Source organism: Amphiura filiformis, chromosome 10 (assembly GCF_039555335.1).
Source record: "Amphiura filiformis chromosome 10, Afil_fr2py, whole genome shotgun sequence".
In the NCBI taxonomy this organism is placed as follows: domain Eukaryota; kingdom Metazoa; phylum Echinodermata; class Ophiuroidea; order Amphilepidida; family Amphiuridae; genus Amphiura; species Amphiura filiformis.
The window spans coordinates 66,306,184-66,450,362 of record NC_092637.1 but is presented as its reverse complement, the minus strand read 5'-3'; the positions used below and the strand labels follow the sequence as shown (position 1 = coordinate 66,450,362).

The window sequence follows — 144,179 nt, the reverse complement described above, 5'->3', positions numbered from 1 at the left end:
ACTTCTTTGGAAACTTCTAAACAAGGTATAGCAGTCGCTGATAGGATATGCAGTTTAAAGAACACGGACAACCTCTATTAGCCTACTTGATAAGGTAAGTAATATCAACAAGATTTTTTTAAGATTGCCCTGACTTATTTGAATACGTTGTATTCTTAAACACTTTAGAAAGTTCCTGCAATCTTATTTGTCCTTAGCCCTGTGCTATGACACATGGTACAGCGAGTGCGAGATGACGCGATACTTGCACGCGCTATTTGAACCAATCGGAGGTGCGTAGCAACAACGGGACTGATCGCTTCTAAGCCCTTAGTGCATGGCGCTATGGGTTTCGGATTTTATATTCTTATATTAGTGGAACCAATGTTTTTGGCATCCTTAAACCTGATATAATACAGATTTGATTGGTTCCATTTTTGCTATGTCCCCTATGGTTCCCACGGGGACACACCATGTTGTAATGTATTCCAAATTCTTCCACTCAAATAAATAAATAAATAAATAAATAAATAAATAAATAAATAAATAAATAAATAAATAAATAAATAAATAAATAAATAAATAAATAAATTGATAAATAAATAAATAAATAAATAAATAAATAAATAAATAAATAAATAAATAATTAAATAATTAAATTGATAAATAAATAAATAAATAAATAAATAAAATGGAAACGGAAAATTACAAGCTAAGCAGCAAATATTTAAAAAAAATAAGTGGGGGAAATAGGCCCATCTAGAAGAAACTAAAAAGTAAGAAAGAAGCTAAAAAGGAAATGCAAGAAGGGACAGGTCTTTAAAAATAAAATTTACCTTTTCAATGAGTCTACCTGTACAGTAAGTCCTCCTGTTTTGAGTGAACGCTGCCATTTACTCATCTAGCGGGGACCCGCGCGTATAATAAGATATACCGTAAAACCTCGTCTGCAAGCATATAGAATGTTTATGATGAAAGCTAAAATAATCCAGGCGCTATCCAGCGACAAATATAAAACATTATTGAGTTTGAGCAATTAAATTACCTGTACAAGCATAATACAAACAAATACTATTGTAAAACTAATCTATTGTTTGGGCATATTTACGACTGGTTCGTATTAAGTAAGCTTTCATCTAGAACACTATGCTTGTAGACGAGGTTTTACGGTATGCTGAAAAAATAATATTGAATGTTTTAAAATGTGTGGCTTTGACATTTTGAAAAAATCATAAACGTAGGTCTATGTCGTATGTATGTCATCTTAGCCTTGTTAATTTTTAAATGGTAAAGATGGGCGTCGACACGCGTTTTGTCATCATTTAGTTCTTTAACAATACACCTGCAAACAATGATTGCAATATTTAAAAAAATAAAGACATATAATCATCAGTTTTGATGTTCTGATTCCGAAATGTAATTTCAAAGATAAAGAACTTTAAGACACGTGGTAAGTAGACTGGCTGATATTTTTATGCTTAACGCTAGTTCACCCGTAGCTGTGAGAGCAACTGATAGCGAAGCTGTTTCACTTCTGATGACCCGTTTGACTTTTTGACATGTTCACGTTGTACTGAGGATTTTTTACCACTTCCATGCCCGATTCGGCATACTCCCCATATGACCTTTGACTTCAAGTGACCTCAGTTTGATTTTGTTCATGTTCCCGTAATATGAAGAATTACTTTTACTGCGAAGTTTAATGACCTTTGACCTTGATTACAGTAAGCCAAATAATTAAGGTACCAGTTATGTTGATACCAGTTATGTTGATACCTTGTATATCATACACAAAGACAGATATGTCATAATTTGGAACCAGCAGCCAATAGCTGCATCTTTTAGCTCAAAATTAAGACCTCAATTGTTGAAATTGTTCAAGAAATAAAGACATGACGATCCAAAAACCCAACGAAGATGCCAATTTAAAAGTTGCTATTTGCTCCACTGACTTATGACTTACTTTTTACATGCAGTGTTGCAGCAAATATTCGTGCTGATATAACATCTACAAATATTACGATATGTAAAATATGTACAAAAAATTTTCTAATTCCAAAGTGTAATTTCAAAGTTAAAAGAGACATTGCAATTTCCAAACGTAGACATCGGACGTACGTTGATCTATTCAAAACCACTCTCCTGTATTTAGCTATTTTTGAAGATATTCCACGTGCAAAATCACAAAATTTGTCAATTTCACAATATGTTAAAGACAGTCAAATTACAGTTATTATGATCCTTTTTGTTTGTAACAAATCATTATAATAAAGGTACAGCGATGTGTTAAAATGGACTAAATTTAAACGCAATATTCATACGCAGAGATTGCCCATTGAAATGTGTGTGATACTTTGCGTACAAAAATGACATTGATTTCCATTTTGGATTCCAACGTAGAATAAAACGCAGATGCTACGTTGAAATATGCTGATTTTACCTCATGTTTAAATCCATGCAACGCGCCAAATTTTCAGGACGAAAAAGTCTCATTTTGAAAGTAAAGTCATGATGTATGGATGTAGTGATCTTTAATCTACCAAAATATATGTTTTTGGGCAACTATAATATTTGGAGAGCACAAAAAAACAATTAAGTTTAATCAGCATGTAGGTCAAAATTTTAGTCCAAATCAAAAGCGGCCTGTTTGAATTAGGCAGAGACTCAGCTTAATGTTATTTTTTCAATCACTATGCCCTCTATCGACCTAGATTAGATTAGCCAAATATTATAGTCTTTATTCCAGCTGACTTGTTCTCCTTCGTGACGAATGAGCACAATACAGTTTGGAACCGAGACTAGCAATATTTAATACCGTATTAACTACGTAAAAATGTATGTGAAAACGTACGTTCCACGTGCTGCGTTTGGAACATCGTAATCTCTCTAATGAATTTTGAGGCACGTGATAAGCGATTGTAGACTGGCTGGTACATTTAGGCTTACAATTTCTAAAATTTAATTTAATATTCGCTTGGTTTAGGGCTGTGCAATAATTATGTGTACCCCCGGGCCCGTGGTGAATTCTCAACGTGGTCTGCCAAAATTGCTTGCCCCCCTTTGGTTGCGCCAAAATCTTTGCCCCCCCCTCCTTTTGACGTGCCAAAAACCTTTGCCCCCCTTTTGCCGTGCCAAAAATCTTTGACCCCCCCCCCTTTACACACCAAGATTTTTGGGAACTCGAATTTGAAACCTTAAATTGTCTTATCATATAATGCAAGCGCAGCGTAAATTTTGCATATTTAAACGTGTTCCTAATGTTTTCCTACACCTTTTTAAGGCGTAATATAGAAATGGCGCCCAAAATATGTGTGCCAAAATTGCTTGCCCCCCCCTTTTGGCATGCCAAAATATCTTGGCCCCCCTATAATTCACCACCCCGGGGGTACACATAAATTATTGCACCACCCCTTATGACCTACTTTTCACATGCAGTATTGCAGAAAATATTCGCCCTGGTTATAACACCTGCAAACATTACGATATGTAACATATATAAAATAAAGTTCTAATTCCAAAATGTAATTTCAAAGTTAACGAATTTTAAGTCACGTGATAAGCTGGTGTAGACTAGCTGGTACTTTTAGGCTTACCATTCCTAGAATTTACTGTAAAAGTTAACGAGTTTCGAACCACGTGGCAAGCTGGCGTAGCAGAGGATGATTTAAGCACTTCCCAGCAAGTCTTGCGGTTAGCACAGCTGTGTGAGTGAACATGGCACCACTGCCCGCCCACTGCATACACACATGCATGGTTAAATTTGAATTTGGACTGATATATTTACAATAAATACACATTCAAAATGCCAGTCGATTTCACATTTTATGTTATCTACAGAAGGTGTGACTTATCCTTCATGCATACATCACTTTAGATCTGAAATCGACCAAGTAATAATGACACACGGGCAATTCTAAAACAACATCTTTTGCACAGAGTTCAATGGGATTTGAAAAGTAAAGTGGCAGTTGAAACTCTAGTGATAACACTTTTACAGTGCATGATGGGGCTTCCTTAAATCATCCTCTGCTGGCGTAGATTGGTTGGTGGCCTATTTTTAGACATATGCCTACAATTTTGACTTTGGAGCAGCATATTCATCATTTCATTCACTACCTGACTCGCGTGGAGAGACATCGTTAAATATCAGCTGCAAATAAAATATTTTATTTGGTGATCCAGATTTTGTAAGCAGATCAGAAAGATGAAGTTGCTCGTCATTTTGTGTCTGTTTGCTGTAGTCGCTGTTAATATGTCAACAGATGAGTTAATTTGGTTTTCACAGTTATTTTCGTACTTTGGTCTTTGATATATTAAAATAAGTATAGGTTTTCCCAGAGTATTTCACACTTGTGTCACTGATATTCAAATCAACGGCTACGGTAGATTTGCTACATTTTTGTACCAATTTTGCTACTAAGACATCTGTCATGATAGAAAGCATGTGCATATAATCATGTGCCTAATAGTACAGAGTGAGTAAAAAAAAAGTACAATAGAGCAAAGAATCGATATCTGTGCAAGAACAAAGTCCAATTTTCCCAATATTGAAAGTTTCTATAAATGCTACTCTCAATAGTCACATGTGAAAATATGAAGTAAATCGCGAGTACCGTTCAATTTTTATTAGTCCTTTTGTTGCTGCAATACCCAATTTCGTTATTTGTCCACGAGGTACCATGTATTTTGAATGAGAGCACAAAATGCCCGGTAAAGGCACCAGCTTTGAAACTGACTTTAACTTAAATAAGGTTGATTTTTGCGGGTTTTTTAATTTCTTTTTTTTTGTTCAAAATTTTTTTCGAACATTACTTTAAGTCCTTCGTACCTCACTCGACGCCAACTCCATTTTTTTAAATCCCAATATGCTCAACTTACTGGATATTTTGTAATTAATCCACTTCAACTTGCGCGCATTTCATTTTGACATTTGAAAACCCCGCCTACAAATTTGTATGGGTTTATTTATAGAGAATAAACATCTTTATAGCAAAGGTAAAATGAAAAGAACAACATTTTTTTCACACAAATATTTTATAACCTAAAAGGTTCTGCTCGGTTCTTAAATAGAAATGGATTCTCTTCTCTATTGCACTTTGTTGACTCATCCTGTATATACGGCGCTATGTGTTTGGGGGGTATTATCATGATTATATTGATACATTAGTGGAACCAATGTTTTTGGCATCCTTACACCTGAAATAATCACACTAGGATTGTTCCATTTTTCTATATGCCCCCCCCCATGATTCCCACGAGAGTTTGGCTCCCGCGAGAGTTTGAAGGTCATAATGGGACCAAAACTCAGAAATGGTCCTATCATGTTGTTATATATCTCAAATTGTTTCTTTTATCGCTAGGAATACAATAAAAATTCCCTTTAAAAGGGAAAGCCAGCCTCAATGTAGAAGAGGTCTTGTAATTAGTTTTGGTCAATGTGAAAGGCATTTTTAGGATCACGGCTTACTACATCCATGTTACATGACAGTCCACCAAACCATCAACGGTGAGAAGATGTACACTGAAACTGCAGAAAACATTAACTCCTAATCTCCTGTCAACTCTTTAATTCATTATTGTTCATTATTATTAATTCATTATTGTTCTCTAAATTGTTCTGTTCTGGTTTTATTTGTCTTTTCAGCTTTTTACCCACGATATTTCAATTTTCAATTTTTAATACCATAACTTACGAACTCAATTTCTTCGCTTAGGAATGTCCGATTTTATTGGGGAAAACGGCGTTGTGGAGCAAAATAGCTCTTTATGTGAAAGCCTCCAAATTTATAAGCTGTCCAAAAGATGTCTGTTTTTGACATGATACGCCACATTTCTTAAAGACCCATTCAGTGATCCCAGTGCAAGAGTAAAAAATTAAAATTGTTTATAAATTGCTTAAAAGAGAAGGATAGGCCTAAGTCATTCAAATTGTCATTTGGTATTTTGATACTGTCAGTATCTAAAAATACAGATTCGTGTAAAATGTCTTATTTTGTCTTAAATAGGCCTACACGGCTTTTGGCTGAACCATTCGCAGACTTAGCACATCTATGTAATAACAAAGGTACGGTACCAAAATTTTGATGATTTTTACGATCGTCCGGATGAGCAAATCACTGAATGGGCCTTTAATATTAATAATAGATAAGCTGCCTTTAAAAATATAAATTGCTTAAAAGAGAAGGATAGGCCTAAGTCATTCAAATTGTCATTTGGTATTTTTGAAATGCCAAATTTGGCAAAAAATGAAGAAAACAGCAGTACTGACGAAGTTCAAGCCCCGCCATTCAAATACTTGTAGCTAATTTTAGATACTGTCAGTATCTAAAAATACAGATTCGTGTAAAATGTCTTATTTTGTCTTAAATAGGCCTACACGGCTTTTGGCTGAACCATTCGCAGACTTAGCACATCTATGTAATAACAAAGGTACGGTACCAAAATTTTGATGATTTTTACGATCGTCCGGATGAGCAAATCACTGAATGGGCCTTTAATATTAATAATAGATAAGCTGCCTTTAAAAATATTATTGACAATGTTGAGAGTATAGGAATTACCTTGAAAAATGTCTCAAAAATACAACATGCCAGTTATATTCCGGTCTGAAACGATCAGACAATATTTTAAACATTAATAACATCATAACCTTAAATCGTGAAAAAATCACCCCGGGTAGATTTTTGGCTATTTCTCCATTTACGATCCTGCCCAAAAGTGTCTGCTTTCGATATACCACGTCACAAATACTACACTGCACTGACTGCAGGTTTTAGTTAAAAGGGCATTTCGTGATCCACAGCATCATCCCCAACTTTTCTCAAAAAAAGTTGAGATTTTTATATCACTGGAAACCTCTGGCTACATAATGTTTATGTACAAAATATTTCTTGCAGATTAATTCGTTAGCAAAGTAATCGTGAAATTTGAATTTCGTTCTGGTATACCAGAACAAAATTGCAACACATTGTGTACACATAACCATGCATAACTCGTAAAGGCAAAATCGGAATCAACTGAAATTTTTAGAATAAGCTTTTTTGTGGATATCTACTGAAAATGTCATAAAAAGAGGATGCTAGGATCACGAAATACTCCTTAAATTCGCCATATAACATAATATAAACTCACCTTACATGTACATTTTTATTTTAAAATAATTTGATATTAATTCGCAATGTATAGTTTACTATATGATAGATGGTGGCAAGAACATTTATAAAGGACTGATTACTCACTGCAATCTTCACTCTTGTGTGTTTTGACTGTAAGTTTATGAATCAAATAAAAAAGATAGAAAGTAGCTTCACTTACGTTATGTGTCATTTTATTTATAACATAGAAGTTATTAAATTAATAAAGTAAGACAATTTATTTATCTATAAGTGCATGTCAAATGGGTACATTGTTCAATACTATAGGCCTACATGCATAAATTATGCCCATATTATAGCTAGGCCCTAAAAACTTTATTTTGCATCGGATTTTTCCCGTTGAAAAGGCAAAACTGATGTTCATGATAGCAACTATTTCATCAATAGCATTTTGAGTCATTTTTATCCATAAAACGACACAGGATAGGATAGATAATTACTTTGACATCAATATGGTCCATATGATGAAGATTTTGATTCTTAGATCTGTTATCAACATGATATCACCACATCTGTGATATCACGCTGTTCAGTGGTCAAGGACCCCGGGTCAAAGACACTGAAATGACATACTTTTCTTCTGCTGACCATATGATGCTGTATATTAACTATTATTGTTACATTTTAGGCCTATACCTAAAACTTTTAAAGTCATATTAATTCAAACATAACTTTGGTAATACTCACTCGTTTTCGTTCGTTGAAACGGCAAAACATACTTACTTTTCCTAACAAATCGAATTAAAATATTTAAAAAAAATTTAACCACAAAAAGTAAAAAAAAAAATCATTCCAATACCACTAAAATATAATCTCTTGAGTAAACTGACCCCAAACCTGAAACAGATCCAGCCCCGAATGGGCTGGCGAAAAGTCAAATTGTCATATTGTTGTACGGTGTTTAATGTCATGTCATTTATTTCAGCAACATCTGCAATTAATTAACCAATCTTATATTGAAAATATTCTGTTTAAAGGAGTATTTCGTGATCCCAGCATCCTCTTTTTATAACATTTTTTTTAGATATTAGACCCATTAGGCCTTTTCTTGAATATGGCAGGCGCTCATTTCAATATAAGGGGGCTCTTGCTTGGAATCAACTCCACAATTCAATCATTTCTCAGTTACCAACCAGTACTGGTGTTTTTAAATCAAGATTCTATCCAAAATAGTAGGTCTGTTAATTTCTCTTGAGTATTTTTAAATAATAGGCATTGCAATGATTGTTACAGGATCAACTTTTGCCAAATTTCTTTTGTTTAAATTTTTATTGATTTTTTCTATTTGCTTTGATTATTTGAATGTATAGTTTGTGGTATTTTGAAATCCTGATTTTCAATTATTATGCTGGCATGTTTTATCATTTTAAAATTTAAATTCTCATAGTGCAATAAGAAATAATAATAATATTAATTTTGTCAATGTATTTGAAAATGTAGTCTAATTAATGCAATATAGTGTGTACTATGTATTATTTTTTACCTATCTTTTAATATCATTGTTGTACCCAATTAATTTTGGTAATTCACGTAATTTAAGTTAATACAGGGTGTCTCAATGAAAATAGGCCCTGTGGTTTGGGGGACGTAACTTAAAATGTCGGCAGTAAAATCAAAACTTTTTTTAAAGATTCAAAAACCATGACGTTTCTTCTTTTAATTGGTGCACAAAACATGAAAATCAGTTCACGCGTCACAGAGATAATTGGGATTTTACAAGAAGACCCATTTTTGGACCGTTCCAATGGGGCAATACACATTAAACACTAATGTTCTGCATTGTAGTTTATAATGGCAAAAAGAGATGAAGTTGCTGAGTACGAATTGAAAAGAAATTAACCAATCAATCAATCTCTCAAAGAATGTTTTTCGCACCTTTGTGTTTGGGTTAACAATATATTGTTCAAACATTTCTCAAGAAACAATATAGGGCCTAGCAGTGACCTAAGTTTCATAGTCTACACATACCTGACCAGAAAAATGGTTCTTTCCTAAGAATAAATCTCACGAATGGCGTTAAGTGGCCCAAAAACGCTAGTTGATGCGCGACTAGTGATTGTCAAAACATAGTCTAAACAGGATTTAGCCTTTTGAGCAAAAACATCCCTTTACAGGAATTTGGCGCATTTTAACAACAAAATAAGTAGGATTTTTTTTAAACTGAAAGGCAGCACCGATATAGGCTTTTTTAAAAGAATACACACATTATATGATTTCTTTATAACTTTCCAATAATATTTGAGCGATGGTCCTGGTGCAAATAAGTTGAGGAAGCACGCTTTGCGAATTATCGGGATCAATAAATGAATCCTAAACCATGTAAAGCTATGTAAACTCATCAACTAAAAATGAGAAATGTATGAACAAATTTTTAGTAGGTATATTTTCACATATTTTAACCCAAAGAGAAAGGTGTGAAAAACATTCTTTGGGAGATTGATTGATTGGTTGGTTGATGTTTTTAACTCGTACCCGGCAAAACTGAGAGTTTACTTCAATTCTTTCTTCCATTCTAAACTACAAAGCAGCACATTATGTGTATTGCCTCATTGGAACGGTCCAAAAAATGGGTCTCTTTGTACAATCCCTATTATCTCAGTGACGCGTGAACAGATTTTGCTGATTTGCGCACCATCTTAAAGATGAAACGTCATGGTTCTTGAATCTACAAAAAGGTTTTGATTTTGCTGCAATTTTAAGTTACGTCCCCTAATCCACAGGGCCTATTTTTATTGAGACACCCTGTATAGTAAATTATTCTACGTGTTTTGTAATTATTTATTTGTATTTTTGTATGTAATAATTGGGCCATATGGAAGAACAGCGGAATACTAAATTTTCCCCTGAATATGGACCCAGTATAAAGAAGAAATAGACAAACAAACAAACAAACAAACAAACAAATAAGCGACAAAAGCTTCTTCCCAAAATTTCAGTTGATTCCGATTTTGCCTTTGTGAGTTATGCATGATTATGCGTATTCACTGCTGAGCCATTCCATGTCAACTCCAGGAATGTGCACCGCAGCACCTCTTCAATTTTTGTCTTTTTCTGTGTGGTGGTAGATATTGATGAGAAAGTAAAATCCTGAAAATTTGAGCTTCATACTCCATTTCGTTTTCCCGTGGCATCAATTTGAAATTTAGGGGGGTGTCAGCGTAAAATCTGTCGCAACGCGGAAGACGATGTTTAGAGGTCCATAAATGTATAAAGCGAAACCCCAACAACTTTGAAAAGTATGTATCCTGGGGTACTTTTTGTGTAGAATTAAAATCTGGCATCAGAAAATTTATGACTCCTTTACTTTAAAAGATATAGGGCCCTCAAAATGCAATTTCGTCCATCCAGGACCAACTTCGGGGGGTCAGAACTCCAAAATCAAAAATAATTTTATGGTCTATTTTTTTTGCCAGTCAGAGCCCTTTGGTAGGACATTACTCTTATCCCATATTGAGCCTATTACAATACTTTTAGCTGAGATATTACCCATGCAAAACTCCAATTGTACATTTTTGTACATTCTGACCCCCCTGAAAACCAATGTCAGACATTTTGCCCCACCATCAACTTAAGGTATGTTGAAAATATGTTCTTGGACAACATTTCTGAGAGATATTGGCTTTTGGACTCGATGACTTTGCTTTAAAAACATCAGTATAGTTTGCCTACTCACATTATATGTCATTCCAACCACATCAACAAAATGGGTTGGTTGGTCAGTGGTCATCCACTCAAATTTTGCTGAATATCATTTCTAGCATACCTCTATGAGCATAATGAACGCATTAAAATGAATGCTCAACTCCAAGCGGTTTTGGAGATATGGCTTGTCAAAATTTGGCCCAGGCCCCCACCTTTTGCTCTCTCAAGTTGCGTCGTTGAATTAGTAGCGTTTTGGAACACTCATATTTTGACTTTGCGAAAAAGATGTTAAGACTCAGAAACATTGTATCTTCCCTGAAGAAGTTATGGGTCTCTCAAACCTCTTTTTGTTTCGTTTTTGACAAGTACAATTTTGACAAAACGAAACAAGGATTTGAGAGACCCATAACTTGTTAACTTCCTAACTGTTTCTGAGGTTGTTCAGTTCCCCCGAATGGAGTCTGATTTAGGTGTGTAAGGTGCGGTTTTAGCGTTTTCTCCCGAATTTCCCCCAATGACCAACAAGGGGGCACGTGCAACCCTGGCCACCCGCCCCCCCCTTTGCGCACGCCACTGTCACGATGAGATTATTTGGCTTGAAAACGTTTCCATACGAAATACGCTGACATGCCTCAAAGCCATATTATCATTTCGTCAACGGATCCTTAAAGAACTTTAGCAAAATTACCCTCGATTAGAGAAAAGCGAGGGTAATAAATTTTGTTCCACTGGTTTCATTTTCCGATATTGGATTTCATAATTTGATCTCATATACCTCGACACCTGCTGATGTTTGACCTTTGGCATGTCAACACATTCCTGGTGCTCTGGAGGTCAGCTAGGCAGGCCAGTGGCATGACTGTAATGCCATTGATAAAAAATAGTGGTTGAAAGTAGTCTCAGCATGGAATTGCTGGAGGGCATAATACGGTGACCCAAGTCCAGCTGGTTATGATGACAGGCTGACCAGTGTTTTTAAGACTAACTTTCATGCCCATGGCAATTGCCATGGCAACTAGGATGTGTACACGAAATGTAACATTTCTGTAAAGAGGATTAGTATTTTTTTTCCATAAAATGTTAGCTTTTACTGGCAAATATGTCAACTTTTAATTTTGAGCCAAAGAAGTGATGAAAAGCAAAGAAATTTGGAATTTACTACTAGCGTCAATGCATGTTACTCCCGCGGTTGTAATACGTAACGATCCTCTGATGCGTATGTGTGTTTGATCCTGCTCTTAATAAACAAGTTATAATTTTCCTTATTCGTTGGGCGAGGAGTGGTACGCCGCATTCGCCCTATATTCGCTTGGTTTATTGATATCCTACTTTCAACATGCAGACTACTTTTCAAATGCAAACTACGATATGTAAAATAATACTAGTATTCTAATTTCAAAGTGTGATTTCAAAGTTAATGAATTTTGAGACACGTGATAAGCTGATTTTAGACTGACTGGTACTTTTAGGCTTAACGTTTCTAAAATTTAATTTACAATTCACTTGGTTTTGGCCTACTTTTCACATGCAGTGTTGCAGAAAATATTCGTGCTGGTATAACACCTGCAAACATTAAGATATGTAAAATAGTGTTCCAATTTCAAAAATGTTATTTCAAAGTTAATGAATTTTGAGACACGTGATAAGCTGATTTTAGACTGACTGGTACTTTTAGGCTTAACGTTTCTAAAATTTAATTTACAATTCACTTGGTTTTGGCCTACTTTTCACATGCAGTGTTGCAGAAAATATTCGTGCTGGTATAACACCTGCAAACATTAAGATATGTAAAATAGTGTTCCAATTTCAAAAATGTTATTTCAAAGTTAATGAATTTTGAGACACGTGATAAGCTGATTTTAGACTGACTGGTACTTTTAGGCTTAACGTTTCTAAAATTTAATTTACAATTCACTTGGTTTTGGCCTACTTTTCACATGCAGTGTTGCAGAAAATATTCGTGCTGGTATAACACCTGCAAACATTAAGATATGTAAAACAGTGTTCCAATTTCAAAAAGTTATTTCAAAGTTAATGTCATGAATTTTAAAACACGTTATAAGCTGGTGTAGACTAGCTGGTACTTTTATGTTTCTAAAATCCAATTTAAAATTTAACAAATTTTAAGTACGTGGCAAGCTGATGTATATTGGTTGGTAGGCCTATTTTTAAACCTATGCCAACAATCTCGACTTGTAGCATCATATGCATCATTTCATTACCTGACTTGCGTGGAGAAACATCGTTTAATATCAGCTGCAAATAAAATAATTTATTTGGTGATCCAGATTTTGTAAGCAGATCAGAAAGATGAAGTTGCTCGTCATTTTGTGTCTGTTTACTGCAGTCGCTGTTACCGTGTCAACAGGTAAGTCAATATAAATTATTTAATTTGATTTTGCCAGTTATTTTCATACTTTGGTCTTTGATATATTATATTTCACACTTGTGTCATTGATATTCAAATCAAAAATTTTTGTACCAATTTTGCTACCAAGACGTCTACATGGTAGCAAGCATGTGCACTGTTTATATGCCTAATAGTATACATGGCGCTATGTGTTTGGGGTCATGATGCAGTCATGTCTACAGTAGAATTCACCACGACCTTTGCAGGACTTAAACCACATTAAAAGCTATTAAACCAAGATAACACTCATTGAAACCAGCTCAACTATGTTACATCAGATCTTCTCTGGTTAAATCCACACACACATATTTCTGTTTTATCTGTGCAATGAGCTGGTATTATAGTTTCAGTTGGGTGAACGATTATAAAGCGAACGCAAGGTAACAATGGTGTGTTGGCCTTTGTTCACGAAATGAGACAATAGTGCGAGTATTGTTAACCATATTCTTGAAAATGAGAAACTTAATGGCTGTGGATCGTAACACGGTTTGGAAATAATTTCTTCATATTTTTGGTGTTATCTGTCGTTTACATATCCTTCCTAAAACACCAAAGTGCGAATATTTCCAAACACCTAAATTAGCTAAAAATTTAGGACATGTTACAAAACTATATTTTCTAGAATTTCAAAAGAGTACTTTTAATATTGGCCGTTTATTTTTCACACAGCGACGTTAACTAGGCAATGTCTTATTACCTATAACATACACTAAAACACAAAAGTGCGAATATTTCCAAACATCTAAATTAGCTAACAATTTAGGACATGTTACAAAACTATATTTTCTAGAATTTCAGAAGAGTACTTTAAATATTGGCCGGTTATTTTTCACACAGCGACGTTAACTTGGCAGTTGCCTATACTTCTAACATACACTATTTGTAGAGGTCACGCGTCAATGGTAAGAGCACTGTGTATTGTGAATAGGACAACGGACAGTAACAGTATGTATTATATTGATATATTAGTGGAACCAATGTTTTGGCATCCTTACATCTGAAATGTTAAAATTAGAATTGTTCCATTTTTCTATATGTCCCCCTACTATTCCCACGAGAGGTTGAAGGTCATAATCTGCGTGTTTACACTGAGCACTCTGTATTTTTACCCGGTATTACCTGGTAACCCACAATCCGATTCAGGCAACAACCAGCACGTTTATACTGATGCTTAAAATAAGGGTTGTGGTGTGTACCGGAGGTACTGAAAATATTTTCCTGACCCCAAGCTGCTTTTAAGGTCACAATGTGATACATAAAATGTACATAAAAGAAGTTCAACACCCAGCAACCGTTAACCGTTGTGTTTCCACTGACAGAAATACCGGGTGTCATGCCGCATGGTCTAGCTCATGAGGTGGATCACGGTTGCCGGGTGTCCACACCGCATCACTCTGAACCGACCTGTTTCCACTGAGCACATTAACCGATAACACTCTAAACTAAACCACATTACATACTGCAGTTACTGTCCGTTTTCCTATACACAATACACAGTGCTCTTACCATTGACGCGTGACCTTTACAAATAGCGTACGTTAGAAGTGTGGGGATTTGCCTAGTTAACGTCGCTGTGTGAAAAATATTCGTACTTTGATGTTTTAGTGTATGTTATAGGTAATAGTACATTGCGTAGTTAACGTCGCTGTGTGAAAAATAACCGGCCAATATTAAAAGTACTCTTCTAAAATTCTAGAAAATATAGTTTTGTAACATGTCCTAAATTTTTAGCTAATTTAGATGTTTGGAAATATGCGTACTTTGGTGTTTTAGGAAGGATATGTAAACGACAGATAACACCAAAAAATATGAATAAATTATTTCCAAACCGTGTTAAGTCAACAATCATTATGTTGCTCATTTTCAAGAATGCTGGTTAACAAAAAGCAGACCATTGTCTCATTTCGTGAACAAAGGTCCACATACCATTGTTTCCTAGCGTTTCCTTTATAATCGGTTACCCAACTGAAGCTATACGCCGTAGAAGTGACGTAATAACTCGGATTAACTACCATAGCAATAGATGAATACAATTTTGGCTATATCGCCCCGCACTACAACGTTCATGCGGTACCGATGCATTGAACCATAGATTGCACCTGTAAGATTAGTCTATTAGAAAAGAGCGGTATTGTATTCAATCTATTATATGATTGAAGACAGGTGATGAGTGCAACCTGCTGCAGTGCAGCGCGGTATATTCAAAATTGTATTCATCTATTGCTATGGTAGTTAATCCGATTATGACGTCACTTCTACAACGTTTAATACCAGCTGATTGCGATACCGCACATATAAAACAGACACATGTGCACAACCAGAGAAGATCTGATTTAATCAGTTGAGCTGTTTTCAATGAGTGTTATCTTGGTTTAATAGCTTTTAATGGAGTTTGAGTCCTGCAAAGTTCGTGGTGAATTCTACTGTAGACATGACCGCATCATGACCTGCCAACCGTTCCCCAGTAGAAACACGCAGAATGGGTCCAAAACTCAATGGTCCTATCATGTTGTTATATATCTCAAATTGTTTCTCTTATCGCTAGGAATAAATAAAAATTCCTTTAAAAAGAAATGGGGCGCCCAATGGGAGCTTTGATGTGATGTGCAGAAATCGGGGGGCACTCCCACTTTTCAACATCGCTGTCACCCAAAGACCCCATTAGCAGCACCTGCTCTGTCTGTCACCCAAAGACCCCATATTATTTTTTTCCTTTAGATATGTAATCCAAAGACCTAATATTTCCATCTGAACAGCAACGAGTCGTCCATCACTGATTTTGTCAATTCTTTTGAAATAGCAAAGCCATTTGAAGCCATTTAGAACCAGAAATTCAATTTTCGAGGCTTCTTTTGGCTTTCACCCAAAGACCCATTTAAAAAAAGTCATATTCTCATCCAACGCCCCCCTAATTTAGATCCAAACGGTCCCTCTCTCACCCAATGACCCCGTATTTTGTACATTTTGCTCTCGCCGAATGCCAAAAATCATGCTATCATCCTTGCAATGATCCCATATTTTTTATATTTTGCTCTCACCGGATGCCCCTTGTGGCCAGCCCTACACATACAATACAACAAGCTTTTCTCGTCAGGAATTATTGCACATAAGACCCCTATATCATAAGGATATGTAGAGATACATTAAATTCTAAGAAACCTGCTTCTGAGTAGCAAATTATATCATATTCTGTAATAAAAATTCCCTTTAAAGGGAAAGCCAGCTTCAATGCAGAAGATGCCTTGTAATTAGTTTGGGTGGTGGCATTTTTAGGATCACTCTTTTTTATGATCCATCATGTTTCATGACAGTCCACCAAACCATCAATGATGAGAACATGCACACAGAAACAGCAAACCAAACAACTCCTATAACTTCCTGTCAATTAATTACTCCAAATTGTTCTGTCTTTTTGTCTTTTCTGCCTTTTAGGCTACCCTTAGCTCATTATTAATATAAAGAAATGCAGTTTTTAGTTAATTGGCTAAAAACTGCCATCCTACTTGCCTTATACATGCACATTAATTTTATATTAATTCGCAATTTATACTTAATATAGCACATTATAAAATGTATAAAGACTGATATTGTTCAATTATAATAGGCCTACATGTATATAAATTATACCCATATCAAAAATAGGCTCTGAAATTGCATCGAATTTTTCCCGTTGAAAAGACAAAACTGATGTTTAAGATATAAATTATTTCATAAATGACATTTTGAGTCATTTTTATCCATAAAACGATACAGATTATAGGATATTTTTACTTGGACTTTTACGTCCATAAAGGTTTTAATCATGTTATCAATACACTCACATCTCATGCTGTGCTGATCTCCAGGAGGTCTGCGAATGTAAATCTAAGAACGCCTGATAACAAGGATTCTATAATTTTCTTTCGTTGATATGCTGTGGAAACTATTATAGGCCTGGCATGAACTTTTAATGTCATATTTCCTTCAAACCATAACTTTTGAAATTCTCACTCGTTTTCATTCGTTGAAACGGCAAAACATACTTTCTTTTTCTTACAAATCCAATAACAGGTCTATTATATATTTTCACCATAAAAAGTTCCGCAAAGTAATTCAAACCAATGCTAGTACCCCGTAATCTCTTTAGCAAACAAAGACGATCTCCGAATTAGATCATAGCCAGCTAACGCTGGCGAAAATATCATTTTTTTAAATCCCCAAAATGCATCTTTATATGGCAACACTGCTTCCAGTCTATACAAGTGCCCAAGCTGTTCTCATCAGATATGAGTGGGGCCAAGTCACCTTCACCACCTCCTATAAGATTAATATCCAGAGTGCTCCGGCATATATATTTTTTTCGACGCAAATATGGAGAAAATATGTGAAAAATTGCAGTGTTGCCAGTTCCAAAAAGACATAAAAATGTTTTTCCAAAACTTTTTTCGTACGGTATGGAGATGCATCTATATCATGTAACAGTTGGTTTTTGCACAAATGTGTTATGCATTGCTGGAATTAGAACGCCAAAATAGGGTAATTTGCACTTTTTTACCCCGAAATTGACTGAAAATTGCTTAAAACTAAGAATTGGGTCAGTCCATATGCTATCAAGGCGCTCCCCCATCTGACCCCCTCTGGTTTGCTTTATATTTTAGTCATATGTTGTACTTGTAAAAATATTAAAAACCTGCAAATTTGAGGTCTGTAGCTCTTACGGATTTTCTGTGGCAGCCATTTAAAGTTGGAGTAGGGGGTCTAAATTTGGACTCAAAAGTTGCCCTTTAAATAAATTTCATCTTTGGGAGTCTGTGACTTCTTTACAAAAAGAGAGAGAAGTCTGAAACCTTGTATACACTATAACTGCATACCCAATTTGTCAAAAAGTAAAAAAAAAAAAAAATCTGTATTTTTTCATTGCCATTGTATTTGTAGTTTGTATTCCACAACACTAAATGTCTGAATCTGTAAGGCCCTCAGTGAAGTGTGTAGACTCAGAGCACGGTTGCAGCAGTTTAGAAAATATTTGATGAAAATGGCCAGACTATCAATTGTCCTTTGTCTCACTAAATGTAGTAAGAATTTTTTAAAAAAAGTATCTAAATTCATGGCTCATAGATGTACCGTATTAATGGGGCATGATACTTAATCAGATTTTCCAATCTTTTAAAATGTGTCTAAACCCTTGTAGAGATGCAAACAAGATTTTAGATAAATAGCGCCATCATTGTTCAACTTTTCTTTAAAATGACTCAGTTTTACATGCCATCAAGAGCAAACAACCGTGTTTATTTGGCTATGGTACCGCGACCTTTGGGACATTCTGTACAATTCATGTAATTGCTATACATCTCACCGACCTTACTATTTATCAAACAGAATGCGGTGGGTTTTCTTGTTCTAATGGAGAGTGCATAGACGAATATTTTGTATGTAATAGAGAAAATGATTGTGGCGACAACTCGGATGAGCAAAATTGTCCCGCAGGTAAGTTACACAATGAATTCAGGTTTGTCATTTTACAACTGAGAATACACGATGGCTGTGAGTAGTATTTAGAAAATTTTGAACATTCAAAATGGTTCCGCGACCTTCGGGACATTCTGTACAATTCATGTAATTGCTATCAATCTCACAGACCTTAACTACATATCCAATAGGTGACCCATCACTGCCATGCAATGGGCTTTCTTGACATGTCCTAATAGAGGAAGCTGCATACCAGAAGAATATGCATGTCATGGAAAAGGTGATTGTGAGGACCTCTCGGATGAGGAAGGTTGTCATTTTGCAATAGAACTAGTATAACCAAAGTATGCAAAGTACAAACCGAAAACCTCTATATGTGAGTGGACGCGGCGAATCAGCCGTAAACTAGGCAATTCGTTGCGACAAGTATCTTATCAAACGCTGTTTAAATCAATCAATAATACTACTGCTGAAGAGGATAATAAGCTTCTACCTATTTCTATAGAATAGTTCTTGTCTTTGTTTGCTTTGGCTAAATCCTGTTCAAGTGGTAGATAACAAAGCATTGTATTTTCTCTAGGAATGTATAATCAACAATGAACAATGAGAGGATATTTCTGAACCTCGTTGACTTTAGGATGATTTGAAATGACCGTTGGATATTTATTACCAGAAATGTAGAAAAAGAGACACATGTAGAACCGATAAAAAATACAATTTTGTCGAAGGAACAGAGTTCAACAAATCATAACCCCGCTTTTGGATATCGTTTGAAGTCAAATGATATACCATTTTAAAGCCTATGGTATATATTTTCTAAACACGAAATAAAACAAAATTGACCGGGGCCGACTTTACGGCTGATTCGCCGCGTCCAGTCACATATTGTTGTCTGTTGTAAGTGAATCTCCGAATCTTTATTTTATTTTAATTCATTTATTTGTCGGCCTCTTCTACGGAACTCATTAACCATGTTAACTGATTTATTACATTCTTCGTTAGTGATATGATCACAGTGTAGCAAATCATATTAAAACGATAATGGGGATAATTGTCGCATTTATTTGGCCCATGGACGACGCCATACCAAGACCACCAAGTGATCAGTAGATGTGCTACAATGCTAATAGATAGGAATTTTACAGACAAATATCATCAAAATAGCTGAAAATGTATAAGGCAAAATTCACACTTCCTGTTTGACTAAGGTCATGTCTTCCATAGGGGTGTATGGACTTTAACTGGAATAGCCCATTTGCAAAACATTCTCTGGTGACTTTTGCATCTCGATTTATGACCTGTATATCTCCTTTCTTTCTTTCTGTTCTGATGCGTCCAAATAGTTCCATATTTCAAATGAAACTTGCTTGTTTTTATTAATGTTTGTATATTACATTAAATCAAACTATTCTTTGCTGGCTAAATTTGAATTCAAACAGAATAAACAAATATATACAAATATGTAATGAATCTGTAAGGCCTTCAGTGATATGTGTAGACTCAAAGCACGGTTGCTGCAGTTTAGAAAATATCTGATGAAAAAGGCCAGACTATTAATTGTCCTTTGTCTCACTAAATGTAGTAAGAATTTAAAAAAAGTGTCTCAATTAATAGAGAAAATGATTGTGGTGACAACTCGGATGAGCAAAATTGTCCCCCAGGTAAGTTACACAATGAATTCAGGTTTGTCATTTTACAACTGAGAATACACGATGGCTGTGAGTAGTATTTAGAAAATTTTTGAACATTCAAAATGGTTCCGCGACCTTCGGGATATTCTGTACAATTCATGTAATTACTATCAATCTCACCGACCTTAACTACATATCCAACAGTTGACCCATCACTGCCATGCAATGGGCTTTCTTGACATGTCCTAATAGAGGAAGCTGCATACCAGAAGAATATGCATGTCATGGAAAAGGTGATTGTGAGGACCTTTCGGATGAGGAAGGTTGTCTCTGCCACGGGTTATAATTCATGTTAGTCATTTTGCAATAGAACTAGTATAACCAAAGTGATATGATCACAGTGTAGCAAATCATATATTAAAACGATAATGGGAATAATTGTCGCATTTATTTGGCCCATGGGCGCCGCCATACCCAGACCACCAATTGATCAGTAGATGTGCTACAATGCTAATAGATCGGAATTTTACAGACAAATATCATCAAAATAGCTGAAAATGTATAAGGCAAAATTCACACTTCCTGTTTGACTAAGGTCATGTCTTCCATAGGGGTGTATGGATTTTAACTGGAATAGCCCATTTGCAAAACATTCTCTGGTGACTATTGCATCTCGATTTATGACCTGTATATCTCCTTTCTTTCTTTCTGTTCTGAGGCGTCCAAATAGTTCCATATTTCAAATGAAACTTGCTTGTTTTATTAATGTTTGTATATTACATTAAATCAAACTATTCTAGGTTGGCTAAATTTGAATTCAAACAGAATAAACAAATATATATAAATATGTAAAGAGTATTATTTAGTATTCACTTCTTTCATATAAACATATAATTTGGATTGTACCTTTTCCATAGGGGAGTGTGGAACTAAATGGAATAGCCCTCATCTCCAGTGTATATCAACCGGTTATTACTTTCAGTACTCATTTTATTGTTTACAAGATCACTCTCATGATCAATCCCAGTTTGTGCACATCTTGGTAGCACAGTTTTATAATCACAACTTCATCTGTGTCGCAGTTACTTGCCCAATGCCCAATGACAACAGCTATGAACGTATAGTTTGTATTCCACAACAACAATGACATTTGTATGCACTAAATGTCTGAATCTGTAAGGCCCTCAGTAAGGTTGCTGCAATTTAGAAAATATCTAATGAAAATGGCCGGACTATGGATTGATTTGTCTGACTAAAATGTAGCGAGAGTTTAAAAAGTGTCTCAATTCACGGCTCATAGATGTGCCGTAAAAGAGTATTATCTAAATTTTGTCTTGTACTCATCATGTTCATGAGGGATCAAACTGTCTTGTTTGAAATGCATTATATTTAATAGTAAGGGAGTGTTCATAAATACTTTGGTGGGGGTTGGAAAATATGGGGGGATCAAAAAATTTGGGTCCTAAAAGGAGGGTACAAAATAAATTCAGTCCTTAATAGGCGGATCAACAAATTTGATTGTTAAAGTCCGGGGTAAAATGTACGAGAAGGCATGTACATTCCAAAATTTTTGCGCGCTCCGCGCATGCAGGTTTTATTCAATTGTGTACTCTCAAGCTTCAAATCAACAAAATGTGCTCAGTAGACCTGGGGGGGGATAAACCCCCAATATTTTGATAGGGGGATGATCCATACAATCATTCCCCCAATGTTGACGCCTGTATATGGGTTTCTGACCAAAAAAAATTCATTCCATGTTTGTACCGTATTTTACCAGTTTAGCTTCAATATGGCAAATGTTTGTGCGTGCTTCGCGTGCCATTGTACCATAAACTTATTTTGTCGGCAAAAGGGGCTGGATTAACTCGACTTCTATGCATTTGCTCCAACCCCAATGTCAAAAAGAAACCTATGCCACTGTTAATGACATATAATTTTAGGACATGAAGGGGGGATGTCAAACAAATTTAGACCATAAAAAGGGGGATAAAAAAAACCCCCTTTTTTAGGGGGATCAAAACAATTTTGATGTCCGACAGTCCGAATCTCACCGACCTTAACTACATGCCAGACAAGTTAAAGTTTGGTTGTTTCCTTTTACTCACTTCGCATGTACCTTGTGAAAATCACCATTGTCCAAATGAAGAGTGCATACCAGAACCAGTATATTGTCCAATAGGTGAGCCATGCGATGGCTTTCTTTGTCCTAATGGAGAGTGCAAACCAGTAACATGGATATGTGATGGAGACAATGATTGTGGCGACAACTCTGATGAGGAAGGTTGTCCCGGTAAGTTACATAATGAATTCAAGTTTGTCATTTTGCAACTGCTGTTGTTTTTATTTGGCTGTGATAAGTGGAAATTTTTGCGTATAGTTATTTTTGCGACTTGCAGTGAGAAACACATTTTCGCGAATGTTATTTTCGCGATTGCCCAGTCCTTCCCTATACTTGTAATACATGATTGCATATATTCGCAAGTTGTTATTTTCGTTGTTGGAGCTGTAAACTCGTCCGCCAAAGAACCCGCTAAAACCTTTCCAATTGTAATGAATTCAAGTTTATCTTTTGCAACTGCTGTTGTTTATATTTGGCTGTGACTATAATAGTATATACAAAAGTTATGAACATTCAAAATGGTATCGCGACCTTTGGGACATTCTGTGCAATTCATGCTATACATCTCACCGACCTTAACTACTTGTCCAACAGATGTGCCATGCGATGGGTTTACTTGTCCTAATGGAGACTGCATTCAAACAGAATGGATATGTGATGGAGTCGATGATTGTGGCGACAACTCGGATGAGCAAAATTGTCCCCCTGGTAAGTTTACTGCTGTTGTTTGGCCTGTGGCTGTGGGTAGTATATACAAAAGTTATGAACATTAAAAATGGTATCGCGACCTTTGTGACAGTCTGTACAATTCATGTAATTGCTATATATCTCACCGACCTTAACTACTTGTCCAACAGATGGGCCATGCGAGGGCTTTCGATGTGCTAATGGAGCTGGACAGTGTTTAGCAGAAGAGGATAGATGTGATACACGCGATGATTGTGGCGACAAATCGGATGAGCAAAATTGTCCTGGTAAGTTACACAATGAATTCAAGTTTGTCATTTTGCAACCGTTGTTGTTTCTATTTGCTTGTAAGTATAATAGTATTTTCAAAAGTTATAAACATTCAACATTGGCGACTGCCCAGCGGGTAAATGCAATAGCTGCCCTGAGAACATTAATGACAGCTATTGTACTTACCCACCTTTTGCACTGAACAGTCTGCGACCTTTGAGACATTCTGTAGAACTCATGTAATCATTGCTATAAATCTCACTGACCTTATCTTATTGTCTACTAGATGGGCAATGCACTGGGTTTCTTTGTCCTAATGGAGATTGCCTACCAGCGTGGTATGAATGTGATGGAGTCAAAGATTGTGGCGATAACTCGGATGAGCAAAATTGTTCCCCGGGTAAGTTTACTGCTGTTGTTTGGCCTGTGGCTGTGGGTAGTATATACAAAAGTTTAACATTCAAAATGGTACCGAGACCTTTGAGACATTCTGTATAATTCATGTAATTGCTATGAATCTCACCGACCTTAACTACTTGTCCAACAGTTGTGCCATGCGATGGGTTTACATGTACTAATGGATGGTGTATACCAGCAATACGGGTATGCAATGGTATCAATAATTGTGCCGACTACTCGGATGAGCAAAATTGTCCCACGGGTAAGTTACATATTGAATTCAAGTCATGACTATTATAACCAAAGTATGCAAAGTTCAAACCGAAAACCTCAGTATTGTTGTCTGGGCTTGTTGTACGAGGATCTTCGAATCTTTATTTTATTTTCATTCATTTATTTGTCAGCCTCTTCTACGGAACACATCAACATGTTAACTGGTTTATTACATTTATGGTGATGATATCGTAGGATAGCAAATCAAATTTAAACTATATGGGGATAATTGTCTCATTTAATTGGCCATAGGCCTTTACATAAGATTGCTGATGCTAAAATATCACCATGCCTAGTCTATAATACGCCTACATGCGCCAAGTGAACATTTTGATATGGTTAACACTCAGCTTGTCTTGCGCGGCTTAATGCCGTTGCGGCGTTGCTTGTAAAAAGGGACAGCTTCATACCAAATGATACAGTGAGGCGTTGGCTTCACGGCGTTGAAGATACGAGTGTTTATCAAGAGGATGAGCTTCCTGGTGTCGAAGTTGCCACTGTTTGCAAAAAGGTTGAGCTTCGAGGCGTTACGACGTTGCGGCGTAAAAGGCACACTGAGCTTGATTTCTCCATTGTACTTTTACTCCCAATCTTCACACCGTCGGTGTTCTTATTGACAGAGAAATAACACGTCGAAGTTGCCAATGTTTGTAGAGAGGAGTAGTTTCGCTATTTATTCCTCAATGTTGCGGTTGCACATTTTGCTCTCAATCTTCGACCCGTCGAAGTTCTTGATAGAGCAGCAGCTTCACTTGTAGAAAGGGATAGCTTTCGTACATTATGTATCATTATTATAAATAAAGCAAGTGCCTCTGAAAATCAAGTTCACATAGGCACAGGCCCTACACTTTAAACAAAGTATTACAAACTTATTATACTCGGCAAACCTATAAGACCCTGGTATTTTATGCATGTTTAATATAGAGAGTCCACATCTAACAGAATAATACCGTGATAAGAATTTCAAGCAACGTCGGCGTAACTTACGATACACGTAAAAGGTGGAGCGGCGTTGTTGTGGTAGGGTATTCTAATGGTACTCCAAACACTCATATTATTTAAATGTTCAAGTTTATTATTAAATATTATTTAATATTACTGAATTATTGACATTTTGTCTAGTAATCCTAGCCTTAAGGGCTCTGGAATGAGCGTTTTTACAGTATTTTTGTGGGACATCAGACATATCGAATTGCATTATCAAAACAAATAATGTCCTTCTGATATCAAATTATTTTAAATATAATACAAATTTTATGACAAATTATTAAAATTTGATATTTTTTAAATTTTTGATATATAACAGTCCTCGAAGTAAACTTTATAAATCGAATGATATGTACACAATGAATTCAAGTTTGTCATTTTGCAACAGTTGTCTTTTTATTTGGCTGTGAGTAAGTAGTATTAGAGACTTACTCAACGTTTTCGATACCTTGGGACGTATTCGAGGTACCCGATACCTTGGGACTTTTTCGACGTTCCCGATACGTTGGGATTTTTTCGACGTTCCCGATACGTTGGGATTTTTTCGACGTTCCGATACGTTGGGACTTTTAGTTTTAGCACATCTTGGTACCACTGTTTTATATTCTTAACTTCATTTGTGTCGCAGTTCCCAATGAAAACAGATATGAACTTGTATTTGGTATATATTTCACAACACTGATACTGAATGACAGAATCTGTAAAGCCCTCAGTGATGTGTGTAGACTCAAAGCACGGTTTGCGGCAGTTTAGAAAATATCTGATGAAAATGACCACACAATGGATTGTCATTTGTTCCCGCTAAATGTAGTGAGAGTTAAAAAAAAAAGTGTTTCAATTCATGGCTCATCGAAGTACGGTATTAATGGGGCATGGCACTTAAAGAAACATTTAGTAATTTGCTTATCCGGACGATCGTAAAAATCATTAAAATTCAGATTTTGGTACCTTTGTCATTGTCATAGATGTGCTAACATTGCCTGGTAGTGTTTCAGCCGAAAGCCGTGTATTTAAGACAAAAGAAGACATTTTACATGAATCTGTAATTTATATAATAGGGCTTCAACTTCGTCAATACTGCTGTTTTCTCATCTGCACATGACACCTATATGCACTTCTTACACTGAGCAGTCCGCGACCTTTTGGGACATTCTGTACAATTCATGTAATTATTGCTATAAATCTCACTGACCTTAACTTCTTGTCTACTAGATGAGCCATGTGATGGGTTCCCTTGTACTTATGGAAGGTGCATACCAGCAACATGGGTATGTGATGGACGCAATGATTGTGGCGACAACTCGGATGAGCAAAATTGTCCCCCGGGTAAGTTATATATTGAATTCAAATCTGTCATTTTGCAACAGAACTAGCATGATTAGTATAACCAAAGTATGCAAAGTTCAAACCGAAAAACTCAATATTGTTGTCAAAAGAGGATCTACGGAACACATCAACATGTTAAGTGATTCATTGCAATTATGATGATGATATTACAGGGTAGCAAATCAAATTAAAACTATATGTGTATAATTGTCTCATTTAATTGGCCATAGGCCTTTACATAAGACTGTAGATGCTAAAATATCATTTAGCCTAGCATATATTACGCCTTTATGTGCCTAGTGAACATTTTCGAACGAGAGACGGTGATATGGCTAACACTGAGCTTGTTTTGCGCGGGTTACGGCGTTGCAAGCTTGTAAAAAGGGACAGCTTCATACCAAGTGATATATGAACTGATCAAAATCCCTTTAAAAAGTGATATGCCGGCAAAAGAATGAATTACAAACAGTAACATCCGATTTCTTTTTAAAAAAATATAAATATATGGTTGTTTGAACATTTTGAGCCAAATCCCATTTGTTGCTATTCTCTCAAAATCGGTCACTTCAAAATTCAGAATTCTGATAATTTGTTTGGATTTCTTACGTCATTTGGATTCCATATATTGTATTTTTTATGGTCTTAACATTGTTACATACATTTGAAATAAGATGAAATAAATTCTAAACATTTGTTACCAAATGTGATAATTTGGTACCAAATGTGATCCCTTCTACACCCTTTAGAATTTCGGAAGCTAATTCAGTAGCGATTTTGCCCAATAGTTCATTGTTACATACATTTGAAATAAGATGAAATAAATTCTAAACATTTGTTACCAAATGTGATAATTTGGTACCAAATGTGTTCCCTTCTATGCCCTTTAGAATTTCGGAAGCTAATTCAGTAGCAATTTTGCCCAATAGTTCATTTTACACCCTGTTTTGCATTCTTTTATCGCACTACTTACGTCAAAACAAACTATATAGTATTGTGATTGCACAAATTAAAAACAACAACATGGGATGAAAACCAAACAATCAATTGGAAATTTTGACCTCTCATATTGAAGATATACATCCCCCCCAAACAAAAAAGACCCTAATTTTTTAGGAGTTTCTTTTTTTTTTTTTTGGGGAGTCCACATCTTCAATACGAAAGGTCAAAATTTCCAATTGATCGTTGGCTTTTGTCATGCCAGCTACATACACTTTAAGTACATATTATCAGATTTATAAAGTTTACTTCGAGGACTGTTAAAATAATATCAAAATATTAATTTTAAATCATTTGCCATAAAATGTGTATTACATTCCGAATTTCGACAAATCAAAATTATTTGATATCAGAAGGACATTCTTTTTCAGAATGTACTTCGATATGTCCCACAAAAATACTGTCCAATCACTCATACCCCACCCCTTAATGATTCAGAAAAAAAGTAAAGGCCTCGTTTGACGTACATGGTAACATTGCGACGCGACGTCATAGATCTCATTTTGGTCACACAGGCGAACATGGTCATTGCTCTGATCAGGGAAGTGATACAGATGGAAGCCGGTCAAAGACTACATCAAAGCAGGAAAGTGATACAGATGGACCACGGTCAAAGACTACATCAAAGTGAGTATCATACTTACCGCGATACTGAACAAAAGAAGTACAGATGGAACAATAGAGCCAACGTACAGCATGTCCAAAATCAATATTCACGCTTAAAATTCAACAGCATTGTAACAAATTTGATTAAAAAATCCCTATAAAATGCTCAGAATGCTATCATTTATACAATTTTATTAAAGCTATGTAAGGCGAAGCGTCCAAACAAGTCCCTTTTGTGAAAGGAAAACCCTTTTCAAATCCCTTTGGAGAAATCCCTTACATTTTAGAGGAATCCTCAAAATTTGTTGTGTTGATATGGGTATGGGTAGTGGCTGGAAGGCCTCGAAAAGCTACCAATTAATTGTATATGTTCATAAGTACACTCTAAGATAGCAGTGATAAAATTGAAAAGAAATATAATTTATTTTACGTAGAATTATAAATATGATACCCGACTCTGGAACATTCTGATCAACCACAATTTTGGGTTGCCCTGCATAGATGCGAGACTAATTTTATATTATTTATGTGCCTAAGTGCGTATATAGATTTGTAGCCATAATTAGCGGTTTAGACGTAAATGACCGATTTCCGATATTTTTATTTTATTTTTAAAGAAATCTGTAAGCATATGGCCGATTTGATTCCGTGATTATGGACTATAAAACAAAATCTAGTATCACTGTCACTTTTTCCCGAATAAAGCGACAAATTTAAAAATAAATCGACAAAAACATGATTTTTGTTCGATAATAATAAACCTGCAATAAAGGCACATCAAAGTCCCACTGGCCACACTGTTAGCTCAATAGCTTGGTACGCGTACCTTCTATAGAATGTTACGTAAATATTTCAATACACGTTGGATTCACATCTGTTTGACCCCGCAAGAAAACCTCATTTGCACCCATCTCACTCAGTCAGTGTTGCCGATGCCTTATTAGCAGTGAGCCAACAAAGGCGTGGCCAACGTTTAGCCAACGGAGAAACACATCCGTTGATAATCCATCCAATAACTATTGATATAATACTCCATCAACCTCGTAATGGTAAAAAAAAGACTTTCAGACAGCATCCGAAACCGGATTCTATAGTCATATGAAACCGTGGTAACCGATCTTATGTTATAAACTGGACTAGCCCAATTTGGCGCTTTAACCGCGGTGTTGGCAATAATGTACCCGATTGGCAGTGCCGCCGATAAAGGAGGTAACCGGGTGCGTTACCCCGGGGCCTGGGGTCCTAGGGGCCCGTAAAAAGTGAAGAAATCATACTTTACTATGGGGCAGTAAAAGCCAAGAAAAGGGACCTCAGGAGCCCGTAAAAGGTAAAGAAAAGATACCTTGTAATTGAGGCACATTTTCTTTGCTTTAGTACACAGGCTAACAAAGGTCTCTTTTCTTGTCCATTAGGCCTAAGGTATCTCTTCTTTGCGTTTTACGGGCCCTCCAAGGTCTCTCTCTCTCTCTCTCTCTCTCTTTATGGGTCCATTAAGATATCTTTCCTTAAGCTTTTTTACATACTCACTAAGGTCTCTTTTCTTTCCTTTACGGGCCTATGGTATATTTTCTTTGCTTTTTACGGGCCCACTATGGTCTCTTATCTTTGCCTTTACCTGTCCATTATAAGGTCTGTTTTCTTGCTCTTTTACGGCCCATAAAATGCAAACAAAAGTAGCGGGCCCGTAAAAACGAAGAAAAGAGACATGCATTAAAAGTTAGCTTTGAAGCACGCACTCTAATAAATATTACACTTGAATTTACTGTTTGCTTTTGCCAAAATGATCATCCTCGATATAATGAAATTGCAAATTTTCGCGCGCCTTGCACGCATTGTGCCCTTCAGTTTATTATTTGATCATTTACCTTAAAATTGGCAATTTTTTCGAGCTTCGCACGGAGTTTTTTTTTTCAATAAGTCCAATCCGGGAGCTAAAGTCACTAATTCGAATTGCAAATTTTCTCGCGCATCGCGCGCATTTGTCCAATTGAACGGTTCATACTTGGATCATTAATTTAGCTTCAAATTGGCTTGAATTGGCAAATCTTTTGCACTTCGCGTGGAAGTTGTTAAGAGAAACTTAATCTGGGAGCAAAATGCCACTTTCAAATTGCACATTTGTCTCCTTCAATGTTCATATTTGATTATTGGTAGCTAAACAAGCTACTTTCGCTCCGCTGCAAAATATGTTCAAGGATTTTACACCAACCTCCCTTGCCCATGTCACAAAGAAATTTACCCCCCCCCCCAACACACACACTTATGAAGTCCTGCACCGTCATCGCAAATCAAAGGGGCCCGTGCGTTCACATTGCCCCCGGGCCCGTAATGGGTCGCGGCGGCACTGCCGATTGGCAATGATTTGTATACCTTTTGATCTCGACCGATCGAGATCCTAGTTGTTAAAATAACTGGTACTCCATGTTCATACAAGCCAATACATTAACACGTGAATGGTATTTTGATAGTCCTAAGGACAGAAAGACGAATATAGATCAGGATTTGACAGTTGAAAGGATGAAATGAATAATAACCAATAACAATATGATAGCTTCACAGCAACACCCTCAATTTTACTAAGGCAGTAAATTTAACTTTTTATATTAAAACCGGAGAGACCCGGTTTTATTCAGAGTTCACCGATCAAGTGCTTGCTAGTACCGTGCATATGGGCGAGCATATATCGAACGCGATGCATGTAATACGATCGGTGAGCGTAGTACACGCATTGTAGGCGCTGGAATGAAATCACAATTTTCTTCGTTATACCTCATTTGTTTGGCTCGAAATTAAAAGGAGATAATATGATCAGTGAAAACAAATATTTAAATAGGAATCTATTCTTTATGCAAATCACACATTATTGCTTTAACGTTTAAAGTGCACTTCAAGTTTCATTGGGTAACAAATACAATGTTTTAGGGTATATTATAAGACTTGTAAAAACCTCTAAAATCATTTGGCAAAAGTCTCAGGAATGTGTTTTTTAGCAACAAACGTACCTATTCTGTACAATATATCTTCTTATTGCCCACCAATCCAAAAACCTTTTATTATCATTACACCGATTTTTTTTAAGTAGTTGTTTTGGCTGGGTTTTAAACTCAAGGACATTAGGTGCGGATTGGCATGTCAACTGTTGATTAGCCAGGCCTTTGTGCTTCTTTCACTACCTATAAGGCATCGGCAACACAGACTGAGCGAGCACTGATGAAGACCCCAGTATCGCAGGATTTTGCTGACTATACATGTAGGTGATTTTGTCATGTTCAAAGACTTTTGTCTGACATGGCGTTTATGTTATAGGTCTAATGGTCTAACAGCACGTATCCGACACTTCACTTGGAAAACACCTTTATCATTTACCTTGCCTACTGATGTAGCAACCTCGTCTTCTAGCTGACTGAGCGAGATGAGGTTTTCTTGAGGGGTCAAACCGATGTGGTGTGCGTAAGTTACTGCATGGAAGTATCCCTCGGATATATGAATTTGCTGAACTTGTCTTGTTGGGTTGCAAAAAAAAAGAATACATGAATAGTGGGACAAACTACATTATCATTATGCATTTATTTTTCTTTACAGATTTACAGTGATGGGAAAAGGGAGAAGAGTGCCCGTGCATTGATTGATCACCCCAAGTTAAATAATAAAATAAATAATAAGAAATAAATAAATAAAATAAATAAATAAATAAACAAAAATAAATAAATAGACATTCTTATGGATCTAAGGAAGACTTCAGGAAATAAATATCTTACGCTTCAGAGTTCCAATGTTCTCTTCTTCTTATAATCCTCTGTACACAGGTGTCGACTGCAAACGATAAGTTCCTAATTTTCTTTAAATATTCAAAAAAATGTCAGAATTGTACATTGGCATGAACATTTTGAATTAGCATAAAAATACCACTATTGGTTCAGTGGTCTTCAAGTACATATCATTAGATTGATAAAGTTTACTTTGAGGACTGTTAAATATCAAAAAACACATCATAAAATTATTATATATTATATCGCGAATTTAAAAAAAAAATCAATTATTTGATATCATCACGACATCAGGATTGAAAATGCGATTTGGTTTGTGTGCTCTTTGGTCTCACAAACAAATACTGTGCAAACGTTGGTGTCCGATTCCTTAAAATCTCAGTAGTAATTATTTAACTATGTCAAGTGTAGTTAGGCCTATGTGTCCCCTTCCAAAGGCACAATTTTCAATATTATCTAACCCAGCAAACACAAAACGTTTTCGATATTATTTGCAAATGGTTCGAGAAGGTTGCCAGAAAACGTTTTTGATTCTCATAATATTCCTCGTAATACAATGTCATATTGTATTACGAAGAATATTATGAGAATCAAAAATAAGCATCTAGAAAAAAAGTTATTCTTATGTTTGGCTTTGTTTTATTAGGGTTTGAAAATATATTTCTTTTGTTTTTCATTGTATTATGAGGAAAATTATGAGAATTGAAAATAAGCATTTAGAAAAAGTAATTCTTATGTTTGACTTTGTTTTATTAGGGTTTGAAAATATATTTCCTTTGTTTTTCATTGTATTATGAGGAAAATTATGAGAATTGAAAATAAGCATCTAGAAAAAAGTTATACTTATGTTTGACTTTATATTATTAGGGTTTGAAAATCTATTTCATTGTATTATGAGGAAAATTATGAGAATTTAGATTTACAACCCCTAATAAAACAAAGTCAAACATAAGAATAACTTCTTTCTAGATGCTTATTTTCAATTCTTATAATTTTTCTCATAATACAATGAAAATCAAAAGCAATAGGTTTAAAAACACTAATAAAACAATGTCAAACATAAGAATAATTTAAAAAAGAATAAAATCTATTTCTTTTGTTTTCACTGTATTATGAGGAATATTATGAGAATCGAAAATAAGCATCTAGAAAAAGTTATTCTTATGTTTGACTTTGTTTTATTAGAGTTTGGAAATATATTTCTTATTAGTGTTTGAAAATTTATTTCTTTTGTTTTTCATTGTATTATGAGGAAAATTATGAGAATTGAAAATAAGCATCTATAAAAAAAAGTTATTCCTATGTTTGACTTTATATTATTAGGGTTTGAAAATCTATTTCATTTGTTTTCATTGTATTATGAGGAAAATTATGAGAATTTAGATTTACAACCCCTAATAAAACAAAGTCAAACATAAGAATAACTTCTTTCTAGATGCTTATTTTCAATTCTCACAATTTTCCACATAATACAATGAAAATCAAAAGCAATAGGTTTACAAACCCTAATAAAACAATGTCAAACATAAGAATAATTTAAAAAGAATAAAATCTATTTCTTTTGTTTTTCACTGTATTATGAGGAATATTATGAGAATCGAAAATAAGCATCTAGAAAAAAGTTATTCTTATGTTTGACTTTGTTTTATTAGAGTTTGGAAATATATTTCTTATTAGTGTTTGAAAATTTATTTCTTTTGTTTTTCATTGTATTATGAGGAAAATTATGAGAATTGAAAATAAGCATCTATAAAAAAAAGTTATTCCTATGTTTGACTTTGTTATATTAGGGTTTCAAAATCTATTTCTTTTGTTTTGCATTTTATTGTGAGGAAAATTATAAGAATTTATATTTACAACCCCTACTAAAACAAAGTCAAACATAAAAATAAGCAATTATTTACAAACCCTAATAAAACAAAGTCAAACATAAGAATAATTTAAAAAGAATAAAAATTTCTTTCTTTTGTTTTTCATTGTATTATGAGGGATTTATGAGAACTAAAAAGAAGCATCTAAAAAAGTTATTCTTGTTTGACTTTATTTTATTAGGGTTTGAAAACCCATTTCTTTTGTTTTTTTATTGTATTATGAGGAAAATTATGAGAATTGAAAATAAGCATCTAAAATGTTATTCTTATGCTTGACTTTGTTTTATTAGGGTGTGAAAATCGATTTCTTTTGTTTTTTCATTGTATTAAGAGGAAAATTATTAAAAATGAAAAGAAGCATCTAGAAAAGAAGCATCTGATTCTTATGTTTGACTTATTAGGGTTTGTAAATCTAAAAGAAATTATGAGAATTGAAGATTTATTGAAAAGTTATCATATATACAATGTATACGGTATTATTGTTTAGTGTCTCAAATGAGTATGAGGTATTAGGGTTTCTTTTCAAAACATGTCCGTTTTTTTCCCCGACCCTAAATCATGCCGTGTCTAGAATAGCTCTTCCACAATTCGAGCAACCACCCTCTGAAATTGGGTAAAGTTGTTTTTGGCCCACATTGTATAATACAAGATCAGGACACAGTGCAATTAGACTTTTGCTCATTATATTTTATTGCTACAATCATTACATATATTTTTCTTTAGTAACATAAAATGGCTTTTTGGGGCATAAAAGTGAAATTGCAAGATTTAACATAAATTTCTGGCAACATATTCTTAACATAAAGTCCACATTCACAAAAAGGACACCCGACAACGGACTGTAACGTGCTGTGCTCAAATGTGCAGTGTAATTTATTGAAACCTGGGTTTGGGCTGAAACAGACCTGTATAATTGTTCTATACCATACATTTCTGAAGGGTGTCATTCAGTCAGGAATAACTCGTAAATGTGATGCGATCAAGCAAAACCCAAAGATATGAGCAATTAAAGAGTTTCCAAAACAACAGGAAACAAAAGGAAATATTTCCTTTGTTTTGTAAATGTCAAATACAATAGCTTGATTCAAGTTTTGTGATTTACAAAGAAAAAGCTACTTTTGTAAAGTTTTTGTCATCTTAATGATCTTACCAGAAAATGTTCCGGCTCAAACTGGCATGAACAGTGACCATTGTCCTCCAACTGGGTATGGGAATACACATCAAGTCTGGAAATTGTTTTTAAAAAAGCTGGAAAAGTGCAGAAAGTTTGGACAAAAACACCTAACAATTTAACAGCAATGCAGGGATTATTGACACAAGTCTGGTTCCAGTGTTTTGACTGGAAATGGGAGGTTTTATGTCATATGGCTGCAACGCATATTCACTGGAATTACAACAACCGAATGAAAAATAAAAAAATAAAATAAAATAATAATATCCAGCACAAACGTTTCGTCTCCTCTTCATGAATATGGACCATTCTCCTTCAATATACTTTGATTTTTATATTTTTGATGCATTGTCAGGCATCTTTTTTTACATACACAATACAAACATTGACATACAAACGTACACATAATAAAGTGATATTAAATGGAACCAAAGAGATCTAATCCAAAGAATACCCAGACCGCCATGTTTGCGTGTCACTCACGGAGGGCACAATAATGTCCCTCTTGATTTATATGTTGCAATGTTCCCGTCAAAGAAGTCCATGTTTGTTTGCGTTCTGTCTGTAATGCGTTATGCTTATAATACGCGCTAAGTGAGCAAACCAGAAGTGTGAAAATAAGGTGGCATGTGGTTTGTGCAAATACTGCCTTTTTAAAAGCGTTTTTAATCTTATTCATTTTACTACTTTTTAAACTTGTGTCTTCAGAGTGTAGACTAATTTCATATACCAGTAGTTTGCTGGTCAAGCTTACGGTATTTTATTGATTGTGTAACTTGTACATTATTTATGTTTTAGTATATTATGGTGTGTATAATGAGTTTATCATGCTTATTTTTCATGTATACTATTTTGTTCAGCATGTAGGCCCTAGTTGATTTTGTATTAGTGTATGTAGTTTTTAAGATTCTGTGCAGCGCCTTGAGGCTGTTTTTACATCGTAGGGCGCTTTATAAATCCCATGTATTATTATTATTATTATTAAGGCAGATTTACCATAGTGTTATGCACAGAGCATTTCTGAGTTGGTACTCCTTGGGTCTAATCTCCTTGAATGAAACAGAAAACAATCGGGCAATCTACATAGGAGGAATTGCATCTATGGGTTATTCCGTTTAACATTCACACACACCATGTGGATGATTTTGCTAGCCCTACTAGTATAGGGCCTTCTGACTGTGTTGATCCAAACCATGCTATATTATATATTCAGAGAGCTGCTAAACCCAGTGACTGCTAATTCCCCTTTTTTCGGGTAGAGCGGTTACTAGGTTTTAGCGGTTCTCGGATATAGTGTGTTTAAAAGGCCCTTATAGTAGGGCTATATTTTACCATCTCAATTCCAGTTCACTCAAATCCAGCTGAAAATATGTTTAATTCCAGTTGCAAAATGTACAAAATCCAGTTGAATAATTTTCCTTCGAATTTCAAAATCTTCCACACCTTTTCCACTTTTTATGCATGAAAATGGTTGGATCTAAAATTAAAAACTGTTGAATGTCGTTGGAATTCCAAAATTGTCCTCAAGGTGTAGGTTGTATTTCCATATTAAAGGCCTAAAAAATTGTTTGATTGGCGTAACCCGACCAACCCTAAAATAAGGCCCGACGCAGACTTTTTTTTTTTTTTTCATAAAATAAATTAAAAAATTAAAAAAGTAAACAAAAATTTAATTTAAAAAAAGAAGAAAAAAGATCCAAGTCCTTTACTAAATGCAATTTACAGCTTTACAAATTGCATTGGTAACTTTTTATCACAGAGAATGTCCCTGAATATACTAAAAATATTTTGTATAGATTAGTGATTATCCCTTGAATGATTTAATATAATATGACATATATCTGCATTTTCCCATAATTCTTAATTTCCCTCTACATTTTGCTTTGTATTCTTACGTGCAAAAAAATAATCAACATTATAACTATATATTAACATAATTAGACTTTTACTTTTCATAAAAGTATGCGACATTTAATTACACATAATTCTCAATTAAATTACAGAAGAATTCAACATACTAAAGTAAACTTCACAATTGTTCCGAGTAACAGGTACACCATGGAGTGTGTAGAAGATGCAGAGTTTCTCCGCTCCTCCGTGCTCCATGCTAACCATCAGCTAATGGTCTTGTTGTCATAATTGCTGATCAGCCAATGGGCTATTCCATTTAAAATCCCCACTACCCCTGTGGAAGATTTAATCTAAAGTCTTCCACAGGGAGTATAAGTATTTGAAATACTCACTCCATCTGTGGAAGATATAGGTAAAGTCAATACAGAGGTATGGGTTTCAAAATGATTAACTCTGAACAATTATATTTGAAAAACATACTCCCTCTGTGAAAGATATTTACAAAATCATCCACAGGGGTAGTGTGGATTTTAAATGGAACAATGCGTAATTGTTTATCATTTCTGCATTCAAGCTCATCACATGGCACATTGAAGATTTAGACAATTTACTTCACTACTGCAGCAGTAGTATCAACATTATATTTTTGATTTTAAAGAGGCTAGCATTATATTGCAAGAAATGAAATTACACTTAGAAATTAAGTAAAACATATCTACTTTAAAACATTCACATTGTGTATTTTTACTCTCGACGAGTCGTTGACGTCAACATATTGGGGGCTGCTTATAGCCCACATTTGGGAGGCATCTTTAACCCCATGAGAACTACCTGCCGATTAGCCAAAAAAGAAGTTTCATTATCAATTGGACCAATCAGCAACATTGTTAGAATAATTTCACCATGCCAAAAAATTGGGGTGAATTTTTGCAAAGCTCCATCTGATCGGTGATTAAAATGAAGATATCATGCAATTGACTAATCAGAGGCAATGTTAGATCGGCAGGTAGTGCTCAGGGGGCTAAAAGTGTGTGTGTGTGTGTACACTAGCGCTTTCAGCAAACAATTAGTTGTGTCCAATGAATGTGCATCACTGACTCACCAAGAGTATTTATATTAGTAGTTAGTACAGGAAACACAGAAATTTAACACTTCAGGATTCAGACTATTTATAATACATAATTATAGTCCGTATGCCTTCCTCGAAGCATTAATTTAGATAGTTTTTTATTATAACCTAATGATGATATTAATATAAAAGTATACATTTTAATGACCCACAGAATCCCAACTAGCATAACAGATTCCTGTAAAAAATGAGCAGTTGTTGAGAACATCACACCATTTTTACTTTACTGTCTCGAGGAAGGCATACGGACTGCAGTAGTGTTTAACTAGTTAAAGTATCAGGTTCAAATCCCTAATTATTATCACCAATTTATTTTACCTGTGGCTAACTAAAGAGAGTGTAGCAGAGAATCCCTGTCTATAAGCATTATAATACCTAAAAGTTCAATCCACTTTAAAAACAAAGCAACCTGGTCTCATGCATATTCTGCATAATGGAGTATTAAGTCCATACACCCCCTATGGAAGACATGGCCTTAATCTTGCACACATGAGTGAGCATTTCAAATGGGGCTACCCAAGTGGGCGACTGGTTTTGACATCTAAGAAAAAAAGCGCAGTGATTTATAGTGCGCTACACACAGGCACAATGCTGCCTAGACATTGATCCACAAGCCTCAGCACACTTTGTCGCTGACCACTATTGATACAATCATAAAAGTAACCAATCAGGACTGTTGCAGCTGTTTCGTATGGGTTACATTAAGACAATTAGCAGCAAGTTCCTTGTCCAGAGGAATTTCAATTAACTCAATTTTTTTACACAAGAGCTTACTATAGGCACCACCAGGGTTCGAACCTGTAACCTCTCGCACCATAGTCAAACGCCTTATCGATTGAGCTAACTTGGCTGCACTCACTGTGTGGAAGATCAAGTTTTCCACAGGGGGTGTATGGATTTCAAATGTAACAGCCATTGGTTTGTTAATACCACAATAATTACATCAAAATATGGTCCTGTGTCACAACCAGTAAAAAAATGAAATGGTTCAAACATTTCACCTACACATCTTATTTGAAGTGGTTCATCCTCCTGAGCATTTTGACACCTTTTTTATGGAAATCGGTTAAAAAATGAGAGAGTGCGAGCAAAAACAATCACAAAGTAGGGAGGGTGTAACCCCACCTCTTTTTTCCACATTTACAATCATTCTGAGCAAGTATTGGTCTTTTAAATGAACTTTTGTGTTTATTTACTTGGTTTAGATGTCTGGGAGTTCATTTAGACATTTTTTTACTAGATTCAAATTTTTAATGGGGTTTTAAATCAAATTTACGATATAAATCCCTCCCCCTAATCCTCAGCCACCCTTGGCATATTTCATGCCAAACGTCATGAGAAAATAATTTTAAAATATTTCAAAACAGGGTAAAAACATGAGTAATATAGAATAAATTAGCCTCAATTTAAGACCTAATTGAATCTTCTAAGTGAAGGAATACTCAAGAGACAGTGTTTTGAAATCCAAGCTGCACATCAAAAAAATGTAACAAAGCCACCTTTTTGAGTACCCCAGTATATGACACAGGATCATATACAAAAACCAGGATGGTGAAGCAATACTGAAAAATAAAACCTTGTTGAAAGTTAACTTAGAAACACTACGCATAGAAAACCATTTGTAAATGCTATCCTAAAAGATGGTAAATAATGCAATATGAAAGATACAATGAAATGAATAATAACTTTTTTTCAGGGAAAGGTGTGCGGTGATACTGCAGATAGGGCATTCTTAAGTGTGATAAATAGAAGGCATAAGAATGGCTTGGAAATAGCCTTAAAAAGCGTGTGAATTCTGGTTTAAAAAGGCCCAAATGCGAAAATTTAGAAAACAACATAGCTTGAAAATTCTCATGCCTGATAGTCGTATGTGTAATAGCTCCCTTCTGTCATTTCTGAACTACCTGCCGATTGGCCAAAATGAATATTGTGTCCAATTTTGAACCAATCAAGGCGGGTATTAATATTATCATCTGCAAATGCAAGTTTGACCATAACAAGTTTAAAGTTTAGTCATAATTGGCAATTGCAATGAGCAATTCAAGTTATCAAGCTTTGATATGGATATAAACATTTAAAGCAATCTGATGAAGATTACGTCTGTAGTTTTACTGTATCATGTGAGGGACGCTGTCAAATTTGGAAACCATAACATGCATATATCATATATATGTACATGTATACGAGCAGTCGAGGGGCGGAGAGCAATTTACGATTACAGAGCCAGTTCAAGTTATTTGCAAGTTATTATGAAATAGACAAGTACATTTTATTTTCCGAATTTTTGATGGTTTATAGGAAGACCAAACATTTGCACCTTCAATAAATCAAGGGGATAGAACCAAAGAGCACCAACCTCGTCATGCACACTAGGATCCACAACATGCTCATCTATCAGGCCACAGTCCAGTAACCCCAATACATTTGTTGAATGACCTTTGAAAATTTGGGGACAAAAACTCATACTCTGCAACTTTGAGGTCAAATTTTACACTATGATTGTTTTTTGAGGTTATTGAACTATGCCATTGGGATGAGGCCATTGTGGTCCATATAGTGGCAGGCACGTTGCTCATGAAGGGCATAGAGTGTACACACACTACTTGCCCTCCAATTTTGAGTTGGTACTCTTTGGGTCTAGTATTGGAATAATAAATGCGTCTCGATTTGTGGAGCAATTATAGAGAGGTCTCTCTTACGCAATACAAGTTTGTTTCATAGACCACTTACGTCCGATTTCTCGAAACTTGGCTAGTGGACAGGCTTCTAAGCCAGTAGGCTAGCCCTACCAATGTAGGCTAGCCCTACCAATGTAGGCTAGCCCTACCAATGTAGGCTAGCCCTACCAATGTAGATCCATTTTATTTCTAGGGGATGTATGATGTTATATTGTAAGCACTGGTATATAGGACTAATTGAGTTTAAGCCTGATAGCTTTAGGTAGCCCGACTACTAGCCATGTTTCGAGAAACAAGCCCTTAGAGGACACAATGCATGACATGACTCCATTAGCCCTGCATGCCCCCAATTCATAGTAACATTCATTGCGTCACATTTCAAAACAAAATAGCAAAGTAAAGACTTGTTGAATCATGTTTAGCTTTTAGTACTTTGGCACATGGGGAGGTACAAAGAATTAACGTACTGACAACAGTCTAGTCCCACCTTTGAGTAAAGTCAAACCCCCAAATGTTCGAAAAATTTCAGAAATTAAAAAAAAAAATACGGTTTTGGAAAGTGTCCCTGGACCTAAAGCTAACTGCTAGGATCATTCATGTTTTTTTTTAAATTTGAGTATAGTCCCACCCCGATTTAAAAAAATGTTCACTAAAAACGGAGTGGGACTATACTCGAGTCAGTACAGTATTTTGTATTTTGATCTGGATTACAGATTTTCAACAGTGGGCTATTCCATTTAAAATCCACACTACCCCTAGCTGTGGAAGATTTTGGAAATATCTTCCACAGAGGGAGCATACATTTCAAATAGAATAGACAGTTGGGTAACTTCCATTTGAAATACTCACTCCAGTTGTGGAAGCTATAGGGTAAAGCCATTATACAGGGGAAGTATGGGTTTCAAATGATTAACCCTGACTTACATTTGATAAACATACTCCCCCTGTGGAAGATATTTCCAATACAGTGCATAATGTTTACAGCCATACAATCACATCAAAATGATTTGGACACAATCTTTTGAAGACGTACAATATATAGAAACACTGCACAAAAAGACAGTCCACACTTCATTGAGTGGTCAAAATTGTTAATGATTTATTAAAAAACTTCTGCGCTACTCAAATTTAGTACATTCACCGGTTCAACCGACGTCTTCAACCAAAAGGTTCTTGCTCTGAAGATTTGTTGTTGTTCTTGATGGCGAGATACCTTTGATGATGTCACAGGTGTAGATAGATGTTCTTTAACCTCTACGGAATTAAGAGGGCACCCCAACATCTTCTTGTTTGACGTCATCTACACCTGTGACATAACATCACTATAGCAACAACAAATTTTTATATTTACATTAGCTACTACGTATTAATATACATCATGTGATTTATTAAGAATATTGGCATTTATATGAACATGTGGAGAATGTTGTTAGCTGCATTCTGGTATCTTGTTTGTGTAAAAAGAATTCAAAATCTTCCAGATTTTAATAATTGTGTGAGTATTGGGCTATTCCAGATTTCAAATGGAGTAACCCATTCAGGTAATCCCATTTAAAATTCACACTCCCTGTGTGTGTATAAGATTTGAAAAGTTGCAAAGCCTATTATTATGTATAAATATACACCTACGTAACATGAAGGGTATCAACCAAGCTCAATATTATTGCGCTCAAATTGAAACATGTATTCATCTAAGGAATTTTAGCAGAAAAAGATGTCTGAAAGTAGTACAACAAGTGTAACAACTATAATCATGATTTTAGGAGGTGAAATGTTTTGTGGTTGTTTGCCAGATAAGTTCATAGTTCAATGCGCTTATCTGCACTGATTTTTGGACAAGCGGATAAGCGCTCAATTCAAACGCTGACTGAGGTTCTTACCAATTGGTACTGACTGGACAATATGGAATGCTTTTCACACAAGCGAGGTTTATATGTCTAACTGCAGCTAACACATATTCATATCATATTCAATATTCTTTTATATCAATCATGTTAACAATTATGACCACCCAAAGTATGGACTTTCTTTTTGTGCATTGTATACATTCAAAACATAATTTGACATTTTTTTTTCAAATTCAAAGCAACATTCAAGAGCAGTTTTTCACCGAGTGTCCATATGAGTGTAAGCAACTTTACCAGAAGGGCACTGCTGCTTTTTTTACAATGCCTGTGATTGGTTAATTACATGATACAATCATCAAAGTAACCAATCCAAATAGAACTTGTAGATATCTTTATCCATAATTACTATTCTTACCCTGTCTCTGATTGGCTCCAAACATGATATAGCTCTCCTTCTAAACCAATCAGAACAGATTTTAGAGGATGGTAGTGCTCTTTGGGATTAATTTGCTATTCTAAACTACACTTTTATGAAGATTACTCGCGTTTTTTTCAAGGTGTGCTTTAATTCTGAATATCCTCCATTATTAACAAACTTTAGTCAACTAAACCTGCTACTCCTTATTTGAGGAAAATGCACGCACAACTATAATCTGAATAAAAAATATATAGTTGGAATGAAAAATAAAGAAACGTACAGTACATGCACTGACATAATTACCATACACTGAACCAAACCAACCATTTCCAAACCTGACATTTTCAACAGCATCAGATAAAATGGGTTATTCCATTTAAAATCTACCCAATCCACGTGGAAGATTCCATCATTGTATGTTTGATACAATTCTGGTTTACCCTGCACCCCATGTGTTTTAGGTACAATTCTGGTTTACCCTGTGTACCCTGTATTTTAGGGCTAGGGTTTAGGGTTATACTATACCAGAATCATGCCATATGTTCAATCTGGTTGAAAATTGTTTAAGTTAAAAAACAACAAAATTTTTTGTTGGAATTACAAAATCTTCCCCACCCTTTCCACTTTTATGGATGTTGGAATTAACTGTTGAAATTGGTTGTGGAATTCTGACCCTGTGGATTTGAACTGGAATAGCCCAAAGGATTAGCCTAATGTTACAATACTCTGGAATGTAATCAAATGATTTGATGGAAAACTTGATTATAAAAAGACATTATTGTACTTGTAAATAAATAGGATAGGTTATGCGAAATTTGAAGCATTGACTGCATACAGTCAGTCTACTCTGAAATACGAAGTACCGACGCAGACGCACGCATTGTGCCTACTTTAAAGGCACGCATACCTGCAGCAGAGACGCAGACTACGCACTGTTAACGCGCTGTATACGCGCGCGTTGTCACTTTGTACTTCAGAGTGGACAAACTGTATATTTAGAAACATGATTACAATACTTTTGCTTTAATAACATCTATTGGGCTACATCAGTTGAAATCCATGGATATCCATACACCCCCTTGGAAGGCTTGGCCTCTGAAATGGCATGCAAATTTGGGCTATGAAGCCTCAGCAACAGTGGCTGAAAATAAATAAAGTGCAGAAATTTGGAGTAACAAAAATCCTGAAATCAGGCAATTGCCTGATAAACTGGTATCCTTGATTACCATATATTCCACAGAGGGAGTGTGAATTTCAAATGGGGTTAACTCAATGGCTGATTTCATTTGAAATCTACACCCCCTCTGTGGGAGATCAATAGCATATCTTCCATAAGGAGTGTATGGATTTCAACTGAAATAAATTGGCACTCAATTCAAAGCGTTTACTTTAATATTATCACTCAACTGTTTTTGTTCACATGCTACATTGATTCTATTAACTACAAAAATAAACTCTGCAGACTATCATCAAATAAGGAGCAGCAACTCTTAGGTTTAGGGAAAGAGAGCCCTATCTGCAATAGCTGCCAGATGTAATATTATAAGATGCATACAATTATAGAATGCATAAATTGTCAAATGGATATATGGCAGCTATTGCAGAGAGGGCTTTTTTGCACTTGCCACTTATCCTTCAAACTTTAACATCAAATAAGGAGCAGCACCTCTATTAAGGTTTAGGGCAAGAAAGCCCTATCTGCCATAGCTGCCAGGTGTCATATCATAAGATGTATGCAACTATCGCATGCATAAATTGTCAAATGGATATACGGCAGCTATTGCAGAGAAGGCTTTCTTGCACTTGCCACTTATCCTTCAAACTAAGGAGCAGCAACTCTATGAAGGCTTAGGGCAAGAAAGCCCTACCTGCCATAGCTGCCAGGTGTCATATTTTGATATATATTCAGTTATAGCATGTACAGACTGTCAAATAGCTATAGGGCAGCTATTGCAGATAGCTATAACCCCTTGAGCTCTGAGCTAGGTCAACAGACCATGAACACATTCACATACAGAGCACCTTTTAAAATATCGTCGTTGGGCAAGAAAAACCTATATATTTGTGGCCCTTGAACATGTTTAAAACAAAACTGTTAAGAGATTACATAGGAAGTTTTGCTCTAAACATATGTTCAGGGGCCAATGACACAAAGGAGGGTTTTCCCGCCCAAAACCGATGTTTTGTGAATGATAGTTTACAACAGAATATAAAACTGACCAAGTTTTCTAAAATCAATACCACCCTGCATTTGGTGATCATTTACCACCAACTTTTCTATCAAATTGCAACTAAACCTCAATCATCAATTCTAATTTTATTTGCCGCTTATCAATTACCATACGTATATATTAATGTATCCCGTGCAGTGCACATGCAGCTATATGGTTATATAGCGCACATTCATTTTATCGCATATTTTCAAAGTGTATGTACAAAATAGGGTGAGGGTTATAGCAATAAAATTATAATTGATGAGTATGCAGTCCCCAGGGTTACCAAACCCACTGAAGATTTTCATCGCTACGTTCGACCACTTCCTGTCCCATCAATGGTAATTAGAGATAAATTGGGCTACATTTCAACATTCGCTCCCATGATTCTTGATAGTTTCATGTCCCATAGAAACGAATGGATAAAAGAAATATTGGGCTTCATTTCAACAAGTGACGCTCCCCTCGATAGTTTCATGTCCCATACAAATCAATGGCTAGAGACAAATTGGGCTACTTTGCCCCACAATTTGGGCTGAAAACTTCTGGCAACCCTGACAGTTCCTTTCACACTATGATCTAAAACACATCACTCCACATGGACACAGTTCTTTTAAACCTCAATACATTTGTACACTAATAGAATGAACTTTGTGAACTATGCCTCTGGAAATGATACTGTTTTAGGTCAAAGTATCATGTTAATAACTCTATACATGGTTCAAATCCATAGCTACACCAAAGGCCCAATGTATTTTACAAAATGAAGTTTAGCTATTTAACACGTACACTACATCACTGTATACTAATAATGCACCATTTGTTATATATATCTTAGTATAGAGTTACTGTATAACACTATGTACTTGAAAGATTTGGTCATGAGTGTATGCAGATGTAGCATATCCATGGCAACCGATATCACCATGACAACAACATTGCATGTAACTATGGTAACCCAGTAAGTAACTGTAGCTCAATAATATTGGCCATTACTATAGTTCATATGAGACTTTGCAATGCCTAACAATATCAAAATAGATGATGAGGGCGCTATTCATACTCTAGAGGGCGCTCTACAAGGGTACTTTTTCTTCAGGCAATGGTGGATCACTTGGTCTACTGCTGGAATCATTCTTGGCCTCTGCACTGGCAGTACTCTGGAGAACATCCTCAAAGCTGGAGTCTTGTGACTGTGATCTTCCGACTTTATTCTGTGCATGGGTAACAAATGTGATCAATTATGATGTTAATTAATGGTCATAAATATTTCTCTCATTGTTTGAGTATAGATAACAGGTTCTTAAAGCTAGAGTCTTGCGACTGTCACCTTCTGCCCCAAGGCTGCCTTGGGAAACAAACATGAAACTAAGGTCAGAATTTTGCCGAGAATCGATTCTGGCAATTTATGTGGCATCCTAGTTGATTCTCTCATATTTTTATGAAACTAATGAAACAGAATCGATTCTGCCAATTTATGGGAATCCTAGTTGATTCTCGCAAACTTTTGTAGTTTACACAGACGTTGATTTGCAAGAATCAAATAATTCCTGCCAATTTATTCTGCAAGAAAATTGAATCTTGCACTTCAAAACGAAATTATGACCCTGGAGACATTTTAATTACACCTCATATTTGAATTGTGTGCAGTAAGACCGTTTTCTCATTATGTGAGTTTTATATAGATCAAGAGTTCTTGTCCATTTTGTGACCATGACTGAAGTCCCTGGACAAGTAAATGTCATGCCGTTGACAAAATGTCAAATTATATTTACATGTACATGCAGGGTTCTTATAACAATTTTCCTCAACTCCATTTTGCTCTAGACACTGCCTGGATCTTGATGTAATATACTGCGCACAAACAGCATCTGTACACTTAAAAGCGAAAGTGATTTCTTGTGCACAATAGAGTTTTGTTCAACTCAGGACATGGCAGAAGGAAGATCCACATTGCAAATTTTGGTTAATTTTGTCGTGTTTTTTTAGCCATTTGGGTGTGCGTCGATGGGTGATAATTATTTGCCGGGAAGGGGGGTCTTGCACGGCTGGCTTTACCTTAACATAAGGTGAGGCTGTTGACATCTGTACAATAGATCTGAATGCATTTGATTCCCTCAATCCTCAATTTACCGGGAAAGGGGGTACTTTCATTACATTAACTGCCACTCAACCTATGCAGAACAACTCATCTCCCACCACATCTGATCTTGCTGTTTACCCCACTGACGTTGATTTGAATGCACTGGTCAACCCCTGCATTGAGGGTTCCCCTAGATTTACCACAACATTAGCAGTGGCCATTGATATCATCCATTATAAATCAGGTTTGCATACATTGAGCCACCCCAGTCCCCCGAGGATCCCCTAGGTTTCCCTTAACATTAGCTATGGCTATTGATACCATCTTCTTAACAGACCTTAATGCATTGGACCACCCCAGTCCCCCGAGGATCCCCTAGGTTTCCCTTAACATTAGCTATGGCTATTGATACCATCTTCTTAACAGACCTGAATGCATTAGGCCACCCCAGTCCCCCGAGGCTCCCCTAGGTTTCCCTTAACATTAGCTATGGCTATTGATACCATCTTCTTAACAGACCTGAATGCATTGGACCACCCCAGTCCCCGAGGATCCCCTAGGTTTCCCTTAACATTAGCTATGGCTATTGATACCATCTTCTTAACAGACCTGAATGCATTAGGCCACCCCAGTCCCCGAGGATCCCCTAGGTTTCCCTTAACATTAGCTATGGCTATTGATACCATCTTCTTAACAGACCTGAATGCATTAGGCCACCCCAGGCCCCCGAGGATCCCCTAGGTTTCCCTTAACATTAGCTATGGCTATTGATACCATCTTGTTAACAGACCTGAATGCATTAGGCCACCCCAGGCCCCCGAGGATCCCCTAGGTTTCCCTTAACATTAGCTATGGCTATTGATACCATCTTCTTAACAGACCTGAATGCATTAGGCCACCCCAGTCCCCGAGGATCCCCTAGGTTTCCCTTAACATTAGCTATGGCTATTGATACCATCTTCTTAACAGACCTGAATGCATTGGACCACCCCAGTCCCCGAGGATCCCCTAGGTTTCCCTTAACATTAGCTATGGCTATTGATACCATCTTCTTAACAGACCTGAATGCATTAGGCCACCCCAGTCCCCGAGGATCCCCTAGGTTTCCCTTAACATTAGCTATGGCTATTGATACCATCTTCTTAACAGACCTGAATGCATTGGACCACCCCAGTCCCCCCGAGGATCCCCTAGGTTTCCCTTAACATTAGCTATGGCTATTGATACCATCTTCTTAACAGACCTGAATGCATTGGACCACCCCAGTCCCCCGAGGATCCCCTAGGTTTCCCTTAACATTAGCTATGGCTATTGATACCATCTTCTTAACAGACCTGAATGCATTAGGCCACCCCAGTCCCCAGAGGATCCCCTAGGCTTCCCTTAACATTAGCTATGGCTATTGATACCATCTTCTTAACAGACCTGAATGCATTGGACCACCCCAGTCCCCGAGGATCCCCTAGGTTTCCTTAACATTAGCTATGGCTATTGATACCATCTTCTTAACAGACCTGAATGCATTAGGCCACCCCAGTCCCCGAGGATCCCCTAGGTTTCCCTTAACATTAGCTATGGCTATTGATACCATCTTCTTAACAGACCTGAATGCATTGGAGGATCCACCCCAGTCCCCTTAACAGAGGATCCCCTAGGTTTCCTAGGTTTCCCTTAACATTAGCTATGGCTATTGATACCATCTTCTTAACAGACCTGAATGCATTGGACCACCCCAGTCCCCCGAGGATCCCTAGGTTTCCCTTAACATTAGCTATGGCTATTGATACCATCTTCTTAACAGACCTGAATGCATTAGGCCACCCCAGTCCCCCGAGGATCCCCTAGGTTTCCCTTAACATTAGCTATGGCTATTGATACCATCTTCTTAACAGACCTGAATGCATTGGACCACCCCAGTCCCCCGAGGATCCCCTAGGTTTCCCTTAACATTAGCTATGGCTATTGATACCATCTTCTTAACAGACCTGAATGCATTAGGCCACCCCAGTCCCCGAGGATCCCCTAGGTTTCCTTAACATTAGCTATGGCTATTGATACCATCTTCTTAACAGACCTGAATGCATTGGACCACCCCAGTCCCCGAGGATCCCCTAGGTTTCCCTTAACATTAGCTATGGCTATTGATACCATCTTCTTAACAGACCTGAATGCATTGGACCACCCCAGTCCCCGAGGATCCCCTAGGTTTCCCTTAACATTAGCTATAGCTATTGATACCATCTTCTTAACAGACCTTAATGCATTGGACCACCCCAGTCCCCGAGGATCCCCTAGGTTTCCCTTAACATTAGCTATGGCTATTGATACCATCTTCTTAACAGACCTGAATGCATTGGACCACCCCAGTCCCCCGAGGATCCCCTAGGTTTCCCTTAACATTAGCTATGGCTATTGATACCATCTTCTTAACAGACCTGAATGCATTGGACCACCCCAGTCCCCGAGGATCCCTAGGTTTCCCTTAACATTAGCTATAGCTATTGATACCATCTTCTTAACAGACCTTAATGCATTGGACCACCCCAGTCCCCCGAGGATCCCCTAGGTTTCCCTTAACATTAGCTATGGCTATTGATACCATCTTCTTAACAGACCTGAATGCATTGGACCACCCCAGTCCCCGAGGATCCCCTAGGTTTCCCTTAACATTAGCTATAGCTATTGATACCATCTTCTTAACAGACCTGAATGCATTGGACCACCCCAGTCCCCCGAGGATCCCCTAGGTTTCCCTTAACATTAGCTATAGCTATTGATACCATCTTCTTAACAGACCTTAATGCATTGGACCACCCCAGTCCCCGAGGATCCCCTAGGTTTCCCTTAACATTAGCTATGGCTATTGATACCATCTTCTTAACAGACCTGAATGCATTGGACCACCCCAGTCCCCGAGGATCCCCTAGGTTTCCCTTAACATTAGCTATGGCTATTGATACCATCTTCTTAACAGACCTGAATGCATTGGACCACCCCAGTCCCCCGAGGATCCCCTAGGTTTCCCTTAACATTAGCTATAGCTATTGATACCATCTTCTTAACAGACCTTAATGCATTGGACCACCCCAGTCCCCGAGGATCCCCTAGGTTTCCCTTAACATTAGCTATGGCTATTGATACCATCTTCTTAACAGACCTGAATGCATTGGACCACCCCAGCGCCAAGACGATCCCCTCGGATTGGCTTAACATTAGCTATGGCTATTGATACCATCTTCTTAACAGACCTGAATGCATTGGACCACCCCAGTCCCCCCGAGGATCCCCTAGGTTTCCCTTAACATTAGCTATGGCTATTGATACCATCTTCTTAACAGACCTGAATGCATTGGACCACCCCAGTCCCCCGAGGATCCCCTAGGTTTCCCTTAACATTAGCTATGGCTATTGATACCATCTTCTTAACAGACCTGAATGCATTGGACCACCCCAGTCCCCGAGGATCCCCTAGGTTTCCCTTAACATTAGCTATGGCTATTGATACCATCTTCTTAACAGACCTGAATGCATTGGACCACCCCAGTCCCCCGAGGATCCCCTAGGTTTCCCTTAACATTAGCTATGGCTATTGATACCATCTTCTTAACAGACCTGAATGCATTGGACCACCCCAGTCCCCGAGGATCCCCTAGGTTTCCCTTAACATTAGCTATGGCTATTGATACCATCTTCTTAACAGACCTGAATGCATTGGACCACCCCAGTCCCCGAGGATCCCCTAGGTTTCCCTTAACATTAGCTATGGCTATTGATACCATCTTCTTAACAGACCTGAATGCATTGGACCACCCCAGTCCCCGAGGATCCCCTAGGTTTCCCTTAACATTAGCTATGGCTATTGATACCATCTTCTTAACAGACCTGAATGCATTGGCCACCCCAGTCCCCGAGGATCCCCTAGGTTTCCCTTAACATTAGCTATGGCTATTGATACCATCTTCTTAACAGACCTGAATGCATTGGACCACCCCAGTCCCCCGAGGATCCCCTAGGTTTCCCTTAACATTAGCTATGGCTATTGATACCATCTTCTTAACAGACCTGAATGCATTGGACCACCCCAGTCCCCGAGGATCCCCTAGGTTTCCCTTAACATTAGCTATGGCTATTGATACCATCTTCTTAACAGACCTGAATGCATTGGACCACCCCAGTCCCCGAGGATCCCCTAGGTTTCCCTTAACATTAGCTATGGCTATTGATACCATCTTCTTAACAGACCTGAATGCATTAGGCCACCCCAGTCACCCGAGGGCCCCCTAGGTTTCCCTTAACATTAGCTATGGCTATTGATACCATCTTCTTAACAGACCTGAATGCATTGGACCACCCCAGTCCCCGAGGATCCCCTAGGTTTCCTTAACATTAGCTATGGCTATTGATACCATCTTCTTAACAGACCTGAATGCATTGGCCACCCCAGTCCCCGAGGATCCCCTAGGTTTCCCTTAACATTAGCTATGGCTATTGATACCATCTTCTTAACAGACCTGAATGCATTAGGCCACCCCTGTCACCTGAGGGCCCCCTAGGTTTCCCTTAACATTAGCTATGGCTATTGATACCATCTTCTTAACAGACCTGAATGCATTAGGCCACCCCAGTCCCCCGAGGATCCCCTAGGTTTCCCTTAACATTAGCTATGGCTATTGATACCATCTTCTTAACAGACCTGAATGCATTGGACCACCCCAGTCCCCCGAGGATCCCCTAGGTTTCCCTTAACATTAGCTATGGCTATTGATACCATCTTCGTAACAGACCTGAATGCATTGGACCACCCCAGTCCCCCGAGGATCCCCTAGGTTTCCCTTAACATTAGCTATGGCTATTGATACCATCTTCTTAACAGACCTGAATGCATTGGACCACCCCAGTCCCCCGAGGATCCCCTAGGTTTCCCTTAACATTAGCTATGGCTATTGATACCATCTTCTTAACAGACCTGAATGCATTGGACCACCCCAGTCCCCCGAGGATCCCCTAGGTTTCCCTTAACATTAGCTATGGCTATTGATACCATCTTCTTAACAGACCTGAATGCATTGGACCACCCCAGTCCCCGAGGATCCCCTAGGTTTCCCTTAACATTAGCTATGGCTATTGATACCATCTTCTTAACAGACCTGAATGCATTGGACCACCCCAGTCCCCGAGGATCCCCTAGGTTTCCCTTAACATTAGCTATGGCTATTGATACCATCTTCTTAACAGACCTGAATGCATTGGACCACCCCAGTCCCCCGAGGATCCCCTAGGTTTCCCTTAACATTAGCTATGGCTATTGATACCGTCTTCTTAACAGACCTGAATGCATTAGGCCACCCCTGTCACCTGAGGACCCCCTAGGTTTCCCTTAACATTAGCTATGGCTATTGATACCATCTTCTTAACAGACCTGAATGCATTAGGCCACCCCAGTCCCCGAGGATCCCTAGGTTTCCCTTAACATTAGCTATGGCTATTGATACCATCTTCTTAACAGACCTGAATGCATTGGACCACCCCAGTCCCCGAGGATCCCCTAGGTTTCCCTTAACATTAGCTATGGCTATTGATACCATCTTCTTAACAGACCTGAATGCATTAGGCCACCCCAGTCCCCGAGGATCCCCTAGGTTTCCCTTAACATTAGCTATGGCTATTGATACCATCTTCTTAACAGACCTTAATGCATTAGACCACCCCTATCACCTGAGGGCCCCCTAGGTTTACCTCAAGATTAGCTGTGGCTGTTGATAACTCCTTCTTAACAGACCTTAATGCATTAGAAGTCACTTGAGGGTATACCTAGGTTTACCTTAACATTAGCTGTGGCCATTGATGGGTGAACCTGCAGGCTTTACCTTGACATTAGCTGTGGCTGTTGATACCTTCTTCTTAACATGCACCTTCATGCATTAGAAGTCACTTGAGGGACCCCTAGGTTTACCTTATCATTAGCTGTGGCCATTGATGGGTGATTTTGGCTGGGGAACCTGCCCTGCAGGCTTTACCTTAACATTAGCTGTGGCTGTTGATACCTTCTTCTTAACATGCACCTTCATGCATTAGAAGTCACTTGAGGGACCCCTAGGTTTACCTTATCATTAGCTGTGGCCATTGATGGGTGATTTTGGCTGGGGAACCTGCCCTGCAGGCTTTACCTTAACATTAGCTGTGGCTGTTGATACCTTCTTCTTAACATGCACCTTCATGCATTAGAAGTCACTTGAGGGACCCCAAGGTTTACCTGAACAATAGCTGTGGCCATTAATGGGTGATTTTGGCTGGGGGAACCTTCAACTGCAGGCTTTACCTTGACATTAGCTGTGGCTGTTGATACCTTCTTCTTAACATGCACCTTCATGCATTAGAAGTCACTTGAGGGACCCCTAGGTTTACCTGAACAATAGCTGTAGCCATTGATGGGTGATTTTGGCTGGGGGAACCTTCAACTGCAGGCTTTACCTTGACATTAGCTGTGGCTGTTGATACCTTCTTCTTAACATGCACCTTCATGCATTAGAAGTCACTTGAGGGACCCCTAGGTTTACCTTATCATTAGCTGTGGCCATTGATGGGTGATTTTGGCTGGGGGAACCTGCCCCTGCAGGCTTTACCTTAACATTAGCTGTGGCTGTTGATACCTTCTTCTTAACATGCACCTTCATGCATTAGAAGTCACTTGAGGGACCCCTAGGTTTACCTGAACAATAGCTGTGGCCATTAATGGGTGATTTTGGCTGGGGGAACCTTCAACTGCAGGCTTTACCTTGACATTAGCTGTGGCTGTTGATACCTTCTTCTTAACATGCACCTTCATGCATTAGAAGTCACTTGAGGGACCCCTAGGTTTACCTGAACAATAGCTGTGGCCATTAATGGGTGATTTTGGCTGGGGGAACCTGCCCCTGCAGGCTTTACCTTAACATTAGCTGTGGCTGTTGATACCTTCTTCTTAACATGCACCTTCATGCATTAGAAGTCACTTGAGGGACCCCTAGGTTTACCTTATCATTAGCTGTGGCCATTGATGGGTGATTTTGGCTGGGGGAACCTGCCCCTGCAGGCTTTACCTTAACATTAGCTGTGGCTGTTGATACCTTCTTCTTAACATGCACCTTCATGCATTAGAAGTCACTTGAGGGACCCCTAGGTTTACCTTATCATTAGCTGTGGCCATTGATGGGTGAATTTGGCTGGGGGAACCTGCCCCTGCAGGCTTTACCTTAACATTAGCTGTGGCATTAGGCCATCATGCACCCCTGTCACCTGAGGGTTACCTACAATCCCGAAATATGTCTTGAAACATTAAAGCGCCTTTAGGGAAAATAAGTCCCCACTCCCCGTGCAATGTTGAAACGTGCAAATGTGTTCAGCGTGTCTCCAAAGTGTCGCAACATTGAATGATGGGGGGTGGGGAAGGAAAAGTGTTAATTGATGGCCCAGCTTTCTTCTAATTCCAAATATTGAACATTTTTATCCACATTAAAAATACACTTTTGATTTCATTCAAGATGCCTAAAGCGTTTCAAGGACATTTTTCGGGGATTGTCTGAGGCAATCGCTAAAATTAACATCTGATTTTAATCTTTTGGCTATAACTTTAAAACTACTTGAAAGAATCACTCCAAATTTTCAATGAATATTAGTTAGTGCATAAGCTATGATGTGGATATAAAATTAAACAACTAATTGTATCAATTTTGACTATATCGCCCTGCACTACAAGCAGGTTGCACCCATCACCTGTGTATGTCTACAATCATAGATTGAATACAATAGCGCTCTTTTCATACATACTAATCTTACAGATGTGAGTGATCAGCATGATATAGTTCAATGCATAGGTACCAAGCGTGAAAAAATTTCCATGACTATTTATTAATAGATAGGCTATGATGTGGGCACAAAATAAAACAACTAATCTTTTATTTAGATAGTGGTCAAATAATTCTTTTGTACTGCATCCATTTGCATATCTTCTAGAGCGTGCCTATAGAGGAGATGATTTGAACTAATGACCTTATGTGCAAGCACTCTATAAGTAAATACTTATGAAAACGTATGAAACTTGAACGTGGGGGTGTGGGGGGAGGGGGTTACACGATAATCGCTTTATCGATTTTCCTCCACCACCCTCAACCACACAAATATACCCCTCCCCCCTAAACATCCTTAGCGACTGCTATTGAACATGGCAGTCTGTGATCATCATTTCCGTGTTAGGTTTTAGAATTTAATTGAATATTGACAATTAATTGATCATTGATTGTCAGTTATCGACTGTCTATTACCCCCCCCCCCCCACCACCACCACCACCAACTCAAACACTGCTTAACAACGACATCTACCGGCGTGGCGTGTTAAATAAAGACTGTGATCACGAACTCCTATCTGACAATTGCTATATTGCCCATATTCATGACATTTAAAGATGTCCGGATCTATGTGTGTCTTTATTACAATTAAAAAAACCAATCAATTATCATGCCATAGATAAATTAGGGTTTTAAAACTTATTTTCGTGTTTCACAATGTCAATTGTCATGAATATAGAAGAAAAGTTTACTGGTTTGAATAAGTCACAAACAAAAAAAGTAAAAAAAAAAGTGAAACTGTTGGGGCTCGAACCACTAGCCTTTCGTTTCACCGTCTGAAGTACTGTCCATTACACCACGCTGTCATGTTGAAATAATTACTGGATTCCGTGATATATGGGTGCGCATTGCATTCTCGTGATTATGAAAATGGTAAATCTCGACAGACGATTTACATTTGCTAAAATCAGTAAAATGTAAATAATGTTAGAGCTAACAAAACGTAAAATAGTAAAATTAGATGTAGTTTTGAACAAGCTTTCAAACAAAACACTTTCCAAATAAAAGTTGACACCAAATCGGCCTAAATTATGAATTTTGTCAACGGTTTACCATTTCTAAATTAAAGAAACTCCTTGTATTAATATTCAGTATTAGACTATGGTAAACCGTCAAATCACTATGTGATTCAATGGGACGATTTACAATCGCACTTTTACCATTTCACGCAAATAAAATGATCAATTTTAAAGATATTTCTGCATGAGTAGGCCTACTTCATGAGCGTACTAATGCGATTTTTTTATTGGTTCGTTTTTTTTGTTTTGTTTTTTTGCTTGGGGGGAGGGCGTTGATCTGAAAAAGATGAAAAAGGTCGTTTTTTGACTATATTGCCCTGCACTGCAGCGTTCACGCGATACATATCCACTGAACTATATCATGCTGATCACTCACATCTGTAAGATTAGTAATGTTTGAAAAGAGCGCTATTGTATTCAATCTATGATTGTAGACATACACAGGTGATGGGTGCAACCTGCTTGTAGTGCAGGGCGATATAGTCAAAATTGATACAATAAGTTGTTTTATTTTATATCCACATCATAGCTTATGCATTAACTAATATTCATTGAAAATTTGGAGTAATTCTATCAAGTAGTTTTAAAGTTACAGCCAAAAGTTTAAAATCAGATGTTAATTTTAGCGATTGCCTCATACAATCCCGAAATATGTCTTGAAACATTAAAGCGCCTTTAGGGAAAATAAGTCCCCACTCCCCGTGCAATGTTGAAACGTGCAAATGTGTTCAGCGTGTCTCCAAAGTGTCGCAACATTGAATGATGGGGGGTGGGGAAAGGAAAAGTGTTAATTGATGGCCCAGCTTTCTTCTAATTCCAAATATTGAACATTTTTATCCACATTAAAAATACACTTTTGATTTCATTCAAGATGCCTAAAGCGTTTCAAGGACATTTTTCGGGGATTGTAGGTTTACCTTATCATTAGCTGTGGCCATTGATGGGTGATTTTGGCTGGGGGAACCTGCCCCTGCAGGCTTTACCTTAACATTAGCTGTGGCTGTTGATACCTTCTTCTTAACATGCACCTTCATGCATTAGAATCACTTGAGGGACCCCTAGGTTTACCTGATCATTAGCTGTGGCCATTGACAGGTGATTTTGGCTGGGGGAACCTGCCCCTGCAGGCTTTACCTTAACATTAGCGGTGGCATTAGGCCATCATGCACCCCTGTCACCTGAGGGCCCCCTAGGTTTACCTGAGCATTAGCTGTGGCTGTCGATACCTTCTTCTTAACATGCACCTTCATGCATTAGAAGTCACTTGAGGGACCCCTAGGTTTACCTGAACAATAGCTGTGGCCATTGATGGGTGATTTTGGCTGGGGGAACCTGCCCCTGCAGGCTTTACCTTAACATTAGCTGTGGCTGTTGATACCTTCTTCTTAACATGCACCTTCATGCATTAGAAGTCACTTGAGGGACCCCTAGGTTTACCTGAACAATAGCTGTGGCCATTGATGGGTGATTTTGGCTGGGGGAACCTGCCCCTGCAGGCTTTACCTTAACATTAGCTGTAGCTGTTGATACCTTCTTCTTAACATTCACCTTCATGCATTAGAAGTCACTTGAGGGACCCCTAGGTTTACCTGAACAATAGCTGTGGCCATTAATGGGTGATTTTGGCTGGGGGAACCTGCCCCTGCAGGCTTTACCTTAACATTAGCTGTGGCTGTCGATACCTTCTTCTTAACATGCACCTTCATGCATAAGAAGTCACTTGAGGGACCCCTAGGTTTACCTTATCATTAGCTGTGGCCATTGATGGGTGATTTTGGCTGGGGGAACCTGCCCCTGCAGGCTTTACCTTAACATTAGCTGTGGCTGTTGATATCTTCTCCTCAAAGGATTTGAATGCATTCGAGTCCCTAACTTCCCCCAGTTTCCTCGTCACCACGCTGCCGAATGTTGAGAACGCTGCTGTCGTCTTCTGTCCTGCTGATGACAGTCCTGTCTTTGTCTTGCTGTAACTGCACAAAACAAACAAATAAATCAATTATTTTTAAATCGGTTTTAAATTAGTCAATTAATGCTCAATCAATGGGCTATTCCAGTTGAAATCCATACACCCCCTATGTAAGACATGCCCTTAATATTCCACACAGGGAGAGTGAATTTAAAATGGGTTTACCTAAATGGATGATTATATACAATCTACACCCCCTGTGTAGAAGATTACAAGGTTAAATGTCTTCCATAGGGGGATGCATGAATTTTAAATGGAATAGCCCAAATCATGAAAAAACAAATGTTCAAGAATGGATCGTTAGCGAAGAATCATAATTAGTATTGAGTAAAATGCAATCTAACGATCTGTCAATCGACTGGGGTAAGTAATGATTTGCGCATCTAGCACCAAGCTAGCTTTAAATAACACCGCAATTGAAAATGCAATATGAATGAATCAATGAATGAATCTATGTTTATAATTAAAGGGGTATTGCGTGATCCACAGCATCATCCCACACTTTTCTGGAAAAAAAACAACATGACATAATCATGCATAATTTGCAAACGCAAATTGGAATCAATTGAAATTTTGGGAATAAGCTTTAAAAAGAGGATGTTAGGATCACAAAATACTCATTTAATGAATCAGTAAATCAACAAATTAATCATTATTCAATCAATTGAATTTGAAAATCAAGTATCAATTAATCCATCAATTACCAAGCAAGCAGGCATGGATATAATTAGTGAATTAATCAATAAATCACCAACTGACAATCAAGCAAAAAGTAAACATGCAATTAATTAGTTAATTAATCAATAGACATGCATTCATGGATCAATCCCTAATTTACTGATCAAACAGATGTATTGTAAACATCTCAAAAAAAGTAAGAACCCCCCTTAAATAATGGCCATTATTCAAAAAGGGGCTATTGTATTACAAATCTGTAAAATGCGTTGGAAGCATAATTTATTTTTGCACATTTTGACACCTCATTTGATACGATAACCCAGAAAACAATAAAACACCGGTCAATTTAATGTAGTGAGGTTCAAATTTAAAGGTAGCACTTACATACAAATTTTTACAATACAAAAACACTCAAGATGTCATTGCATGCACAGATTTCCTTCCATTACACTGAATGCAAAATCAATAGAATTTACTGCAACTTTCAAATCTTGGGCTACATTGATTAAAATGTACGCTGTGACGTCAATATTTAGTCAATTGCTACAAATGAGGTGTCAAAATGTGCAGAAATAAATTCTGCTTCCAACGCATTTTACAGATTTGTAATACAATCACCCGCTTCTGAATAATGGTCATTATTTAAGGGGGTTAGTTACTTTTTTTGAGATGTTTATCTCTTTATTGAGTAGAAAATATTGTTTAAATCATGCTGTAAATGTGATATTCCCTTCACCAATTTCTGAAACCAGAAACAAATGACATTTACTTCATCCTGATCACAGTTGTTTGATGTGATAATTTATTAATTTTTCAAACGAAACATTACACAATTTTCAATTTTAGACCTGTACAATACCGCCAGCTATCATACTAATATACACATATATTTTTAAAGCTATTTTGAACAAATTATTTTCCTTTATTTATCAAATTTTTCATCTTTTTTTACCTTTTTGTGGTAATTTTTATTCCATATTATGTTTGTGTGCAAATTGAGGGCATTATTTACATATTTTAAGTTTAATTTAGTCCAATAATATGTGACACGATCAAGGGAATGAGTCGGATGTCGCCAATATTGATTTCGAGATATTAGCAAAGAAAGTATTAAAATTCTTTTGTTTTATATTGTTTTCAATGGTTGATAAATTGACATAACTTAGTAAAGAAAAGTCGTATCAACATAGGGTTTTCAGTTTCTGAAAGCTCTAAATGTCCATAGACAAATATGTAAAACTCATTTTCGACTAGGGTTGACATGTGACTCATTCCCCTTGATCATGTCACATATGAGCTGTTGCTTTCATTTCATGATATTTTATTTAGGAAATTTCCTTGCTATATATATGTTTAAAATCATTTTTCTGATGTTTTAATGTCATTATACAAGTGTCTACCCCTTGTAAAGAAGCTAACAAGATTTTAAGATAAATAGCGCCATCAGTGTTTAACTTTGATGAATACAGTAAGTTCTACATGCCATCAAACAACCATGTGATGAAAAGCCAGGGTTTTTTTTCTTTTCAGATAGATGGGGAAATATGCTATTCAAGTTTAAATCCATACACCCCATGTATCTTCCACACCCCATTTTTAAAAAAAATTTCAAAAAAAATTGCCATTGCAGTGTCAATGATTTCTTTTAAAACCTGTTAAAAATTGTTCATTTCAGTATGTGGCCTAGTTTCGTCATACATAAAATGGAATGTGTGATAAAAAATTGACGTCATCACACACTTTGGAAAGCCCATGGCACATGTACATTAAAGTAAATATACGAAATGTAAACATGGTTGGCTTTTAAAGAGTATTTAACCAACATTGGATTGCACCTTTTAGGGTTTAAAATTCAACATTACATATATTGTGTATATGTGACACGATAAAGGGAAGTGAGTCGGATGTCGCTAATATTGATTTTGAGATATTGGCAAAGGAAGTATTAACATTCTTTTGTTTTATATTGTTACCAGTGATTGATAAATTGACGTAACTTCACAAAGAAAAGTCATATCAACATGGGGTTTTCAGTTTCTGAAAGCTCTAAATGTCCTCTTTTATAGAAACATGTGTAAAACACATTTTCGACCAGTGTCGACATGTGACTCATTCCCCTTGATCATGTCACATAATGTTCAATCTTTGTTTGCGAGGTATTTTCCAGGAATGCCACTGATGACATTTAAATAGAAAATGGTGTACACATTGAATATAGAAAAATTGTTTGCTTTCTCACAAAACTCGCCAGGAGACTATTTTTCCATTAAAGTACAAGAATTTATATAAAATTTTCTAAGAGGTACCCAATGATAAAAGATTAGACTGGGTGAGCTGAAAGACAAGATACAAATTCAAAGTGCAAGAACAAAATGTGTTCAGAAAAATTTGAAATTGTGATAAAAAGACCAAGTTGCATTCCAGAAGTGCCATTCCCATGGTAGCTCTACAGAGAAAGACTGCAGATTTAACATTTCAGGAGAGTAAAGTTCCATCCCCATGGTAAGCTGTACAAAGAAAGACTGTAAATTTAGAGTAAAGTTCCATCCCAATGGTTTGCAGAGAAAGACATCAAGATATTCTCTGCTCCCATCATCACCATCTTCAATGGGCTATTACATTAAATATCCACACTGCCCCTGTTGAAGATGTTAGAAATATCTCCCACAGAGGGAGAATTCATTCAAATGGAATTAACACATTAGGCAGCTCCATTTGAAACTCACCCTCCCTCTGTGGAAGATTCAGGGTGAATCTTTCTCAGAGGGTGTAATTCAAATGGAGCTGCCTAATATGTTCATTCCATTTAAAATTCATACTCCCCCTATGGAAGATATTTCCAAAATCTTTCACAGGGGTAGTGTGGATTTTAAATGGAATTGCCCAATTGTGATGCAGTCATTCAAAATAAATTGTTTGTCGAGCATAATCAAATTATGCTTTTCAATTTAATTGTGTATCTTTTCAAAGCTTTATTTTACTCAAAACCCAATGGCAATGCACTTTCAGTAAAGAGATATACAGCAGTTTTAGTGTTGTTCAAAATACACAGGAAGCTGGATGTTATTATTGGCTGTATCTCAAAATCAATAACAGCGAGAAATTACTCCTTTATAGCATGATCACATCACAATTTATTTCACAAATGGAAACAAAATTGGAAATCCTGAGAAAGCACTTCTAAGTTACTTGTGGAATTATCAAGAGTGTTTCAATTTTATTTTTATTTTTAAATATTGTGCCGAAATATATCAAAAAGGTATGAACAAAAGAGCAGATGATTGCGTTAAGTGATCAAAGCCAGAGGTGGATTTATGGGCGCACCGCCCCAATATTTGCAGAGCGGCGCCAAGCATCCACCTAATTTTGCAGAGTGGCACCTGACTTTGTGTGGGTGCCGAGTGGCAGCGGCTCTGCGCCCATGGTGCCCTCCCCCTATTGAAAATTCATGGATCCACCCCTGAAAGCCGTAGTATTGTGCACATCAACCAGTGGAGTACTTGAAGTTGTACATGTATGCAGTACAACATTGTCTAAGACCATACTCTTTTGAGAATGAATGATGTATCATATGGAATAAGCACCGTACCTGATCATGCAACTTGTTTCACTGGTCAATCTCAAAAAGTGCAACTTTTGATTTTGACAATAACAGATTTTCTGACCCGAGATTTTTGTCTTTAATACTGAATGATTTAGCAGCAATGGCGGCTCATGAGTAGCTACTTTATGTGCTACATGTAGATATGTAGTTCTTTATACCAAGTCTATTCAGTAAATGACTTCAGATATAATTGTCAAGTTCTGCTGACAAAATCTAGTGAACTTTACTCACTAGCCCATCTCAATCATTATCAGAGGACTTCATCAGATTATATCCACTTTTGCAAGAACTATAAAACATCCGAATACAGAAAATATCTGAATCTCTGATTGCCCAATTTAGCTAAACTTGAGCTTGATGAGCCTGGTAACAATTTTACATACAGTACACCAGGCTCTTCTTTAATGTCCCACAATTCCTACAAAAAGTCCACACTTTCATTCTATATTGCTCTGCACAAGTAAACCTAGAAGAATTTTAAAATATCCCAATTTTTTTCCATTTCTGGTGAAGCAATGACAGGGCCTAGATTTCGACGAGAATCACAGAATCAATTCTTGTAATGATTCTCATAAGATTTGGTTGCGAGAATCAAGTTCTCTCATTGTATCATACATAAGTACAGTGACTATGATGGATTTTGATTCTCACAAACCAAGACGTAATCTAGGCCCTGAATGATGATACAGGATAGATAGAAATACCAGAATCTCCATTTTTCAATCTGCAAGAAACTTACGCTGGTGATGTGACAATATTAGTATTCCATTCTTTCATTTTTGTACTTGTTTTCTTGTACCTGCAAACAAAGTAAATTGTTAACTGGTCCATTTTATTATTGTGGCGAGCAATCGTTCGCCATTGTGTTTATTTGTTCTTGTGCAGGATGCGTATCCCCATTACCTACTTTTCTCATTTTATTATACTAAAAAGTGAGAATTAATAGTAAAAGGTCTGACATGCTTGCAATAATAACAATAAATTTAAGAATGCTAACAGTTAGCATTATGCATAAAATACAAAACTGAAAAGCTACATACAGGCTGTATCAAAATTACTATTATCTAACAATTTTCTGTAACAGGCCTGGTGCACCAATATGCAATAATGTTATAAAAGGTCATTCAATATGCTGTCTAATGTGAAGAAGCAAACATTACAATACACATAACATTGGATGGGTAACCATCTTTTTGATACAGCCTGTATTGTATTTTATAAAAGAAGAATAATATTATTGTGGTGCTTTCTTGCATACATTAGTGATCGCCAAAACAATATGAAAGGAGCAGTGCAACTTTTATCAATCTCAGAAAGGAATCTGTCACGTTTGGTCACATGAATTAGCACAATAAAGCAAATTTAAGGAAAAGGTATTTTTAAAACACACAAAGTTGGGCTATTAATATCAGGGCTCCTGGGGCACAACTATACAACTTTAAAATATAACACTTCAATTTGAACAAGTTTTCTTTTCTTACAAATTAAATAAAGATATTATTTCCACTGGTAAACCAGCAATCTAGGGCCTTTGAGACCAATTCCTATAGACACTGGCTCGGAGCTTAAGGTTGTGTTTATTATATTTACATATCAAAATGGCCATATGTGCTCTATGAATACTTTAGCAGTGACAATATGGCAATTATGCAGATTAACATATCTCTCTACATCACATTTGTATGCAGTCAAAAGTACTCAGCCTGATATTGACTATGGGGGATTTACATGAGACACTATAATCCGCATCAACTCCAGATCTGTCTACAATTTCATATTTTATGCAGTGTGTATTATATTTATACGAAAATAATAAATGGACATTTACAGTAAAATAATGCAGCAAATGTCATAACTTTTAAGTCCTGCTTAGAGGTAACTTCAGTAAGTAAACCAGATGTGCTCCAGGAGTGTTACAAACATTGGTGATATGTCAAGCATGCATTAATAACTCATCTCTCTACATCACAACCTGTTTGCATTCGGGGTGAGTTCTCAAATTAGGCAGCTGTCCCCTCTTCAGTACCAGTCACAGTGTATATTCAAGAACTGTTGCTATTTAAACAATATATGCTCAAAACTCAGTATATTTACTATAAACACGGCTTTAACCCTAACCCAACTAGGACTCACTAAAGCTCACTCTGCATGCATGCATTCCACGGGACTTGATGACGCAATCAGACCAAGTCATATATGCCCAGGGAATCGTCACCTGTGTAGCTACATGCTGGGGATCTTCTGCGTGGCATGCGAGGGGTCCGAGGTTCAATCCCGGGGTGCCAAGTGACTTTCTTCTTCATCTTCTCTCCTTTTTCGTTCCTTCTTTCCCTTCCGATAGCACAAAAACCACGGGTAGGGTTAGGGTTAAGCTACATGCATGTTTTTCCTATATGCCTCCTTAACCTTAACCCAACTAGGACTCACTAAAGCTCCCTATTAGAACCACTCTGCGTGCATGCATTCCACGGGACTTGATGACGCAATCAGACCAAGTCATATATGCCCAGGGAATCGTTGGCCGGGACAAACGTTACCTGTGTAGCTACATGCTGGGGATCTTCTGTGTGGCATGCGAGGGGTCCGAGGTTCGAATCCCGGGGGTGCCAAGTGACTTTCTTCTTCATCTTCTCTCCTTTTTCGTTCCTTCTTTCCCTTCCGATAGCACAAAAACCACTGTAGGATTAGGGTTAAATCATACTTTTGAGAAGCAGATATATGTGCAACACATTTTCCAGGGTACATATTTAACACAGTGACAGTGTTTTCTTTTGCAACATTTGAAAACAGCAGTACCGTGTATGTCTTTTAATAGCTTGCACTGTATCCACCTACATTGACACAAATTAATGCGAATCACCCCTCCTGTGTAAATTCCCCTCATTCTGTAAGGTTGTTATGGAATGGGATACTACCATTATGTCTTTTATTAGCTTCCACTGTATCCACCTACATTGACACGTATTAATGCAGATCACCCGTGCTGTACGGATTCCCCCAGCATTCTATAGAGCTGGAATTTGTCTTGGGATACCATTATGTCTTTTACTAGCTTCCACTGTATCCACCTACATTGACACAAATTAATGCGAATCACCCCTCCTGTGTAAATTCCCCTCATTCTGTAAGGTTGTTATGTGTTGGGAATGGATACTACCATTATGTCTTTTAATAGTTTCCACTGTATCCACCTACGCATCCTAATCCTTCAATATAAAGCAAAAGAGGAAGTTAACCTTTTCTATCACAATGATCCGTACCGTCAAGGGTCTCAAATTTGACTGTTTCTAGATGGGCAGAACCTTTATAAAATTCCTTTGTGGTCCACATAAAATCAACATAAAAATATTTTCAGATGTGCAAGTCAAGTATTGGCTTAATGTCAATGTAATTTTAGGAAACCCCACGAGGCGATAGAGAATTAAGTGTGTGGTGAAAAGCTTAATGTGTGTAGATTGTGATGCCGAGCACATATCAGTTAATTTAATTGGCAGTATTGTGTGGACGATATTTCAACTTTAATGTAATCAAAAGACAGGATGAAACCTGTGAGATTTGTCAAGGAAATTTAAAGGGGAGGATGCATGCTCTAACTGCCATGTTTACTTCTGTCCAAAAGGACAATATGTGACACATCTTGTTTGTTTCATGGTTAATTTGGCAGTATTATGTTGCATCCGCTAAGGCCATCTTAATCTAATAGTTCATCTCAAAGTTCAAAACCTAATGTGAAATGCAGTGTTTTTTAGATCTTTCTGTTTTGTTTTTACTTCAATTTTTTTTTAATCTGTGGGACAAGCTTTTTGACATACCACCTTTTCATCTCTCAATTAGGTTTCACTTTTGTTCAAATGAAGAATTTTATTGAGATTTACGATTCACGCTATTTTGATATATCTGTCGATGTCAGACATGAGAATTTTGTGTGGGTGGTGCATTTGGAAGAAAAACAGCTGAAAGAACTGAATAATGTGCAAAAAGCAATTTTACTAATACGCCGCAGGGGCTTTATGCGACAAACTATTAAATTATCATGGCCTAAATGGGTTTTTTTTTTATAAAGTAGGGGAAAGTTTCCAAATTCGATAAAACCACTGTCTTACAGCCTCCTGATTAAAGCAAAAATGTGTGATTTGCAAAAAGAATAGATTTGTTTTCACGGATCACATTATCCCCTTTTAATTTAGAACCAAACAAATGAGGTATAACGAAGAAAATTGCGATTTCAGTCCATGCAGCGCCTACAATGCGTGTACTACGCTCGCCGATTATAACATGTAATACTGCATGGAGCATCGCGCTCGACGTGTGCACACATAAGCTGACATCCACGGGAGATGTTAGCAAGCAGTCGATCGATGAACTCTGAATAAAACCGGGTCGACCCAGTTTTAATATAAAAAGTTAAATTTTACTGTTATTGAAGCACTTCAGGCTTAGTCTTTTACGTGGTATTTTAGTACACCACTGGGTATTATAATTATGCAAAAAGCAGAAATCCGAGTAAAATTGAGGGCGTCGCTGTTAAGCAAATCACAAAATTATGGCTTTAATGTTATACACTGGTTTTTGTAAGTGTCTTCATTCTGTATGGCTAATTCATGACTCAAAATGCTAATTGCTTGGCACTCAAACCACTTGATTATGGATGTATACAAAGATGAAAATGTGTGATCTGAATACATAGACCCATCATCTTTACAGTAGGCACTCTGCTTTATGACTAAAAAAGTAAAAAATCACACCTCTCAAGCTGAATTTATACTGAGTGATAGCTATTGTTTTTTAGCCAATGAGATAGGGCTCATTTTGTTGCGTTGGTAAAAGCAACCTACCTTAGTGGTCAAAAACCAATCGCTCATCACTCAGCGACGGAGTATAAATTCAGCTTTAGTATTACAATAATGATCTACACTAGTTTTTAGCTAATTGAATAAGTTCGAGACGTTCGTACGTGTTATACCGCAGAGTGGGAGTATTATTTTGCGGGTTATCATACAATGATGTGTGATGTATATTCTAAGCATGCATTGCATAACAATGAGTTAATAGTACAACATGGCAACTGTTGAAAATTTGAGAAGGGCACCAAGGCAATTTACAGTTTGGCTGGCTCCCTGAAACTAGGAGGGAGGTATTTAGCCCAATACAAGTTTCCACAGTCAATGAGGGATATATATTTCACAAACGATTCTGTTGCTTAAACATGTATGTTAATATCTGAATGCCTTTCAATGTTAATATTCCTAGTTTACTGACTCCAGATCACATCCAGGCATGGTAATGCTACCATAATTTATGCAAACATGCTATTTTAGTGCACATACAGGCAAATGAAAAGGTTATTTACTTAATTAATGGAGCAATGGTATCTCCTATCTCCATTATTATGCATGCGCAAACATTATGTGCCGTATGACTATAATGGGTTAATTTTTGGACCGATCCAATTTTTGAACGATTTTTGACAGGGCGACGATAAATTGAGGGGAACACAGGTTTAACTAACAAGAAATTTTACATTAAAGCCATACATTTGAAATTCACCATTTCTAAGAAAAAACGTAAAACAGTAACATTATCACTGTTCATTTCATCTTGAGCACATCAGGATAGTCTTACAATTAGGGTCTGATTTTCACCTACACTACCCAATACATCCTATTATATTAGTGGTCAGTTAGACCAAGTGATGGGTTTAAGTAACTTAAAAATCGAGAGGGAAAGAATTAGAACTCTTAAGTGAACACAAAAAGGAGCATGGAATTTTTCACCCCCTTAAAATATTGATCAGTCCTCTAGCAAAACATAATGCACATTACAACAACTGTAACACCTGTTGGGGAAATCCTACTGTAACCTTCTTGATTTTCAAAGACATTTCAAATTGTTGTAATTTATGAACAAAATAAGAACTTCAATTGTATTGCCAAAACATATAAATGTGACCAGTGACATCAAAAGGGTGGACATTATAAAATTTTGCCTCAAATGGGCTTTAAACATATATGAAATCATGGATGCAAAAATAATGAAAATAAATTACTTATTTTCACCTGTCAATCTAAATGCCTTGATCAATTTTGACAAGCGCTGTCTCAAAATAAAGCTGATACAATTCTACTGAGCATAAACGTATGTCTCAAATTGACTCATTCTTACAAGGTGCATCTTTTAGATGCATCTGGTCAAAAATATATTTTGTGTATTAGATAATGTTCAGCATTACAATAATAGTATTATGTTGCAAGAATATAACAGTGCACTATAACAAAATTAATGATTCATGTACCAACTGAACACATACGGCTAAATTTGTTGAAGCAAGAAAGGTAAAGTGTAATGATCCACTTAAGTGCCATCTACTGAGGATAACACCAAGAACAATTAGTACAATGTGCTGCCAAGTGCCATCTACTGAAGATAACACCAAGAACAATTAGTACAATGTACTGTCAAGTGCCATCTACTGAAGATAGCACCAAGAACAATAAGTACAACAATGTGTTGTCTACTGAAGATAGCAAATGATTGATACATGTACCTATGAAGGACCATGTGAAACTAAATATGATATTAAAGCAAGCAATGTATTTTAGTGTATAATGTTCTCAGTGAGTGCTGTCTACTGAAGATAGCAGTTGATTGATGTACCAAAAGACCATAATGATGCTACATGTGTGGAAGCAATTCATGTAATAGTCTCAATGAATGTTGTCTACTGTAGATAGCAACTGGGTGATAACTGTACCAAAAGATCAGATACTTTAGATAGCACTGGTTTTAATAATACCAAATGTGCTATCTTCTGAAGATAGCAATGATTGAAACATGTATATCAACATAATTTGACATTGTAAGCAATGCAATGTGAGTGCTGTCTACTGTAGATAGCAACTGACTGACTGATGCCTGTACCTAAAGATCCCTTTTTAGTGGAAGCAAACAATACATGCATTAAGTGTTTTTATGACCCATGTTTTAGTGCTGTCTATTGAAGACAGCACCTTAATACAATAATATGCTTTCTTTTGAAGATAGCAATTAACTGAGTGATAAAACATGAAAGTAATGAGACAAAATGTGTGAAAGCAACAATATATCGCCTGTACTGGTCTGTGCAAGTGCTGTCTCCTGCACAAATTTCAATACAAGCAACAACAGTGCTATCGTGTGAAGATAGCAACTGATTGATACAGAAAGATCAAGCTTGAGGTTAAATTCGTTGAAGAAACGATGTATAGCCTGTAATAGTCTGTGCAATTGCTGTCTACTGAAGATAGCACTGGTTCCCTAATGCAGTAAGTGGAAGTGCTCTCTTTCACATCATAATATAATGTACATGTCACACTAGTATCCTTACAACAGTACCGCTTCCCTTATGCAATGATGTGTTATGCCTGGGTGCAAGCACTCTCTACAATATGTGACCCGTTACAGCAAAAGGTACCTTAAGTCGGGAGCTACAAATGTCTCATTTTGCTAGTGCCAAATACATTCTAAACCAATCATTAATCCTATTGTTGTAGAGGATAATAAGCTTGTATGCGTGTCTATAGAACTGTTTGTTATACAGCTCCAGTCTTTATTTGCTATGGCTAATCCCTATTCAAATGGCATGAGTGGTGGGTTACAAAAGCATTGTATTACATTTGTATAGGTATGTATTAGCCACCCACTAACAATGGGAGGACATTCTTGAACCTCGTTGACTTGGAGATGATTTGAAATGACCGCCACTTCAGATTGTCATTATTGTTTGATATTTGCTGCCAACAATATGGAAAAACAGACACATGTAGCAGCCGACATAAGGTACCTTTCACTGTAACGGGTCACATATATGTGACCTGCTCTCAAAAAATGAGCATAAAATTAACAAAATAACTTTCCAAGATTTTCCAGATTTGAAATCCTTATAAAAATCATACCAAACATGTTAGGATGGCTCCTGACTTTGGTCTTTAAAAATCAATACTTCCTCCAGAATTTCTTTTTGTTTCCTATTGAATTTTGTCATGTTGAATGGACTGTATCTTCTATAGTGTCCTGGCGACTTTATGTTCATTTTGTGGGGGCACGTCACATACAGCACTAGTATCCTTCATGCGATGAAGTGTTACCCTTGTGTGGCAGGTGCTGTCTATTGAAGATGGCATTGATCAGTCTCAAATAATGCAATGACGTGCTATGGCAAGCTCAGGTGTGGGTGCTGTCTACTGAAGATAGCACCTCCCCCATTTTATGTAATGCAATGAGCAATTCCAGTTGAAATCCAGTACTATGGAAGACATGACCATATCTACCATACAGGGAGTGTGAATTTCAAAGAGAGTCACCCATTCAGGTAACCCCTTCTGAAATTCACACTCCCTGTGCGGAAGATTAGGGACATGCCTTCCATCGGGAGTGTATGGATTTCAACTGGAATAGCCCAATGATGTGTTATGTAGGGGCGTTACATGCTGATGACGTATTAGAACAACCTTGGTTAGTTGCTTGCAAATGCTCAGCTCATATGATCATATAGACATGCCACTTTGTTAATTAGACCCACATGCACATTTTGTTGGTGATTTCCTTGCCCTAAATAACGCACATAGGCCTAGGCTAGGCATTTTGCTTAAGCTTTAAGGCTCATGTAAGGCCCATAGTCACGTGTAAAATAAAACCTAGTCTTTGTGTACACGTTGTCTATAGGCCTCTACAGCATCCTGCGTGGCCTCACTCTATCCTAACTCAAGCCGGAGCCCTAACTTGATCTATAACTCTATTTTAAACCCATATCTAATCCTCGGACCTAGCCGTATCTCTATCCCTATCCATGAGCCTAGCCCTATAAAAACCCTATTCCTAATGCGAACCTGACCCTAATCAACAATTCTAACACCAAACAGCAAGCCTATATCGGAACACTAACCCTAAATCAATCTTAATCTGATCTGATCGTGCTAGGACAGGCTACAGACACGAATCTCCAGATATAGTCCTAGGTTGAAGCAAAAACAGCGAAACGGTCATCATACAGGGTGTCCGAAAATTATTGATATTTTACTCGTCATGCTGTTTTCCAGAAATGTTCTTGTTAAAACATCTATTGCAAATGTAAATGTTTACATTCATGGCATTTTACCCGAGATTGGAGCACCTTTGTGCTTATATAGGTTAAATACCACTAATAGGCCTGGGCGATACATTGAAATACGATGAGGAACTATTTGTTTTCATGGCATTCAAAAGACTGCATTAAAATCGCTGAAATTGATCAAGTTATATAGCCAAAAAGTACTTCTCAGAGTTTGATGCTTCAAAATGGTACATTTTCTCTCATTATATGACATTTTTGATGTAATAGTACCAAAATTCATACGCACAGCTTCGGTTTTTAGTAAATAGTCGCCTTATCATATTGTAACTTTCAGCTTCGAGGGCACTGTCATTTTAAGGTGTTTACGGTTCAGTGCGTTAAAACAAGAAAAGTCTCAGGTCAACCTATGTTGAATTTTTGATCATTTGGCATCTAAATCATATAGTTTCACCTGATATTGGTGGCATTGAACTGTGAGAGTTCTGAATATGAGAAAATTCCACCCGAAATTAGGCATTTTCCCATTGAAACACGTGTAATACATAATTAGTGGTATTTAACCTGAAGATAGCAGTTGATTGATGTACCAAAAGACCATAATGATGCTACATGTGTGGAAGCAATTCATGTAATAGTCTCAATGAATGTTGTCTACTGTAGATAGCAACTGGGTGATAACTGTACCAAAAGATCAGATACTTAAGATAGCACTGGTTTTAATAATACCAAATGTGCTATCTTCTGAAGATAACAATTGATTGAAACATGTATATCAACATAATTTGACATTGTAAGCAATGCAATGTGAGTGCTGTCTACTGTAGATAGCAACTGACTGACTGACGCCTGTACCTAAAGATCCCTTTTTAGTGGAAGCAAACAATACATGCATTAAGTGTTTTTATGACCCATGTTTTAGTGCTGTCTATTGAAGACAGCACCTTAATACAAAAATGTGCTTTCTTTTGAAGATAGCAATTAACTGAGTGATAAAACATGAAAGTAATGAGACAAAATGTGTGAAAGCAACAATATATCGCCTGTACTGGTCTGTGCAAGTGCTGTCTCCTGCACAAATTTCAATACAAGCAACAACAGTGCTATCGTGTGAAGATAGCAACTGATTGATACAGAAAGATCAAGCTTGAGGTTAAATTCGTTGAAGAAAGCGATGTATAGCCTGTAATAGTCTGTGCAATTGCTGTCTACTGAAGATAGCACTGGTTCCCTAATGCAGTAAGTGAAAGTGCTCTCTATAACATCATATATAATGTACATGTCACACTAGTATCCTTACAACAGTACCGCTTCCCTTATGCAATGATGTGTTATGCCTGGGTGCAAGCACTCTCTACAATATGTGACCCGTTACAGCAAAAGGTACCTTAAGTCGGGAGCTACAAATGTCTCATTTTGCTAGTGCCAAATACATTCTAAACCAATCATTAATCCTATTGTTGTAGAGGATAATAAGCTTGTACGTGTCTATAGAACTGTTTGTTATACAGCTCCAGTCTTTATTTGCTATGGCTAATCCCTATTCAAATGGCATGAGTGGTGGGTTACAAAAGCATTGTATTACATTTGTATAGGTATGTATTAGCCACCCACTAACAATGGGAGGACATTCTTGAACCTCGTTGACTTGGAGATGATTTGAAATGACCGCCACTTCAGATTGTCATTATTGTTTGATATTTGCTGCCAACAATATGGAAAAACAGACACATGTAGCAGCCGACATAAGGTACCTTTCACTGTAACGGGTCACATATATGTGACCTGCTCTCAAAAAATGAGCATAAAATTAACAAAATAACTTTCCAAGATTTTCCAGATTTGAAATCCTTATAAAAATCATACCAAACATGTTAGGATGGCTCCTGACTTTGGTCTTTAAAAAATCAATACTTCCTCCAGAATTTCTTTTTGTTTCCTATTGAATTTTGTCATGTTGAATGGACTGTATCTTCTATAGTGTCCTGGCGACTTTATGCTCATTTTGTGGGGGCACGTCACATACAGCACTAGTATCCTTCATGCGATGAAGTGTTACCCTTGTGTGGCAGGTGCTGTCTATTGAAGATGGCATTGATCAGTCTCAAATAATGCAATGACGTGCTATGGCAAGCTCAGGTGTGGGTGCTGTCTACTGAAGATAGCACCTCCCCCATTTTATGTAATGCAATGAGCAATTCCAGTTGAAATCCAGTACTATGGAAGACATGACCATATCTACCATACAGGGAGTGTGAATTTCAAAGAGAGTCACCCATTCAGGTAACCCCTTCTGAAATTCACACTCCCTGTGCGGAAGATTAGGGACATGCCTTCCATCGGGAGTGTATGGATTTCAACTGGAATAGCCCAATGATGTGTTATGTAGGGGCGTTACATGCTGATGACGTATTAGAACAACCTTGGTTAGTTGCTTGCAAATGCTCAGCTCATATGATCATATAGACATGCCACTTTGTTAATTAGACCCACATGCACATTTTGTTGGTGATTTCCTTGCCCTAAATAACGCACATAGGCCTAGGCTAGGCATTTTGCTTAAGCTTTAAGGCTCATGTAAGGCCCATAGTCACGTGTAAAATAAAACCTAGTCTTTGTGTACACGTTGTCTATAGGCCTCTACAGCATCCTCGTGGCCTCACTCTATCCTAACTCAAGCCGGAGCCCTAACTTGATCTATAACTCTATTTTAAACCCATATCTAATCCTCGGACCTAGCCGTATCTCTATCCCTATCCATGAGCCTAGCCCTATAAAAACCCTATTCCTAATGCGAACCTGACCCTAATCAACAATTCTAACACCAAACAGCAAGCCTATATCGGAACACTAACCCTAAATCAATCTTAATCTGATCTGATCGTGCTAGGACAGGCTACAGACACGAATCTCCAGATATAGTCCTAGGTTGAAGCAAAAACAGCGAACGGTCATCATACAGGGTGTCCGAAAATTATTGATATTTTACTCGTCATGCTGTTTTCCAGAAATGTTCTTGTTAAAACATCTATTGCAAATGTAAATGTTTACATTCATGGCATTTTACCGAGATTGGAGCACCTTTGTGCTTATATAGGTTAAATACCACTAATAGGCCTGGGCGATACATTGAAATACGATGAGGAACTATTTGTTTTCATGGCATTCAAAAAGACTGCATTAAAATCGCTGAAATTGATCAAGTTATATAGCCAAAAAAGTACTTCTCAGAGTTTGATGCTTCAAAATGGTACATTTTCTCTCATTATATGACATTTTTGATGTAATAGTACCAAAATTCATACGCACGGCTTCGGTTTTAGTAAATAGTCGCCTTATCATATTGTAACTTTCAGCTTCGAGGCGCACTGTCATTTTAAGGTGTTTACGGTTCAGTGCGTTAAAACAAGAAAAGTCTCAGGTCAACCTATGTTGAATTTTTGATCATTTGGCATCTAAATCATATAGTTTCACCTGATATTGGTGGCATTGAACTGTGAGAGTTCTGAATATGAGAAAATTCCACCCGAAATTAGGCATTTTCCCATTGAAACACGTGTAATACATAATTAGTGGTATTTAACCTGAAGATAGCAGTTGATTGATGTACCAAAAGACCATAATGATGCTACATGTGTGGAAGCAATTCATGTAATAGTCTCAATGAATGTTGTCTACTGTAGATAGCAACTGGGTGATAACTGTACCAAAAGATCAGATACTTAAGATAGCACTGGTTTTAATAATACCAAATGTGCTATCTTCTGAAGATAGCAATTGATTGAAACATGTATATCAACATAATTTGACATTGTAAGCAATGCAATGTGAGTGCTGTCTACTGTAGATAGCAACTGACTGACTGACGCCTGTACCTAAAGATCCCTTTTAGTGGAAGCAAACAATACATGCATTAAGTGTTTTTATGACCCATGTTTTAGTGCTGTCTATTGAAGACAGCACCTTAATACAAAAATGTGCTTTCTTTTGAAGATAGCAATTAACTGAGTGATAAAACATGAAAGTAATGAGACAAAATGTGTGAAAGCAACAATATATCGCCTGTACTGGTCTGTGCAAGTGCTGTCTCCTGCACAAATTTCAATACAAGCAACAACAGTGCTATCGTGTGAAGATAGCAACTGATTGATACAGAAAGATCAAGCTTGAGGTTAAATTCGTTGAAGAAACGATGTATAGCCTGTAATAGTCTGTGCAATTGCTGTCTACTGAAGATAGCACTGGTTCCCTAATGCAGTAAGTGAAAGTGCTCTCTATAACATCATATATAATGTACATGTCACACTAGTATCCTTACAACAGTACCGCTTCCCTTATGCAATGATGTGTTATGCCTGGGTGCAAGCACTCTCTACAATATGTGACCCGTTACAGCAAAAGGTACCTTAAGTCGGGAGCTACAAATGTCTCATTTTGCTAGTGCCAAATACATTCTAAACCAATCATTAATCCTATTGTTGTAGAGGATAATAAGCTTGTATGCGTGTCTATAGAACTGTTTGTTATACAGCTCCAGTCTTTATTTGCTATGGCTAATCCCTATTCAAATGGCATGAGTGGTGGGTTACAAAAGCATTGTATTACATTTGTATAGGTATGTATTAGCCACCCACTAACAATGGGAGGACATTCTTGAACCTCGTTGACTTGGAGATGATTTGAAATGACCGCCACTTCAGATTGTCATTATTGTTTGATATTTGCTGCCAACAATATGGAAAAACAGACACATGTAGCAGCCGACATAAGGTACCTTTCACTGTAACGGGTCACATATATGTGACCTGCTCTCAAAAATGAGCATAAAATTAACAAAATAACTTTCCAAGATTTTCCAGATTTGAAATCCTTATAAAAATCATACCAAACATGTTAGGATGGCTCCTGACTTTGGTCTTTAAAAAATCAATACTTCCTCCAGAATTTCTTTTTGTTTCCTATTGAATTTTGTCATGTTGAATGGACTGTATCTTCTATAGTGTCCTGGCGACTTTATGTTCATTTTGTGGGGGCAAGTCACATACACATATAGAACCAGTATCCTTCATGCGATGAAGTGTTACCCTTGTGTGGCAGGTGCTGTCTATTGAAGATGGCATTGATCAGTCTCAAATAATGCAATGACGTGTTATGGCAAGCTCAGGTGTGGGTGCTGTCTACTGAAGATAGCACCTCCCCCATTTTATATAATGCAATGAGCAATTCCAGTTGAAATCCAGTACTATGGACAACATGACCATATCTACCATACAGGGAGTGTGAATTTCAAAGAGAGTCACCCATTCAGGTAACCCCTTCTGATATTCACACTCCCTGTGCGGAAGATTAAGGACATGTCTTAAATAGAAGGTGTATGGATTTAAACTGGAATAGCCCAATGATGTGTTATGTAGGGGCGTTATATGCTGATGACGTATTAGAACAACCTTGGTTAGTTGCTTGCAAATGCTCAGCTCAACCCAAACAACGCAGAAAGGTGTATCTCAATCTCAATAGTACATTGACCTCTTGGTGTCAAAAGGCAAATCAATAATAAAGCACTGCTAAATATTTAAGCCATAATGTACGATTTATATCAAATTTTAATTTTGTTATTCTTTAACTAAAATGCTGAAATAATATCTGTCGGGAAGGGTTTCTTTCCATTTTAAGCCCAAATAACAAGGTAAATTGAAAGAAACCTCACTGGCTATACATGTATAACAAAGAGTTCTATAGGGACTTAATGTCATAATTACAACATTATGTCAAAATTGTTCTTTAAGGTGCAAGTTGGGACACATGTAAACATTATATGCCAAATCAGGGTTCACAAAAAAAACCCAATTTCACATAACATTGTACATTATGCCTAAAATAAGTAAGCTGCTGTTCAAAAGCAATTGATGATGGGGTTTCCAAAAAGGGCATAACTTTTGCACCTTGTGTTTTAAGATAGATCTATTTAACACTTATTAGGGGTATGATATCATATTTTAGGCTTACGCTCTTAGGGTGTGATGGTTAAACACAAGCTGCACAAATTATTTTGATATGTACGTTAATTTGAATGATCAATCTCTTTGAATTCAGAAAATGATCATTAAATGCAAACATCAGCAGATAACGAATGATCACTTTTCGCTCACTTTTGAAATAATCCTACTCACACGCTCCAACACGTTCATTTTCGACTCAATTATTTTCGAATCAGTTATTCCTGTCTAGAAATCAGCAACTTTCCCATTTATTTCTAGAAAACACAAAGGTCTCAGCACTTAGGAGCAATATTTTGCCCTGCTATTGTCAAGTTTGTTTTACTATTGAGATACACCTTTTGTAGTCACAATGAGCAAATTGAGGCCTTGTTACTTACGTTTCGCTGGTGGTGATATATTCATTCCATTCACTCATTTTAGCGCTCGTATTCTGGTATCTAAGTGTTGACATGAGTCAATCGGGAAAACACACAGTCACAAAGTATACACAACACGTAATTGAATGGGTTAAGAAGTAAGGAAGACAACACGATAGGGAAGTACAATGTAGGGTTATCAGAGACGATATCGTACAATTCCCATAATGCATTTCATTAATTTCAATTTTCTGCACTGATTTGCTAACTGGTGCAATGTGGGTCGATAGTAACAAAATGTACCTCAACAAACAAAGCTCATTTTACAAAATATATTTATTTCTCAGGAGTGTGAGTGACCTCTATTGAAAAAAGAGGAACTTTGTTCAAAAAAGAGGAAAAGCACTGAAATATGCTCAAAATGGGCTGAAAATAAAAGAAAAAGGTGAAATTTTGCCTCAAAGAAATTTCCAAAAATGAGGAATTCAGCTTAAAAGAGGATATTTCACACCCCTGATTTCTTGACTATCGACTCATGTTTAGCCAGTCTATTTTCGAAATGAAAAAAAAAAGAACCTGTACACAGTAGATTGGGATGATGTGATGTAATAAATTTATCATGTTGCAAAGGATTCTGGGAAGGGTAAGACATCATCTCTGGGGTTACACTATCAGACCAGGATGAGCAGCAGTGCAGGGATATTGTGGTTTGTGGCTTCTGTATTTAGTGACGTTTGTTATTGGCTATAATCCCAATTGGAGAGAAATCACGTTCTCCCAGTCTGCAGTGGCCTGCATACATTGTGATACAGCAGTTTCTATGTGGAATTTTTGTGTTAGAATTGAGCTTTTAAAATTTAGCTGTCATTCCTTCTTCTTACAGGGTGTCTGTAAAAGAGCTGTACTGTCAAAAATTGTAATTTCTATCATTTTATTTTAAATTCCTGAACCAAACAAGATTGTATAATTTATGCAATTGTATAATAAGACAGCTTTATAAGACTTTTTGAAATAAAAGACTTTTACGATGACAATTCATTTTGAATCCTGAACACGGATTTAATACAGGCTCCGTCAATGAGCTATACCATAACTGGGTATTGATGTAGTATTCATATGCATGAATGGTTCAATGCACATTATTTATGACTCGTGGACTGGCTTTTACATGAGGTGTGATTTTCAAATTGTTAATTCCAAAAGGGCTCAATTTAAACAAAAAAAATTGAGGTGGCTGTTTTATCGCACAACAACATGCACTATTCTGTTCAGTTTCATTCTGGCAAATACTCTAAAAACAACATCTTCAAACCGTACAGTTCTTTTAGAGACACCCTGTATGACATATCTGAAAATGTTTATGCAGGAATTGGACAAATCCAGGGCAGTTGGCAAGGGCAGGCAATACGTCAAATCCATCCAAATATCCCCTATTCCTATATGTCCTAATTTTAGATTCATTACAGAGGTTCCATGGGTTACATGTGCTGATTTTACACATCACATGACAGTTTTCAAGCATGCAAACAGTATAATTCAAGAACACAAATTGAAGAAAAATATGTAATCATACACAGATATCATGTTCATGAATACAAAAAGATATCATACAGCAAATTACATCTACAACAAAGCCCTTTTACAGACATATATGACATAATGACACGATCAAGGGAAATGAGTCGGATGTTGCTAATATTGATTTTGAGATATTGGCCAAGAGAGTGTTACAATTCTTTTGTTTTATATTGTTTTCAGCGATTGATAAATTGACGTAACTTGACATGTGACTCATTCCCCTTGATCATGTCACATATGTGACACGATCAAGGGAAATGAGTCGGATGTCGCTAATATTGATTTTGAGATATTGGCAAAGACAGTGTTACAATTCTTTTGTTTTATGTTGTTTTCAGCGATTGATAAATTGACGTAACTTGACATGTGACTCATTCCCCTTGATCATGTCACATATAGCAGATAGGACACTTACACGCTAAATATGAGCTGACAAATTGGTAAAATATTACATTTGCAGGTAATTCACATACAGGTGAAATTAATGGGAGTGAGTGCAATTATATCAAGGATAATGACAGAGGGTTGATTGTGTTCCAAAACATTGCTAGATAAGCCCTACATAATATATCAAGTGATGAAGTCAAATAAATAAACAAGTAAATAAATAAATAAATAAATAATAAATAAATAATAAATAAATAAATAAATAAATAAATAAATAAATAAATAAATAAATAAATAAGTAAATAAATAAATAAATAAATAAATAAATAAATAAGAAAAAAATAAAATAAATAAAAAAATTCCAAAGTTATAGTCACCTGAAAAATAATACTTGTTAAATAAATAAACAAACAAACAAACAAACAAACAAACAAACAAACAAACAAACAAACAAACAAACAAATAAATAAATAAATAAATAAATAAATAAATAAATGTGTACATCCATATCAAAATGGCTGCTACATGCGTCTCATTTCACATAATAACTAGGAATAAATACCAGACTCATCTCAAGTGGAGGTCACTTCAAATCATCCCAAGTCACATGGTTTAGGAATAAAGAGAACATTCTTTAACCATGTGACTTGGTGATTATTGGAAGTGACCTCCAATTGAGATGAGCCTATATATATTCCTAACTACATGTATTATGTAAAATGAGACACATGTAACAGCCGATTAGTGCATCCTTTTGATAGGATGTACAAATAAATAAATAAATAAATAAATAAATAAATAAATAAATAAATAAATAAATAAATAAATAAATAAATAAATAAATAAATAAATAAATAAATAAATAAATAAATAAATAAATAAAATATCTTATTGGGTTTTGCCAAATTCCTTGGAGAAAAGTATAATACTGCTAATTATCTATAAAACAGTTTGACAGTTTTATACTTTTCCAAGTTCAGCAAAGTGCAAACCCATAAAAATTTGTATTTAAAAAAAAGCAACGCATAAAACATTGTAATTGTTCAATGTTCACACATTTACTGCATCAGTTATATGTGTTACGCATGAATGTTGAAGCATATAAGGTCATTGTGATACAATTCAAATGCTGTACACATTTTCATACAACGTTAAGCAGCAGTATTAATAGTTAATCTGAGTCAATGGCTGCATGTATTGAGTTGAAAAATCTGCTAAGCTGAATTACACAATGCTATAATCCTGATCATTTGAAATTTGGCATTTTGCCTTGTGAACTCGTATTACATTCTGAATAGGGATATGATGATGTGAATTATACGTTATAAAATACCTAGTTTATGTCTATGATTAAATATCATTTAAAATTTATGCTGGGATTTTTTTAAATCCCCACGCAGCACGCATCAATGTCATAATGAAGCTTAGGTGTGAGTTTTAAAATTACAAGAGTTACCACTTTCGTGATCCTGTATAGGGTACAGTATTAATACATAATTTCAATTTAACCCCATGAGAACTACCTGCCGATTGGTCAAAAAGAAGTTTTCATTATCAATTGGACCAATCAGCAACATTGTTATAGAATAATTTCACCATGCAAAAAAATGTGGGTGAATTATTTAAAGCTCCATTCTGATTGGTGATTAAAATGAAGATATCATGTAATTGACCAATCAGAGGCAATGTTAGATCGGCAGGTAGTGCTCATGGGGTTCACCCTCAATCTATACAGAAGGCCATATCTGCAATAGCTGCCCTATAGATATTTATCAATTTATGCACTCTATACTGTGCATTTCTAAAAGGTTTGACACCTGGCAGCTATTACACATGGGACCTTTTTATTTAGTACTTACGCAGTGGATGTTTGTAATTTATTCCATCCCGTGCTAACATCTTCTTTGATCCTATGAATTGGTGTCATGCCTAGCTTACGTCTGATTTCTTTAGCTCTGACCTCTTTTGACCTCAGAGTTTGCCTTAACGCCATTATGTCACTCTCCACCTGTAAAATAACATATGAAATACATGTGAGAAGCATGTGATGTGCATGTGACGTCCATGTATTATACATGTGAGACATTTTTTTTGTCTGTTTCAATGCTACTATGTCACGTCACTCTCAACCTGTAAAATAACATAAGGGGCATGTGATGTACAAGCGATTGTACATGCACATTTATGTGTAGTATAAATGTACATAGACATTTAAATCTGACTTGTTAACACATGTGAGAAGCATGTGATGTACATGTACATATACATATCATGTGAGACATTCTTAGATTCAGATCTGACCTCCTGTATTACATGTACCTCAATTAATGTCTGCTTCAATGCTATATGTGATATCAAATATCACTGATACATTGATTATCTGATTGATTGATTGATCATATTGAACGCAATAGCTGTAATATGTATCCAACTTAATGGTACCGGTACGCTAGTATATACATATACATTTACAAAGTCTAACGTTTCCGTACATTTTTCTGTTGCGAAATACGGCATTTTGGGGATTTCTCTAATTTCCACTGTTTGTTAATTGCAACCTCAAAACTAAACACAAAATGTCAGACTACATGTTTATCATTATATTTTAGCCTTTAGTCATAATCCAAATAATGCAAGCCTTTGAAATACTACATCTAGTTTCTCCTTCTCATGCATTTAGCCACCCACCCACACAGCTTAGGTAATCTTGATTTCAAGTATCAATTTACAATTCATATACTTCTATCTACAGCACATATTACATTTTGCGGTTTATGTCACTTCCTTTAGAATGCTTTATTGAGGTAATTTACATGAGTGAGCATATCTGCAGTAATGCACATCGATGTGGTACATACTTCTGTGTCCTCCAATGTGACAATACACTGCATAATGACAGTTTTGGAGCAAGTTCTAGATTATTTCACTTCCCTCGCTTCATGGGTGCAATCTGAATCAACAAGAGCAAGGAGATCTGCAGTAGAGCGCTTCAATGTGTACCACAGTGGCCAGTATTGGGCTAGTCCAGTTGAAATTCATACATCCCCTATGGAAGACATCTCAACTCCCACACAGAGGGAGTAGATTTCAAATAGTCGCCCATTCAGATAACCATATTTAAAATTCACACTTCCTGTGTGGAAAATTAAGGTCATGCCTTCCATAGGAGATGTGTGGATTTCGACTGGCATATATAGCCCATTGAGTAGATACTCCTTGCTTCCTGATTTCAGCATTTATACATGCTAGCTGTGGGGTTGGATAGGTCACTTGTATAATGTCGTGGGTCATCAGGTTCAAGGGTCACATAAAGGTCAACACTTACCTCTGTAAGTTCATTAAATAGCACTTCCCTCTCGGCTTCATTCTGTTCAATTTCGCTAGCTGTGGGGCTGGGAAGGTCACTAATTGGCGTGGTCGCTCCAGAGTTGTCGTATAAAGGCGCAGAATCTGGTGACGACAAAGGTTCATCTATTAAAAGAAGGGAAGACAACAACAAGCACAATGGGTAAGTTCACAGATGCATGCTGGGAGATCTACTTATTTCTAATACTTAAATGTAAATTCTAAATTTAAACTATAAGATTATACTGTAAAGTGGAACCTTTTGCGCAATTGGGTTTTTTTTTAGCAAGGAATATACCAGACTGATCTGAAGTGGAGGTCACTTAAAATCATCCCCAAATGCAGAGATCATTCATGTGAATTGCATGATATGAAGCGATCTCCACTTAAAGATGAGTTTGGTATTTATTCCTAGCTACAATGTACTATTATAATTAATGTAAAAAGAGACACATGTAGCAGCCGAAAAGTGCATACTTTTGATCCGGGTGCACATTATATATTTGCACGTTTTAATTTTTGCAGCAGAGTTATTGCAAAAACTGTGAAAATAAATGTATTACAAAATTGTCCACTTTGACAGTGTTTACTTCCATGCAACATACTAGATTTGTGTTACTTACACAAGTTCATGATTTTCGAAAAATAACGCACAATGCATTACATTCTCTTTCCTATATATCATGCAATTTACAATGAACATTTAAATACATAGTACGTATTACAAAGACATATTTTACCCCCACCTCTTTCTTTCCCTCATGTTCACTCTTTTTCTCACAGCCTTCTTCCCCTCCCCCATACCTCTCACCACCTCTTTTCCTACCCAACTTCACTTATTTTGTCCAGTAACAGGGGCATGTCTGAGTGGCTAAAATAGGCTGGTATTTCATGGTTTGGGCAGGGGCCAAAGCCTCCCCCACCATGCACCTGAATAACAACAGCCGACTCCTTATCTCATCTCTCACACTCTAACATGACAGTATACTAAAATTAGGATCGGTGTGAACCCCGGGGGTACTCAGTACAAATGACCATACGGGGGCGTGCACGCAAACATGGGTAGCATTTTCAGCCTTCTGGTATATCAATGACCCCCTTTTCAAAGCCTATTTTGGTATATGAATGGGTCCTTTTTTTCAAAATGTTCTCAATTTTTTCGGAAAACAGCCCAATTTTTCCTTTTAATCTAGCCAAAATTTTCAAAATTTTCCAAAATTTTGGGAAAATTTGTAAAAACTAAGACAATTTTGGTTAAATTCGGCCGAAAATTTCGACTTTTGGTATATCAATGGGTCCAAATTTCTTGAAAAAATGGTATATTTATGGGTCCACTTGCAAAATCTCAGCGGCACGTCCCTACCAAAACCAAACTGTGTGAACCCTGAATTACTTCCGCAAACATTCCTGTAATGATTTGAATGCATTTGATTATAAAATCAAAGACTTTAGAAAATTTACAAGAATCACATAATTCCCATTTACGCTATCATACACCCCCTATTGAAGACATAACCTTTATTCTTCATACAGGGAGTGTGAATTTCAAATGGGGTTGCCTGAATGGGCAACTAGTACTCCCATTTGAAATTTACACCCCCTATGTGTGGGAGATTTAAGGTCATTTATGTTTTCCACAGGATGTGCATGAATTGTAAATGGCCCAATGTGTCTTTGCAAGAATCAAGCTTATAGATCCTCGCATAGTGTGATGAAAACCATGAATTCCAACAACTTGTCTTGTCGTAGCAGCATGGATACTCGTGTGTTGAAATTCCATATTTATGCATGTAGCTTGCCATTCAAAGATTGTTACCTATATTATAGAAGAAGATAGGGTAATGGGGTGGATTTCATGGACATCTGGTATCTACATCAAAAGATGAACAAGTCAGCAAACAAATCTCTACAAAAGTAGCAATTACAACCACCATTATGTTGGTCTCAAAAATATGGCTCGGGACCATATGAAAATGAAACACATTGATGGCAATGTTATTCATTATCATATATTTCAATTTTGGGGTACTATTCTGTAAGTCTTAGAAAAGAAATGACCTGAAGTAGGCCAATGACATCAAAGTTGAGGTATGCAGTGGCGGCGCCAGGAAGCTTTTTTTTGGGGGGGGGGAGGGCATGGGGGAAAAGTGAATTTTTGAAATTTTGGGTTTTTACTGGGGGGGGGTAACAGGGGAAAGAGTTCTGACTGGATTCCCCCCACCCCTGTGGAGTGTGGTACTGCCACTGGACATACATTTTGTAATAGGAGTAGGCTAATTATTATCAGGGACAGGCGATTTGCGCGGAAAAAAATAGCAAATTGCGCGGAACTTTTTTTTTCAGTGCAAATCATGTATCCCTGCCCATAGGGAAAAAAATGGCCAATTGCGCAGAATTGCGCGGAAAAAAATCGCCTGTCCCTGCTTATTATCTGACAAAAAATGTATTACTTGGGTGATTACATGCAGTAAGTACTATGTACAATACATGACAATGATTTTCCCATGAAAACACTTTTTGAAATTGAATTAAATATACCTTCAGGTTCTTCTTCATATTCAGGCACTAGTGTCAAATACGTATGATAACTTGGTGCATCCTTAAGAGGAGACGTATACCCATCTAACCCATAATCCTCATCATCGTCATGGGAACCGTACCCTTCCTCATCCCCCAATGGTATATTCTCCTCCTCTAAGCTTTTCACTAGTTCATTAACCACTTGGCTCTGTTTTCCTTTAGATTTGGACGGAGACAGTTTTGTTGGTCTTTCTGCAGGTTTACTGTTAGCGGTGTTGGAAGACATGCTGGTTAAATGTTCCTTGCTCATGCTGATGATATGTATGCTTCACACACTGACTATACCTACCAAAAGATGTATTTCCAGCTATAAAAATTATATTTCCATCAAAGATCGCATGCAAACAGGCACAAGCCATGCACACACATACATTTTAAGGCAATCAAATTTAGAGCAAAATATAAATCCAAGGCATTCTTCTTCAGATACTGGAGATTCCAAGGCATACATGTACCTATTGAATTGAAGGCAATTTCAGGCACCTATACAACAGCAATTCAGGCAAAGCTGGACTTACTAAAGGCATTCAGACTTACTCTGCTAATGGAGAGAACTATGATAAACAAAAACAAGCTGCATGCAAAATTGTTCATTGTACCAATTTGTAATTAATTACATACATCGTCATGACAACCTTGATTCAAGGATGCATTTCACCAACTTTAAGTATTAAATTAACAATTGCTGTACTTCATATGAACCACTTCAGCTATAACAAATGCATTATAACTACTTGATAGAAAAATGGCAGTCGCTTTTGGGTTTTTTTCAACCGTAGCTATAATATGATGTGTCAAATCTATAATGACTCCTGTAAAGGCCACTGATACTATCAGTATTATTTTATTATCAAATGCAATTCATGTGTTATATCTAGAAGTTGTTGTACCCAAAAATCCATTTATTTAGCACACATGTTGTAATCTCGTCTCAATGCAAAATATCAGGTTTATATATATGTACATGTTTCCAGTTGAAGGACTAGTAAAATACCAAATATTCCGCCTCTAATGGAGCCATCATCCAAACATGCATGTATACGTGTACAGTCATATCAAAGCCTCATCACAGCCAGTTGGTGCTTCTCACTCACCGGAACTCAAATTATATATATTTTATCACTAATGATAACAGTATAGTATATAGCCTATAATACCAGCATGACAATTATTCCCGAGAAATAATTACTGTATTATATACCACCATCATGTGACCTGCGGTAAACAGCTGGCGGCTGCGGCATTCCGTTTGTTTTGTTTGTACGCAAATCACAACAACATCTTGACAGCCAATTCCGCTAACTGATGCAACGTCAGTGGTTTCAGCTCATCAGCGACTCATGACGGCTAATTTTAATAAAAATAGCTTTTCTGACTGACACTGCCCATTGTTTCCATTGTAAAAGCATTATTCACTGTAATGTCAAGGTGATGGTATGCTTTTTAACATCCACAGAAAACAAAATGATGCAAAAAAAAATAAATAAAGATCACAGCAACATGGAGTACCAGCACAACCGATTCCAGTAAACCTCTGTCGATTCACAACCATAAATTTATTCTATTTTTGTCGTATTCAGAATTGAAAAAAAAACACATAAAATTATCATGTCAAGGTTACACAACGCTCCGAACTCAAAAGTAATTATCATTGACTTTTCTGTCATAGATGTCAACGTCAGCAAGAAATGGAAATGTTGTGGGTTTTTTTCTGGTTTTTTTTATCAGTATTAAAATTATAAATTTGGTCAAAATAAACTACAATATTAATGCTAAGCAAGACTTTATTAATTGCTATCTTCTGAATATTGCTATCTTCTAAAGATAGTTGACTACTGTAGGGGCCTACACAAACTCATCAGGCTTTTCTTTTTTTTTTCCTTTTTTGGCTTATCAACTTATTAGAAACATTTTAGACATTTTTTGACAGGAATATATTTTCAAAATGACTACAAACAAACATTTTTAAAAGGCATACAAAATTAGAAGGGGGAGCAATTTGCATTTTAAAATGTAAAGCATGATCATCAGACCTGAAACTGACCATTTGTGAAAAAAGAGGAAAATGCTTTAAAAAAAGAGGGAAATGGCGCAAAATCATGCTAAAATAGCTCAAATTGGGCTGAAAATAACAATGCGTAAATTTCAGGAATAAAAAAGGAGGAAATCAACTAAAAAGAGGAAACGTTTCAGGTCTGCATGATATGGTATTTCAAAATTTCCCTTTAATAGAAGTTTCCCCTTATCTATAACTAACTAATTTTAAAATAGATAAATAAGTAAATACATTTTTAAATCAATTAAAATCAATTATGACGATTGCTATCTTCTGAAGATAGTTGACTACTTGTACACAAACTCATCATCACTCATCAGGCTTTTCTTTTTTTCCCTTTTTTGGGTTATTTGAGAGTTCTTTAAGTTTAACTCAAAATTTCCCACATAAAATCTTTTCTCTGGACTTACATGTATACAAATGTATATAAACTGCTCAAATAAAGAAAGTCCGCAGTCATGTAACTCGTCCTACTTCAAAACCTGATCTTGTTATGGCAATTTGATTGATACGGTCGTGTGCAGGATCTTGTTAGCTCTAATTTGATACCAAATTTACTACCATACACTCAACAGTAACAAGGATTGATACCAGTTTATGGCATTTGGTGCATTTTCAAAAGTTGCAAATCAAAACGATACACACGGTCGAAATTGCTTAGCGTGGCAATGTGGTCAAGCTTGTGGTCAAAACCCATGTCGACTATCCGAAGTGCGCGCTTTATTCAATTGTTAATTTAAAACGCATGGATTGTTACAGTGCTTTACTGATGAATACTAGGGCACGATGCGATCGATATGACCTAGCGGTTGTTTCGGGTTATGTCAATGGTCGTACTCTGCCATTCACCTACAGATCCGCTGCGTGCTCCGCTTTTAATTTGCAACTTTTGAAAATGCACCAAATTTCATATACAGGTATCAATCTCTGTGAATTTAGAGTTTTGGGTAGCAAATTTGGTATCAAATTGGAGCTAACAAGATTCTGCACACGACTTTATCAATCAAATTGTCACAACAAGATCAGGTTTTGATGTAGAATGGGTTACATGACTGCGGACTTTCTTTATTTGAGCAGTTTATATGTTAAAATCTTAACAGCATTATACATTACTGAAAGTCAATGTGCATGATGTTTCCAATCCGTATTAATAACTACTTCTTTTATAAATCTGGAAAAATGGTGATTTTTAGAGTAGGTACATATGCTGCATTGCAAGGTGGTCAATCAATCAGAGAACTGACAGAAAATGTGCACATGTGATGTGATCAAGCAAAATCAGTTGGAAGTCAGAAATATTAAAATTAAATTTTGAGATACATGTATAGCCAAACAAAGGAAGCATTTCCCTAAATTGTTTCCTTTTGTTTTGGAAACTCGTTAACTGCTTGTATCGTTTGAACTGGTTGTCAAAATTCAATCCCCCTGGGTTTTCTGCAAAATGTTGCTTTGTATTAAATGTTGTTTACATAAATTACAATCCTCTAAGAAACTGAAAAGTGAATATGTCCGACTTCAGACTGATTTTGCTTGATCAAATAAACCTCGCAAATCTGATTTAATTAAACTAAACCAATCAGTGTTCTTAGTCGGTTAATTAACCTCAATCTTACCGGTTAATTAACCAGTTAATTAACCGCATCATATTTAACCGGTGGTAAAATAGGTTAATTATGAATTTTGAATTATTTGACGCTTTTTTTAAGTTTTAACATTTTAATATCACTTTGTGTTCACTGGAAATATTAAAATAGTATTCTTCTTCTTGCTCTCTAGTCCTAGAGTGTCATGCAGCACATCATACAATGTAGACCATTATATGCAGACTATATCATAGTCTATGAGCACATATGTACAAATCCGGTTGGGGGGTTACTTTGAAAAAATTTGTATGGGGATGTGCCACACAAACTTTTGGATGCTGACTTTCTTTATACATGTACTTCCAATCAGAATCAACAAAAGCTAACAGATCCCCCGAAAAACACTGTTCCCCATTAAGGGGGTACTACACCCCTTGATAAATTTGTGTCTATTTTTGCATTTTTCTCAAAAACTAATAACACAGTGGTAACAAAAGTTATGTATATTATAGGGGCAAGGAATCCAATTACTACACTGTAATTTCAGTAACCCAAGACAAGCGTTTTGTTATTTATGATCAGAAATAAGGTACCGCTAGGATGTACCTCGTTTCTTATCATATATACTGAACCGCTTGTATTGAGTCACTGAAATTTCAGTGTAGTAATTGGATTCCTTGCCCCAATAATATACATAACTTTTGTTACCTGTGTGTAATTATTTTTTGAGAAAAATGCAAAAATAGTCATAAATTTACCACATGGGTTTAGAACCCCCTTTTAAGTCAACAGATCAGCAATTCAATGTTATAGCAAGTGGTAAATCAGTTGACAACTAGGCCTACCTATCCAAGCACATTTTTTGACCAAAATGTAGGTTTTAAAAAGTCAAAACGTCAAGTGTTCCTTACAATATTTTTATGAAAGGGCACACTTATACTAGCCTCATTTTAATGAGCAATGGCCAATTCTAAAGAAGCGCTTACAAATTGACATGACCCAAAAATGTGCAAATTTCGGCACATTTTCCCTGTCCTTACCCATATACCAAAATTGCTGAAAAGGTACCTCAAAACCATGGCACATTCAGGTATACCTTCAACCAGGCAGAATGCCCATGCCTCCCTCCCCTACCACCTGTTGTACAAAGTAACCAAAAATCTACAGCAGAGTGGGCAGATTTTACCATTTTTGCCCAGGATTGCTTCAATCAATAAATAAAAAGTTGATAAAATTAACAATGTATGCGAGTCACAGACTTACAGTGTCATTGTGCATCTGTGTCAATGAGTGTGAAATTTTTTAAAAACATGTTGAATTGACATAAGTTTATATAAAAATATTTTTTTAATTTTAAAATTTTAAAATGGAATGTTTTAAAGCTAAAGGTGGACAAGAACACTTCATTGCTCATGTTAAATACTTGCACAATGTTCTTCAGTATGATGGCATATTGAATTCAGAGCTCGGATTTATATTTTCCAACCATAATTAACCAATCTTACTGGTTAATTAACGTTAATTAACCGGTTAATTAACCGCCGTTTATAATTAACCGGTTAATTAAGAACACTGAAACCAATCACTGGAAATTTAATGCACATTATTCTGCTTTAGAACCAGTACTTCAGAACACCTTTTAAAGAATCAAAAAAACATATCCATGCTGTCATATGGGTTTCTGACCAAATTAACCTCATATTGGGCCATTTTAGCCCCAAAAGTGTGATTTTTTTTAGCTTCGCACGAATTTATTCCATTTTTGCACCATATTTCAACAGTTTAGCTTAAAATGGCAAAATTATTTGCGTGCATTTCTACCATAACCTTATTATGTCGCCAAATGGTGCTGAAGAAATTTTTCCAACCCCATCCCCCCATGTCAAAAAGAAATCTACGCCACTGTACATTTTCAAGGCTTTAACTGTGTCCCCTTGTTCCACTGCCATCTCAACTTACAACACAGCTTATTCTTTTCTTTCAAGCCAGAATTAATTCGGTTAAATATATCCGTATTATTCCATAAAGAAATCCAAATAGACTTAATAAATGGATATGGGTTTATAAATAGTCAATTACATGATGTCAAACTGATCTCATGTTAGAGACACAGTCTATTGACCTCCATTCAATAAACAAGTATCAAAAGTTGACCTCAAGGTATAGACTATGAGTTTTTGTACCCAATGAATCCAAAGGTCATCACCGGCGTGTCCAGGATCTTTTCCTGCGGGGGGCTAAGCCCCTTTTTCAGATTTATGCGGGGGCTTTATGGCTAAAAAAAAAAAAAAACGGCTGATTTTACATGATTTTTAACAAAGTGCGGGGGGCTTCAGCACCCAAAGCTCCCCCTGGACACGCTACTGGTCATGCAATGAATGTAGAAACATATTGTGGTTCATGAACTGTGTCCAAACAGATGAGCATGTTAGACTCTAGAGTGTATGGAGACCTGGTTCAATGAGCTATTCCAGTTGAAATCCATACACCCCCTATGGAAGACATGACCTTAATCTCCCACACAGGGAGTGTAGATTTCAAATGGAGTCACCCATTCAAGTAACCCCATTTGAAATTCACACTCCCTGTGTGGTAGATTAAGGTCATGTCTTCCATAGGGGAGTATAGATTGCAACTGGAACAGCCCAAAGCGATGCCGACTGTTATGATGCATAATTTAAGGATGATTCTCCACAGAGATTGTCCTTAAACAGACAACTGACAATGAACAATTTGGCCTCATCTATTTTTCATGATCATATAGATCTCCTCACATATCTTGTTGTGTCAGCAAGAACGTGGAGTTGAAAAAAGTTGCTTTAAAGCAATTGAACTTCAGGTTACTATGTCCGTCGATGTGAAAGTACCAAATTTCCTCGAATAGTCGCCCGGGAATTGCATTTTCAAAAGGGGGTGCATTTATTAGCTAGGTCATTTTTAGAAAGATAATTCCTGTTAAAATCATTAGGTATTAAAGCTTAAATAACTTAAGCTGAATTGACGAACTACAAACTTAGGAACGATGACTTCTGGTTCACTTTTGGGTTTACGACCAGATTTTCACCAATTACCGTATGCAATTAGCGAGCATACTGTACACCTTAATAAGGCCAAGAAAAAAAATTGTTTGCTTGCCCTCAAATGAATTTTAAAAATTGGGTCGGTTGGAATTTCTTTTTTTTTAATTACTAGCAAACTCTACTGTTTGTATTTAAAATTAACTAAAGCTCAAAATATGAAAAATCAGACAATTTTGGTGTCAAAATGAATCAAGTAACATTACAAAACAACTAAAATGTTGAACGCAAGCTCTAAAATACATTTTTTTAATATTTTCAGAATGCAAAATTTGAAAAGAAAAAAAAACTTTTTCAGGAATTTCCAAAAATAGGGTCAATTTCTTTTGTGCAGTAAATAGAAAAAAAAATTTTTTCCAATTTCCAAAATTAGGGTCGGTCGGTTGAGAGCAAGCAAACATCTTTTTTTTGGGGGGGGGGGGCCTAAGCTTACCACACAAGATAGCATGGAAATATCAGCATTTTTGAAACATGAGGTCTAACACCCTCTCAATTCCCTGAACACAGTCACAGTCGGTAAGGACTTCTCAGAAGACCCAATATAAACATGAGCAAACAATAATTTACGTGCTAACCATAGAATTCAACATGAGAAGTAGTTTTGAGATATTTTCTCAAAATATCAAGATATCCCAAGAACCACTTTAACCAATACTGGACTTGTTTGTACCCATTTTAATGCAATTTTCATGCTGATTCCAAATATGGTAATTCAAATGTACAATTCTGAATTTATTGAAATTTAAAATTTGTAACTTATCGTTTTTAAGTAGTTTTGAGATATTTTCTCAAAATATCAAGATATCCCAAGAACCACTTTAACCAATACTGGACTTGTTTGTACCCATTTTAATGCAATTTTCATGCTGATTCCAAATATGGTAATTCAAATGTACAATTCTGAATTTATTGAAATTTAAAATTTGTAACTTATCGTTTTTAAGTAGTTTTGAGATATTTTCTCAAAATATCAAGATATCTCAAGAACCACTTAACCAATACTGGGCTTGTTTGTACCCATTTTAATGCATTTTTCATGCTGATTCCAAATATGATCATTCAAATTTACATTTAAAATTTAACTTGTCGTTTGCAGTCAACACCCACATGGAGAGGGAATTAACACAGATTCATATGAAATCCCACCTTCACTCTATGACATTTCCAATGTTTTCCATGCACTCAATACACTTGCAATATAAAACTGTACATATGGGTTAAACTAATGCATTGGAAATTAATCTGAGAAGAGGTTTTCTACCAAAATATCCACTTTCCACGGGGGTCTGCCAATCAAACTTTTTAATAATGGGATCTGCATTTTTTTTAAAGACAAACAAGTTTCACAACAAAATGCAGTTTTGGATCAACCATCATCATAGCTTTTTATATCGATCGGGTTTAGTAATTAATGAAATGCCATTGAAAACTGGACCGAATTTCAATTGCATCAAAATATAAAGTGGTAATTTTTGTGTACAGTTATTTTCGCGATTTGGAATGAGAGACACATTTTTGCGAATGTTATTTTCGTGATTGCCCAGTCCTTCCATACTTACAATACATTATTGCATACATTCGCGAGATGTTATTTTCGCAGTTGGAGAGCTCTCTAATCTCGCGAAATAAAACCCTCGCGAAAATTACCACTTATACAGTAGTTGTCAAATTTAGTGTTTTTCAAACAGTCAACAAAATGTATTGCCATTGACAACATTAACTGCACAATTTATCACTATACATGTACGCACATCGCTAGGATCCACAATATGTTCATCTAAATGCATCAGGGCACAGTCCTTTAACTCCGATACATTTGTACATTCATTGAATGACCTTAAAAAATCTGGGTACAAAAACTCATACTCTGCAATTTGAGGTCAAATTTCGTACTATGAGTGTTTAATTGAGGTTACTGAAGTATGCCATTGGGATGAGGCCATTCTGCATGGCTACACTTCCAAGTTCCATTCTGATATTATATAATCTAATAGGACAGAATGACAACTTGATGAGGCCACTGTGTGACATTTTAAGACTGCATTTTCCAGTCAGTGCCCACAATTGTTTAGAATCATTTGATTTTGATAGGTATATATATTTAGTCGTCAAATTGCAGAGAACTGCGGTTCAGTTTTTCAAATCTATGGGGGGGGGATGTACCCTCCCTGCCCTGTGCCCCTATGATGCTATACCACTAGTGGGGATGAGACCAAAGACAAACATTTTTTCCTTTAAAAATAACAATCTTGTTCAATTACCACCTGTAGACATGTAATGGCCCATTCACAAACACTTGTAAGGGGGGGGGGCTGATGCAAAAAAAATTTCAGCACAAAAAATTTTTGGCCCCCCTTTACAGACCTCAAAAATTTCAGGCCCCCCCCCTTTTTGACATGAATATTTTGGGTCAACCCCATAGAAAACCATATTTATAAACTTAATTTTTCCAGGAAAATTTGTGGTCATTTTTTTTAGCCCCCCCCCCCCCCTTAGGAGGGTCAACAATTTTTCAGGCCCCCTCCCCTTTTTGCATCAGGCCCCCTAACAAGTGTTTGTGAACAGTCCCTAAATCACTTTTTTTAATGGATTACGCAGAGATCTCAATTTTCTTATTTTTGAAAGCATGAATCATGATGCAATACAGAAACATGCTCCCCCCTAGACATTTTTTAACTGGTTCTACCACAAAATACCACAGGCTGGGTGCCCCCCCACCCACCCTTCAACACAAGGACAGTACCATTTTTACAATCCATAGATGTATGCTGCAATGCCCTGTTCCACAGGTAAAATTAATTTGCCTTTACATCTCCATTCACATGTTCACTCAACTCATTGGCTGGCTAGACAATGAGGCTATATTCTGGTATGTATATGGTCATTTTCACGGTAAAGGGTGTAACTTTGGATTTTTAACATTTTAATCCGTAGTGTTCTAATAAAGCCACAGAATTCCATAATTTTTGGCCACATAAGTCATCTAGTTAGCAGCTACCTTGGGTAGCATAATCAGCTTTGGGAGTTACTGCGTTCAGTTTTAGCAGGCTTAAATGTACTTAATATTGCCATTTTGAAAAACTATAAAAAACAGTAACATTTTTGTAAAACCCTGTGTTTTCTCAGTTAGTTCATGGATAATTTTTCTTATCCTGAAAGTACAGTCATATGTTCAGTAAACACTGCCACATTAGATTTAATTGTGAACGGCCCTGTATTTTTGAGAACCGGACTTGATATTTGTCGTTTCGAGGCTTCATTTTCCGTTAACAATTGTTAACAAACTTTGTGGGTGTAGCTTTGGTTCATAATTCTTGGTTATTTCTTCACTTCTTCTTGATTTATAACAGTTGTTATCTTAACTTGAAATGGGTAACAAAATTAGCCGATTTGCAAGCTTTTAAAATTTTTATAAAATCTTGACTTCAAATAGCCGTTTTTCCGTTAACTTTTTGAAGCCTCCGAAACAAACTGTTCAGCAAGCTTGTGCAAATATAAATAAAAGAGCTCATCCAATCTATTTATCAAAATGTAGCAAAGTAGATCCTCAAGTCACATGTTTTTAAATCGTGGAGATATATATCACCGTTTGAAAATGGGACCCAATACAAACTTTCCGTTAACAATTGAAGCCTCCGAAACAAATGAAGCCTCCAAACAACAGTAAACTTAATTATCATCTATGCATATCTAAATTGGTGTGTTTCATAATGATATCTGCATTGTAATTATTACTTGATATGTGCAGAATGTCATAAATTAAAAAAAAAATTGACATTATGGTTAATGTTTGAAAAATATACTGATACCTTAAAAAGCCTGTTTCGGAGGCTTCACATACAAAAAACACCATACTTAACAAATGGGTGAAAAAATTAATGTGTGATAAATCTACAATATCTGCCGCATAGAATCATTGATTCAATACACACAAGAAAATAACAGCTTAGATGATCCCAACACTGTTGTTTTCAAAAAAACTAATTCTGCAATGTTTAACAATTGTTAACATGAAGCCTCCGAAACAAAAAAAATGACTTGCTGTGATAATTTAATTTTTGTCACAACTGAAATTCAATACTTAGAAGTAAAGCATGAAAATTGGTAATTGTGATATTTTTTACCTATTTTTTTATGTCAACTTGTAGTAGTTAGCTAAATATTTTACTTTTATGATCACCTGTGTTGTTAACTGAAGCCTCCGAAACACAAATCGCTTGAATTGCCAATTCTAAAAAATAACTCCAATTTCTGTGAAACTTGGCTGGGAGGTTCCTTTCATCAAGTAGTATTTGTACATGAAGTTAGACATTCAAATTATTTTAGGAACCCAATTAAAACTTAAAAATATGTTTAAGGTTTGGAAATTTCCATTGTAAATGACACTTGATGTTAAAAATTTTCAAAACTGCAATTACAAACATAGCAAAACATGGTATAAAATTTAACTTATATCTGTTGACTTACTTTGGAATGGAATTTCACATGTATTCCAGCTTTCATGTCAAAATTTTCTGAGGTTATGTAAAATACATTTTTCTTAGATTTTAACCAAAATGTTATGCAAATGTCAAATTTTTATTAGAAATCAAAAGGATTAAGCCTTGAAACATTATTTTACTTGAATTTAAGTTGCTTCTATGCATGATTTCAGTAAACAGAAACATATTTAAGTGGTTTGAAATTTTGACCCTAAAAATCAAAAGTTACACCCTTTACCGTGAAAATGACCATATAGCCTAGTTTGTGTGCTATTTTTAATCAAAATAATGTACCGTGAAAAATTGCGGTTCATTTTCAGTCTTCTTCAAAATGTCACTACACAATTTTATATGGTTTAGACTGATCAATGTAAAAAGAGGTAGTTGGCATTATTAAAAGCTAACCACTTTTTTCAGTTAATTGTGACCGTACACCACGAATGAGCCGTAAATGTCCTCAATTATATTCTGAGTTACAGTGTAAAATGGGCATGAAGGTCATATTCATAGGTATTTCAAGTTGGTCCTACGTGTATCTCATTAAATGAGGTACACGTAGCACCAAATTGAGTTACCTATGAATACGACCTTCATGCCCATTTTCATGCCCATTTTACACAAGATCATATCAGAAAGAAAACTGCTGCTGGCTTCTATACTGGGATGATTTTATTAGATATCCAGAAGGCTTTTGACAGTGTTGACCATAAAATCTTGTGTAACAAACTGTCTGCCATGGGTGTTAAGTCCACAGCCTGGTTTGAATCTTATCTTTGTGATCGTAAACAAATTGTTCAAATTGGTGGGGTTGAGTCTGATCCTCTTGTCATAACATGCGGAGTTCCCCAAGGCAGTATTTTAGGTCCTCTTTTATTCCTATGCTATGTTAATGACATGTCCACTTCTATTAATTGTATTATGTTACAGTATGCTGATGATAGTGCTTTGATATATTCCGACAAAGATCCAGAGAGAATCAGTCATGTTCTTCGTGATAACTTGGAGAGCTGCAATAAATGGCTTATAGAAAATAATCTCTCTCTGCACACAGGTAAAACTGAACTGATTCTCTTTGGATCGAGCGTAAGGTCAATAATGTTTCTGATTTTTCTATCATTCTTAACAATGGTCAAATAATTAAGTCTAAGCATACTGTTGTTTATCTTGGTCTAGAACTTAATCAGTTTCTTGATGGTGAGGAAATTGCAACCAAAATTGTGAAACAAGTTAATTCTCGTTTGAAATTCCTCTACAGACAAGCAAATTTTTTAAATTTTTAATCAAAAAGTGAAGAAAATGGTCTGCTCAGCTCTTGTTTTGTGCCTGTTTGATTATTCTATTTCCTCCTGGTATTGTGCCATTTCTAAATATCATTCAATCAGATTGCAGCGAGCTCAGAACAAAGTTATCAGATTTATCCTGGGAAAAGATCACATGTATCATATTAACCAAGCTGACTTTCAGGATCTAGGCATTTCGAATATCAGAACAAGGGCTGAGCAGCTCCGTTTGAACCATGTATTTAATATTTTTAATGATGTTTGCCCAAGCTATATGAAAGAAAACTTTGTCAAATTATCTCATCTTCATCGTTATAACACTAGGGGTAGCAATTTTAACTTCCAAGTTCCAAAAATCAAAACAGCAGATTCTGCTTCCTTTTTTACAATGCAATCCATGATTGGAACAAACTACCGAAAATGTAAAATTGTGCAATATAAAATCAAGGTTTAAAAAGATGCTAAAATTATCCTCTTAGACCACATGGTTATATAGTTTTTAATATTGTAATTTAGGTGTTTCATGTTTTAAATAGTTGTAATATATATATATTTTCATTGTTATTTATAAGGACCCTTTGGAAATAAGTCTCTGACTTTAAGGGATATCCTTAGCGTATTATCGTGTCAATTTTTATGTTTTAATTTGTATTTTATAATAACTATGTTCTTGTATTTATGTTCTGTGCAATATGTTATTTGACTCTTACGATGATATGCTTAATAAACTCAAATCAAATCAAATCAACTCAGAATACAATTGAGGACATTTACGGCTCATTCGTGGTGTACGGTCACAATTTGAGAATGCTGAATTTGAACATTTTGTCTGCCAAGCTTCATTTGAATCCATCATCCTAAATGAATGTAACCAAAATGACGTCATAGAATCATACATAATGCTTATCAATTAAATATGCTCCAAAACATTCAAATAATATCATCTGGTCAGCAAAAAATGCTATAGTTTTATCATGTTTATGGACTAGTGAACCTTAAAGGACTAGCAAAATCTAATAGCGAATCTTAAAGGACTAGCGGTCCTTAGGACTAGCGAACCTTAGGACTAGCAAACCTTAGGACTAGCGACCCTTAGGACTAGCGAACCTTAGGACTAGCGAACCTTAGGACTAGCGAACCTTAGGACTAGCGAACCTTAGGACTAGCGAACCTTAGGACTAGTGAACATTAAGACTAGCGAACCTTAGGACTAGTGAACCATAGGACTAGCGAACCTTAGGACTGGCGAACCTTAAGACTAGCGAACCTTAGGACTAGTGAACCTTAAGACTAGCGAACCTTAGGACTAGTGAACATTAAGACTAGCGAACCTTAGGACTAGTGAACCATAGGACTAGCAAACCTTAGGACTGGCGAACCTAAAGACTAGCGAACCTTAGGACTAGTGAACCTTAAGACTAGCGAACCTTAGGATTAGCGAACCATAGGACTAGCAAACTTTAGGACTGGCGAACCTAAAGACTAGCAAACCTTAGGACTAGTGAACCTTAAGACTAGCGAACCTTAGGACCAGGGTTCGAATTTGGCTGTATCGCATAGCAGTTTGCTCCTTATTTTGAAGTAACTGCTACCCAATTTTGCATTTGCATAGCACTTTTTATAGTGCTTTAGCATACGGAAGTATCCTGATTATGATGAATTGGCCAAAAACTGCTACGCAAAATTTTCAAACAAACTCGAACCCTGCTTAGGACTAGTGAACCGTAAGACTAGAGAACCTTAGGACTAGGAAATCTTAGGACTAGTGAACCTTAAAACTAGCGAACCTTAGGACTGGCGAACCTTAGGACTAGCGAACCATATGACTAGCGAACCTTTAAATTAGCGATCCTTAGGACTAGCGAAACTTAGAATTAGCAATCCTTAGGACTAGCGAAACTTAGGATTAGCAGCAAACCTTACTTAGGACTGGCCTTAGGACTAGTGAACCTTAGAACTATCAAACCTTAGGACTAGCGAACCTTAGGACTAGCAAACCTTAGGACTAGCAAACCTTAGGACTAACGAACCTTAAAGGACTAGCAAATCTAATAGCGAAGCTTAGTGGACTAGCGGTCTTTAGGACTAGATAACCTTAGGACAAACAAACTTTAGTTCTAGCAAACTTTAGCAAACCTAATATTAAAGCTTAGTGGACTAGCGGTCTCAGGACTAGAGAACCTTAGGACTAGAGAACCTTGGGACTAGTGAACCTTAAAGGACTAGCAAACCTAATATTAAAGCTTAGTGGATTAATGTTCTTTTGGACTAGAGAACACTAGAGCGAACCTTAAAGGACTAGCAAACCTAATATCAAAGCTTAGTGGACTAAGCTCGACTAGCGGTCTTTAGGACTAAAGAACCTTAGGACTAGCAAACCTTACGACTAGCAAACCTCAGGACAAATGAACCTTAAAGGACTTGCAAACCTTAGGACTAGTGGATGTAGGCAATATCTGTGATGTAGGCCATGCATATGGATCACCTAATCTTGAATATATATTTTTAACAAATCATCCTGATGCCAAGAAATCCCAAGGAATGTCTAACAGAATGTAGATCAAATCAAACGATGTCCAGCTCACAAATTTAAAGAGAACCACAAACTATTTCCCAGTCAAAAGGAATTATCCATGCAACTTGGAAGTGCTATCTAGCTTTATAAAAAGATTAAAGATTTGAAGACCATCAATACACAAGAAGAGATACATGTTACCAACAACATAACTGCTTCAGGAGGTTGTTCTCTGTTTTCCAACAGGCTTGTTCACAAAGATCCGGTGTCCATGTTGACCAACAGATTCCCTTGATTACACACGAGTTAGATAATCCAATGGAATGATTCTCGTAAACTTGTAGATTTATCCAACAAACGCACATCCAACAGAAAAGTCTCTTGTTGTTGTTGTCATGTATGGACTTGTACCTGTATAATGGTGACTGCCTGGTATACATGTGTACCTTGACTCCAAGCAGATTGCAGTAACTGATTTCCAATCTGATGGTTTACCTTTGATGATAACACGCTGATGTAACCCAACTATTTTTAGCTTCACTGATAACAGCTGTATGTGGCATAGAGTTTCTGTCATTTATCATGCCAATTATAATATCAAAAGATGGCATACATGTAGGCGTAGATCCCGGGGTAGGGATGGGGGGGGGGGGATAAAGCACCCCTAATATTTTGCCAGGGGGGTGGTCCATGCAATCATCCCAACAATGTTGACGCCTGATAATGGGTTTCTGAACAAATTAACCTCATATTTGCACTTTAGCACAGAAAGTGCAAATTTTCACGCGCTTCACACACATTTATTCTACTTTTACACCATATTTCATCAGTTTAGCCTCAAAATAGCAAATTTTAATTAACTTATTCTGTCGCCAAATGGTGTTGGATTGACTATACTTCAAGAATTTTTTCCAACTCAACACCCCCCCCCCCAATATCAATAAGAAATCTACACCACTGAAAGATGGTGCACACTCATGATTATCTTAGTAACTGAAGTACATTACAATTGTGTAAAAAACAGAAAATAAACTATTGAGGGTGTCCTCCATCAGCAAATGTTACAATATGGCTTTAATTTGGTATTTTTCATAAGGCCAAAAAAAAAAGGTTTGTCTCACGAACCCGCGCATAAGTATGTGAAAGCGATACAGCTGCGTTTCTCTGCGCTGACCGCCTTTTAAAGGTTTTTTTTTTCCCCGATTTTCCGGTTCCCGATAGTTCGACCAACGTAGTAAAATGAATTCCTCAATGTCAGAAAACCATCGAAAATGTCAGGCAGCGCGTATGCCATTAGTGTTGCAGATAGCCCGTAACCCACACCGTAGCCTCAGTCTCGCTAGTTTCACGCCATCCTTGCAACGGCACGGAGCGTAAAGCCGGCGAAGCAAAGTGGATGCAATATAAAAGGACTTAGCCTGCGGAGAACTCTGCGATCGAGTGAAGCCATGTTGTTTTCATAAATTTTTGTATTTTTTGTAGCTGTTTTTTAACGAATTTTTTACCGTTTATTTCAACATGATTGTTAAATATTCGTATAGTTAAAACAGGGGGACTGTGCTGAGGAATTGGGCACTGCATCGGTGCGCCCGATTCGGTTACTCTGAATGCCCTAAAAAATGAGTTGGTGTCGGGGCGAAGCTGTAACCCGTATTTTCCGGCAAGAATACTTGATACTTTACTTGATTACAGAATATTAACATTGTAAATTTGTTGCTTCTCTTTCATTGTAAGACCACTTGTAGTTTTCCAATACCTGTCTTGTGATTTTCATTTGTCTCAGGCTAAAAAAAAAAAAAAAAAAAAAACGCATTAGCATAGCTTCTAAAAAAAAAAAAAAAAAAAAAAAAAAAAAATAGCACTTAGCTTTTTTGGCAAATGTTCGTGAGACAAACCTTTTTTTTTTTGGCCTAAAAAGTACAAGAAATTGAAAAAGACATGATGAAAAATTGAAGAAACAAACACACAGGAGTTCTGATTTTACCTCTTGTGCCCAGGGACACATAGCAAGAGGCTCGGGGGCCCATGGACAAGGAGCAGTGCAGGGCCCTTTTGACATCTCCTTTTTTCATCAACATTGTTTCATTTTCACTTTTGCTCTAGGCCCCTGAACCCTTGAGGCCCATGGACTTTGTCAACCCTGTCCACCCCCTTGCTACGTTCCTGCTTGTGCCGTTGGTTTCCAAATTCCTTGTCATACAGTAAAAAACTCCATATACCGTATTGTTTGTGATAAACGCCCCCGGGGGCGTTGCATTTTTCCAAAAGGGTTTATTGAAGGTGAATTGTCAGTGAAAAAAACTTAAAAATCGGGTTATATTTCCCGATGGTGCTCCTGTATAGAGGGATTTACGGCTATACTAATGGCGACGCCCATAGAAAATATAATTTTCGTAGTAAATGCATCAAAATTACACCCGTAAAGTACATCATCAAGCAAGAATCTAGTGAAATTCTACCACAATTAGGCAATGGAATGGATGGAAGTGTGAGTCATAACAGGTTTTGTCCATGCAATTTACCGATTGTCCCTGACAAGACTGACTGACAGATGCCAGTTTTAAGCTTACTCACACGATATAGCATGGCATTTTTGTCAATTTTTCACAGAAAAATTGGAGGGGGGGCATTTATTAGAGGGGGAGCGTTTATTACAAACAATACGGTAGTTAGCATGTGCTTACTATCGAGCGCTTTTGAAAACATGAAATTGTACCAAAGTCTGGCGTTTTACCTGCCCCCTCTCAGGGTTGCCAAACACATGATTTGGTAGCTAGCCCCATTGGACGACTTTTGACGATTTTCTCAGCGACTTTTGATAATTTCTTGTGTCATAGCAATCAACAGTTAAGAAAACATTGGGCAAGTTTTCAACATTGGCTTCCGCGACTTTCAGTAATTTTATGTCTCATATATAGAATTTCTTGAAATATTTTTTTATTTATTACATTTGGCAAAAAGCACAGGAAATACCCAATTTTTAGTGCTCAAAGAGCACTAAATTTTAAAGCAAAAATTAAGCAAAAACAAGATAAAAAAGACAACTATTGGAGGGCTTTAACTGCGGCCTTGAAAGCGGACAAGGTGGGACAACAGACAAAATTTTCCGGTAGCTCATTCCATAACATAGGTGGAAGAAACTTCTTTGACAAAGTGTGAGGCGGCTGAAAGGTGGGTAGAGAGCTCGGTAATGGTTACATGAATGGTTAAAGTGAGTATTTCGTGGTCCTAGCATCCTCTTTTTTTCATTTTTCAGTATATCCATGAAAAAGCTTATTCCAAAAATTTGAGTTGATTCCGATTTTGCGTTTTTGAGTTACGCATGATTATGTGTATTACACTGCTCCATAGGCCACTGTTGTGATTTTGTTCTGGTATACATTTTTTTGTACCAGAACAAAATTCGAATTTGACGAGATTTTTGTAAAACGAAACAATCTGCAAGAAATTTCTGGTACATAAACATTATGAGGTTTCCAGTGGTATAATAATCTCAACTTATTTTGAAAAAAGTGGGGGGATGAGGCTGTGGATCACGAAATGCCCTTTTAAGGCCAGAGAGTAATGGAAGTGGAAGACACATTCTTCCACAACCGAATTTGAGATTTCTTGATATTTATCAACACTAAGATGTATTCTTTCACTTGAAACTGATAAAATACAACTTTTTATTCGAATGTTTGCTTGATTTATTTCACTCTTGTCAACTCTAACAAGTCACATGGGTCAAGCCAGCTTAGTAAATTGGCGGGAAATAATGAGTCAGAAATGCGCAAATGCGAAATATTGTGATTATGTGCGGATTTCCTTTCCTCCATCCCTAAATTATTGAGGATTTTACACCATTTATGCATGAATAATGCTACATACTTGCATACATATAGTCCAGTCAAAGTGGGTTTTGACTCGCCACTAATTGCAACAGAATTTTTTTCACTGCTATGAATGTCAGAGATGTCCCCTGAACAGCATATAAAAAGTATACTAAAATATACTTGGTGGAAAGGTAGTTTTTGGCGGGAAAAGGTCAAACAGGGGTCAAAATTCAAAATCACTCCAATCATTTAAAAAACTATACCAAATTATTCCTCTAGTCATAAGGATTCAGAAAAAATATAGTTTGCCATATCTGTGATGTACGGTTCTTGAGTTATAACCGAAAAGGTCAAAGGTCAAATGTTGGGTTCAACAGAGGTCAAAAAACTAAAAATTGTCCGATTTTAACCAAAATAGTCTCAAATTGTTCGAAACTTGCATACATAATTCATTTAAAGAATATTTGCACTGTTTAGGTTGTTTAATTACATGCGTAACATCGAAAACTAGGTCAGGGTCAATAGAGTTCAATGGTCAATGACCTCTTTTACCCTGCTACCTAGGTAACGAAACATCCAAGATATGGAAAACTATTCTTATTTTGAAGTGTTTTTAAAAGACGAACACATTGAGACCATTTTTAGGGAGATCGGAGCATTTTTTCAGAGTTGACCCACGTGGAGCCCAAAATTTGACCTTTGACCTTTTTGCTTATAACTTGAGAATGGTACATCACAGATATGACAAACTATACTTTTTTTGAATCCTTAAGCCTAGAGGAATGCTTTGGTATAGTTTTTAAAAAGATTAAAGCAATTTTGAAATCTGACCCCTGTATGACCTTTTTCCGCCAAAAACTACCTTTGCACCAAGTATATTTTAGTATATTTTTGGTATGATGTTCAGGGCACATCTCTAAAATGTATAAAAGTGAAAAAAATTCTGTTGCAATTAGTGGTGAGTGACACCACTATTTTGTTTAGATTGACTGGACTAATACTAATATTACTATGCACAAAAATGTTATACATCACAAGACCTAGACACTTAATCATAAATGTTGCAAATCATTAACAAATCCCACACTCCCTCATAAATAAATTCAATGGATCATTGCCATTAATATTTGACACAATAGTGCTATAGTGCTCTTTTGCTACACATCAACTGCTCAGTGCCAGAAGTGGGTTCAAGTGCAACATAGCTGCCATGTGTAGCTGCCATGCGTAGATGAGTACAATATACTGTGTGTAAATTGCCAAATATTCACAGGGCAGCTATTACATTTAACCCAATGGTAATGAGTAGTCGACATGTTTTACACAGCAAAGATTTGGTGAGAATCAAATGGTCTCGCAATCGCAAACAAGCATCTAGGCATAGATCGGATGGGGCTTTGTTCATACAATCATCCCCCAATTTATGTTGATGCCTGATGTGGGTTTCAGACCAAATTAACCTCATATAACATGTGCCATATTTTTGTATCAGGTGTATTTTATCATGTAAAGAGGGCCCCAGTGGAAAGCAGTGCTCTGTTCACTGATCTGGGCTACCCTCTATAAAGATGCCGTTTTAAAATTTTAAAAAATAATAAAAAAAAGTACAAATTATGTTCCTTGTAAATGTGACTAATTCCTTATTGAATTACTGACATTTATACAGCGTGATACTGGTAGACTACAGTGTTTTTACTGGTACGTTTTCTGCCTTTGCTTGCCACGTGGTAAGCCTATGTTGAGGTTGCGATTATATGTAAAAAAAATTCAAGATGGATACCAACAAGTCGTGTGGCCGAGCGGTCTAAGACCCTTCTTTTTTAAAAAAATCATATGGCAGCGCGCATAGAGTCAAGCTCGGTAGCCAGAGTCTCGCTGGGAGTCTTGGGCTCTCGTGAAAGTCGAAAGTTTGCAAAAAATATTTCAAGTTTGTAAAAAAATATTTAAGTTTGTAGAAAATCATTTCAGTTTGCAAAAAAATATTTGAGTTTGTGAAAAATTATTTTAAGTTTGCATGTCCCTCATGGTACACCGTAGTTCAGGGACTGTGCTTTTAAAAACCCGCCAGATCGCAATCAGGCCATTGACCTGTGTAGTGGTCATACGTTGCTCGCTCAACCATAACATCATGACTGTCCCTAATAGCTACTCATTAATAATGCGTTGCGTCAGGTCATGGACTCTATTCAATAATTTTAATCCTTTCTTTAAGGTCAATAGATGAAAGGGAGACCTTGAAAAACAGATGCGTGTTTCTACTAGATAATATTTTATCATCCAAGCTGGTGATCTAAGATATTTCTAGGAGGCGACACTTATTAATTCATACCGCTCACATCTTTCTTCATCCAATGGACTTTGGGGAACTGCTGAGATAATAAGTGGATGTTACAATCTAATCGGCTACAATCGGCATAGTTGATGATATCTGATTCTGATAATTCACTAGTAGCAGCGAAATTACAGCGCTTTGTATCCTCTGGTGCACTATATAAATCTTATATGGATTCATGTTATTTATTTATTTTATAAATATTTCTTGTAAACACAATCTAATGTGGTGCTCACTACATGTAGAAGGCCTGGTCTGCAAATGTTCAGTGCATAAATCTAGTAAAGATAAAGCTTCATATGTTTAGTGTAATCAAATGAAATACCAAAGCTGGATATTATACAATCGTGATGCATTCCTTCTTGTTATGGACGACAAGTATTAACTTTGATATTATTATGGCAATATCCATTCCCTTCTCAATTGATTATGCTTTCTTTTCAAAAATAAACCATGAGGCCTAGAGGCCATGATATAAACCTATATTCGGTATGCGGAAACCTTCCACGGTTAGGGCGGCGCTTGCACTCGCATATTCGCTAAACTGCCGCCTCCTTCATTTGCCAACCTTTATCGAGGGGCGTGTTTGAGGTTTTATAGTCATACATGTAGGCCTACCATTTTTCACCCTGATGTGGCAGTCAACGCCAACGCGTTGAAGCAGCTGTTTCGCTCGCGCATCTATGTGGCGTATTAAGCGTGTGCATGTGTACACCAGCGCTTTGACCGAACGCTAGTAATTATTTGGCTGTGCCCAATTAAATGCTCACTGTACTGACATCACTACCACATCAGGATGAAAAATCGCATATCGCAAACCAGCCAAATTTGTCATAGGTTTGAATTGTAATAGGAAAACCGTGAATATATGGTCTCAAACTCTGAAACATCTGAGCAGAAACGTGTCCTTTTTACTGGTTTAAAGTGAGTCTGTAGCTGTCGCCATCTTTGGAATATAATACAACATTCTCTGGCCAAACATCGGGTTAAATGTAAGTAAATAGTTCAAATCGTCTAAATTCAATAATATCAAACAGTCACGGACATTAAGTCAAGGCTACATGAGAAGTTTGGGGTAGGTCACGCATTTCCTTGGTATAAAAAACAGCCAAAAGGATGTCCAAAATTCCCTCTTTTTATCACAACACGATTTATTACGAAACAGCATTTTCATAGGGCATACGCTGGTTCTTTCAATTCTAGTTTAAAATCTGTTCGTCACATGCAGTCTGATTTGGTATCTATGTTTTCATCAAAGTCTTGGGAACTAATGTGGACAGTAGTTTCGTTTAAAAAACGGATACTGTTTAAAATATCAGTATTTACGCAAGCGACATTTTGAGTGTGTAAATTGCATTGAAAATTGTCGGCTAAAGAATGCATAAATTAAAATCGCGAACAGTAATAGCAACAATAACTATCTACATTCCAAGCGGAAACGCTTTTCATAAGCATACCACCGATTTTTGGGCAATCGCTGCAACAGAAATATGAAATTCCAGGCCATCTGTAAAAAAGAGCGTGAGCATATTTTACTATGAACTTGGGACATCAAAACACATGTTTTAATTGGTGTCAGACCTATTTTAATGATACGATAATTATGCCCCCAATAATGGCTTTCATTTGAACTATTATTTGTTAAACTGCTATTTTTACTTTTTGAGAAATTAATGAATTTATCGAAAAACTCGACGGAGAGTGTCACATTAACAGCTACAGGCCTTAAGTATTCAAGCCATTGACTGTGAGCTACTGTGGACACAACTTTTTGGATTGAATGTCGCCCTCTATTATAAGCAATGTGGACATGTCTACCAGTGAGTGAATTTGTGAAGAGATAAGTTTCTTTATGAGTCAGGATACAGGACGTAGACTAGTCAAAGTACTTTGACCTGCTCTGAGGTCTGAATCCACAAGGTCTTGTTTTGTATCTGCTGTGTGGAACCAGACATAACCTTGTACGCGTAGGCGCGGCGGTCTGTAATATCTTTTGACTTTTTCGGCAGAGTAAATCATGACAGCACGCCATGTTTATGTTAATTTTTAAATTATCATGATTATCTAGCTGGAGAGTAGTTGTCATGATTATAAATAAATGAGCTCATTTTCCCATACCATTCGCTAATCACCTCTCTCTTATTCACGTACTCAACATGCATGCATGAAGCGACAATGAAGGGGAAAAAACAGTCTCACAGTCTTAAGTCTTGTGACTTCATAATGCATGATTTGGCATCGGATTGGCAATTGCCAATTCATTCATTCATTCATCAAAACACAAAATTACAAACCTGCACTTGAGATATCCGCGTATAAAGTATCAGCCGGAGGAGGGACACCATTAGACGCCATCATCATGTCTCTGGTTCGGGCACGTAAACCACAATCCGTCGATCAAATTTGGACAAAATAAGCAAAATCTGGTACGGATTTCTCAATGTCACTGACAGGTTTGTTTTTCTCCCACGTTCACAATAATTGTTTCTAGATAATGATGTGTTGAAAAATATGATAAAAAAGCTTGAAATTTTATTTACTAATTACTGACCCAGAGGTACTCCTCTTATGCTCATGAAGTGAAAACACTTTGCTTTATTAAATACAATTTATTTATTTATTTCAAATATAGGAATAATTCTCTTGTGCTAACAAATTAATTAATAAACACCGATCCCTTTAAGTATTCGCGGTTTATTTGTAGGTGTGATAAATCGCCGATATATTTTGGAGCCAGCTAAAATTATCCATGTAGCGCAATATTATACAAGGCAGAGATCCTAATCCGATACAGATATCCAGATCAGATGGGGTCGATCGCGACGATCGGGCCCGGAGTCGATTTTTTTTCGTACATCAAAATTTGTAAAGCATGTAATGTGGTATGGTAAGGGAGTGTTCATAAATACTTTAGTGGGGGGAGGGGGTTGCAAACTTGAGGTGGAACCTCGGACGCCAAAATTTTTTTGATCCGGCCTCCCTAAAAAAGCTGGGGTCTAAATTTTTTTTGATCCCCCCTTCATGTCCTAAAAAGAAACCAAAAATATCATTAACAGTGGCATAGATTTCTTTTTGACATTGGGGTTGGAGAAAATCCCGGGGGGCACTTCCATGACAGATATGCATCATGTTATTGGCCCCCTTTTTCAAACCGGCTCAATGACCCAAGTCTTTTGTGTTAGGGGCGCACCATTAGATTTCCAGGGGGGGCATGGGAGTTTTTTGGAAAAAAAAAAACTTCGCCCACTAGTGAGACGAAAAAAAAAACTTCGCCCACTAGTGAGACAAAAAAAAAACCTCACCTCACTGATAAAAAAAAAAAAATTTCCCCCACCCAACTTTGTATAAAGTTATACATTTAAATTGAAAAATATATACTTCGCCGCTGAAGGCGGCGAAAAAAAAAAATTCCGCCTTCAGAGGCGAAAAAAAAAAAATTCTGCCTGACCCAAACTCCCATGCCCCCCCCCTGAGAATCTAATGGTGCGTCCCTTATGGTCCTACCTATTACCCAATGACCCCCTTTAAAAAAATTCATGTAGGCCTACTCAATGACCCCCTTTTTCTATTTCCTGCTATACCCAATGACCCCCCTTTTAATTCCCAAATTTAGGTGGTATTTGTATTCTCCTCCAAAAAAAAATGAGATTTTTCACATTTCCAAGGTGGCCAAGTTGTTTTTACTACGCAGTTTGGCACATATTTATGTGTACTGACCCTTTTGGCAATCCTGTACTCAATGACTCCCATTTTACTTTTTGTTACCCCAATGACCATCCTTTTTTCAAAGTTTCATACCGAATGACCCCATTTTTATTCAGGTTGTGTGTAGGGCCTACTGAATGACCCCATATTTTTGTAATTGTACATTTGACCTGAATGCCACTTTTAACATGGCCGAGGCACATCCCTGCCATTTCAGATAGGGAGTGCCTCCCCCGGGAGAAAATATCTTGGAAGTCCAGTGAATCCAGCACCTTTTGCCGACAAAATAAGTTAATGGTTTAAAAGGCGCCATATTGAAGCTATTTTTTAATTTGCGCGAAGGGCAAAAAAATTGGCACTTTTTATTTTTAAATGACCAAAATTTTGGTTAGAAACCCATATACAGGCGTCAACACTGGGGGATGATTGTATGGACCATATATCCCCCTATCAAAATATTCAAGGGGATTATCCCCCCGGGATCTACCCCTATGATTATCAACTCATTAGCTAAAAATACCGTTTGGAGTTTAGGCCAATGGAACTCGATTATTAGTTTCCGATTGGATGTTTGAAAAAAAGGACGAGGTCGCTATTTCATTATTCATTATTCGGTCTCTTTTCATTATCCATTATGTCAACAAAATCAATGATTAAATGAAAAGCTTTCTCCAAATTTAGGTACCCCACCACCAGTACCAAAGTTTATATTGTTGATGAAAGACCATTTCAAAACAGGTACACACTAAAAACTACGGGGTTATATTTTCCGTGGTCATTTTGAATTGACCACGTTTGGGGTTGTTTTGACCCTTCAAGGGGGTTGTACTGTTTTAATTTGACCACATTCACGAGGTCATTTTAGCCACGACGAACGTGGTCAAAAACTTAGTGGTCATTTTGCCGATACCGTCGCGCATTGATATCAGTTTCAATCTTCCGCTTTGAAAATCTCAATTCATAAATGAGTTTAAACATGAGCTGCAATTAATGTTTGTTGATTAATAAATAAAACTAATTTTTTGACCGAAGTTACCCAATTTGTCAACTTTATAATGACTTGCATTTCGGAACTATTTGCACACACGGTGTGCATCGGCTCACGTGGTCACATCAGCGCCATTATTTGTTCTGATTGTGCAGCTCAGCGGATTGTCGTGTGTGCTTGTCTGCATGATGGAATATGAAAAGTTAGTTGAAAAGTGAGACTGCAAGGATGCATAGACCCTTGTCTATGCACGCAGATTCATTCCAATTTCATGCTGTCGTGGCTGGTGTCTTGGCTGCAGTTGTTATAAGCTTATAGCCTATCATGTAAGCTTATAATACGTGAACTGTCATAGGCGATGACTGACTGTGTGTGAGTGTGATACACAGACGCATTTTGCAGTTTGCTGTTTATGTAATGCTTTCTCTGTGCAGAAACACACTTATGTCCTGGTGGGACCAGCATGACCATAGGCCTACTAAAAAATCCAAACAACCCCTAAATGTGGTTATTGAGTAACCCTATAAAACAACCCTTTCAAATGGGTCATTTCATTTGACCCCAAAATGAGGTCATTAAGTAACCCAATAAGGCAACCCTTTGAAGGGGTCATTTCATTTGACCCCGAAATGTGGTAATATTTTGACCCCAATGGGGTTACTATTTGACCCAAATACGTAGTCATTGCAATGACCCCGACCAATGGGGTCAAAATGACCCCGTTAGTGGTATGGTGTTTAGTTGATAACTATGCTGGGGTCAAAAATGACCCCGTTTGGGTCATTTTTTGACCCCGTAGTTTTAAGTGTGTATTAATGCTTAGATCATCATTACAGACATTTTGCAACAGATTGAGAAAAGATTTTATTTTTTAAAATTAAAATGGAAAGAAATTTGCAATTTTTGTAATCACCAGAAACATGATGAGGTAATCCGTAAATATCCATTATTTACCACATCCTCTACACCGCTCCATAGACAATGTGTTGTAATTTCGTTCTGGTGCACCAGAACGAAATTCAAATTTGGCGATATTTTTGCTAAACGAATTAATCTGCAAGAAATATTTGGTACATAAACATTATGTAGCCAGAGGTAGGCCTAGGCCTATCCAGTGGTGTAATCTCAACTTTTTTTGGGAAAAGTGGGGGGATGAGGCGGTGGATCACGAAATGCCCCTTTAATAGCCCTACATACGCGTCACGTCCAAAGTGGGAATGCCCCCCCCCCCGATTTCAGCACATTATATCGTAGCTCCCATTGGGCGCCCCATTCTTTTTTTAAAGGAATTTTTATTTGTCATTTAGGTGAACTTGTGGAACTTACCATATGAGCAATATACCGTATCCAGAAAAATACAGCACTAATTTTTTGGGATTAAAAAAATATTATCCTGTTTTGCCAAATAAAACATAGGCCTAGCTAAATCCTAATCATTTAGTTAGTCTTAGACCCTAACTGGCAATAAAAGTCAAATTTTAATAATTTTGTAAAGTTGAGGGACAATGGTCACATGCAATTTTGCATGTTTTTTCTTACAATTACGACTGCATAACTTTGTACAATTTTTGCTGCCTTTTTGTGATTTGTTGTTGATTGTCTTAATTTGTTAATTTGTTTTTGTTTGTTGAAATGAATAAAAATTTATAAACATTGAAATATAAAAAAAGTCGGGAAAAAAGTTTATCGAAGAATAGTCGATTCTTTATTTATTCCCTGATGACTACCACTGTCTGCAAGTTTGTTTCAGTATCTTTCCCCTTTGATTAATGGTTTATATTATGTTGTTACGTCAGCACACGTTCTGATGACGTTCTCGAAATCTCACACTTTTCACCGCAGCGAGTTTGGGAAGTTCGTCGTAATCACCGACAAATAGTGACGAATTTGGTATCAAAATGGCTATGCAAAGAAGACAAAACGTAAGATGTAGTTTTGTAAAGATCCCTATGTATAATTCTAGCAAGTTGGTTTCGTCCCATCTTTCGCCATTGTCTAGGAAATTGAAAATAATAACTACTCGCTACTATCGCGTGTAACAATTACTTCCGAATTCGGCAGGTTGTTCACACGTTACCAGAGTAACAAATTGGGATATGACAGCTCATTATTAAAGTAATTTCAAATTAATTCTATTAACATGAATTGTTGTTTATTGGAAGAGAGAACTTCTCAGAAACAATTTGACACCAAAACCAATCTTCTACTGTATTGCTAAGTTATGACGAAATTACTGTCGGAACGTCATTGATTGGGATTTGGGTCATTTTCTAGGTATGCTAGGTGAATTCAAATTTGCCATCAAACTGCATCATTTTATATATCAAATTAAAGCTCTTGAGTAAGCCAAAACTGAAAACCTTTTTTTCATAGCACTTTCCGTAGCAAAAACCAAAGTTACATCTTGTCAAAGATTGACTTTCATCAAAAAGATTTAGCTATCAAAAGGCTGCCTGGGATTTCCTACATTTTCTCTGATATTAGACTTATAGTAGGTAACCCAGGCAAACCTTAGTTAACACATTTGCTAGTCAGCCAAATTCGCCGACAATGTCAATGCATATTTACATAGAAATTTAAAACAACTGGCCGAAGAAGGAAACGTACATAAATATGATGTCGACACTTAAATTGAAACAACGATATGATTGTTTATGGTGATAAGTCAGTCGGACATGGAATTTTAGAGGGATTTGGATAGCAGATCCATTAAAATAAAAGCTGCTATCATAATGAGACTAAGATCTAGAAACACCCCTTAAAAGCCGCTTTTGGGGAATTTTCTAGCTATAAACTTTTTGATGAAAGTCAATCTTTGACAAGATGTAACTTTGCTATGGAAAGTGCTATGAAAAAATGGTTTTCAGTTTTGGCTTTGTTTACTCAAGGGCTTTGATTTGATATATAAGGCCACGTGTTTTGAACTCGCCACCCTTAGCGTTACATCACAAATATTATGAATTTTTACACCAATCAAGTTTCAAATTAGAATATATCTCTACAACTATCAACCCTAAACTAGCAAAAGTATACATTTTTGGAAAGCTGAAGGCAAAAGCAATTTAAATATACATATTTCAACTCACTGTACAGGGTGACCTTGAAGTTATACAGGGTGGAATAAAAAAAAATCCAAATAAAAAATGGGTCATTTAATGCATTGCTTATTACTAACTTGCAGTTATAAACTGAAAGTAAACAACATTGTTTTGGTTAGAGGTTAGGGGGAGCCTACTGACTCTGGAAGAAAAAAAATCACAGCTGTTTGGTAATCTCGGAATACAGGGTGTCCCAAAATATGTTCAAATTTTTTACAATTCAACATATTTTGAACTGAAACATTTTACCCCTAACCCATACAAAAAAAGTAAGTCCATATTTAGATTCCTCATCAAATTTCCTCTCAGAAAATGTAAACTTTGACTATGATAGGATAAGTAATTAAAAATTTACAGCAACTTTTAGATTTTGAAGATATCCGCATTGCTTACTACAGTGTTTAATATGAAAACGGGTAGTTTTGTACATAAAAGTTTGCATTTTATAGACTAAACCAATCATAAAGAGTTAAAAATGATTAAAAACAATTAGCAGAATTAATAATCTTTCAAAAGAGCTCTTAACCATGTCTGTAGCCCATATGGATGCAAAGATATGATCAGTTGATTCAACGCACACACACAAAATCTTTATTTCCCATAGACTTTGCACATACCGCCACCGCCTCATCCGCCACCGCCTCATCCACCACCTCGGTCATTCTGAACTCAAACAACCAGCCCTCGAATTAAGGATCTGAAGGGGCACGGCAACTTTTTTAGGGCAAATTGATAATTGCCTTGGATTTCCATTGAAAAGGCGAGGCAGCACGGCAATTTGTAATATTTCAAAAGGGCATCACGGCAACTGTTTAAAATTTGAGAAGGGCACCAAGGCAATTTCTCAAAAGTGAAGAAAACTCACGTTAGCAATCATGATAGATGATTTTAGTGCTCATATCGAACATTGGTCTTCAAATATTGAATTGGGGAAGTCCCTTTTATTTCAGTCTGTAGCTATATCGATTTGGATTAGGTTTATACTTGTGTGCAGGGTATACCAGAATTATTCTGTCCTTTCTAACACCAAAGGTTAAGGTATTTTCCTTAAAAAATTGCAAAACATAAATATGCAAATTAGCTCATTATAATATGTAAATGCTATGTATCGGCATCTCCTGGACACCATCAGCTAGCACCACAAGCATTAAGCTTAAAGTCATTTTAGTCTACTGATGAGCTTAATCATGTTCACAAATATGAATGTATATAGGCCTACTACAAAACAGGTTTCCTTATTTGGTAAAATATGCAAATTAGCTCATTGAAATATTTAGTGACTATGACTGAATGCACTAAAAATGTGTTTTTAATTCAATGATATAACACAATAGATTTGAAGTTGTTTTACTCCACCAGACAATGATTTTGGCCAAAAAAACAATTTAACACCATGTAATTTATAATCATGTCTAAGTGAGGGTATATATATGAATCCAACAGTTATAAGAATTGATTCAAAAATGTCCAGAAATCAAATAATAAATCATCTTAATTATGCATAGTGTCCTTTCAAAAAGGTCATGGAAGGGAAAATAATAAATGTAAACATTTAGTTGGAAAAGTGGGCAAAAGTGACCTTGAGCTTTGCAAAGGGTCATAGAAGGGGAAATAAATGTAAATAGAAGTCGGCAAGACCCATCACAAAGGAGTGCACAAAGGGGTTGTCGGCAAAACTGTACTGAGGTAAGCTTTGAGCTTAGCATATGTGTCCCTTCAAAAGGTCATGGAAGGGGAAATAAATGTAAATAGTAGTCGGCAAGACTCATCACAAAGGAGTGCACAAAGGGGTTGTCGGCAAAACTGTCTTCTGTGGTAAGCTTTGAGCTTAGCATAGGTGTCCCTTCAAAAGGTCATAGAAGGGGAAATCAATGTAAATAAAAGTCGGCAAGGACCTTGGAACTCATCACAAAGGAGTGGTCGGCAAAGTGTCCTTTGAGGTGCACGGCACCGACGGCAACTTCTTTAGAGGGCACGGCAAGTGACTGCCGTCGGTAAAGGACATATTTTGAGGGCATTACGGCAGTGGGGGTGGGCACCCACGGCAATATGCCGTCGGTGCCGTGGGTTAATTCGAGGGCTGCAAACAACTCTAACTCCACTATCTTAGCTGATAAACAATTCTCCTTTGGAGGTCTGTTAGGGCACTTATATAGCTACAAAATGACACCAAACACACTTCAATACCTTTTGTTTAAGCAGAGATATAACAATTTGAACGAGTCTCGATTTGGAAAAGCGTAACAACACTAGGCCTGGCATTTTCGGGTAATTTTGTACCCGGGTACCCGCCGCAATTTTCGGGCGGGTAACCGGGTACCCGAAATTGCAAAAAAAAAAAAATTTAAATTTTTTTTTTAAAGTTTTTTATTTTTCCGGTTTTGTAGTGTCTCTGGACCTAGACCTAAATGCCAGGATCATTCATGGTTATGACCTAAAAAAAAAAAAAAAAAAAAAATTTCAAGATATTTTGTTATTTTTTATATGAAAATTGATAATTTGTATTTTTTTTTTTTTGAATTTCGGTACCCGGGAGGGTATTTCCTACCCGGTAATGTAATCTCGGCGGGTACCCGTTTACCCGACCGAAAATGCCAGCCTTAAACAACACCACCATTTTTGGGTGGCGAGTTCAAAACGCGTGGCCATAAAATGATGCAGTTTGATGGCAAATTTGAATTCACCTAGCATACCTACTTATAGGCATAGGAGTGCATGGGGGGACTTGATAATTTTTGTGCCCCCCTGTCAATTTTTAGTACGAGGTCGAGGAACCCATACCGTAGTAGCTCTGCACAACGGTATGGGATGAAGTGTATACAAAAAGCTAGTGCAACGACCAACGTTGCACTTAAAAATACAAGGCTCCTGCATGCCTGCAGCTTAAATAGTTGCATGTTTGTCATAATATTAATTACACAGCTTCTTGTACTTCTTGTCTAAACTCTTATGCTTGTAATTGTAATAATTATTAATACCCCATTATTTATCCAGAATAAATAAAAAAATCATTAACACATGATCCACATCGGCGCACCAAAACTGAGATGGCACTTCAGTGCAAACTTAGATAGGGCAGAAAAAATAAAAAAATGTCATACCGATAAATGATGTGTCTGTTTTTCCCGTTATTTAAGTTTGTGTTGCGAACTAGTCAATTTTTTGTTACCTAGCTGGGGGGTTTACACCCCCCAGCTAGGTACTGTAATGCTCTCCGATTCTTCTTTCTTTCTTCTGTCAACAAATTTCAAAATGCTTCTCCTCCTACACATTACACAATATAATTACGTAACTTGCACATATGTATCGGCTATATCCAGTGCCCATAGGTTGCAAACAGAATTGGGATCAAAGGTCATTAAAGGGGCATTTTTGGTATATAACCAAATACCTTCAAAATGCTTCTTCTGCTACATATTACATAGCACAATGACGTCAGTTACACATGTGCATCGGCTTTACCCAGCGCCCATCACTTGCACACAGAATTGGGGTCAAAGGTCATTAAGGGGGTAAAATCTTGCAATTGCATTATCTGGACATCTGTAAGGGGTATGGGGCTTAAAGTCAGTGACAACAAATCTCCTGACCAGGGAAACATTTTGCAGGCATCAGGTCAAAGGTCATGCAGAGGTCAAATTTTAGAAATGCATTTTCTGGACATCTGTAAGGGGTATGAGGTTCAAACTCGCTGACAACAAACTTAATGACCAAGGGAACATTTTGGAAAATTTTGCGGGTCAGGTCAAAGGTTATCTGGGGTCAAACCTTTTAATTTTATTTTCTAGATATATGTAAGAAGTATGGGGCTCAAACTTTACCCAGCGCCCATCACTTGCACACATAATTGGGGTCAAAGGTCATTAAGGGGGTAAAATCTTGCAATTGCATTATCTGGACATCTGTAAGGGGTATGGGGCTTAAACTCAGTGACAACAAATCTCATGACCAGGGGAACATTTTGCAGGGGTCAGGTCAAAGGTCATGCAGAGGTCAAATTTTAGAAATGCATTTTCTGGACATCTGTAAGGGTACGGGCTTAATGCCAAGGGGAACATTTTGGAACACTTTGCAGGGGTCAGGTCAAAGGTCACCTGGGGCCAAATCTTAGAATTTCATTATCTGGACATCTGTAAGGAGTACGGGACTCAAACTCGGTGACAACAAACCTCATAACCAGGGGAACATTTTTGGAACATTTTGCAGGGGTCAGATACCTCCACAACATCAACACGCCCAGCTAGGTTTGTGGTCTATGACCACCATTTGCCACTAGTTTTCACTGTAATTTAATCTAATTTTTGTTGAATATTATGTATGTTATCATTTTCCAAAAAAATGCCCCTTTTTGACCCCTTTTTTGACCAAAACAGTGATTTTCACCAAGGCATATCTCACAGAAAAAAATATTTAAAAGTGAAGTCAATGTTGCATTCTGCTTCCTAAAGCATTGAATCTGTTGTCAATGCAAACTAGAGCATCTGAAACAGATTAATTTTGGTTTTATTCATCATTTTCTCCAAAAATGGTGTTTTCAGTGGCACAAAATGGCACAGATTTACATAGTGCTTTATTATCAAGTAAAATAAATAGCGCCCTCGCTCAGATGTGCCTGTCCCTAACTACGTCTACGATTTCCACTCCACTGTCCTCCGCTCCGTACGAAGCCTGGTCTGAGACTCCTGAGCATACATTATCTGTTCCAGGGTGCACATAAAATACCACTTTTTCTCATAAATACCACTTCCTACCATTCCTTACGTGAAGATGAGACTTAATAACAAAACATATTTGGTGCATGTTCGTAAATTTTGAGCACATTTGAGGATGTAAAAGACCAGACTTGTGACTGTTAATAGTGTTATCGTCGCCGTGTTTTGAATTCTTCCTATAAATAGATGCCGTCAGTGTGATGTCATCACCGCGACGTGAGTTCACGGTGCCCCGTTTTTACGTACGTAGGGCATTCATGGCCCTGGTGAGGAAGGAACAGGGCCATGTTTCGGGCTAATCGCGGCCCTGACTCCGCGTTCAAGTCATGATTGAAAATTACCCGTAAAATCGCGGCTTGCCATACTTGCTGCTTCCATGGATTTTCAAGCCTGCTACAGTGCATTTTTTTTCAAATGTTGGACAGCTTTTTAAATAATTTTTAATTTTAGCGCATCCATGAACTTTATCAAATGTATGAAAAAAATACATTAAATCAACCAACAATCCCCCTGTCCGTCTGGGCCAAGATTTATAAAATACAAGAATAATACTGTTTCAATCACGAAAATTAACCTAAATTTCGTGCCTACACGTAAGACTTGGCGATAGTCTATTCAGATATTGTTGTCAAGCTTGAGGTGATTGACCCCCGATGATTGACAGTTGGAAACGTGTACTGTACGCGATGCTGAACGCGTAGCCATGGTAGCCCAATCAGAGATGTTAGATCGGCAGGTAGTGCTCAGAGGGTTAAAGTAACTATTAATTTGAATAATCTTTGTTTTCCCTCAGGTTCGACTTCCTCCTGAGGTCAATCGCATTCTGTATGTGAGGAATTTACCGTACAAAATCACAGCAGAGGAGATGTATGATATCTTTGGAAAGTATGGGGCCATCAGACAAATTAGAATGTAAGTAAAGTTAAATCTAGTCTATAAACAGGCCTTGTCTTTTGAGGCGAGTGAGAGTGATCACTTGCCATCACTCGCCTAAAAGGAAGCTGAGGAGAGCTTTTTATCACTCGCCTACATTTGGTGTAATACTAATACAAGTGATTAAAATCACTTGCTTACAGCTCACCTGTTTTGAGTTTTTGAGGAGAGTGATTTGTCACTCGCCAGCAATTTTCAAAAGACAAGGCCTGTATACATGTAAGGGCTAGTGGGAGAGAGGTAATGTATTGTACACTTTTATGTGACTATGTTTTTAACAAACCCGAAACAGTAAACTTAACAAAGCCAGCACCAAACCTCCGGTACCCGGATCATGACCCATTGATGTTCTACCTGGGCATGAATTCACTTAAGGGGGTACTACACCCCTGGCCAATTTTGTGCCTATTTTTGCATTTTTCTCAAAAATTATATGGCATTGGTTACAGGTAAGATATTATAGGGGCAAGGACTACAACTACTGCACGGAAAATTCAGCAACTCAAGGCAAGTAGTTATTGATTTATTGATCAAATATTGGTTTTCCCTCATTTGTGACTGTAACTCCACAAATGTTGTCTGTACTGAAATAAAATTTCCAGTGCAGTAGTTGTAGTCCTTGCCTCTATAATATACATATCTTATTTGTCACCAATGCACTATAATTGTTGAGAAAAATGCAAAAATTGGCACAAAATTGGCCAGGGGTGTAGTACCCCCTTAACGAGCTATCCGATGGTCAATATTTGATTTGTTTACATGCCTTCTGTAAGCTTGGATGAAAAGTTCAATGAGGAGGTCCCTAGCCGCAACATACCAATTCCAAGAGGCCAGAGTTAAATTCCTGGGATAACTAAACTATACCGATCAAGCTCGATCAAGCTCCTCTCCTGCGATTTTCGAGGAGCTCAATTTGATGAACATGATGAAAGGTGCTAATGTTTGGTTTGCCGAGTGAATTTACTCAGTGGCTAGTCAATGGAATCCAACAGACAGGCGATGTTAAAATCCTCCGGTACGTAAAAAATCAGTCCTTTTTAAGTTTGAATTTCATTTGTTTTAACAATGTTTACTGTGCAATTCAGAATTTCCACGGCAATATCTGTGCCCAGCCATTATTACATTGACCGATCTTCAAAACACGCCGCAAATTGAAAAGAAAATGGTCGTATGTGCGATCCCCGAACCATGCTTCCCCGCACTGCGTATCGTTCTAATGGAGAAACGAACTTCGCACTTGTATTTTCGGAACGATAATGAGATGACCCGATATGATTTGGGTCTCAAGTCGATTGTCACGCTATTTCGTTCGCAGAGCCTTTACTAGCACGCTCTTTCAAAAGATCGGTATTCAGAGTGACTGATGTGATACAGTTCTTGGAGTATTTATTTTTGACATTTCGTCTGAAATGAGCGTCAGTAAAATTAATTATCTCTTCAAAATAATATTAAACATGAATAAGGAGCGCTGTTATTAACGCTCCTGACTATGCTTTGAGGTGCGAGGTAGGAGCGCCTGCGCGATCGCGCTCCTTAAAAATGAAGGCCTGATAATGTACATTCATCTCTAATAAATGCCTCTTTCCAAAAATTAGTTAAACCATGTAAAAAATAAGCGCCCACCAAAAATGACTTTGTTAAGCACCAGGGGCACTTATTGGAATGAATACGGTAATTCATAATGACGTCAAATAATATCTTTACAAGATGTTGGTACTCTAAATATTTTGCATATTTTCACTAAATACCATTGTTACTCATTACTCATAACTGGTTTGGAGAAAACATTTAAAATATTTGAATGCAAATTTCTCACTCCACTTAGACTTGATCCATCACCATTCACCACTGGTACCTGTGAAGTTACATCCCTAGATTTCCCCCTGTCATGTCTGAATTTGAATAGCAAGAAAGGGAAAATGCAATCTTTAATATAAAATTAGGGTGAAATAGTAATATTTCCACAATTTCTTATTCATCAAAATGGCAAAAATTCTCTTCAATTTTGTTGTCTCAAATTAATGTTTTCTTTAAAAATCATATATGTTGCATAAGGTACAAAATGTATAACGTATAACTAGATTTTAACTAGCCTTTTTATTTTCCCCTTTCCAATTTCAGAGGTACCCAACCAGACACAAAAGGTACAGCATACGTCATCTATGAAGACATCTTTGATGCCAAGAACGCTTGCGATCATTTATCAGGTTTTAACGTGTGCGGCAGATACCTTGTTGTCTTGTACTATCAATCTAACAGAGTAAGTGTGGAGTGTCACGTCAAGATAGTGGACTTGATTGAAGAGTGAACTCTTTTAAGTAACTTAATAATTGGTTTTGATGAGATGAAAAAAGTGAACTATTTATCACTTTTTTAGTTTTTGCCATTTTTGCCAAGCGGTTAAAACCATGTTTTTTTCCACCTGCGGCAAAAACCTGCAAACCCTGGTGGAAGTGTTATCATATTGTATAGGAAATTATTAAAGAACATGTGAAGAAATTTAGGGGGGGTCACAATTATTTTGTGAATAAGAAATGTTGTAAACTTTCTGACCTTGTGAGTTTTTAGTGTTTTTTCCGATTGTACAATCTGGGATTTAAGCTGAATTTATACTCCATCGCTAAGCGACAAGCGATTGGTATTTGGCCAATGAGGTAGCGCACTTTTCCCAACACAACATAAAGCGCTCCACCTCATCGGCTAAAAACCAATCGCTATCGTTCAGCGATGTAGTATAAATTCAGGTTTAGAGTTGCAGAAATTGACAATTGACTTATTTTATTAGGGAGTAACCCAGCAAAAAAAAATGTTTTCGACATTTTCCGCAGAAGGTTGGAAAAAGGTTGCAAGAAATGTTTAAATGTGGGGTTATAGGGTATAAAATGTTTTGGTAACATACAAAATATTCTTACATAATTTTATTTAATTGTTATCAAAATATTTGGCAAAAATTGTTTGCAAAAAACATTTTACTATCACATTTTGACATCATTTTAAAAATATTGTTGTAGTGTGTTTTCATACAACGCGTTCTAAAAATGTTGTAATGACCTTTATAATACTCTACACCTAATGTTATGATAAATGGTAAATTTGGTATGTTTGCTGAAACTTGTCCATTGTTTTAGAACTCCGTCACTAATATCCCAACTTTTTTCAGGCTATAGTTACAAATGATTACATTGTTATTATGTGTGTTTCTCACTTTGCAGGCATTCAAGAAGGTGGACCAAACAAAGAAACAGGCAGAATTAGACAAAATGAAAGCAAAATATGGACTCAGTACACCGGAAGTAAACAAATGATCATCATACATGCATTGATGCTATTGAGACTTGAACTAAACTGAACTGAACTGGAGCTGAGTTATGTATTGTATTTATTGACCAAAACCTATATGGGTAGGAGGTCACAGTTCGTACACATTGTAACATCAAATGAGAGAGCAATACTTACTCTGTACACCAGAAACAAATCAATTGATCATCATGCATGTAGTTGCATTGCTGTGGTAGAAATGTACTACATGCAAACTGAACTGAATTGAACTGGAGCTGAACAGATTTGTGTGATCATCCAAATGCTTTGGGTCAAAGATCACAGTTTCTATAGCATCATACTGAAATGAAATCAAGGTGGTGATCAGAATTCTGCATTCTATGAGCTAGAAATGTCTCACCTCCATCACCAAAGTTCAATGACCTAAATACAACATTGACAGCTCTAACATTGACCTTGTGGTGTGGAGAATGATGTGGATATTGGTATGTGATGTGTCAGATCCTAGCGTGTGCTCTTCAGATTATAGTTTTCATCCCTTCGCCAGTCTGAAAGGCCCGGAGTGTTGCTCTACATGCAGTACATTTTACTTTGAAAGAGTTGTAAATGCAGGTTACTCATATAAAAACGAGTCTGCTGATGAAAATCGTGAAATGTTAGGTAGCACATGAAATCAGTGCAGCAGTGGAAAGTATTAGCTGGACATCCAATTACATGCAAGAATTGAAAATGACAAGGAACCACATAGTAGCATACAGTACTTTATGAAGAAGGAAAAACTCATGTATCTCGCTCTATTCAAGTTACTATGTGAAAATGTGAATATTTTTTTTATCTCATTTTGCTTGAATGCTGAAGAATGCTAGTACAAGAATGAGAACCCATACCCATTTTCTTAAAATACGAACATTGGTTGGAGAACGGGTATGGGGTATTCCGTATACTAGAGGTGGAGCTAAGATTATGGTAAATAGTGATACGCACCCTACCTGTTCCACGACTAATGTCGGTATTAATGAAAATAGAGAGCGGGTATGGGTTCTCATTCTAGTGTAAACCTCTTTGGAAGTATGGACAAAACAAGTATACATTTTTATGTCATTGTTTTTTGTAAATTTAAATAAATTGTAAATGAGCAGAATGTGAATTGCTTTTGAGTGTTGTGATTTTTAAGCAAGGCTTATATTAAGGTTATACGATGTATTGTTGGTCAAAGCAGCAGAAAAAAAAGTGGTTCACAGCATCTTGCAAATGGTAGTGAGCTTTAGCAAAAATTGCTCAATTCATAGCGAGCGTGTAGAATTCAAATATCACAAATGGTCGCATGTCATAAGTTGGGTATGCTAAAAGGGTGGAGGGATTACACTTTTCTGAAAATTGCGATACAAATTTGATTGGCTTTCTGTAACCCCATATCCTACAGCAGTGGTTGATACCTCATTTTAAGCCTAATATTATACTCTTTCAGTCTACTGAAGCATATAATTATACATTATTCAGTAAAAAATCACATCAGTTGAAATGAAAAATGCCAGGGGTGGAGGAGCAGGCGGATGTGGAGCAGGCGGATGCGGGAGTGTGCAATAGGGCCTACATGTGAAAATTCACATGTCAGCATGTCAAAACTACTGGTTACTTTTTCAAATCTAGGTAGGGTATGATGTATTGATAGCTTTGAATGTTGAATTTGTACAACTAAAACAATTACTGACTACTTAAGGTGGTACTACACCCCCTGATAAATTTTGTGACTATTTTTGCATTTTTCTCAAAAAATAATATCACACTGGTAACAAAAGTTATATGTATATTATAGGGCAAGGAATCCGATTATTCACTGAAATTTCAGTGATTCAAGACAAGGGTTCATTATATATGTTAAGAAATGAGGTACATTCTAGCTGTACCTCTTTTCTTATCATAAATAACGTACTGCTTGTCTTGAGTCACTGAAATTCCAGTGTAAGTAACTGGATTCCTTACCCCTATAATATACATAACTTTTGTTACCAGTGTGATATTATTTTTTGAGAAAAATGCAAAAATAGTCACAAATTTATCAAGGTGTGTAGTACCACCTTAAAGGGTTATATGTTCCATTTTTTCATTTTTAATGAAATCCTAGTTGAATTTCAGTATTTTTAGCAATAAGCTAATGTACATTTCTCTTCTTGATATTCATTTCCTCAATAATAGAATAACCATCTCGCTAATTACTCGTAAAAAGGTCATTGACCTTCACAATGTAATTAACATACGTACAATTATTTTAAATAGTTCATTGGAAGCATTAATGTATTGAGACCATATCCTCCAAATCTGATGACATTCTTGCATAAAATAAAAATTTTGCAATAATTTTTGTAATTGAGGTCCAATTTGAGAAAAACGCATTTGAAAATTGAGATTTACATAGACGCCTGTGTATTAATTAGTTAGTAATTAAGCATTATCTCAAAAATTAAGCATGTGTTAAAGTTAAAAATGGTGTTAATTATTAGAGATTGTCAATATATACAACATATCAAAAAATACATTTTTTGTCATTTTTGACCATGTAATGGAAATTGTACCCAACTTATGACATGCGACCAAATATACTTTTGTAGGTCCTGTGGTTCTTGAGTATGTTGTAAAGAGGGATGAAACAACAACACTTTTGTAAAACGTACATAACTCATTAATAACAATAAATTGTGATGTGTCATGTCAAAAGCAGACACTTTTGGGCAGGTTATCAATTTTGAGGTTTTTACATATAGAGATATTTTGCTCCACAACGCTGTTTTCCCCCAATGAAATCGGACATTCCTAAGCGAAGATATTGAGTTTGTAAGTTATGGTATTATAAAATTCGAAATTGAGATATTGGCCTTTAAATGTATTATTGACAATGTTGAGAGAAGGAATTACCTTGAAAAATGTCTCAACAAATACAAGACGCCAGTTATATTCTGGTCTGAAACTATCAGACAATATTTTTAACATTAATAACATCACAAATTTGCAACAAACCCAAATTGTGAAAAAATCACCCGCGGGCAGATTTTTGACTATTTCTCCATTTAGGATCCTGCCCAAAAGTGTCTGCTTTTGACATGACACGTTTTCAAAGTATATGATTTGTTGAATGAACTTTTGCAAAACACCAAAGTGTTATTTTTCAATAATATATTGATTCAGATAATGAAAATCAATTTTTTTTTGCTGCTTCGACCAACAAATACGTCTCTGGCAATCATAACATTATGGAAATACATGTATGTTAGAAAAATAATTATCAAGTACAAATCACATGGTTGTATTTAAAACACTCATATTGACCATTAAAATGAACAAAAACAGTCGGCCCTCAACACACGGTATTCAAAATTCCGAAATTGTCTTAAGTGCAATATGACGTAATGATTATTTGTGCTCAATTGTCGTCAGCCTTCATTGTATTACTGGGACGTCATTGCACTCGGACAATTTCGGCGGCCGGGAATTTTGAATATTGTGTGTTGAGTACCGATGTTTTTATTCGTTTTTATGGGCAATATGAGTTTGTTTTAAAGAAAACCACATGATTTGTGCTTGATAAATATTTTTCTTACATATAAGGCATAATGTTGTGATTGCTGGAGAGTTCCTTTAAGCAGGCACCCTTTGTTTACCCCATGCATGCCGAGTTTTGAGCTCCTGGTGTGTCCAATATTTTACACTACAAACTAATGGACCAGGAGCCATCTTTGGGACCAGCTCATTTTTAGCTCCTGGTCCAGGCATACTTAGGCCTGTTTCTAAGGTGTTAAAAGTGTGTTTCCTCTACATAGGGCTATTTCATTTGATACCCCCCCCCCCCTTGAGAAAGATTTTGGAATTCCAACCAAATTGGGGGGGGGGGTGTTATTGTGGACCACCAGTTCAAATGAGCTATAACAATAGCTAAAATTATTGGAAGGTGTGTTGTTAAAGATACCATTATTCTAGATGAAAAAAAAAACAATTCGAAAAGCTTGATACTATGAAGGTTGCTGATATTCTTTAAGCTAGGAACAAACCAAAATATTGAGCTATTCTGGTTGGAAATCTTAACACCCTCTTTTGAAGACATGACCTTAATCGTCCACTCATGGAGTGTGAATTTCAAGTGGGTTTACCTGAATGGGCGACTTCATTTGAAATAGACAATCCCTGGGAGGGGAGAGGTTAAGGGATGGGGTATGAACGTTTGGACAGTATTTATTGTGGGACATCAGAGCACATCAGACATATCGAATTGCATTCTGAATACAAAGAATGTCCTTCTGATATCAAATAATTTTGATTTTTTGAAATTCCCAATATAATACACATTTTATGGCAAATGAATAAAAATTGATATTTTTTATATTTAACAGCTAGTACGTACTCGAAGTAAACTTTTATAAATCTGATAATTTATCCTTCAAAAGTATTGAAGATATGGATTTTTTTCCCAAAACACTAACAAAATTAGGTATTTTTGGGAAAAATCCATGTCTTCAATATGAAAGGTCAAAATTTTCAATTGATCGTAGGCTTTTCCTCCCATCAGCTACATACACTGTTGTGCAGAACTATCTCATTTTGGAAAATGGATCTCATTTTTAAAATCATCTCAAATTGGATAGAATTGAGACCCAATTTGAGAATGAATTTGAGTACCAATATGAGATCCATAATCGCCCAATTGGTGCTTAATACATTGGTGCTACCAAATGTTTGTCATTTCATGGTCAAAAAATTAAGTTGGGGATCACCAAAATTGTATTTTTGACAGAGCAAGGCCTCTAATTACTCCAATTTAATAGTTGAAGTACTGAATATTGGGAATTTTGTGCTTGCAGATCAGGTTTCTCTGCCAAGAAGACAAGGTCAATTATACTATGAAACATCTTTTGATACGTACTTCAAATTTATGTATCCCACTTTAAATATCAGGGTTTTGCTTCAGTATTCACTATTCACTGCATGAATTATTTCCAAATTACTTACGAGGGGGTATCCAAAAGTTTTTGACATCACCAAGAAGCGAAGGAGCTATATCGATGAAATTTTGTCAGTGCAATTACTGGTCCTTCTCTACATTATGGTCCAAAAATGGTCTCATAAGTATGTTTACTTTTTTACAGGTGGCGCTATGGGCAGTAGGCGCATAACCTTTTCATGATAAGATCCTCCACTTTCTTGAATTTCTTCACTGTGGCCGCATCATCCGAAAGTGATTGACGTCCACTTCTTGGCTCATCTGTGAGGGACATGTGGCCAGTTTGGAAATTCCTTTTACAAAAAGCAACACTGCTATATGATGAGCAATCATCACCGTAGATAGCTTTCATTTCATCATAGATTTTCTGAGCATTGTAGGCCTAACCCTTCAAATGCAGGAACTTAATCACGCTGCGTGCCTCAATTTTCACCATTTTACAGGTTATGCGCCTACTGCCCATCTAGCGCCACCTGTAAAAAAAATAAACATACTTATGAGACCATTTTTGGACCATAATGTAGAGAAGGACCAGTAATTGCACTGACAAAATTTCATCGATATAGCTCCTTCGCTTCTTGCCCGGGGCTTCTTGGTGATGTCAAAAACTTTTGGATACCCCCTCGTATGCAATGCTGTTGTTCTTTTCATTTTTTGTAGCAAACAACCTGAAACCAGCTATCCTCCTGGAATTTATAAGTCCTTTGTTTGTGATTGAGTTTGCGATTTTCCGAGCAATTTTATGAGTATTCAGATTTTAAGTTTGTGAGAGATTCTGATGTTTTAAATAATTTGAAAAACATTCTCTTGGTTTTTTTTTTTGCTTTGGAAAGGAACAAGAAAAACATTTTAAGATCAATTTACCTTATGGCCACCTTGTGTATACATTACTCAAAAGACCATGAACAGCAATTAAACCCATACTTGACCATAAGAAGTCTAGACACTGGTTCCATACAGTACCATACTTCATCAACTATAATAGTTAGCAACTTAGCACCCAATAAAACCTAATTGGGTGGATTATATCTCAATTTGTCACTCAAATTGCATCGGGGCTTGAGATTGGAATTCCAGTTTCCTTTCTCACGAAGTAAGGGCTAAGAGTAAAATTGTACAATTGTGTTTGGGAGTGGCCTTCTCTCTTTCTTCTTTTCCTTGCTATTTTCTTCCATTTCTTGTTTTGTTTAATCAAAGCTATCTAGGCCAGCATGCATTTTATTAGCCTACACTGGCTATCCAGGCTTGTGCTGTTTTATAGTATGAGCTTGGAACGGTCCATGGATTTCCCATGGATTAGCATGTGTCCCTAACGGACCAACCTGGGTAAACAAACAAATTGGATCTCATATTGGATCTCAAATTGCTTCTCAAATCTATTCAATTTGAGACAATTACAAATATGAGATCCATTTTCCAAAATGAGATACTTTTGAATATCAGTGATACACTTTATGAATATATCATTAGATTTATACAATTTACTTCTGGGACTGTTATGTGAAAAATATCAAATTTTAATAATTTGTCATAAAATTTGTATCATATCGTGAATTTTCAAAAAATGAAAATTATTTGATATCAGAAAGACATTCTTCATATTCAGAATGCAATTCGATATGTCTGATGTGCTCTCATGTCCCACAAAAAATACTGTCGAAACGCTCATTCCAGATCCCTTGAGGTCATGTCGTCCAAAAAATTGTGCATGGATTTCAAGTGGAATAGCCTGCATGTATTGATGATGAAAAATTAAACAAAATGAAACTATCACTATATGTTCCTACATGTTGGTAGATAAACTGTCATTCAACACACATATATATTGAGATAGTTACCTCAATACTATACAACACATCCTCATCAGGAAGGCTCCAATGATGAACAGATGGAGTTGAATGAAAATGAAACTGGATTAGTTGCAGAGGGAGAAAGTTAAAAATGTTGGGTACGTTTCTCCTATACTTTTGACCCACTTTTACATACAGGCTGAGTCAAGAAGAAGTAAACTCGTGCTTGAGGGGCTGTAACTCGAGATCTGCAAGGAATCTGCTAAAAATATCACTGGAAAGAGCAAATTCTACACATCTAAATAAAAAAAGAATTGTTGCAATTGCTCACAGCAAACTAAAGTTATACTCATTTGAATACAACCACCCATTTTTGTAGCTGCACACGGCTGATTGATTTTCATCCATTTCACTTTCAACGAATCGGCAAAGTGCTAACAGGATTTATTGTTGAAAAGACAACTTTTGCTTTTAATTAAAATTCAACAAAGTCCACTGTTGACGGAACTATAGTTTGTAGGGATACCAATTCAAGTCTTTACGAACGATCCGGCAGAAGCTTGATTGGGGAATGTTAAGTAAAGGATTGAGTTGATCTGTGGTCTTGCTGTAACGCATGTCTAACTCTTGCAATGTTCACTTGTGATCTAGCAGTTCGTGGTCTGCCTGAAGCTTCCGGCTGTCTGTTCCTTAGTGTCCCATGCACATTGAGCTTGTTTATATTCTTATATACTACTCCCTTACATGAAACCCGGTTAGCTGTAGGAAATAGGAGACGAAAAAGACGCTGAACTTCAGTGGGACTTCATGATACTTCGTCGACAGAAACGTGTGCTCCCGTGCGGTAAATTGTGGTGCCATGTTGTCATTTGGTCCGTTTTATTATAATGTAGTGCAATAAGGTAAAATTCATACTGAAAAGAGCCCTTTAACATGTAGGAATTATTGATCGAAACCACACCTGCCACAGAACTTTATTTGCATTTGAATATCGCGCCTCATCAATCAATATAATAGGTAGGCCCCTACTTGGGAAGTGAAACCGTGTGCAGCAACAAACATGGGTGGTTGTATTCAAATGAGTATAACTTAAGTTTTCTGTGAGCAAATGCAACAATTTTTTTTTCTTATTTAGACATGTAGAATTTGCTCTTTCCAGTGGTATTTTCATTTTTAGCAGATCCTTAATACAGATCTCAAGTTACAGCTCCTCAAACATGGGTTTACTTCTTTTTGACTCAGCCTGTACAGGGACGGAGAGGGTTGTCTATGAAACAAAACTAGTTCACATTTATTATAGGACTTCATCAATCATTTGGTTTGTTCCCTAGCTGACACCAACTCATAGCAAATGAAGAAGAAACAAATGACATAACTTTTTTACTGGATTTATAATTTATTATAAATGCATTATTCAAATAGAACATATTGATTTTTATACGCAACATAATTTTCATTATTCAGTTACTCCATGTAACTTAAAGCAGTATGCCGACTTTTTATTAGACGTACAATATTGTATGTAATATATCTATGTTATTTAATCTATTGCCATTCTATTTCCAGTAAATTAAAGTTCTAACGAATGTTTGATGAAGTAAAATCGATAATATATTTCTACCAGATATTATACGCAACATATTATCGATTTTACGTCATCAAACATTTGTTAGAACTTTAACATTACTGGAAATAGAATGGCAATAAGGTTTATGTCCTTAAAATTTCTATTCTGTGATGTAATCAAGAAACAAGAGCACCAATGGCGCTGTGGCTCTGCGCTTTTTGGTGACAGTGAAAGTAATTGTTCTTGGAGTCGAATGGGCAACAGGTGAAATATCATTTGAGTATAATGTGACAGATCACATTCCCCAACAGGTAGTTTGGTAGCTATCCCATTTGCAGAGCATACAATGATACATCAATCAATTTAGGGAATTAGCGACATGGATCGAAACGGGTGGAAGCGAGTCCAAATGGGCCAAAACGGATCAAAATATAATATACAGGCGAGTAGGCCTATGTCAAGAATAGTGTTAGTCTGAATAAGGCTTTGGCTCTAGTTGGGTGACTGTACCACCAAGTTTCATGACAGTTAAAGGAAATCTGTACCATAAACTAATCAATGGCTAATATAGTTATATAGGCCCCTACCCCTAAATTAAACATACCAGACGGTCTATATGAATTTCGGAATATTCCTAACAAAGAAAAAGCACTTTTAATCCTTCGTTACTGCGATTCATGGAAGCCGCCATGATAGCTGCTTCTGCCACAAGCGATAGCGTAACCTTTCACACAGACCCACGGCGAGCGTATGTTGCTATGGCATTCGCGACCCCACAGCGAATTTTGGTTTTTAGTGCTGTTTTTACTTTTCGTTCTCAAATGACATTGTTGATCATAAATATGACTTAAAATGCATTTTTTTATGTTCTTCTGTAGTTTTATGGGTAAAAATTGTCGCGTTTTCTTTTGAACGAATGTTGAATCTGATCTTTGTTAGTATTCGTTTCGTGTCACCAAAGTTCACAAGGGACGAGGCTTGTGGCACGGATTTCGCTGGTTTCAAAATTGAGGTACCGTTACAGCTAATAAAAAATACATCGGGTATCAATATGGCCGCCCCCATGGATCGCAAACTGACCGTTGATCGTCGTAAGGAATTAAAAATTTCTCCTTAATTTGGACGTACCGGTATGTAAGCTTGGGACTTTTACTGTTTGTCGTTTTTATTATTACTGCATTACTATATAGCCATTGATTAGTTTATGGTACAGATTTCCTTTAATACTAATTTGACCTCAGATGACCCTGGTGACTCTGAAATGACATTCCCAAAATTTGACTCTAAAAAGTGACTATACCTAACAAGTTTCATGCCCATCCGACAGTTTTTACTAATTTGACCTCAGATGACCCCTGGTGACCCCAAAATGACCTTCCAAAAATTTGACTCCAAATGTTGACTGTACCCAAGTTTCATGCCCATAGGACAGTTCTGACTAATTTGACCTCAGATGACCCCTGGTGACCCAGATATGACCTTCCCAAAATTTTGGCTATAAATGTTGGATGTATCCACCTATTTACAAGCCCATATGACAGTTTTACTAATTTGACCTCAGATGACCTCTGGTGACCTCAAGATGACCTTCCAAAAAGTTGGCTCTAAATGTTGATTGTACCCACCAAATTTCATGCCTGTCCGACTGTATTTACTCATTTGACCTTAGATGACCCCGGTGACCCCAAAATGACCTTTCAAAAATGGCTCTAAAATGTTGACTGTACCCACCAAGTTTCATGGCCATATGACAGTTTTTACTAATTTGACCTCGGATAGACACTGGATGACCTCAGGTGACCCTGAAATGACCTTTCAAAAAGTTGGCTCTTAATGTTGACATACCCACCAGCACCAAGTTTCATGCCCGTCCAAGAGTTTTTACTACATTGACCTCAGATGACCCCTATTGACCCCCCAAATGTCTTTCCAAAAATGTGACTCCAAATGTTGACGATACCCACCTAGCTTCACGCCCATTGACAGTTTTTACTTATTTGACCTCAAGATGACCCCTGGTGACCCTGAAATGACCGTTCCAAAATTTAGTTATAAATGTTGACTGTATCCACCAATGTTCATGCCCATACGACAGTTTTTACTAATTTGACCTCAGATGACCGCTGGTGACCGAAAAATGATCTTTCAAAAATTGGCTCTAAATGTTGACTGTACCAACCAAGTTTCATGCCCATACAAGTTTTTATTAATTTGACCTCAGATGACCTCTGTTGACACCAAAATGACCTTCCAAAAATGTGGCTCTATATATTGACTGTACCCACCAAATTCATGCCCGTCCAAAAGTTTTTACTAATTTGACCTCGTGTGACCTCTGGTGACCCTAAAATTTTACTAATTTGACCTCAGCTGGTGACCCGTAAGGCTAATGAATGTCAATTCCCAGTTTCCCGTTACATAATTTTTCATGACTGTGTAGGTGACCATTTCATTATTCATTATTCATTATTTTATACCATTTCATTATTGCATCTGTTACAGGTGTAAACCAATAACTACCCAATGTATACATGTGATAAATCACAGTTTGTAGTTTACAGATGTAGTTTACAACCACATGAAGGTGATTGTACAACTATTATCAAAAGTTTCACAATATTTTTTACGGGATGAGATCAGAGCAGATCAAAAAGTGCGGGACAGAGAATTGAGTAGGTATTCACTATTAATTCATTATTAACCATATACCATGCTCCTACTGCAAAGAAAATCCCTGAAAATCAACCGAAAGAGATTTATGATATATTCAAAACCACAATTATTTATTTGTATGTTAAAGTTTGTTAGAAATCAACATTTTATTCAAAATAATGAAATATTTTTTGGCAAATTGTTTTGAGCGGAGTAGGGTAACGGGAAACTGGGAATCGACTTTCATTAGCCTAATGACCTTCCAAAAATTTGGCTCTAAATGTTGACTGTACCCACTAAGTTTCTAAAATTTAGTTATAAATGTTGACTGTATCCACCAATGTTCATGCCCATACGACAGTTTTTACTAATTTGACCTCAGATGACCGCTGGTGACCGAAAAATGATCTTTCAAAAATTGGCTCTAAATGTTGACTGTACCAACCAAGTTTCATGCCCATACAAGTTTTTATTAATTTGACCTCAGATGACCTCTGTTGACACCAAAATGACCTTCCAAAAATGTGGCTCTATATATTGACTGTACCCACCAAATTCATGCCCGTCCAAAAGTTTTTACTAATTTGACCTCGTGTGACCTCTGGTGACCCTAAAATTTTACTAATTTGACCTCAGCTGGTGACCCGTAAGGCTAATGAATGTCAATTCCCAGTTTCCCGTTACATAATTTTTCATGACTGTGTAGGTGACCATTTCATTATTCATTATTCATTATTTTATACCATTTCATTATTGCATCTGTTACAGGTGTAAACCAATAACTACCCAATGTATACATGTGATAAATCACAGTTTGTAGTTTACAGATGTAGTTTACAACCACATGAAGGTGATTGTACAACTATTATCAAAAGTTTCACAATATTTTTTACGGGATGAGATCAGAGCAGATCAAAAGTGCGGGACAGAGAATTGAGTAGGTATTCACTATTAATTCATTATTAACCATATACCATGCTCCTACTGCAAAGAAAAAATCCCTGAAAATCAACCGAAAGAGATTTATGATATATTCAAAACCACAATTATTTATTTGTATGTTAAAGTTTGTTAGAAATCAACATTTTATTCAAAATAATGAAATATTTTTTGGCAAATTGTTTTGAGCGGAGTAGGGTAACGGGAAACTGGGAATCGACTTTCATTAGCCTAATGACCTTCCAAAAATTTGGCTCTAAATGTTGACTGTACCCACTAAGTTTCTAATTCTTGCCATGACAGTTTTACTCATTTGACCCCAAATGACCTCGAGTGACCTTGACCCATTTGCCAAAACAAACTTGTTCTGTCTCGGGTCAAGAATGAACCCACTCACCAAGTTTGAGGAACACGCGACCCCTTGATCACCGAAAAAATAAGCAGTCTACAGTTGCTCGAGAAGTCCAGCCAAGAATTTGTTCACCGATAGCTTCACATTTTACATTGTAGACTAGAGACCATTGCATTCAAAATCTAGTCGGATTCGCTGAAGAATGACACCATGTAAAGCAATGGAAGTTCAGAAGTAAACACAGCCGATCACAACAGGCGATTGCATCAAAAAGTTGCTAAAATTACACTTCACTCTTCGGCAAAAAAGGCAAATCTTGCTCAAAAGATGCAGTTGACTCATCGAAATAACTTTCATGATTTCATCCAAATTTAATTTCAACATTAACAGAATGAACCTCCGGTGCAAACTGCAAAAAATTGCACCGCTGTCTGCCTGAAAAACAATAGCAAAGCACTCTAGCATGGAATGCGTAAGAACGTAAGTACAAATTCAAAACTAGAGTTCTGGAGTAAACTGACAGACAGATAGACGTTGCGTAATGTGGGCATAATTTATTCAATATTATATTATTATTACTTGTCTTTGGGCATTTAAATATTTTTATGTTTGAGAAAATATTTGGGATGTCGTAATAATCTTCTTTTTTTTTTTTTTTTACTTGTCTTTGGGCATTTAAATATTTTTATGTTTGAGAAAATATTTGGGATGTCGTAATAATCTTTTTTTTTTGATATTGAAAAGGATGTTTGGTTTGGTGATTGAATTCACTAGAATTGGCTAGTAATACTATGACTTTACCATGTTTACGTCCTGGTTTTATACGTACATGTATCCATGATGTATTATTCCATGAGTGCATCATGTGCATGAGCATGCCATGATGGCTGATGAGTGTCGAGTGGTTTCCGTCTCCGACTTCTGAAAGTTGCATCTGCTTCTTCTGCTTCACTAGAATTGGCTAGTAATACTATGACCATGTTTACGTCCCGGGTTTTATACGTACATGTATCCATGATGTACTATTCCATGAGTGCATCATGTCCATGAGCATGCCATGACGGCTGATGAGTGTCGAGTGGTTTCCGTCTCCGACTTCTGAAAGATGCATCGATCGTAGAGGTAGTACTGCTCCTACTCCTAGTATCCCAGACACCTTGCGATCTCTCTTTGGGATATTTTTACCAAATAGGATAACAATCTGTCCTTTGACATATTTAATTTCATTTGTTTTAACCATGTTTACGACTTATTGTGATGCAATTTCGCCGGCGACATCTGTCATGTGTGCTCATGTGGATGACCTCGAGTGACCTTGACCCATTTGCCAAATCAAACTTGTTCTGTCTCGGGTCAAGAATGCACCCACCCACCAAGTTTGAGGAACACGCGACCCCTGCTCTCCGAAAAAATAAGCAGTCTACAGTTGCTCGAGAAGTCCAGCCAAGAATTTGTTCACCGATAGCTTCACATTTTACATTGTAGACTAGAGACCATTGCATTCAAAATCTAGTCGGATTCGCTGAAGAATGACACCATGTAAAGCAATGGAAGTTCACAAGTAAACACAGCCGATCACAACAGGCGATTGCATCAAAAAAGTTGCTAAAATTACACTTCACTCTTCGGCAAAAAAAGGCAAATCTTGCTCAAAAGATGCAGTTGACTCATCGAAATAACTTTCATGATTTCATCCAAATTTAATTTCAACATTAACAGAATGAACCTCCGGTGCAAACTGCAAAAAATTGCACCGCTGTCTGCCTGAAAAACAATAGCAAAGCACTCTAGCATGGAATGCGTAAGAACGTAAGTACAAATTCAAAACTAGAGTTCTGGAGTAAACTGACAGACAGATAGACGTTGCGTAATGTGGGCATAATTTATTCAATATTATATTATTATTACTTGTCTTTGGGCATTTAAATATTTTTATGTTTGAGAAAATATTTGGGATGTCGTAATAATCTTCTTTTTTTTTTTTTTACTTGGCTTTGGGCATTTAAATATTTTTATGTTTGAGAAAATATTTGGGATGTCGTAATAATCTTTTTTTTTTGATATTGAAAAGGATGTTTGGTTTGGTGATTGAATTCACTAGAATTGGCTAGTAATACTATGACTTTACCATGTTTACGTCCCGGGTTTTATACGTACATGTATCCATGATGTATTATTCCATGAGTGCATCATGTGCATGAGCATGCCATGATGGCTGATGAGTGTCGAGTGGTTTCCGTCTCCGACTTCTGAAAGTTGCATCTGCTTCTTCTGCTTCACTAGAATTGGCTAGTAATACTATGACCATGTTTACGTCCCGGGTTTTATACGTACATGTATCCATGATGTACTATTCCATGAGTGCATCATGTCCATGAGCATGCCATGACGGCTGATGAGTGTCGAGTGGTTTCCGTCTCCGACTTCTGAAAGATGCATCGATCGTAGAGGTAGTACTGCTCCTACTCCTAGTATCCCAGACACCTTGCGATCTCTCTTTGGGATATTTTTACCAAATAGGATAACAATCTGTCCTTTGACATATTTAATTTCATTTGTTTTAACCATGTTTACGACTTATTGTGATGCAATTTCGCCGGCGACATCTGTCATGTGTGCTCATGTGGAGGCAGACATCTTGGTTGTTTGTTTACTTGTTCCACTGCCAAAGACTGTTCATTACGATGTCTGTGATTGGTTCATTTTGGGCCTTATTTTCTAAGGACAGTACTGATTGGATAATTACGCATTACATCATTGGGACGAATACTGGACACTTCATCCCCTGGACACTTCATCCCCTGGACATTTCAACCCCTGGACATTTCATCCCCTCGTGTTAAAACGCTATTGTAGCGTTCTTTGAGCGTGACAGTGAATCAAGAATGCATATGAATATAATAATTGTTTAGAATCTTGAACTTAGAAGGAACTAATATAAGGAAATTAATAATCTTATTTATCCAATGTATGCACCGTGTTCTGTGTGAGCTATCACCAGCTGATCACACATATAATAATTGATCAATGTTGAATGGCAGCAGGGCCTATTAGACTATTTAGTTAATAATAGTTTATACATTCAATGAATTTACCTAAATTGAACAGTGCATACGCGCATATCTTTTGTTATTACTGTGAGTATTGTTATCATTATAATATTACTATTATTGTTAAAGATATTATTAGGCTGTTAGGCATATTATTATTATTATCATTATTATTATTATTATTATTATTATTATTTACTGTGGGTTTTTGTTGTTGATAGCTCAGACTTTATTATTGTTATGTTAAGTGTATTCTTTTTTCCTGTTATTTATGTATTTATTATGTATTGTTTTTATTTATTTATTTATTTATTTATTTATTCATTTTATTATTATTTACTTAAAGTTGTTCATCTAACAAAATTAGTACATTTTTAATACTATTTAATATCTGTTTATTGTATATTGATAAATATGTCTGCATATATATGGAAGGATCATGGCAATGTTTTTGTATTGTCCACTTGATGAGGTGATTAGCGCAATGTCATGTTATACAATAGGAACAATAGCTGAATGGTTACAGGAAGTTGAATTCTTTCAATCATTGACTGGTGTGCTATTAATCAATGGAATCTATATAACTATATAATCATTTGGGAATCTGTAATATAACCATTAACCATAGTCTTATCACTGATAAGGTGCGATTAAAAGGTTCTAAAAGTAGTTAAGTACAAGGATAGTTAGAACTTACACTTGTAGGAGAATTAAATTAATACTAAACGGTAAAGACTAAGGAGTACTATACGCAAAATACTGGAATTCCATCAGTTCAACTGATAATAAATATCTGCATTATTGTTCTTTTTCTTCTGTTTTTGTCCATTTATTTTTCTTACTTTCCTCCAAAGATCCCCTTCACCACCTCCAAAGATCCAATTTTTTCTTGTTTTCACCCAAAAAGACATTTTTTGCTCCCAAGACCATTTTGTGGGGACACTCTATACTGTTATAAGATCAGCAACCAAGTTTTAGAATATGGCTCAAAAAACTGCAGAAAGAACTGATTTTGGTTTTTTTTTATTTATTTATTTATTTATTTATTTATTTATTTATTTATTTATTTATTTATTTATTTATTCATTTTATTATTATTTACTTAAAGTTGTTCATCTAACAAAATTAGTACATTTTTAATACTATTTAATATCTGTTTATTGTATATTGATAAATATGTCTGCATATATATGGAAGGATCATGGCAATGTTTTTGTATTGTCCACTTGATGAGGTGATTAGCGCAATGTCATGTTATACAATAGGAACAATAGCTGAATGGTTACAGGAAGTTGAATTCTTTCAATCATTGACTGGTGTGCTATTAATCAATGGAATCTATATAACTATATAATCATTTGGGAATCTGTAATATAACCATTAACCATAGTCTTATCACTGATAAGGTGCGATTAAAAGGTTCTAAAAGTAGTTAAGTACAAGGATAGTTAGAACTTACACTTGTAGGAGAATTAAATTAATACTAAACGGTAAAGACTAAGGAGTACTATACGCAAAATACTGGAATTCCATCAGTTCAACTGATAATAAATATCTGCATTATTGTTCTTTTCTCCTGTTTTTGCCCATTTATTTTTCTTACTTTCCTCCAAAGATCCCTTCACCACCTCCAAAGATCCAATTTTTCTTGTTTTCACCCAAAAAGACATTTTTTGCGCCCAAGACCAGTTTGTGGGGGACACTCTATACTGCTATAAGATCGGCAACCAAGTTTTAGAATATGGCTCAAAAAACTGCAGAAAAAACTGATTTTGGTTTTTTTTTTATTTATTTATTTATTTATTTATTTATTTATTTATTTATTTATTTATTTATTTATTTATTTATTCATTTTATTATTATTTACTTAAAGTTGTTCATCTAACAAAATTAGTACATTTTTAATACTATTTAATATCTGTTTATTGTATATTGATAAATATGTCTGCATATATATGGAAGGATCATGGCAATGTTTTTGTATTGTCCACTTGATGAGGTGATTAGCGCAATGTCATGTTATACAATAGGAACAATAGCTGAATGGTTACAGGAAGTTGAATTCTTTCAATCATTGACTGGTGTGCTATTAATCAATGGAATCTATATAACTATATAATCATTTGGGAATCTGTAATATAACCATTAACCATAGTCTTATCACTGATAAGGTGCGATTAAAAGGTTCTAAAAGTAGTTAAGTACAAGGATAGTTAGAACTTACACTTGTAGGAGAATTAAATTAATACTAAACGGTAAAGACTAAGGAGTACTATACGCAAAATACTGGAATTCCATCAGTTCAACTGATAATAAATATCTGCATTATTGTTCTTTTCTCCTGTTTTTTGCCCATTTATTTTCTTACTTTCCTCCAAAGATCCCCTTCACCACCTCCAAAGATCCAATTTTTTCTTGTTTTCACCCAAAAAGACATTTTTTGCTCCCAAGACCATTTTGTGGGGACACTCTATACTGTTATAAGATCGGCAACCAAGTTTTAGAATATGGCTAAAAAAACTGCAGAAAGAACTGATTTTGGGGTTTTTCCGCACATGCATGTCATTTTACTATTAGAGTGCCCCCCCTCCCCGGAAACTTTAAAGTTTGAACTACATGATTCCCGACAGAGTTTACACAGATTACACTCTGCATCTGTATGGATTACAATCCATGGCCCTTAAAGACTGGGTTATAAAAAATCGCACGACCGCAAAAAAGTGTCTCCTTTTGATATACCACGTCACAACTAGGTGTATTTTAATGGGGCTCAACTTTGTCATTACTGTGGTTTGATGGTTTCCTCATTTTTGACAAATGTTTCATTTCGAAAATACCTAAAGGATTTGATCCGATTTGTGCATGATGATGGATGCATCATAATATTTTGGGTCGTGCTTGTACACGCCGTACTTGAAGTCAAGTTGTCATTAACCGATTTTTTTTTTAAAATTTCATGATAAATTTATGTGAGACCATATACTTTGGGACGAATATACTTTCTTGCTGATAAAACGTGAAATAAAAAATAGTATAGGCCTACCATTCCTTTTTGTACAATTTTTTATAACCATGAAATTTTTTTTTTTTTCAGTCAACTTTCAATCAATCAACCCAGAACACCCTCCCGGGTCCGTGGATAACGGCTGGTAATGTAGTCTAAGCTATTTTCTATTTTCACCCCCCCGTGCCAATGTATAATGTCATGTAGTTAGTGATATTTTTAATTAACCCCAAAACAACCTCTTTTTTTCGTAGGCCTACATCATGCATTTTTGTAGTTGATTTTCAAAAAAAATAAAAAATAAAAAAAATAAATAGATAACGACTGGTAATGTAGACTAACCTATTTTCAGCCACTGCCCCACTCCCCAGAGCCATGAAACGACATGTGGTTATGTTATTTTTAATAAACCCAAGTGAACCTGCATGAAAAGAGAAACTTTTGTCGTCTTAAGCCACTTGTGAGAATTGATATGGGAATATTCTAAGGATAATCATGGGATTAAGCCCTTATATCAGTTATCTCCCTGCGCGTGTATCGACTTTAATTTGTTTCCCATTGTCATACTTGGATGCACACTGACCACAGAATGTTTTCTTTTTATTTGAATTAGTTGTTTGGAGGTTTTGTTTTGAAGGACCATTGACTATGACAGAATATCCAATTCAACAATTTTGAAGTCGGCTTTTCAAAAATCGCCCAATAGGCCTATTTAATGGATTTCGCCAAAATGTCACGAAATCGCGGGAGCACTTTGTTTGTCGCGGGACGGAAGTCCAAAGTCGCCCAATTGGGTGACTAAAACTGGCAATATAGTTATATGTATATAGATTCCACTGATTGAAAGAGTTCAGCTTCCTGTAACCATTCGGCTGACGGCTATTGTTCCTATTGTATAACATGACATTGCACAACAGGAAGAAAGAGAAGAAATACACTTTAGCTTAAATAGTCCAGGCTAATATCAACAACAACAAAAACAAAGTATAATAATATAAATAATAATAATAAAAATATTAATGATAACGATAGGCCTACCCCGGTAAAATAACAAAATAATAATACTTTTAATAATAATAATAGGCGTAATACTGAATTAGAATCATCCGTGTAGGGGGCCTACACAGCCTACACGCCGCTTAATAGGTAAATTGATTGCACTATTGCCATTCAACATCGATCGATTTTTATACGCGTGATCAGCTGGTGATACTGATAGCTCATACAGAACACAGTGCATACATTGGATAAATAAGACTAATTTTAAATAAAGATATTATTTCCTTCTAAAGATCCTAAACAATTATTATATTCATATGCACTCTTTTTACTGTCACGCTCAAAGAACGCTACAATAGCGTTTTAACATGAGGGGATGAAATGTCCAGGGGATGAAATGTCCAGGGATGAAAATGCGAGGGATGAAATGTCCAGTTACCCATTGGGACTTTGGGAGATAACCGCGTTACCGAAAAGGCAAAAAATTGCACTTGCGCAAGGAAAATAGTCCACTTGGAAATTCATTTTTTCCGATTTATTCAAGATTCGACAATTTTCATGACTATTTTTTTTGACATTCCTTAAATATTTCTTTATTTAAATTGTAAAGAAATAGTTAAACGAAGTTAAGAAAGTCAAAATAATTTTGAATCTGAACCTGAGAGTACTAAAATCTTAAGAAATTTTAATGTTAAACTTGCGTTGGTTTGCGCCATTGTCACGCAACTTAAATTTAAATACAGACAAAATAATCTCTATAGCACACAGGAACCAAGTAATAACTCGTTATGGTGGCTTTTTTAGCCAAAAAATCACATTTTCTCAACTGAATTTCAATTCTATCGGGAGTGCAATCGATTAAAAAATAATTTAGCAAAACTTAGAAACCAATTTGAAAACCTAAAACCAAGCACAAAAAATTCCTTAGCATAAAAACCAACACTGTATGTGTAACCCTATCCGTTCTGATGCCTTTGGCTCGTACGCTTCGCTAGAGCCAAAAATGAGTCAGGTTTTCGGACTATTTTATTTATTTTGAGATAAATAGTATTCAAATTGGGGTTTCGGCAAATAAAGCTCTGAGAAGGCTCATGTAATGAAACTGGAAACTAAAAGTTAATGATTTTGATCGACATCACTCATTTAGCTTGATTGCATCACATTATTATCTATGAAGATCTGCTCTCACGTGACCTTTGACCTAGCTTTGATCAAGCTTTACTGCAGCAAAAACACCCCTGACAAATTAAATTTCTTTATTAAAACAACATATTTTGTCCTTTTCAGCTTTTCTCTTAAAACAGAGTCACATTCGTAAATTTAATGGAAAAATACAATTACTTTGCTGATGATATATAAATTTATAGTAAAATATTATAATGGTCATACACTTGCCAGACTATCTAAATCTATAATGAAAATATTAAAAATAATTTTGATTGCACATTTATAAATCATATATTTGTTGACAAACCTGTCAATATGGCCATAACACAATGTGATCTGATACGTAATTTCTATATTGTACTAACAAAACCTCATATCT

The 144,179-nt window shown here is 36.5% G+C and overlaps 3 protein-coding genes across 7 annotated transcripts; 2 read left to right on the top strand and 1 right to left on the bottom strand.

The window, feature by feature from the left end:
- The first annotated feature begins 13,011 nt into the window (after window positions 1-13,011).
- On the top strand, window positions 13,012-32,443 carry LOC140163194 (uncharacterized). Its single transcript, XM_072186588.1, has 10 exons — window positions 13,012-13,143; window positions 18,544-18,651; window positions 22,411-22,554; window positions 22,978-23,091; window positions 23,241-23,357; window positions 23,627-23,740; window positions 23,888-24,001; window positions 26,212-26,325; window positions 27,837-27,948; window positions 31,510-32,443. Exons 1-10 carry the CDS (start codon window positions 13,086-13,088, stop codon window positions 31,550-31,552), a joined length of 1,038 nt encoding a protein of 345 aa, XP_072042689.1. The 5' UTR covers window positions 13,012-13,085; the 3' UTR covers window positions 31,553-32,443.
- Window positions 32,444-41,468: 9,025 nt separating this feature from the next.
- LOC140163192 (tumor protein D54-like) lies at window positions 41,469-109,154 on the bottom strand. Of its 5 annotated transcripts, none has more exons than XM_072186587.1 (7): window positions 108,870-109,154; window positions 82,837-82,961; window positions 81,371-81,519; window positions 77,568-77,627; window positions 62,846-62,905; window positions 57,666-57,828; window positions 41,469-46,086 (listed from the first exon to the last, which is right to left on the bottom strand). In XM_072186587.1, the coding sequence occupies exons 1-7, from the start codon at window positions 108,934-108,936 to the stop codon at window positions 45,949-45,951; spliced, it is 762 nt and encodes a 253-aa protein (XP_072042688.1). In that variant the 5' UTR covers window positions 108,937-109,154; the 3' UTR covers window positions 41,469-45,948. The 5 variants fall into 5 exon arrangements, with proteins under 5 accessions (XP_072042688.1, XP_072042687.1, XP_072042683.1 ...); XM_072186586.1 differs by having other exon boundaries at window positions 82,837-82,982; window positions 108,870-109,134; XM_072186582.1 differs by lacking the exon at window positions 108,870-109,154 and adding an exon at window positions 85,395-85,776 and having other exon boundaries at window positions 82,837-82,982.
- Window positions 109,155-113,048: 3,894 nt separating this feature from the next.
- On the top strand, window positions 113,049-124,437 carry LOC140163191 (splicing factor 3B subunit 6-like). Its single transcript, XM_072186581.1, has 4 exons — window positions 113,049-113,190; window positions 119,872-119,990; window positions 122,133-122,271; window positions 123,224-124,437. Exons 1-4 carry the CDS (start codon window positions 113,167-113,169, stop codon window positions 123,314-123,316), a joined length of 375 nt encoding a protein of 124 aa, XP_072042682.1. The 5' UTR covers window positions 113,049-113,166; the 3' UTR covers window positions 123,317-124,437.
- The last annotated feature ends 19,742 nt before the right edge of the window (window positions 124,438-144,179 follow it).

What these genes read in the sequence shown, in the direction of transcription:
- LOC140163194 (XM_072186588.1), top strand. Translation starts at nt 13,086, where the DNA reads ATGAAGTTGCTCGTCATTTTGTGTCTGTTTACTGCAGTCGCTGTTACC. An exon ending in CGCTGTTACCGTGTCAACAG is followed by an intron (nt 13,144 to 18,543) that starts GTAAGTCAATAT and finishes TTTATCAAACAG; the next exon opens with AATGCGGTGGGTTTTCTTGT. An exon ending in TGAGCAAAATTGTTCCCCGG is followed by an intron (nt 23,741 to 23,887) that starts GTAAGTTTACTG and finishes CTTGTCCAACAG; the next exon opens with TTGTGCCATGCGATGGGTTT.
- LOC140163192 (XM_072186582.1), bottom strand. Translation starts at nt 85,686, where the DNA reads ATGAGCAAGGAACATTTAACCAGCATGTCTTCCAACACCGCTAACAGT. An exon ending in TATTTAATGAACTTACAGAG is followed by an intron (nt 81,520 to 82,836) that starts GTAAGTGTTGAC and finishes GTTATTTTACAG; the next exon opens with GTGGAGAGTGACATAATGGC. An exon ending in CAGCCACAGCTAATGTTAAG is followed by an intron (nt 46,087 to 57,665) that starts GTAAAGCCTGCA and finishes ACCCATGCACAG; the next exon opens with AATAAAGTCGGAAGATCACA.
- LOC140163191 (XM_072186581.1), top strand. Translation starts at nt 113,167, where the DNA reads ATGGCTATGCAAAGAAGACAAAAC. An exon ending in GCCATCAGACAAATTAGAAT is followed by an intron (nt 119,991 to 122,132) that starts GTAAGTAAAGTT and finishes TTCCAATTTCAG; the next exon opens with AGGTACCCAACCAGACACAA. An exon ending in TGTACTATCAATCTAACAGA is followed by an intron (nt 122,272 to 123,223) that starts GTAAGTGTGGAG and finishes CTCACTTTGCAG; the next exon opens with GCATTCAAGAAGGTGGACCA.